Source organism: Phocoena sinus, chromosome X, assembly GCF_008692025.1.
Source record: "Phocoena sinus isolate mPhoSin1 chromosome X, mPhoSin1.pri, whole genome shotgun sequence".
Lineage (NCBI taxonomy): Eukaryota > Metazoa > Chordata > Mammalia > Artiodactyla > Phocoenidae > Phocoena > Phocoena sinus.
This window is the reverse complement of record NC_045784.1, coordinates 96,123,057-96,267,235: the sequence shown is the minus strand read 5'-3', so window position 1 is coordinate 96,267,235 and position 144,179 is coordinate 96,123,057. Positions and strand designations below refer to the sequence as shown.

The 144,179-nt window shown below is 40.4% G+C and overlaps 1 protein-coding gene across 2 annotated transcripts; it reads left to right on the top strand.

Annotated features, from left to right (window-relative positions):
* The first annotated feature begins 31,319 nt into the window (after positions 1-31,319).
* On the top strand, positions 31,320-82,673 carry LHFPL1 (LHFPL tetraspan subfamily member 1). 2 transcript variants are annotated; one of them, XM_032620597.1, is made up of 4 exons: positions 31,320-31,423; positions 38,938-39,333; positions 50,460-50,558; positions 82,281-82,673. In XM_032620597.1, the coding sequence occupies exons 2-4, from the start codon at positions 38,952-38,954 to the stop codon at positions 82,460-82,462; spliced, it is 663 nt and encodes a 220-aa protein (XP_032476488.1). In that variant the 5' UTR covers positions 31,320-31,423; positions 38,938-38,951; the 3' UTR covers positions 82,463-82,673. The 2 variants fall into 2 exon arrangements, with proteins under 2 accessions (XP_032476488.1, XP_032476487.1); XM_032620596.1 differs by lacking the exon at positions 31,320-31,423 and having other exon boundaries at positions 38,883-39,333; positions 82,281-82,462.
* Positions 82,674-144,179: the final 61,506 nt, after the last annotated feature.

Sequence of the window (144,179 nt, the reverse complement as noted above, 5' to 3'; positions counted from 1 at the left end):
TTTCTTCAGATAGGTAAGACATCGAAAAGGAAGTTGAATTTATTATACTAATTTTAGTGAGCATTTGGAGGGAATTAGGAATTGTGTTTTTTGTTTTGAGTGATATACTCCCATGATATGGCAGTTGCCATTCACTAAAGGAGGGTATTCAGAGTGTGGCCCATCATGCCACGCTCTGAACTTCTCTCATGGTGGTAGGTGGATGGGTTTGGAATGCTATTAATGCCAATTAGTGGTTAATAAGGATTTTCAATCCAGAGATTTTTTCTTATTAGGAGCAGTTTTACATCCCATACTTTTCTAGAAATGACAATGCTAAGCGTAATTTGAATGTAAACATTATTATTACCGGAGGTTAAGATGAGGGTAAAAATCTGGCCCTGAAATTTATCTGAAACAGAATTCTGGTTTAACATGTTTTTCCCTCCCCACTCCTACTTCTTAGGTGAGTATTTCAGTATATAGCAAATCAACACTTTTCCAACTCTTTAGAGAAAAATATATCTCCAGAACTGTGCTAGAAAAACAACCTTAGAAATAGCAGCTCCTTGGAATACCTGTAATTGTATATTTAGCTAAAACTTGCATTGAAAGTGTTTCTTAAAGTGCTTATATATATATTTTTTTTAATTTATTTTTATTTATTTTTTTTTTTGCGGTACGCGGGCCTCTCACTGCTGTGGCCTCTCCTGCTGCGGAGCACAGGCTCCGGACGCGCAGGCTCAGCGGCCATGGCTCACGGGCCCAGCCACTCTGAGGCACGTGGGATCCTCCCGGACCAGAGCACTAACCCGCGTCCCCTGCATCAGCAGGCGGACTCTCAACCACTGCGCCACCATGGAAGCCCAGTGCTAATATATTATTTCTTATTTCTCTTAAAGCATTTTTCAGCTACAGTTAACTCATTGTGAAGAGACTTTAAGCTTTATCGTCTAACTCCATAGAAAGATAATACTACTCAAAATCAATTTATTAAAAACTTAGAGATATAGAGCTTCAAGAAAATTTTGGTATCATTCATCTTCTGAAGAGACAGGCTCAAAGTTTTAAGTGATGTAATTTAACGTGTAGCTGGGGCTACCCCAAATCTTGCTTCCAGGTAAATACTCCTTCCTTTATCCATATGGTTGAACTTTAAAGTACAGCTATAACACTGTAAACATAAAATTTCGTAAGATATTATAAAACTTCCAGACACAGTTGTTGATTTTGTTAGCTTTGGTCTTCTGCAAGCAATTGTGTTAATTGGCAGTATTTGGCTGATTCCTTGTGCACACTGTTTTCTTAAACATTTCTCTGTTGCTCGTTTGTTGCAAACATGGGGGAACTCCACTTACAACAGAAATAATGGAAGTGATGAGACTTCTTATAGACAAGAGAAGGAGAATGTGTTTTATGATGTTCTCCTTTACCCTATCCCTCCCGCTCTCCTTTCCTTTTCCCTTCTTCTCTCCTTTCCTCCCTCCCTTTCCCTCCTCCTCCTCCTCTTCCTCTTCCTCTTTCTCCTTTTTTTTTTTTTGCTGCAAGAGTCTGCATAAACCCTAAGTTTTTCTTTATCTCCTAAGCAACTAGACCATTCTGGACCTGCCCTGCTGTGTAAAATTCTCTGTATTTGGACTGGCTGTTAATGCTTTAATGCTGTAACATAAAATCTATATGAAGCAATATATAGTATATTTTTAAAAATAGTTTTTTAGTATAAAATCTAACAGAAACAGAAACTCCATAAAATAAATGTATAGGTCAACCAGTTTTTATGAGGCAAACAACATTATAACCACCACCACTAGGTTAAAAAATAGAATTTTGCCATCTACCTACCCTACCCACAACCCCTTTCCTCTTCTCAAAGTTAATCACAGTCCTGACCTTTATAGTAATCATTTCTTTATTTTCTTTATAAGTTTATCAGACAAATGTTCATTCCTAAGCACTAGTTTAGTTCTGTTTCCCACTCTCCCATAAGTCTCTTTTAATCTAGAGACTGTCCTCTTTTTTCTTTGTAATTTGTTTGTTGAAGAAATGGTGTTCTTTTTCTCCAGAGTTTCCCACAGTCTTGATTTCACTTGATGACATTCTCTGTTGCAGTTTAATATGTTTCTCAGTCCTGAATTTCCTGTAGATTAGTGTTTGGTTCTACAGGATGGATCAGATTTGGGTTTATTTATTTTTTTCTTTTGACTTCTTAGGTGGTGGTGTGTTCTGTTTGGAGGTACACAATGTTGGTTTCCTCTCTTTCCTGTCATTTTAGCTGCCACTAATGATCAATGCCATCAGGCTTTAGGTTGATGATATTTCTACATGTTTTAGTTGTCAGAAGCTCATCCTCTAAAATAAGGAGAGAATTGTGGGGACAATATTCCCTGAATTCTCACATGTGGAAACATTTGTTTGTAGCCTTTCTATTTGAAAATCAGACTGGGTATAAAATCTTTGGCTCGTCTTTTCTTTTCTTGAGTATATTAACTATGCTATTCCATTTCCTGCTGGCATAATGATTTGTTGTCAAAGTCTGACAACAATCTGGCTTTCTCTCCTTTATGAGCAATTTTGTCCTTTTACTGACATTTTTCTCCTTAGAGTCTAGTAATTTTACTTGAATATGTCTCATTGCTTTGACTGGGTCAATTTCCTTTTTTACTATGCAGTTTCAAATCCTATTTCAGATACATTTTCATGAATTATACTTTTTTGAAATTGTTCTGTTTCCTTCCTTTGATTTTCTTCTTTGAGGATTGAGAGCCTGTGAAAAGTGAAACAATTTTGAACAGCTGTTTGAGGGGCATCAACACAGGGATGAGCAGAATAAGAAATGCCAATCAGTATTTAGGGCTGAACTGAGATTAAATGGCATTCATTTGTAGTGGAGCCAACTTTGTATTGCAGAACTCAGCAGATACAAACGAAACAGATGTTTGGGTATGGTGACAAGGCAGTCAGCATGGAAGGGTAAGGGACTGAGGGATCCTAGGATGCTACTTAAAGTATAGCTGAAATAGTTATCAACAAATTCATTGCACAAATAAGTAAAAAGAATGCAGGTATTTCCAGAAGAGTTTCAATTTGTTACTATTTTATTTTAAATAAAGGGAAAGTAAATGTATAACTAGGTGCGGGTTAATTCTTACTTACTTGTAAGAATGTTCATAATACATTAGCAAATCAGAAAAAGAAATCTTGATAAACCATCTATCTTGATTTCTGGTTTGAAAAAAAATAGTCCATATCTGTATGTTATCAGCCAGGCCACAAATATAGTCACACATGGATTTTTGTATCACAGTAATAATGTCAATGAAAACATGGGCCTGGAAGTGAGGACTTTTTAGTTGGAAATTCCTTCTCAGTCACATCGGCAGATGTCTCAAAAACATTATTTCTATTAAATTTTAGGTCTATGGCACTGAAAGTATCACTCACTTAGAAAATGAGCAAAGTTGATCTTTGTTCATAGACTACATTTCTGAAGTGGGGATCCTTCAGTTTCTGGGTATTTTCTACACTTACACTCAGCTTGAGGTAATACTAGACAAAGTTGTAATGTTAGAAAAGTGTATTGGTTTTTGGCCTCTCTTTTCCTCATAGAAGTGGTAAAAGGGTCCCTTGGTCAAATACCTTTTTACTCTCCTTTAAGATTCCCAGTGTTCCTCTTGTCATATCTGACACCATTGATGCCTATTGATTGATTGGCTTTCTTCGTCACTTTCCACTAGGCGCCTGTTAAATAAGAGCAATGTAAGGAGTTAAGATGCTGATGTCATCTCAGATAAAAATGTTTATGTCCACATGGTCTTGCTCTGAATGTCAGAGGAGGGAGGAGGAAGCTAGATATACATCAAATCTCATCCATATATCCAAAGGAATTCTACAGTCAACTTTAGAATCTCACATGAAGTTTTATTACTTCCAGCCACCCACTCTTGTGCTTTCTGTTACTACAAAGTCCATTCTTTCTTGAGCCTCTCCCTTGCAATTGTCCAGACAGTACCCATTTCTTGCTTACCTTGACAAGGATGGTGAAATGGATTTGGGATGCTCTGCGGTGAGCCAAGTAGGATCGTAAAGTGAGCTTCTTGACTAATTTGCCCAGCTTGCAACAACCTCCTTCTAAAGGATATCAACCCATTTCTTTCCCTATCTATTTTTAAGATGTATTTTGCTGCTACTCTCCACAGATGGCTCCAGGATAATGATGCTTTCACCAGGAACACCAATGTCTATACTCTTTGTTGGACCAAGGTAACATTGCAGATGCTGAATCCCTCATTGTGACAATGCTGCAGATGCCTGCACTTAGACTACTGACACTGTATCAGAGGTCATGCCTCACATTGCTGCCAAAGCTGTTGGCACCCATGCTGCTGATTCTTTGGTTTTCAATATCCTATGGAGATTTACTCTGTTTACTGCAGCCTCCTTGCTAAAGGATTTGGACTTAAGTCTCTGAGGCCTGACCTAAAATACAATCTGATATACACCATGCTATAATTAAAGTCTACCTCCCCTCATCCTCAGATACTAATTTATTTCCATTGAATCAAATTTGCTCATTTGCCTATGTAACTCTTTCCCAGAAGAAACCTTAGGTCCTACAGTAATATCCTTTCCAGCCTCACCAATGATCCTGACAATGCCCAAATTGTACCTGGAGCCCCTGCTACATTCTTCACTTTCCCATTAACCCCAGTAAAAAGTGTGCTGTCTTTATTAAGAGTCTAACCCCACTCAATAATCAGCCTGAGCAACTGACACTTCTTTCAGTGAGAGCTTACACAATACTAAGGCACTGAGAAGAGAGAAAAGTGGAGCCATCTGGTCTTGTCTATTAGTTCATGCAAGTTGCCACAGCCCTGTTGCTACTCTCCCTGTTCTGATGACTCATGGGGCCCAGCAGGAAGCTGCTGTTCAGTGCCTGCTTGGGACATGGCAATCTTTCTGTTGGGACACTGGTATATTTTATGAGATTTCTTACGGTCCTATCTTAGACACACATCCCATAGCCATTTCCTTTCTGGAGTCATGAGACCTCACTATTCACACTGCCAAGAATCAGGACACAGGCCTTTGTTTTTGATATCCACATACTTCTTGCTTTCCATTTTCCTTGTCTCTTAGCTCAGGGAACTATCCAAACTGTGGGGGGAAAGCCCCATCGCCCCATCATTCACAACACTTACGAATTAATTTAATTCAACATAATTCTCCCATCTAGCTCAGCTGGGGTAGGGGTAGCGTAAGGTTTACAGGAACATTTGAAATAGCTGTTAGAAAGCCTTGGAGTGGGTTTCTAGCAGCTGCTTGTTGCTTTTTTTGGAATTTGTATATGTGGAGAGGTAGTTTACTCTTACTATCTTCAGCTTTGGGATTTTTAACTGAAATTGTGACAGAAAAAGTCCCATTTGTAAGTCTGTAAATCTTCACCAGTAAATGTCAATCTTCCCCCTAGGTATAGCAAAAGTGCACGTACTTCCCTAACTCTTACCCGTTCTCTTAGGAACAGTCCTCTTCCAAGGCTGGAGAGGTCCCTCTCTAGCATCCTGAAATACAGGCAACGCATAGTGTAACCTGGGATGGATGGCACTGTGGGACTACCCCAAGGAGAGTGCTGGTCAGAGATAATGAGAAAAATAAAATAAGGAAGCATGTTAGTCATTGTATAGTAGGACAAACCAAGGCTATGTGATTAAATTGCTCTCATTGATGTAGTCACTAATTAGTGTAAATAAGTCAGTTGTTAACACAGAATTCCAGGGGAGATAGCAAGCTGCTATGGCCCAGGGGTAAGAACACCTTGATGTCTCGCTAGGGATAGGTAAAGAAGGGCAGGAGATTGGCACTGTGGAGAATACAGGAAATAGAGTGCTTTGTAAATAGCAGGTTACTGCAGTAGGCTAACATGCTCCTTAGGGGACTATGTTACTAGATAGAGACCATGCTCAGTTAAACTTTGGGATGCTATGAAGCACAAAGTTCATAGAAAACATGGGAATTAAAAGATTTGAAATGTGTGCAACAGACCTTATGAGTAAGCTCCAATGACTGGAGTGTACATGTGTATATGGCAATACTGCAAATTTTTGAAATTTTGCAAGACAGGGATGTCTGAAAAACCACTCAGAGAGAAGATAGTGTCAAATGTAAGGTGACCATCTTATCGATCAGTTGATTGACTGATCGATTGGTAGACTTTCCTCTTCTCTAGCATCGCCTGGCATTGTGTAGTGACCCACGGTGGCGACTCCCTGACCAATGTCTACCTGTGCTGCAATCTTTTAATGACAGTGCAGCCCTTGGGCTCCGTTGACTGACTCTCCTTTGGACAGTCTCCACAGTTTTTGGAGCGATGCCAGAGGAAGCAAACCCCAGGGTTTCAAGGGAACCCTTTGGGTACCATTCAACTGGGAAACCCCACACCAGGACAGCCTCCAGGTGTCACATTTGTGATAATGGTCACAGCACTCAGCACAAGGCTAAGCACACATTTAACCAGAAGGACAAGTGGGGCAAGGGTTCAGTGAAAGGAGTAAGCCAAGCACTGGAATAAGGATGCAGAGTACGCATCCATCAGTGAGTAAACATTTAAACGTTCTTTTTTTTTTAACTCTATTTTATATTGGAGTCTAGCCGATTAGCAATGTTGTGATAGTTTCAGGTGCACAGCTAAGCGATTCAGCCATACATATACATGTATGTAAACCTTCTAATGATGCATGATGGTTGTTTGGTCTAATTAACTAAAAGACATTATCCTCTGTTAAACAATAGGAATTCTTTCCACTTATCACAAAAAAGAGGAAAATAAAAAGAAGCTTCCACATGGATCACTCCCAGCTGCATATGGTGCCTTGTCAATGACTAGTTAAGATAGTCCCCTGAGGATCCATGGGTTTTGGGGGGTTTTTTTAAAGATTTTTTTTTAAATTAATTTATTTATGTATTTATTTTTGGCTGCACTGGATCTTTGTTGCTGTGCGCGGGCTTTCTCTAGTTGCGGCGAGCGGGGGCTACTCTTCATTGTGGTGCACGGGCCTCTCCCTGCGGTGGCTTCTCTTGTTGCGGAGCTTGGGCTCCAGGTGCGCAGGCTTCAGTAGTCGTGGCACACGGGCTTAGCCGCTCCGCGGCATGTGGGATCTTCCTGGACCAGGGCCCGAACCTGTGTCCCCTGCCTTGGCAGGCGGATTCTCAACCACTGTGCCACCAGGGAAGCCCCATGGGTTTTTTTTTCCATTTGAGGTGAGATCTTCTTAATTAGGCAGCCCAAGAGTGTGAAGGCTGCCAGGAGAAGAGTCAGTTGTCTTGACCAAGGGCGTAATAGGATAGATAATGGAAAATATGCTTCTGACTTTTCAGGATCCACAGGGGATGGATCACCTTGGCTGATCCCATGACATGTGCTGCTGTCCAAATTGAAGAAACAAACAAGTAAAAAATAACTGTGAAAGCTAAATAACAGGCTAATGTTGGCAAAAATGGCAAAGGACATTTCAAAATTCTCTCCTCCATAAAAGCAATGAGAAAACAGATAAAATGTATCAGAATCAATGTTTTCAGAGCTCTGGAAATTAACAAAAAGCTATGACAATTTTGGAAATGTTTATTCAAGAAAAACAGCTGTATCTTGATTAGAATAGTGAGCTGTGGTGTTTTAACATCTCTTATTTACACTGCATTCTTTCCAGCTCTGTGGTAGTCATAATCACAATAAAAACCAACATAATGGGAGCACTGGAGGGAGTAGGACAGTTCTGGAGTTCCTTCAAAGCCTCACTCCCAGAGAACTGCTATTATTTGACTGATCCTGGAATGTCCCTACTTGCAAGAATGTACTCAGAGCTCACATAGTCCTAAAAACCCTTTTCTTGGGGGTATTTGTCAAAAATAGTTACAAGCATTGTTTAATCTCAGGATTGCCTTAAATAGTGGACAATAGTTGGAGAAAAAAAAAAAAAAACAACAGGCTAACCAAAAACTTAAAATGAAAAGCTGGAGAATGAGATGTCCAAATGAACTTTTAAAGGCTCTTATGTATTCCTGGGAGTCTAGATGACCACACACATGCCCAGGCTGTGTGCAGCTCATCAAAACTTTGAGAAAGCCCTAAGTACTGAGTAAGGTAACTGTGTAGGTAAATATAACATATAATTAAATGTATTTTTGTTTATAAATTTTTTTTATTTAAAAGACAAGTTTTTTTCTATTTAAAAAACTAAAATAAAGAATTTGGACCCCTGCCTCACCTCACACCATATACAAAAATTAACTAGAAAAATTAACTCAAAATGGATCAAAGACCTAAGTGTCATAGGTAAAACTACAAAAACAGACTCACAGACATAGAAAACAAACCTATGGTTACCCTAGGGAAGGGAGGAGGGACATTAGGGGTATTGGCTTAACGGATAAAAATTACTATACACAAAATAGATAAGCAAAAAGGATTTACTATATAGCATGGAGAATTATACCCAGTATCTTGTAATAACCTATAATGTAATATAATCTGCAAGAATACTGAATCACTATGCTATACCTACCCTTGAAACTAACAAAATATTTTAAATCAACTATACTTAGATTTTTAAAAATGAAAAAAAACTCTTACAAGAAAATTAGATGTCAATCATCATGACCTTGAATTAGACAATGGTTTATTGGATATGACACCAAAAGTACAAGTGGCAAAAGAAAAAAAAAACAGATGAGTGGCACTTCATCAAAGTTGAAAACAGTTTGCTTCAAAAGATGTCATCAAGAAAATGAAAAGACAATGTACAGGATAGGGGGAAATATTTGCAAATCATGTATTTAAGGGTATAGTATCCAGAATATAAAGAACACACAGCTTATTAACAAAAAGACAAATAACCCAACTAAAAAACAGACAAAATACACGAATATACATTTATCCGCAAAAGATCTAGGAATGGCCAATAAGTGTATAAAAAATACTCACCATCACTAGCTATTAGGGAAATGCAAAGCAAAGCCACCATGTTATACCACTTTACACCCACTAGGATGGCTATGATAAAAAAAAATATGGAAAGTTACAAGTATTAGTAAGGATGTAGAGGAACTAGAATATACCTTGCTGTTGGAATGTAAAATGGATTAGCTGCTGTGGAAAATATTTTGGCGGTTCCTCAAAATGTTAAACATAAGGTTACCATATGACCCAGTGATTTCACTCCTAGGTATATAGCCAAGACAAGTGAAAACATATGTCCGTACAAAAACTTGTGCATGAATGTTCATGGCAGCATTACTCATAACAGCCAAAGAGTGGACCCAACCCAAATGTCTATCAACCAGTATATGGATACAACCAAATGTGGTATATCCGTACAATGGAATATTATTCAGCCAGAAAAAGGAATGAGTTTCTGAGACAAGCTACAATATGGATAAACCTAGAAAACATTATGCTAAATGACGGAAGCCAGACACAAAAGTTCACATATTACATTTCATTTACATGAAATGTCCAGAATACGAATCCATGGAGAGAGAAAGTAGATTAGTGGTAGCCAGGGCTTGGACAGGACAGGGAGGAATGCATGCTAATGGTAAAAGGTTTCTTTTTGCATAGATGAAAATGCTCTGAAGTTAAATAGTGGTGATTTTTGTACAGCCTCGTGACTATACTAAAACGTGTTGAATTATACATTATAAAAGGATGAACTTGACAGTATGTAAATTATATCTCAAAAAAATTTAGACAGCAACAGAAGGTATCACATAGAGCTGAGGTATCCAATACAGAAGCCACTAGTGACATGTAACTAATTACCACTTGAAATACGGCTGGCCTGAATTGTGATATGCTGTAAGTGCAGAATACATACCAAATTTTAAATTAGGTAAACTATCTCATTAATAAATTTTAATATTTGATTACATATTGAAATAATATTTGTAGGTATGGCTGTAAATAAAATACACTGTTAGAAATAAGTTCTTTTTTTAAATGTGGGGTGCTGGAAATTTTAAACTTACATCTGTGGCTTACATTTTTTTATTCACATTGTATTTTTATAGGAGAGTGCTTCATTAGAAGGATAGTACATGAAACCCACCACGGTTTTCTTTGGTACCTGGATAGTTAACACTGGACCTTATGTTTCAAGTGGTTCCTGGAAGGAGGCCTGTGGGGTAAGTAGGGAATATTGATTGCTGTGGTGGTGGGTGGGTGCAAGAAAAGGAGAGACTGGAAACAATGCTGATTTCTAATGATAAAAAATGAAAAGAGCCTGGGACTGCAAGATTGTTATTCATTGGTTTATTGGTTAGAATCAAATTTGGGGAGTCAAGATTACTAGGACTAAAACATTTATGGCTGAATAATATGTAGCAATCAGTGAGGAAATCTTGAAGATTCACGTACGCATGCTGTGCTTGCACTACCTAACTATGACATACTATGCTTTGTTAAAAGAAACCAATTCCCTCCTCTCACTGAAATAAACAGGAAAATAAATGGAAACACAGGCTACCACATTGAATCCTTTCAGCCGTTTATACCTCCATGCAATTGACTTCTTTGAAAGTTTGCTAAGGAAATGTTTTTATTTCCACTATGGTCAGTGCCTCATAAATAGGAAGCCTAGGGGTGTAAAGGCTACCCAGAGGAGGGTCATGTGGCCTGACCTAGCACTAAGGTGCAGTGTTATTTAAAAAGGACAAAAGAGGCAGACGTTGGTCAGTTCACCCTCAAGCTTTCAGAACCCAGAGCACATCAATTGACAGACTGCATGATTTAATGGGCTATTGATGAAATAGAAGAAGAAAACAAAAATACATTGAAAATCTAAATTTAAAGAAAGCAGTTATTTGGATACTACATAACAGGTAGATGTCAGTGATGGCATCTCTAACTTTCAAGACTCACATGGGTTAACCTTGGTTGATTACAAAACCTGGGGGCTATTGTTTACATAAAAGAAGGAAACAAAAGTAAATTCCAAAGACTTAAGAAAATGGGAAATATGTTTAAAAAGGTGAAAAAAAAGAACAAGGAAAAGTGTCTCTTAGATGGATAATGAATAACTCAGGAAGGCTATTAGTCGTATGTGTGGTTCTAGGTTATACAACAAAAGATTTACAGTTCAAGTGGCTTCACAAAGCTACTGGTGGGTTGGGGTGGCAAAAAGGGGGTAAGGCAGAAAACTCACTTATCGTGAATAGAAAGCTGACATGCCAACAGCTTTTTGCAAAGGCAAGCTTTCAGTTTAGAGGCTCCATTGGTTTGAGTCATGGTTTGGGAAGCAGTGTTCTCAGATTAAAACATTTAAGGCTGCAAAATTTGAAGCCACTGGAAAAATGGATGCTTCATTTTCTCTAGTTAACAGTAAAGCTATTTTCTTTTTTTTACAAGATAGGAATTTCTTCCTTTTACCATTAAAGGAAGAAAATAAGAAAAAAAAAAGGCAAGTGGCTGCCATAGGGCACCATCCCAGTCACTTATGCCTCCTAAGGGAAGGTCACCTCTGCTTGACCCAGAGGGCTAACATAACTTTCTGTTGGAGAAATCTCTAAAGAGACATGCTAGGGGGGAAAAAATCTTTTATTTAAAAAGAAAACAAACAAACAAAAAAACATAAAAATGGGAGGATGGTGGGGAATTATGACATTCAAACTTTCTAGTCATTTATACCTGCATCTTAATGAATTTGTGTTTTGTGGAGACAAGTTTTTATTTTTTAAATGTTTTGGGGAAGAACTTGAAATAAAAGCCTGGTATTGAGAAGAGAAAGAATAAGATGGTCTCAATGCAGAGGAAGGTCAGCTTTGTCAGACCAAAGAGGACAGCATGTGCTGCTGTTTTAAGATGACAGAAAATGGAGACATTCATGGGGACATTTCTAAAGAGGCAATAAGGAAAAAAATGAACTTACAATGAAAAAAGCAATGAACTCTCCCACACACAACACACACATATCCTACACACAGGAAAAAACCACCCCAAAGAGCTCTCATATACACCACTTTCAGTCTTGTATACCTACATACCTGTGGGAGACTTACAAATTTCTTAAGTGTGTGTGTGTGTGTGTGTGTGCGCGCACGCGCGCGCCCGTGCGCGTGTGTTTCTTTGGGGACAAGGCTGGGAGTAGGATCCAAGCTGACAGCAAGAGAATGAGGCAGGAAGAATGACAAAAGGCTGTTGGCTAGAGGGTCACTCTGGGGACACTCTGGGAATAGCAAATCATTGTTAATCAATTATAGAACTTTGAGACATTGGACAGGGAGTCTCCAAGCTTACGTGATGACCTACCAAGCTTTTACCTTGGCTGACTAAAGACTTAGTGGCTCTTTTCTAAATAGGAAAAAACAAACACAAATTTCCCAAAGTGAAGACAACTAAGAAGTATCCCTTTCATGGATAATTATTGAGAACCACCACATTTTTAAGGAGTCATCAGGGACCACTGATTTCTGAGGCGGTGGTGGAGTGCAAGAACGAACAAACTAGTGGTTACCAGTGGGGAGAGGCAAGATAGGGGTAGGGGATTAAGAGGTAAAAACTACTATGCATAAAATAAATAAGCTACAAGGATATATTTTACAGCACAGGGAATATAGCCACTATTTTATAACTATAAATGGAGTATAACTTTTAAAAATTGTGAATCACTGTGCTGTACTCTCTAACTTACATAATATTGTACATCAACTATATCTCAATTTAAAAAATTTTTAAAAATAAAGATAAGAAAATAGGTAGACATTGACGAAGGAGAGCATTTTAGGACAAATGATTTCACCTTGACAAACCACATGACTGAGGTTCTGATGTTGAAACAGAAATTTTAAAAAGTATAACATTCGAAAAATGTAGTAACTATTAGTATCCCTTTAGGGGCTAATACCTGAAGGTCATCATTCCTTTGTGAGGTGCCAGGACACTTAGAATAAGACTTTATGGCTTAAGTGGATAATGAAATGAGGATACTGAATTTTGTGGGGGTACAAAGAAGAGGTTTACCAAAATTCTGGCTTCCAGTCAATAAAATAACTAAAATGAAAAGAGCCTCCTGGAAAGGCAAACTCCTTGTTTACTGGCACCATTAGCTAGACCTGAATTTAGAGTCCAAGAGGGAACATAATGCTCAGATTAAAACATTTGGGACTCCAGAGTGTATAATCATATGAGGAAATCTCTAGGTCTTCATGAGAAAATATCTCCAAAGCATACCGCACACTTGCTGTAGCCAACTACATGGTACTATTCTCTGTTTTAAAGATAAGAAAATCCATCCCTTTGCCAAAAAGAGAAAGAATGAAGACAGGGAGTCTACCACATTGAGCCCCCCAGTTGTTCATAATTTAAATTTGCAAAGCCCAAGTGCCAAGTCTTCTCTAAGGGGAACCCCTTGGCCTGACCCAGGGGGTACAGTGTGCTATTACTTAAAGATTAAAGAATAGGTAGATACTGGTGAGAAAGTCTTTTAAGTTTTTAGGTCCCACAGGGGTTCACCTTGGCTGATGAAACAAAGGAGATATTTTTTAAATAAAAGAAAATAAACATTTTCAAAACTAAAAAATAGCAACAAAAAGTATTGATTTCAGGGAACAAACAAGAAGGTCACCACTCCTTTGTGTAATGCCAGGATTTCTAAGAGAAAACTTTATGGCTTGAATGTCTTACATGATGAGGCCTGAGGAGTATTGATTCCTGTGCGTATATGGGAAGGAAGGGGGTTGATGAAATAAAAATTAGCCAAGAAGCTGGCAAACTTCAAGACACAGAAGGCCTCCCGGGAAGGCCAACTCCGCATTAGAGGGCCCATTGGCTAGACCCAAGGACAAGGTGAACAGAGGGCCCAGGGTCTTAACCTTTCTGATCTGTCCTGAGTGTTTGCTTTAGCAAAGCTGAAGTGGTCATCTTTTATTAAAAGATAATAAGAGCTTCCTCTCACTAAAAAAGGAAAATGATAAAAATGATTGAGAAAAAACAACACACACATACGCACACAAACAAACACTGCACACTAGGAAAAACCCGCTAAACTGGGGGCTTCCACATTGAAACCTACCAAAGGTGTTTTTATTTCCTGATGATGTGGTTTGTTTATTTGTTTGTTTTTCTCTTGTGGCAAGCCTACCAAAAGTTTGTTTTCAGTGATACAATGTTTTTATTGAGGGCTTCCTTTATTCCCAAAGGGAAATATTGGAAAGCATTCCCTACCCCCGCCTAAAGGAAGAAAACAAAATAAATGACAGTAAGAAAAGCTAGTGGGGGGAAGCCAGTGGTTCAATAAACTCTATAATTTGTATATACTCTACACTTTTTATACTTTGATGTATATATTGAAAGCTCAAATTTTATAGAAATTACATAGAGTAAGAAAAAGAGCACCTGGAGACTGGATATGTGGGAATTTCACAAAGGGAAGATCAGGTCACATGCATCATGTATCAGTTGCCTTCTTAGGAATCATGAAGAAAAGCTGATGCAAGCTTCAGTTAAAGGTACAGTCCATCTGTGAGTCAAAAATTTGATTGTCATCTCTTATTCTGGGCTAAAATGGAAACTCTGAAGAGGCAGCTGTTGCTTTGTGTAACAACCCACATTTTAATGATTTCTAGCCAAGCTCGGACCAGATGACCTTCAGGACAATTGGCCCATTAATCAGCAGGATGCCTCATGATTATTTGATGTCATTCAGCTCTTTATTTTCACACAAAACTCTATTATTAGCCTTGTTTCTATCAAAGAGCCACAGGCACAAAGCCAGCTATGGTCAACCTGAATATTTGCATTTATAGGAAGATGTTGTTCTGCAAAGGATGGAAGTCAGTGAGAACTAAAGCTGGCTGTGGTATGAGGGATAAAATTGGAAGTGCATGTCATTGGTAGACTGATAGCTTCAACAGCTAGTTTTCCTGCCACTGCCCTGGCTTGTAAGTGGTCTTCCCTATAGGCAGTGCTCTCAGAGATTACTTTGAAGGGCTCAGGAAGTAGCCTTGGAAGCTAAGTACTCAGATGTGGGTAACGAGGTTCATTCTGAAAGCAGAGTCTTATGTCAGTTCAGAGGACTTGAGTTTCAGAAAAGTTGATTACAGATCTAGCAAGAATTCTCATTTTATACTTTTCATTCTTCCTCACAGGAAAAACTTAAAAGACCTCCACAAGCCTTGACCACAGCCAACTCTGGATTTTAAGGTCACAGAGCACTCTTGGCAAAAGATGAGATGAAGGAGGTTCAAAGGGTTGAGAGTCCTTTATGCTCCATTCTATTTCAGTGGTAAGAAATATCAGAGACCCTTACAAAAGGACTTGAGTTGTTGAAGCACCATCTCATTGGTCAAAACAGAGGAGCAGTGGGAGGTTTTAGAGAAATGACCTTATGAATGTACAGGCAAGACACTCTGATAATCTACCAACCTCCTTCTCTGAGGGGGGCTAACCAGACCCCTGGACAACTATATAGGACTTGCTCTTTAGTTCACTAATTTATGGGAAAAAATAAAAAAATGTCTTAGTAGCACACACCTAATTTCTAGAAGGAACTCAAGTCACCCATTCTCACTCCACAGGAGGATGCCTGAAGGGAGATAGTGCAATGTGGGTGGCTAAAAGTAAGGGCTATGATGTAAATGGTAGGCAAAAGAGAACAAGGATGACCATAATAATATCAGACAAAATAGACTTTAAGTCAAAAGCTGTTCCAAGAGACAAAGAAGGACATTGTATAATGATAAATGGGTCAATTCAGCAAGAAAATATAGTAATTATAAATATTTATGCACCAACTTCAGAGCTTCAAAATAAATTTTGACAGAATTGTAGATAGAAATAGATAATAGTACAATATTAGTAGATTTGAATACCCACTTTCAATAATGTATAGAAAAATCAGAAGGTGAATAAGGAAACAGAGGACTTGAACAACACCATAGACCAGTTAGATCTAATAAACATATGCAGAACATTTCATCCAACAATAGCAGAATATACATTCCCCTCAGGTACACGTGGAACATACTCCAGGATAGACATAAGTTAGGCCACAAAACAAGTCTTAATCAAAAAGATTGAAATCGTACAATGTATCTTTTCTGATCACAATGGAATGAAACTAGAAATCAAGAGCAGAAGGAAAACTGGAAAATCCACAAATATGTGGAAATTAAACAATACATTCTTAAACAACAAATAGGTCAAAAAAGAAGTCACAGGAGAAATTAGAAAATACCTTGAGACAAATGAAATGAAAACACAACATACCAAAATTTATATGATACAACAAAAGCAATGATTAGAGGGAAGTTTATAGCTGTAAATGTGTACATAAAAAAGATCTCAAATCAGCAATCTAACTTTGCATATCAAGAAATTGGGATAGATTGGGAGTTTGGTATTGACATATACACACTGCTATATTTAAAATAGATAACCAACAATGAACTACTGTAAAAAAATAAATAAATGAAAACATGTTGACCCTAAAGGGATATAAAAAATAAATAAATTGAGAAAAAACAAACAAGCAAAAAAAAAATTATAAGAAGGAAAACAAAATAAATCCAAAGCTAGCAGAAGGAAGAAAATAATAAAGGTTAGCACAGAGACAAATAAAATAGAGAACAGAAAAATAATAGAACAAGTCAATTAAATGAAGAGTTTGCTTTTTCAAAAGATCAACAAAATTGACTAACCTTTAGCTAGATTAACTTAGAAACAAAGAAGATTTAACTAACTAAAATCAGAAATAAGAGAGGAGAGATTACAAGTGATGGCAGAGAATAAAAGCTTATAAAATAATACTCTGAACAATTATGTACCAAAAAATTGGATGACCTAGAAAAAAAGATAAATTCCTAGAAACACACAGCCTACCAAGACTGAATCATGAAAAAATAACAAATCTGAACTTACTGATAACAAGTTAGAAATTACAATCAGTAATTAAAAACTTCCTAACCAACAAAAGCCCAAGACCAGATGGCTTCACTGCAAATTTCTACCAAGTATTTAAAGAAGAATTAATACCAATCTTCCTGAAACTCTTCTGAAAAACAGAACTAGAAGGAACACTTCTAAGGTCATTCTATAAGGTCAGTATTACCTTGATATCAAAGCCAGACAAAGACATTACAAGAAAAAAAAATAGACCAACATCTCTGATGAATATTGAGGCAAGAATTCTCAACAAAATAGTAGCAAACCAAATTCCACAGCACATTAAAAGGATTATACATCATGATCAAGTGGAATTTATTCCTTGAATGCAAAGATGGTTCGACATACACAAATCAATAAATGTAATACAACACATTAGCATTATGAGTGACAACACATACATGATTATCTCAATGCAGAAAAAACATTTGACAAGAACCAATATCCTCTTATGATAAAAGCACTCAATAAACCAGGACTAGAAGTAAACTACCTCAACATAATAAAGACTATATATGAAAAGCTCACAGCTAACATCATACTTAATGGTGAAAACTGAAAGCTTTTCCTCTAAGATCAGCAATAAGGCATGGATGCCCACTCTCACCACTTCTATCCGACATAGTACTGGAAGTTCTAGTCAGAGCAGTTAAGCAATAAGAATAAGTAAAAGGCATCCAAATCAGAAGGGTGAAGTAAAATAATCCCTGTTTGTAGATGACATGATTTTAAATGTAGAAAACCCTAAAGATTCCACACAAAAAACTGTTAGAAATAATAAACTATTTCAGCAAAGTTGTTGGATACAAAATCAACATGCAAAAATATGTTGCATTTTTATACACTAACAAACAATTCATAAATGCAACTAAGAAAACAATTCCATTTACAATAGCATCAAAAATAATAAAATACTAGGGCTTCCCTGGTGGCGCAGTGGTTGAGAGTCTGCCTGCCGATGCAGGGGACGTGGGTTCGTGCCCTGGTCCGGGAAGATCCCACATGCTATGGAGCAGCTGGGCCCGTGAGCCATGACCACTGAGCCTGCACATCGGGAGCCTGTGCTCTACAGCAGGAGAGGCCACAACAGTGAGAGGCCCGCGTACCACAAAAAAAATAAAAATAAAAATAAAATAAAATACTTAAGAATAAACCTAACCATGGAGTTGAAAGACTTACACACTGAAAACAACAAAACAGTGGTGAAAAAAATTTTAAAAGACGAAAATAAATGGAAAGACAGCCATGTTCATGGATTGTAAGACTTAATATTATTAAGATGTCCACATTACCCACAGCAATCTACAGATTCAATGCAATTTTTATCAAAATCCCCATAGCAATTTTGCAGAAAAGGAGTCAAAGAAGTTCATTATATATTGTAGTTATTAACCTTTTAGCAGATGTATGATGTGCAAATATTTTTCCCCTTCCATAGGTAGCATTTTCACCCTGTTGTTTGTGTCCTTTGATGTACAAAAGTTGCTAAGTTTGATGTAGTCCCATTTGTCTAAAAATAGACAATTTTTTTTCTATTTTTTTCTATTTTTCTGCAAAAATGCAGAAAAAATTATCCTAAAATTCATACAGAATTTCAAGGGATCCCAAATAGCAAAACAATTTTGGAAAAGTACAAAGTTGGAGGCCTCACACTTCCTGATTTTAAAACATAATACAAAGCCACAGCAATCAAAACAGTGTGTTACTGACATAAAGACAGGCATATAGACAGATGGAATAGAATATAGAGCCTAGAAATAAAACCTCATGTGTATGGTGAAATGATCTCTGACAAGGGTCCCAACACCACTCAATGGGGACAGGATAGTCTCTTCAACAACTGTATTTGGAAAACTGAGTATCCACATGAAAAAGAATAAGTTATACACTTATCTTACACTATATACAAAAATTAATTAAAAACGGATTAAAGACCTAAACATAAGACCCCAAACTATAAAACTGCTAGAATAAAACATAGGGGAAATCTTCATGACATTGGATTTGGTGATGATTTATTATATATGACACTAAGAGCAAAACAGTCAAATGGGACTACATCAAACTTAACAATTTTTGTACATTGAAGGACACAATCAAAACAGAGTGAAAAATCAAACTTTAGAGTGGGAGAAAATATTTGCAAATCATATGTCTGCTAAGGGGTTAATATCAATAATATATAATTAACTCCTAAAACTCAAAAATATCAAATAACCCAATTTAAAAAATGAGCAAAGTACCTGAATAGACACTCTTTCAATGATGACATACAGGTGGCCAACAAGCATATAAAAAGTTGCTAAACATTTCTAATTATAAGAGAAATGCAAATCAAAACCATAATGAGATATTACTTCACACTCATTAGGACGGCTACTATTAAAAAAGACAGGGCTTCCCTGGTGGCGCAGTGGTTGAGAGTCTGCCTGCCGATGCAGGGGACGCGGGTTCGTGCCCCGGTCTGGGAAGATCCCACGTGCCGCGGAGCAGCTGGGCCTGCGAGCCATGGCCGCTGAGCCTGCGCGTCCGGAGCCTGTGCTCTGCAACGGGAGACGCCGCAACAGTGGGAGGCCCGCGTACCGCAAAAAAAAAATAATAATAATAAAAAAGACAAACAGAAAGTAACAAGTGTTGGTAAGGATGTGAAGAAATCCGGACCATTGTGCACCATTGGTGGGACCGTAAAATGTTACAACCACTATAAAAAACATTATGGAGCTTCCTCAAAAAATTGAAAATAGAATTACTATATGATTTAACAATCTTCTAGGAATATATCCAAAAGAATTGAAAGCAGGATCTTGAAGAGATATTTTCATAACTGAGTTCATAGCACTATTCACAATAGCCAGGAGGTGCAAGCAGCCCAAATGTCCTTCAACAGATAAATGGATAAACAAAATGTGGTATATACATTGCTATAGACTGAATGTTTGTGTCCCCACCCGCCAAATTCTTATGCTAAATCCTAATTCCCAATGTGATGGTATTTGGAGGTGGAGGCTTTGGGGGGTGATTAGGTCATGGGTGGAACTCTTACGAATGGGATTAGTGCCTTTATATAAGAGACCCTAAAGAGCTTCACTGCCCTTTCTTTCAAGTGAAGACACAGCGAGAAGATGGCCATCTATGAACCAGGAAGTGGGCCCTCACCAGAGACTAAATCTGCTAGCACCTTGATCTTGGACTTCCTAGCCTCCAGAGCTGTGAGAAATAAATATCTGTTGTTTAAGCCACCCAGTTTATGGTACTGTATTTTGTTATAGCAGCTTTAACAGACTAAGACATACATATAGTGGAATATTATTCAGCCTTAAAATGGAAGGAAATCTTGTCACATGATACAACATGAATGAACCTTGAAAGCAGCATGCTCAGTGAAATAAGCCAGTAACAAAAACAGACATATTGTAGAAATACACTTACATAAGCTATCTAAACTAATCAAATTTATAGAAATAGAAAGTAGAGTGATGATTAATAGGGGCTTTGGGGAGGAGAAAGGGAAGTTTTTGTTTAACTGGTATAGAGCTTCAGTTTTGCAAAATGAAAAAGTTCTGGAGATCTTTTGCACAGCAATGTGAAAATACTTAACACTGTTAAACTGTACACTTGAAAATGGTTAAGATGGAAATTGTTACTTATGTGTTTTTACCATAACTTTTAAAAAACCTTTAAAAAGTCAAGGGCTCTGAGATCTGACTGACTGAAAGTGGATATTGACTTCAGTATTTTCATGAGCTGAGAGATCTAGGACAAGTTTGTTCTAGCTATGTTTCAGTACTTCCAATTATAAAAAAGAGGATAACACAGTATCTCCTACACAAGGTTGCTGTCAGGATCTAATGAGATTAAACTATGTAAAAGCACTTACCACAGTGCTTACTAGATAGTAAGTGCTTAGTATTTTTAGCAATGATTGCTATCTAAGGACACCTTTAAGCTACAGTTCTAGAGTAAAGTTGTTTATGTGATGAGGGAAACCATGCCTGAACTCTGATGACCAACATACACTTCTCTTTTCTCACAGACCTTAAAGGATCAGAGAAGCAGCACCATGAATGTATACAGACAGGTCGTTTCTAATAACTCTGCCTATCTCCTTTAAAGCAGCCAGCTACACCTCTGGTTGACCAAAATGTTGTCTATTTAGCCCACTAAGTTTACCAGAGAAAGAATAAAAGGTGTTAGGAGCATACCCCTAACTTCTAGAAGGATCTCAATGCCCCCTCTTCTAACACCACAAAGAGGAGCACTCCTGGGGGTCAGAGGAGGCAGGGTAGTATGATGTGGAGCTTAAGAGCAAGTTTAGATTGACAGAACTTTGGTACTCTTTCTTATCTATGAAATCTTAGGCGAGGATTTCACCCAGCTAGGCCTCAGTTTCCTCAGTTGTCATATTGGGGATACAAATGTGTAAAATCCTCACTGGATTGTTGTGTGGATCAAATGAAATAACCTATATGAATTTATCTAACATAATGCCTGGCACAGAGTAAGCATTTAATAAAATGTAGCTGTTAATGTTAGCAAGGGGATCCTTGAGCCACAGTTCCAGACAGTAGAGCTTTTGATGTTAAGCAGTTGGAACCATTAAACTTCCATGTCCTTGGAACAAGCATACTGTATCCTCTCTCCATTACTTTCAATTGAGGAAAGCATTCTCTTTCCCCGAGTTAGAGGGTTCCCTGATCTTTGATTTTAGAGACCTTGGGTCTAGCACAGAGGGGCCAAAAAAGCTGCTCAGCCTACACTTATCATTATAAGCTTTAGATCTGCATGAAACCTTAGGAGGATGGTATCCTCAGGTAATTTACATCGCTGCCCCTTCTATCACTTTCCCTCACTATTGTCCTATAACAGCCTGCTTTTTTTGATTACAGCTTTTTGGTATATAATTCACATACCATTCAATTCACTCATTTAAAATGGTTTTCAGTATAAACACAGAGCTGTGACATTGACACCTTCACCATTATCTAGTTTTGGAATATTTCATCATTCCTAAAAGAAACAATGCATATTGAGTAATCACTCCTCCATCCCCTCCCCCCAGCCCCTAGCAAACAATAATCTTCTTTCTGTCTCTATAAATTTGCCTATTCTGGACATTTCATATAAATGAAATCATATTATATATGATCTTTTGTGTCTGGCTTATTTCATTTAGCATAATGACATCCATGTGTCAGAATTTCATTCCTTTTATAGGTGATTAATATTCCATTGATGGCTATACCACAATTTGCTTATCTATTCATCAATTTATGGATAGCTGGGTTATTTAAACCTTTTGGCAACTATGAAAAGTGCTGCTGTGAATATTCATGCACAATTTTTTAATACTTGTTTTTATTTTTGGGGGGGAGTCATATAGGTAGGAGTAGAATTGCTGGATTATATGATGACTATGTGTTTAACTTTTTTGAGGAATTGCTAAGCTCTTTTCCATGGCAGCTGCATGATTTTACATTCACACCAGCTTATTGACCATTTACATATTTTCTTTGGAGAAATATTTACTCAAGTCCTTTGCCCATTTTAAAATTAGGTTGTTTGTCTTTTTGTTGTTGAGTTGTAAGTGTTCTTTATATATTCTGGATACTAGGCCCTTACCAGATATATGATTTGTAAACATTTCCCTCCATTTCATGGGTTGTCTTCTCACTTTCTTTTTCTTTCTTTCTTCTTTTTTTTTTTTTTGGCAGCACTGCATGGCTTGTGGAATCTTAGTTCCCTGACCAGATATCGAACCCAGGCCCCCTGCAGTGGAAGCACAGTGTCCTAACTACTGGACAGCCAGGGAATTCCCTCTTCTCACTAACTTGATAGTGTCCTTTGATGCACAAAAGTTTTTAATTCTGATGAAGTCCAGTTTATTTTTTCCTTTGTTGCTTGTGTTTTTGGCGTCATATCTAAGACACAGTGCATAATCCAAGGTCAAGAAGGTTTATGTTTAAGTATTCTTCTATGAATTTTATGTTCTTTGCCCTTATATTTAGATATTTAATCCATTTGGGGTTCATTTTTGTTTATGGTATGACGTGAAGTAGGGGTTCAACTTCTGTCTTTTGCATATGGACATCCAGTTGTCCTTAACCTGCTTTCAATTCCTTAAACACTCCGAGCATTTTTATGACTTAAAGCCTCATAATTTTCTGTGTCCTCTGCCTCTACTTTCCCTCTGGGGAAGATTTTTACCTTGGCTCTTTGCATGCCTGGCTCCTTCTGATCTTTCATGTCTTGACAAATACCAGCTCGGAGCCTCTCCCAACTACTTCATCTAAACTAAAGTTGCCCTTATTCCCACCCCAACACCCTTTCTTATGATCAAATTTTATTTTTGCTTTAGACCTTATCATTCTACTTCATTAATTGTTCACTTTTTAAAAAATATCTTCCTCACTAGAATGTGAGCTTGGTGAGAGCAAGGGCCTTCTCTGTCTGATACAATTTATCACTGTATTTCCAGTGCCTTATACATAACAAATGGTCAACAATTCATTGTGGAATGAACAGAATGGTTCCATCAGTAGTATAATACTGACAACAATGTCCTCCAAATAATTTTGGAACTTAATAAATGATCTATTTCCACTGTGGATGAGGCTGGTTTTTAATTTTCTAAAATCTTTCCCTAGATAGGAAAATTAAGTTCTGGGAAGGATGTAAGTGACTCCCCAAGATCAAACAGAGAGTCTTTTATTTGTGGAGTGATTCCCACAGCATTAATTTAGCTTGTGGAATCCCACAAGAGTAAAGGAAAAAGGCACAGGAGACTGTTCAAGGTCAAATCCAAGGTGCTTGAACCTGCTTTCAGCCTCCCTGCCATTCCTCGAAATTTCTCTAAACTCAAAAAAGAAAACCAGGTGGTACCAGAGTTGATGGCTCTTTGCCAAGCACAGCAAGCATCAGCTACTGAGTGGCCCCTTAAAACTCATTAAAAATGAAAGAGACTTGTTAAACAAGCTGGAAATACTGTCGCATTTGAGTGAGATTGGCTTCTCACAGCTCATCCCTGGTTACCTCCAGACAATGGTTGGTCGATAAAGCACTTAACACTGAAGGATTTTTAACCACTGTCTGCCTCAACCTCCATATCCCCACATCCTTCCTGAGCCAGTTCTTCCTGAGCCAGCTCTTGTTCTTGAGAGGTTGTGGTGTGTGGGAAACAGGATGGTAAGGGAAGGACTGAGCAATTTGTGTCTCCTTCAAAGGTCCTTGTCTCTTTACCCATCCTTTAAATGTGGGGATAACCTTTATCAGGGTTATTCATGTCCTTGGCCATAATGTTTGACAAACATCTTGGTCTTGTAATCCACTCTTAGGGCTTGTGTCTTCCACACTTGAACTCTGAGTCCAGAACTTCCCTCTGAGCACCAGACTCATATAACTATTTACTATGTACTAGGATGTTCCAGAGATGCTTCTAACCTAATAGCCAAGCTGAACTCAATTATTCCCTGCTCTTCACTGTCCATCACCAAAGAGAAGGGGTGTAGGGAGGTCACACTGCAATTTGCCTTTATTCTTATTTTAATAAAGGCTATCTGCATGTACCTGGTTTCTCAAAGTAGAAATGTAGGGTTCATGCCATATTTCTTCCTTTCCCTCATACCCGTTTTGGCCCCTCCCCTCTTTTCCCATGCAACCTGTCTCCTGTCTCCAAGTGTTTTCCTGAATATGTCATCTTAGAGTTCTGTGGCTTTGGGAAAATCGTTTAACATTTCTAAGCCCCAGTTTTCTGCCCTGAAAATGGAGATAATGTCTACTTCATAAGGCTGTTGTGAGGATCAACTTTACTATTCAAATTTAAGGGTCAGTTACTAAGTAAAAGGCAAGTCCTGCTTGCAAAGATACGGCAATGTTTGCTCCAAATGCCCAGCAAATATCCATGACGACAGCCTTGTGGGCAGTTCTAGATAGGAGTCATTTTAGAATCACAGATGTGCCTATGATGTCCCCAGAAAGCAGAATTACATCCCAGGAAGAGAATGAACAAAGTTTTTTTGGCTGCCAATTGTATTTTACCCACAGCTGCCAAGAAAACATGGTATATACTGCAGGTCACTAGGCAAATGCTCAGATATGCCCTGGGGTGATTTTACCCCAGTACCCAAATACTTACCCAGAGAACAAAGACAAGGTTCATAGAGAAGGGCCTTTCTTATTGTGTGGTCCTTCCTTCCTGCAGCTGTTGCTTCATGGGATTTTGTGGGCAAGTAGTCTGGCCCGTAGCACTGTCTCCACTGGCCAGCCACTAGCCCTATCAGATTACCCCTGTGGAAAAGGCTGTTGTGTATTTCCTGAGCTCTACATCTCATTTCCTGAGCATTTTTTGGTTATCCTGTAACCCTCAGTTTTCCTTCAGCCTCTAAGCCAGCACTGAACTGGCAGGAGGTACACTTATCCTTTCAGCTCTTTTAATGTCCTTCTGTAGTGTGATTGCTCAGGTGTTTTGGGGCAGCCTGGCTGGCTACACCATTCAGCAGAGCCAGGAAAGGGTAGTAATGCTGTGATAACCAATTGAATGCCCAGAAACAAATCTTTGTGAGTGAGGTCCCCAAACTGACAAAACTCTGTGACTTGCTTCAGGAATCAGAGGCAAGGATAACAAGGATTACTTGGTTCTGGAATGCTGCTTCTTGTTTCACTGAAACTCATAACCCCGTTAGATTATCCTTTGGGAAATGAATCAGGGTGGTTTAGAAAATCAGTTATGCTACCAGAGACCACTCTCCCACATGGTTTAGCCAACTGTGAAGATAGGGGTCTTAGTGCTAGGAAGGCTTCAAAGGACACTGATGGCTTTGTGGTAAGAGAGGTGAGGTCGAGAAGGACAGAGGAAATACTGTTGAGAGACTTGGGAGGAGACTGTTCTTTCAGCTGTGTGGACCATCATTTAGGACACTGCCCTAGGAATAGAATTCTAGTCAAACTTTGATTAATTGGAGCGTGAGAAAGTGGACCTTCTGTTCCTAGGCAAATCAATCTCATAATTAGTCAGTAGTGGGGTACCTTGAATGCAGGGGCCAAAAGGGAAATGAAAAGTGAAGTTTGGCTGTCGTAAATGCAAGATGATCTCCGAGAGAAGATGAAAGCTTTTGAGGAAGACCTAGGGCCTGGAAATGCTAATATTACAAATTTTTATACTTTAAAAGAAGACAGTTTCCAAATATAAATCAGATAATCCTTTAAACCACACAGTGTCTTCCCATTGCTCTGAGCTGGGCAGATCAGAAAGGCGGTCAAGGGTCAAAGACTGGTGAGGATAATGACTTAGACTAGGTCAAGGCAGCTTAAGTGATAAAGTAGTAAATCTCAGGCCTAAGTAATAAACCTCAGTTTACTACTAACAAATCTGTGAACAATAGTACATCAGAAACCCTGAGATAAAAATAGGAGATGATGGTCACTGTTTCCTTGTAGCTGCTCCTGTTTTCATAGAAGTATGTATGAAGTTGTGTGGTCTTAGCCATGGTACTTAAAAAGAAATCCTATAAATCCCTGCATGATCTGCCCTCTGCTTACCTCTCCAGCCTTACCTGGTACCACTCCTGCTTGGTTCACCCTGTTCCAGCCCTATTGGCCTTTCTGTTCCTTAACATGCCAAGATCCTCCCCTCCTCAGAGCCTTTGAATTTACAGTTTTCACCCAACTTCTTCCAGCTCTTCTCTTGCTTCTCATCCTTCAGCTTTTAAGCTCCAAGCCTCACCAGAGAAGCTTTCCCTAATTCCTCTATTTAAGGTAGGTCTCCCTCAACTTCATTACTCTATCAATATCACTATTTTTTAAATTACTCAATATTCATCACTGTCCATTATTATCATGTTTGTTTGTTCGTTTAATCTTTTGCATCTCTTTGAGTAGAATGTAAAAATCATAAGGGATCCTGTCTATCTTCTTAACTCTTGTGTTTCCAGCACCTAACACAGAGCCTGGCACATGTTAGCAATTAATAAGTAATTGTTGGCAGGTTGCCCTTCTCCAAGAGGGAAACAATCAGCATGGGAGATGGATCCTCCCCACCTAATATATAGGACTTTTGAAAATAAAAGTAAGACTCAAAAGAATTTCATTTAATATGTTGACAAATTTTCTCCTTTTTTTTTTTTTTTGCGGTACACGGGTCTCTCACTGTTGCGGCCTCTCCCGTTGCGGAGCACAGGCTCCGGACGCGCAGGCTCAGCGGCCATGGCTCACGGGCCCAGCCCCTCCGCGGCACGTGGGATCCTCCCGGACTGGGGCACGAACCCGCGTCCCCTGCATCGGCAGGCAGACTCTCGACCACTGTGCCACCAGGGAAGCCCCATATTTTTTCTTTTTGAAAGATGCTCATAGTGGCTAATAGAGTGTAATTTAGTTTAATTTACACTGCACAATTTGGACTAAAAATATGTTACATTTTAAAGTTTTTCTTTAAAAAGGGATTGCGATCTGTTTTTTTAATCTATTATAAATATAATAAGGATACTATCTCAAAAGTTGTTAAAGCAGGCAACAAGACCTATGAACAATTTATCTTTGCTTTACTTCTTAATAATACACACATTGCACTCTAAAGGCTTTAAGTTGGGGCAGCAAAATATTTTTGAAATGTTTCAGTGCCAGCTAACATAGTGTATAGAGAGTGAGGAGAAGTCTGTGTGCAACACATAAACAACTATAATAGCTATAGTATTTTGGTTAGTATTGTTTATAGCTTATAAATCTACACAAACCAAGACTGAAGTAATTCCTTGAATCTGAGTTCCAGTAGTGTGCTGGAATTGGATTGTACCAGCTCACGAGAGTAGACTGTGTGTATGTCTTCCCAACTCCATTTTCATTGACTTCAAGTTGGTAGCTTGAAATTGGCCATGGTGGGAGTATTTACAACACAGCGATCAGCAAATGCCACCAATCAGGGCTCTCTTGCTCCCCTGCCATGTGAAGCCAGTTATTAAATATTTACCTGCACACCACATCACATTAATAAGGTCATCCTCTGAGCTGAATAAGGACATTCACCAAAAGAGTTGTCAGTTCTAAGTTTTATACAAAAAAGAAATATATAAGTTTCATCTCTAGGTTTTCAGTCTAGAACTGAAACTATAGTATAAGCAAGGTGTACATTCCATATTCAACCTGCATGGGTGACAGGTCATAGAGTCTATGTGGTTTTAAATTTGTAAGCACATAGTGCAAATTCTCCAAAGTTCAAGGGCAATGGGACTCTGGAAATAAATGGTCCCTTCCTGTAAGACTAGAACAAAACATAGAGCCATATTAATAAGAAAGTTTAAAAAAAAACAAAAACAAGTAGCCCCCAAAGAAGAAGCAGCTCTGACAAAAGAGGAATAAATAAGTTAAGTTATATGCTAATAAGTATGAGGTTTGTTTTTGGGGTGATGAGAATGTTCTGGAATTAGATAGTGGTGCTGGAGTGTACAACTTTGTGAATATACTAAGAAAACCATATTCTATACTTTAAAAGGGTGAACCTCATGGTATGTGACTTATATCTCAATAAAATGGTCAGTTAAAAAAACTTAAGGCATATTGGAGAAACACATAAACACAGGTTCAAAGGATAGTCAGTTAACAGAGAAATACATTTTCACAAGCTTACCGAATATTTGGCTTATACTGGTCTCTAGTGCATTGTTAACTTCACAGATTCTAAAGGACTGGCAAGGGTTGACTGGCACCTTAACAAAGCTGAAAGCAAACAGCACTTTTCTTTATTTCACTTTCCCTTCCTCCTTTTTCAATGCCTTTCTCATAACAATTAACTTAATGTCTCTACTATAATCTATCGGTGTGGGTCTAAACCAGTGGTCAGCATTTTTTGTGTGTGTGTAAATAGCTAAAGAGTAAATATTTTAGGCTTTGCGGAGCATAAGATCTTTGTCACAACTATTCAACTTGGAGTTGTAGTATGAAAACAGCCATAGATGATACATAAATGAATAAGTTGTGACTCTATGCCAATAAAACTATAAAAACAGGCAGCCTATTGGATTTGGTGCATAGCACAGGCTCTGGCTTGCTGACCCCTTGTCTAGACTGCAAAATGTCGTGGGAGTGTTGATTTTGCTTGGGAAATTCTACTGTATAGAGCAGTGTTTTGCGAACTAGGAGTGGGGGGTAGGGATATGTATCAGAATCACCTATCACCATATCTTGTCTTTGCAGGATCTCTTATTCCATACTGATCAAAGGCAGAATGTAGGTATTCCCTGGGTCCTTGACCAATGCCTATTTTAGCATTATTAAAATATTATATATCATCCTATCCCCTAAATAAATAACAAGAAGTGTTCCCTTCTCAATCCTTCCCATATGATCTTCTGGAAGCAGGGCTGAAAAGCATTTTTAGATGAAGATATATCAAGAGCCACAAGATACCAGCAATTTTTTTCTGAGACCACTATCAACTGTTAAATTAACAGAAAGCAAAACATTATCCAATAAATTTGATCATTATTTAGCATACATTTAAGTTTCCATAGTATTTACTTAAGGAAACTGGAGGCACAGGGAAAAGAGGATAAAAAGAGGTAAGTAAAAATGAGCTCTTAGAGTTGCAAATAGGGGTCAGTTACCCAAATGTCAGGTGTAGCCACTAAGCAAAAGGCAATATTTATCAGTGCATAGAGTGGAATCACTATCTTTCTGATGACAAAATTTTCATCCATGTTTCACACACAGTTATTATGTGTCTGTTAATACTGACTTATTTTTAATGAGAGAGGGTCTAGCATTTCTACTTTTTTTTTTTTTTCTTTTGCGGTACACGGGCCTCTCACTGTTGTGGTCTCTCCCGCTGCGGAACTCAGGTTCCGGACGCGCAGGCTCGGCGGCCATGGTTCACGGGCCCAGCCGCTCCGCGGCATGTGGGATTTTCGCGGACCGGGGCATGAACCCGTGTCCCCTGCATCGGCAGGCAGACTCTCAACCACTGCGCCACCAGGGAAGCCCGTAGCATTTCTTTTTATATAGCCCTATATCTGAAGCCGTCGTTCTTAAGGGGACACGATCAGAGAGATTATAAAACTTATCTCGGGAGCTTATATTGCTGAAAGTCCGACATTCCACCTATGGGGTCATCTCTTCCTCCCCCAGAAACGGACATAGTAAGCCATTATTACAGATGGGAATGTGGTTTATCAGTGTGTTGGAGCAGAAAAAAATGGTTAGAAACTACTGATGGAAAGTAGGCATAGAAGAATATAAGGCTTTATCACTGATAAAAGAGAGGATGCCCGCAGGAAAAAACTTCAGCAACTGTATTAAATTATCAGGGTACAATGAATGTGCTAAACTGCTGGTTCATTTACTCTCATATTTTGAATTGTTACCACTAAATGCTAGATAACAAACCTGATAACCTTCATTGCATTCTGAGAAGGCAAGTGGACCATTATGGAAGCAAAGATGTTTTGGATCAGTCTAGTATGCTCTATTAAGTTGTTAACTACCATTCCTTCTTCTAACTCATTTTGTTCAGCAAAGTTCCCTGTTCACAAGGCAACTCAGAGGCAAAATGAGACATATATGCAAAAAATTAATACAAGGTAGAAGGTAATAAGTTTACCAAAACAAATATGGAGTGCCAGGGACATTATAGGTGGGAGAGATGACATCAGGTTGGAGCAGAGTGTTAGGCAAAGCTCCACTAATCTCCAGTCTTCTCAGTTCTTTTCTCAAACACAAAAACAGTTATTGGTGCTTTGGGATAAGTTAGACACTGACTTTTGGTAGTACTGTTATTTTTTAAAAGGTATTGTTAAGCTTTTCCAATGTGTGATTTTAAGTTTCTGATATGTAAACTTGTCATATCTTTGAGCCATAGGTTGCTCTGTGGGAGCACCTTCCCTATCACATAGTGGAAATCAGTTTGGGAAAAAGAGGTTATTCTGTCTTACTCCCTTCAGGCATGTGTCTTCTGAGTTGTTTCCAGCCACATTAGGTGCTACCTAATATACATGGTGAGATTATTTAGGGCTTTGAAAGTTAGGGAGACCCTAATATACCTAGTATACATGGTGAGATTATTTAGGACTTTGAAAGTTAGGGAGATCCTAATATACCTAATATACATGGTGAGATTATTTAGGGCTTTGGAAGTTAGGGAGAACCTCTATTCCTCAGCAGGCATTTGGGTAACAGGTGAGGAAGTGAGATAGATATGCAGTTCAAGTGTGGGCAGGCACACACACACACACTCACACACTCACACACAGCTAACGTGGCAGCTGTGAGGATGGAGGTGGAGGGCTCAGTGCCCGCTAAGCTACTTCAAGTACCTGCATGTCTGAGGCTGACTTTGAAGCCTCCAGCGTGTTTGGAGTTAATTCCCATTAGGTTGGACTCCGCCCCTCTCTCCCAAAGGTAAAGCAAGATTTTCAGGCATCACTGTAAAGAGCAGCTGGGATTCCCATCCCCTTCTGACAAGCTGTAAGGAGAAGTTGTTTCTCAGATTTGAGTCCGAAGAGAGGAAACAAGTCAATCAGCCTTCGTGGTCAGAAGGTAAATTTGCAACTTGGGCCAAATGCAATTGAAACAGCTGGATAAGAAACTGTTTGCTCTCCCCTTGCTCAACCCCCCCTTCTCCCCTTCCTTTCTCAGGCTTCCTGTCCTTTCATCTCACAGCTCAGAGAATCTGTTTTCTTCCCAAAGGCAGCCTGGTGCATTTTTACTTCCTCAAGTCTGTTGTTTGCACAGAGACTAAGAGGAATCAGGGCTGAATTCCTATTTCATGCTGACATGGTGTGAAGACCTAAGGGTTAAATGCTAGTTGGTTTCCCCAGGAGAGTTGGTAATTTGAGGAGAGGAAGTCCATGTCTCTGGGAGTGGAGGGAAGGATTTTGTTCTGACCTATCTATTGAAATAAAAGTGGATTGGGTTTGCTGATATGCTGGATTGATCTCTTAGACTTGCCTAAATTGGGGTTATGGTACTAAAATGGGGTGCTGGGGTTAAACTGAAATGCAGATGTTAAAGTGAGTTGGGCTGGAAATAAAAGATTGCATTAGCTCAGTAAATATTTGAGTTCCTACTGTGTGCCAAAGCATAATGATTTCCAGAAAAACCTGAAATAGTTTAACTGTAAATCCATTCTTGAAAGGGACACTGGGCCAAATGATTCTGTTTTGTGGTGGGAAACAGAAAACAGAAAGAAGTTTAGGGGTGAGGAGAAATCACTGAAAGACTGGTTAGCAGAGAAAGGGGAGAGGTATGATATTCTACTTCTTGGGTGACTTTGAGTCTTCTCTATTACTTATGGGAGAATGGAGTCTTCTCTGATAGGTGGGGGAATGAACACCTATCCTGGTGTTAGGTATACGTAGCACAGATGTTACTTCACTTGAACTTTATGTTCCATCATCTCCATTTTATAGATGAAACTAAAACTCAGAGGTTTTAATTGATCCTTTCAAGTTCATATAACCTGCAAGGGGCAGACCTTAGGACCCTATCCCAGATCTGGATTCTAAAATCTGGACTCTTGTCCATTAAAAGAGTATTTCTCAATCATTAATTTCCATCAGAATCAATTGAGGATTTTTGAAAAATGCAAATCCCATAAAATTTAATTCAGTGAATCCTAAAAGGATGTCACAGTCTGCATTTTGGACAAGCATCGAAGGTGATTCTGATGCAGAGGCGTTAGGGACCCCATTTTGAAAAACACCCTTCATATGCCAGGCTGCCTCTCATGTCTGCTGAAGTGAGAGGAGAAGCCTTCAGCCCACCTTCTTCCTACACTGGCCAGATTCACTGAATGGGGGAGGTTGGCTATCGTGGCATTTTATTCACTATTGAGGCCATGGGTAGAGGGACTCCTGGGCAACAATAGCAGGCCTGGGGCTATGTGTGAGGAAATGCTTTACCAGTTAGTCCATTGTTGATAGGACTTAACAGTGTCTTGCCAGAGCAGGCTGGTTGGAGTAGTGAGATAGGACTCCTAGCCAATCAATTGCTCACTAAAGGTGGTGGCATCGTTCCAGACAGAATAAGAACTGGGGTGAAGATCTCTAATTGATATGCCACTTTCCAAAGCAGAAGACAAGACAGAGAGCTCAGTGAGCAGTATTTTTTTTTAATTTACAAAGAAGGGAGAAGCTCATATGAAATTTAGGGAAATCATTCCAATTCCCACCTTTCTAACCTCAGACCCAGGAGAAGGGGAATAGCCCAGGACTTGACATGGAGGTTCTTTTTATGGGCTCTGTCTCGGCCTGGCCAACTTGATTATTTAGAATTGGCCTTCTAGGTTGTCGATGACTTGGTTGGTCCTGTCTCTGCACTCACTCCCTGGCTTCCTGCCTCCTCGTGCCTTACCTGCTTGTGGACATCTTCACCTCAGGATGGAGCAATGCAAATAAATAAATAAACCAACCCAACACAGCTAGTTTTGCTAGTCTTTCTACCCCAGACTAAAAGAGGATGGAAGGAGGGAGAAGGCTTAGAAAGACAATCAGCAAGCAAGAAAGCTGAGGATTTGACAGACAAGACTTAGACTGAAAGCAAGGTCTTCTTAAGCATAGAGTAGAATGGTGGGTGCCAGGGGCTGGAGGGAGGGGGAACGAGGAGTTGTTTCTCAATAGGTTTACATTTCAATTATGCTACATGAATAACTTCTAGAGATCTTCTGTACAACTTTGCACCTATAGTTAACAATATGCACTTCAAAATTCATTATGAGGATAGATCTCATGTTAAGTGTTCTTAGCACACACACAAACCCACTAAACAATACAAGGAACTTTTTGACGTTTACGAATATATTTAGTACCTTGACTGTGATGATGGTGTTACAGATGTAGGCATATGTCCAAACTCAGAGAGATGTATACATTGAATATGTACAAGTTTTCATATATCAATTATACCTCAATAAAGCTTACAAAAAGTGAGGTCTTCTTCAAGTCACCGGGATGCAAATGGGAAACAAAGTTCTGGGAGTAGATAAATCATGAGATGATTTCAGGCACAGGAGAACCTGAAGACACTCCCATTGTGGAGATGTACAGAGGAGGAGAAACTTCTGGGGAACTCAGGTGGCAGAAAATAAAGAGAGAAATGTTTGGGAAGTGGTCGTAGATTCTTTTTGAGGCTGCGTCTGAATCAGAAAGATCTAGAATGGTCAGGTTGCTTATATATCCCATTTGATACAATGGCGAGACATTTCTCTGGAGTAGGACTCTATTTACCCACTGGAACCATATGCCTGTGCATATTGCTTATTTCCTAAAGTCTCAACACTGAGCGTGATGTATCTGTAAAAGAGTTGGCAGGTAGGCTATGCGCACAGCCTAGGGGCGTGAGGAGAAAGTCCGTTCATATTCCTTTGCCAACAAAGCTGCTCTTCACAAAGCAGTCCAAAACCGGTAGTGTTGCAGTCACATTCTCCTCAGGAGATGCAAGTCAGAGACTCCCTTTCTGACCACTTCATATGCTGGTCATTAACTCGTTGGCTTCTTTACCTGGACCCTGTTAGCCAAGATAGCGCTGTCCTTAACCCAGAAATTGTATGACAAGCTTGAGTGGGAACAAAAGGATTTGAGTCTTTTTCTGTGGGGACTGGGGAGGAAGTAAGGTATTGGAATAATTTGGTTTGTTTTTCTCCACCAAGAAAAATATAAGAGCAATGTTTCCAGTTTCACTGATACTAACTAAGTGCCCACATATGAGTAGGTACGCATGGGAGTGAAAAGGTGAGAACAAATGATTACAGTCTTGGCAACGAGACACCACAGGGAGAGGTGGAGTGCTCATTTGGGGAGAAAAAGTCTAAAGGTAAGCTACCAGCAATCTGAATTAATCTGTGTTGACGAAGGGCTCTCGTCTGGAGGACAGTGGCCAAGCTGTTCTCTATTCCCTCTGAGGCCCCGACCAAAGGAATTGGCCTTAAGTTGCACCAGAAAACGGTTTAAAATGAGATGTAACAAATGATTTATTGACAGTGAGAATTATCAAGCTACTGAGAAAAATTGTAGAGTTCTCTTCTCTAGAGTTCTTTGAAAGCAATATAGATAACTGTTTGACGTGTATGGCTTAGGTGGGTTTCCTGCACCTTACAGGTTGAAATGACCTCTATCCATGAGTCTGTGTTAGAATGACCACTGTTTCTTTACCACTAGTCTTTAGTAAAAACAACAAATTTAGAACAGACCTCATACTTCTACCCTGGTCATTATAACTTTCTAGCCACACTCACTGCATCTCATACAACTGCTCTCAGAAACAGGCATGTGACCCATTTAGGAGATAGAGCAACTAAGGGTGAGGGACCATGTAACCAAAGGGAGGGGGTCAATAGCAATCCTATCAATACCTGGTTACTGGACCACTTAGCAGGAACACCAGGGTGAGTTCTTGGTTTCTGAAATCCAGTGTGGCTCTGTGGCTAGGCATTCCAAGACAGGGAAACAAAGCGATTGCTACATGAAATACACAAGAGGAATAGATAGAGTGAAGTATAGCATTGTGTGTGACTTTTATTAATGTGAATGTAAAGAGACTTGGATAGCCCCTGGGAATGAACTTGGATTGCTTTGGAGGGCTGTCATGAAGGGAGGTTACTCCATTGCAGGTGGCGCAGTAACTCAAAGCATTTGCGTGAATGCACTTCCCTGTCTGTACATGTGAACATGTAGCAATGTACATGCAGACTCCACATGGCCCATTGCCTCCTTATCTGGCCACAGGCGAAGCTGGGCTGGGGCTTATTTTGTGAGCAGAAAATATTGAGCAACTGGATTCCTGACCTCTCTTGTCTACATGAAGTCAAGCCTATGATTCAGAAAGGTTTACCTTCAAAATATAGATTTCATCTCTCCATTATTTAATTCCATGGTCACTTTTAACCTTATATTGTTTAGGTCCTGGAGAAATAACATGAGAAAATTATCTGTGGCAGTGATTCTCAACCTGCTGTCCATGGATAGTGCTGACTCTCCACACTTCTAGTCCTAAAGAGAATGACTAACCCATCCAAGTTTGGGACTTTCCTAGTTTCATCCTTGACAGTCCCACATCCTTCAGTCCCAAGTGAACTAGCATGGTTGGACACCCTCATTCTAAATGAAATAAGGACAATGAGTTTTTCCTGAAGTTGAAAGTATTTAAATTCTGAAGGCCAATGAGTTTTTCTAAAGCTAAACCTATTTTATTTAAAAGGAATTTTGTAATCCTGCCTTCCTACCTCTTGGCTTCAAAATGCCATTTTTTAAAAATGAAATTATGGTAACAGTGGTTGGCAGTCTTGTAGTTTTTTAAACATCCTGCTTTGTCACAGATGGTGATAACCTTACGTCAGAAGCCCTCCTCCTATTTTAGTATAGTTGTAGGTACCACTCACTGATATGGTCCCTTTCTCTGCCTTAAGCTCTCTGCCCTTCTACTGGCTGTCATACTGGTACTTCTGATCTCAGGGTGATGACATTTGTGGGGGACATATGGGGTTCGTTCTGACTACAAACTTGAAACAGTGAATACCCGGGTCCTAACGGTTACATGCTGCTTAGAGAAAGTGGCCTTCCTCCTACCTTCCCTGTCCTTCCCCTTTAATTCTTTTGCCATCCTTAAACAGTTTTGGCATCATGGGTGGGAAACCACGGAGGCTTTTCAGTGAAACAGTTTTGGGGTGATGAGGAAGAATATGGGGGAAAATTGCAGATGAAGGAGAAGTGGGAAATTATGGCTCTGCCATCGAATCACTGTGTAACCTTGGGCAAGTCACTTAGCTTTCTGACCCTCAATTTGCTCATTTGTAAACTGGGGGTACTATTCATACCTTTCTTACCAACCTAAGAAGATTGTTGGGCAGGGCACATGAAATAATGGACTTGGAAGGGAATATGATGCTACAGCCAGCAGCTGTTTATCAGCTTGTTTCCTCTCATCCTCTGGCCTGGGCTTCTTCACGAAGAAGTAAGTTCATAAAAGAGGGCTGCTTGCATTTTCCATAATCTTACATGCTCTAATATAGCAAGCAGAGGCATTGCCTCATTGCGTCCAAGCGTACCTGCTTTCTAACAGCAATTACTCAAAACTAGTTCCACTTCTCCTCCTGTTGGCTTTCAATCCCTCATCACATCTTTCTCTCATTCCCTCCACTCCCAGGCATAAAACCTCATTCCCTGGGGCCCAGCTCAGGGCACTCTCTCCCCAAAGCCCTAACATTCCAAAGTAAGCACCTACAATTTACGACCTCTGCTCCCTTCCTGCACGAAACACATAGCACACAATACGTATGTATCAGGAGGGGAATTGTGGTGGAGTGAAAAAAGAGCATTATACGAAGAATCAAATAACTGGGCTCTAGTCCGGCCAGTGTACTTCACTAGTTCTTTACCCTTGAGTAAATCATTTCCTCTCCGTATTTCCATCTGTAAAGTGATAGGGCAGGGGGGGTGATTAGCACTGTGTAGTACAAAAGTACTGACCTAGGAATCTGCAGATTGGGTCTCTTATTCCAGTGTGGCTGCTTGCTAACTTATTCTGCGACTTGGGGAAAATTATTTCCCGCTTTACAAGGGTGTATTTCCCCATGTGTAAAACAAGAAGGTTGAATTAGGTGATTCATTAAGATCCCTGCCAGCCTGGAAATTGGATGCTTCTATAAAATGGGTTTCATTAAACAAATATGGATTGCAGTGCCCGCTCTGTGCCAGGTACTGTTTGATGATGGTTATGACAGAGCTCATGGCTGGACAAGGTCCTTGAGACCCTGAGTACAACTGCTGCTTGCACCTGACAATGTCCCAAACTGGCAATATAGCCAGTTCCTGTAATTCCCGTGCATTCAGTCCCCCACCGCTGAACCCCTCTCCCACCACCTGTAACTTTACGCAGTGGTGATGAATCATGGAGAAGTGTCTGAAACAAACTCCACCGTCTGCTTGCTGGAGATGTTCACAGTGCTGTCAGCAAGCTTCAGTGTGGTCTCTGGCTGCCCTCGTTGAGAAACAGGCCAGAAAGCAATGGCAGATTAATGGAGTTGGGAGGGAAGTGGTGGATTTTTGACAGAGGGGTCTGTGAAAACCATCTGTGAGCTGGGCTAAGGAGATTAGATCTAAAAAGGCTCTCACTGTCTTGAATCTGAGATGACTTGTTCCAAAAGGCACCTTGAAATGCCCTTATAGCTATAGATCTCTGTTCCTGATGCCAGGCAGGGGGTACCTGATCCATTTCAGAGAGATGAGATGCTTTCTTAACTTTATTCGGCAAAGGACCAGGCAGGTTTTCTTAGTAGATAGCCTAGTGTTAGACAACCCTCACTGGTTGGAAAGGTGCCTCTCATTTTGATTTTGGGAAAAAGTGACTGGACAGTGCTCACTCAGTGATAAGCAAAGGGTATGAGGCTAGGCACCCCTTATTTTATTTACCCATTTTAACCTAGCTGATGTAGTACTGTGAAAGCCCACATTAATGCTCTCCTGGACATCCTACCAAGGTCAAATGGGCACATCCTCTAACTCCATGGTGAGCTCTCCTTCTCTCTTCTCCCTTGGAGTAGAGGCAGGCCCTGTGAGTTATCTTCCTTCTTTCTTAACTATCTGAAAACAACTTGGTTCCTGGCCTTCTTGAGATATTGCCTCCTTCCAGGCCTTCAGGTCAACAAGGCCATTCCACCAGAAGTTGGGGGCTCTCCAGAGAGCCTTGGTTTGATTCAGACTTCCCTCCTGTCACTTGTTCCATGCTGGATGTCAAGAGCTAAAAGCTGTCTGCTCGGGCTGCATTGGAGTGGGCAGAACAGTCACTAATTCAGTTCTACACTTATTCCATGGCAGCCTAGAGACCATAGAACTCTGAATCAGGCGGAAGGAAGGGAAGATGGGAAAAGTGCTGGAGAGCAGAATCCCATAGGGACCCAAATGGTCCTTGAGACAATAATCTTATCCAGAAGTAGGGGCCAAGAAGCACATGACTGAGCCCCAGGACTGGCCAGGCAGATGAAAACTAAGCCAATGGAGCCTACATGATAACTTTCTACATTTGGTGCTGTGACCCAACTCATCTCCCTATCCCCACAGAGAAACCTGGGACCATGCAGAGCAGCCTGACCCTGGCGGGGACCCTCTGGGCCTTCCTGTCCCTTGTTACCGCTGTGGCCAGTTCTACCAGTTACTTCCTGCCTTACTGGCTCTTTGGATCCCAGCTGGGGAAGCCAGTGTCATTCAGCACATTTCGGAGGTGCAACTACCCTGTGAGGGGAGAGGGGCAGAGTCTGATCATGGTGGAAGAGTGTGGGCGCTATGCCAGCTTCAATGCCATCCCAAGCCTGGCCTGGCAGATGTGCACAGTAGTGACAGGTGCCGGCTGTGCTCTGCTGCTCCTGGTGGCACTGGCTGCTGTCCTAGGCTGCTGCATGGAGGAACTCATCTCCAGAATGATGGGACGTTACATGGGAGCCGCACAGTTCGTGGGAGGTAAGACGGTGTTCCTGGGATTGGGTAGGTTGGGGAGCTTTGCAGGGCTGTGGGTAGTGGGGATGTTGTTTCATGGGGAAATCCACTCTCAGCTTCTCCCCTTTGTCCATCTCTAGGGCTATGAATGGGGACTCGTTTGAAACACCTAGCCTGGGACTCCCCAAAGTGCAATCTACATCAGGGTTTTATTCTCAGCAAGATTGGCTAGTAGGCAGAGTTGATATCTGGTTTTTTTAGCCCTGATTTTCATCACCTTCTTCTCCTTGCAGAGTGCCCATTGAAGAATATTATCCAGGTCTGCTTTCCAGGGGCAGCAACTTATACTCTAGTATTACTGCTCCAAAATAAACTTGACCTCTAAGATCCCTGATCTCTGGTAGTTATCTCAGAGGACAGTGATCTGATAGACACATACACCCAGGTGTTAATTACTAATAAGAATTTAATGTACAGTCCTCACCAAAAAATACATCTCTAATAGTGAAATGCTAGGTACCAGGCAGACTTCAGGTGACTGCTTATTTGACAGCATCTAAGGCTAGCCCTGTCTAGTAGCCATTAACAGACTATCCAGGCTTCCTATGGCCCTGACGCACCCTACTTAGCTTTTCCCTCATTCAGCCTCCCCCTAAACTTAATGCAGGAGACCTGGATGCTGGCAGTGTGTGGATGGGCTAGGAAAGAGCAAAATGCAAAAATGGCAGACTGTAGGAAAGCAAGGGGAGCAGTTTAATCTGAACGGAGAAGAAAAAGCAAGTTTAAGACAGACAGGCAAATGTGTGTGTGAATATGTGAGCTATTTTTTACACCTAGTTGCGGCAGTGGAAAAAAGCGCTGGTAGAACCTATTGCTGAAGTTTATTGCTGTTGTTCCTAAAGTTGTAGAATCATTATTCATTATCACTGTCATCTCCTTAGCAGCACAGTGTGGGTGCCTGGAGCCAGGAAACTTGGATCCCACTTCTGGCTCTTTCACTAAGTTGCCCTGTGGCTGTAAGCAAATGACAGTGGCCTCTCTCTTGTTCACTTCCTTTCTTTCCTTAAATTTGTTCATTGGCAAGATAACCCAGATCCTAATTTTCTTTCTTCTCTCCAATGACTGCATTTATGTGGCCTTGGGGTGAGATGTTAGTGATGAGCTAAGACAGGGCTTCTCAACAGGGGCTGATTTCTTACATACCTCATCCCCCACCAGGGGACATTTGGTAAGGTCTTTGACTTGTTTTTGGTTATCAAAAATTGGGGAGGGTGCTACTGACAATCAGTGGATAAAGGTGAGGAATGCTGTTAAATATCCCACGATGCACAAGAACAAGACAGCTGACCACTCCCCAAAACAAAGAAGTATCTGGTCCCAAATGTCAGTGGTGCCAAGGTTGAGAAACACTGAGCTAAGCTATCATGATTTCCTGGCCTTCTTAGGAAAAGCACCAGATTCTCTTTGCTGTGCCAGTTAAGGTGATGTTTCCTGTTTCCCTCTTTCCTTAGACTCATTGTGCAAAGTTTGTTTTGTTTTGTTTTTTACATCTTTATTGGAGTAAAATTGCTTTACAATGGTGTGTTAGTTGCTGCTTTATAACAAAGTGACTCAGTTATACATATACAGATGTTCCCATATCTCTTCCCTCTTGCATCTCCCTCCCTCCCACCCTCCCTATCCCACCCCTCTAGGTGGTCACAAAGCACTGAGCTAATCTCCCTGTACTATGCGGCTGCTTCCCACTAGCTATCTATTTTACGTTTGGTAGTGTATATATGTCCATGCCACTCTCTCGCTTTGTCATGGCTTACCTTTCCCCCTCCCCATATCCTCAAGTCCATTCTCTAGTAGGTCTGTGTCTTTATTCCCATCTTACCCCTAGGTTATTCATGACAATTTTTTTTCTTAGATTCCATATATATGTGTTAGCATATGGTATTTGTCTTTCTTTTTCTGACTTACTTCACTCTGTATGACAGACTCTAGGTCCATCCACCTCACTACAAATAACTCAATTTCGTTTCTTTTTATGGCTGAATAATACTCCATTGTATATATGTGCCACATGTTCTTTATCCATTCATCCGATGATGGACACTTAGGTTGCTTCCAGCTCCTGGCGATTGTAAATAGAGCTGCAATGAACATTTTGGTAGATGACTTTTTTTTGAATTATGGTTTTCTCAGGATATATGCCCAGTAGTGGGATTGCTGGCTCGTATGGTAGTTCTATTTTTAGTTTTTTAAGGAACCTCCATAGTGGCTGTACCAATTCACATTCCCACCAGCAGTACAAGAGTGTTCCCTTTTCTCCACACCCTCTCCAGCATTTATTTTGTCTATATTTTTTGATGATGGCCATTCTGACCGGTGTGAGATGATATCTCACTGTAGTTTTGATTTGCATTTCTCTAATGATTAATGACGTTGACCATTTTTTCATGTGTTTGTTGGCAATCTGCATATCTTCTTTGGAGAAGTGTCTATTTAGGTCTTCTGCCCATTTTTGGATTGGGTTGTTTGTTTTTTTGTTATTGAGCCACATGAGCTGCTTGTAAATTTTGGAGATTAATCCTTTGTCAGTTGTTTCATTTGCAAATATTTTCTCCCATTCTGAGGGTTGTCTTTTGGTCTTGTTTATGGTTTCCTTTGCAGTGCAAAAGCTTTTAAGTTTCATTAGGTCCCATTTGTTTATTTTTGGTTTTATTTCCATTTCTCTAGGAGGTGGGTCAAAATGGATCTTGCTGTGATTTATGTCATAGAGTCTTCTGCTTCTGTTTTCCTATAAGAGTTTGATAGTTTCTGGCCTTACATTTAGTTCTTTAATCCATTTTGAGCTTATTTTTGTGTATGGTGTTAGGGAGTGATCTAATCTCATACTTTTACATGTACCTGTCCAGTTTTCCCAGCACCACTTATGGAAGAGTCTGTCCTTTCTCCACTGTACATTCCTGCCTCCTTTATCAAAGATAAGGTGACCATATGTGCATGGGTTTATCTCTGGGCTTTCTATCCTGTTCCATTGATCTATCTTTCTGTTTTTGTGCCAGTACCATACTGTCTTGATTACTGTAGCTTTGTAGTATAGTCCGAAGTCAGGGAGCCTGATTCCTCCAGCTCCATTTTTTGTTCTCAAGATTGCTTTGGCTATTCGGGGTCTTTTGTGTTTCCATACAAATTGTGAAATTTTTTGTTCTCATTCTGTGGAAAATGCCAGTAGTAGTTTGATAGGATTGCATTGAATCTGTAGATTGCTTTGGGTAGTAGAGTCATTTTTACAATGTTGATTCTTCCAATCCAAGAACATGGTATATCTCTCCATCTATTTGTATCATCTTTAATTTTTTTCATCAGTGTCTTATAATTTTCTGCATACAGGTCTTTTGTCTCCCTAGGTAGGTTTATTCCTAGATATTTTATTCTTTTTGTTGCAGTGGTAAATGGGAGTGTTTTCTTAATTTCACTTTCAGATTTTTCATCATTAGTGTATAGGAATGCCAGAGATTTCTGTGCATTAATTTTGTATCGTGCTATTTTACCAAATTCATTGATGAGCTCTAGTAGTTTTCTGGTAGCATCCTTAGGATTCTCTATGTATAGTATCATGTCATCTGCAAACAGTGACAGCTTTACTTCTTCTTTTCTGATTGGGATTCCTTTTATTTCCTTTTCTTCTCTGATTGCTGTGGCTAAAACTTCCAAAACTATGTTGAATAACAGTGGTGAGAGTGGGCAACCTTGTCTTGTTCCTGATCTTAGTGGAAATGCTTTCAGTTTTTCACCATTGAGGACGATGTTGGCTGTGGGTTTGTCATATATGGCCTTTATTATGTTGAGGAAAGCTCCCTCTATGCCTACTTTCTGCAGGGTTTTTTATCATAAATGGGTGTTGAATTTTGTCAAAAGCTTTCTCTGCATCTATTGAGATGATCATATGGTTTTTCTCCTATTTGAATTCACATTCTAACCTCCCTTATTTCTGAATTTTCCCACTCTTTAGCTACTAATGATTTTCTGGCCACATTGGAAAGTCATTGGATTAATTTCTCTCTTCCGCTTCAAAACCATGGTACAGAACCAGTTATTAAGGCTGGTTTAAGCCTATGACTTTATCTCCCTTTGGGGGCTCCACAGGTATTACAAATGAACCTTAAGTCGGCTCACCTTTCACCTGCATTCTTGGGCTTACTATGGCTAGCTCGGTACTTCTATGGGCACATTATTTCAGGAAGTGACACTTAGCTGGCAGGTGAAAGGGGTGCTCCTTACAACTCATATTTATAGCCCCAGAGCCCAGTTCAGTGCCTGGCATAGAGCAGGTATTCAGTAATGGTAGAAAGAATGAACATGTGGTTAAGGCAATGTTAGTGTATTTTGGGATAAGTTGGGCATGCGAAAGCTGGGTTCATTCACATCCTTTGCTTTTTTTCCAGGCTTCCATTCAAAGGTATTAGCACCCTGAGTTCTCTTCTCTTCTGACTTGAGAGTGATAACTTAGCTTCACTTGCTTTTCTAAGAATTTCCAGCAGAGGGTGAACAGGGACTAACTGTTAGGAATCAGAACGTCAGTAGCAATAGCCTCCATCTGACTCCAAGCATTAACACTGGCTCCTACACCCACCTTGCCTCCTATCTTAGGCTTGAGTGAGACTTTCACAAAATGTTTATGGTTCTCCATATAATACATTTTGGTTGATCTCACTTTCTAGGTCCAGAAACTCAAAGGAAATTGTTGAAGGGAGATGTGGGTAGGTAATGGAGATTTAGACACTCATGGACTGAGTGGGGGAGAGCTTTAATTGAGCAGCAGATATAATACAGGGGCAATAGAAACATCAGTATCATGTTAATCTCATATGATTCTGCTATTTTATATTCCCCATCAACCATTGCTCATAGGAACATAGTCACAGTGTTTACACTTAGATGGGGGTCATTAAAGTTCAAGAATAAAATGCCATTTGACAGTACTCATGGAAAGAATCAAGATCCAAGGTGTGCTACAAGGGTTATCCCTGGGGATATTGGACAGATTGCTAAATTTATACAGCTTCCCTGCCTGTAATACCAGCCAACTAAGTGTCATTCTCATTTCCTTTTTAGAAACTGGTGCCTGTCAAAGTTGCATCAGATGTGAAGGAATGGTGAAGGCTGCTTGAATGTATCATATTTTCTAGGCACCCCTTGGCATACAATCATTATCCAAGGTTCTTCAGAGATCTTGGTGTCTCACTCCTCAGCCTGAACAGCATTTTGAGCTCCATGGATAAAAGACATAAGAGAAAGAGCTGTGAGGGTTAAGTTTAAGCTTGTTGTTCAGCAGAGGGAAATTGATTTTGTTGCTCCAGGCCTGGCTGCTTCTCGGCAGCTAGTGCATTAACCAAAATACATCAGGGGGAGGAGCCATTTTTTTTCAGGTCTGGTTTATCTCTGCCAGACCCCAAACCACTGAAGAGATGGAGGATCCATTAAGAACTACTCCCTCCCCCTGCCTGACTTTTGTTCCCCTGTTTGGCGGCTGCCCACAGAGATGAGTGGTGGGAAGTGGGAGAGACAGGAAGAAATAAAGAGCTGCTGGCCTGAGTCATACTCAGCAAGGTGACCTGATGGGACCCTTGGGTCCCATTTGCTCCACCTGCAGCTGATCCAGCTGGACAAGTGTAGGGTCCAGAGAGCCTTCCACTGGGACCTTCATGCCCTCCTCTAACCGGTGAAGGAAACATCTGGCCAGGAGATTATTTCAACCCTGGGGATGCTGAGGTTTCTAACCAGCTGGCCCCCAGTCCCTGAGAACAAGGTCATTATTTACATTCCCCTGTGTATACATATGCAAGAGGCTTGTGAATTATCCTCTACCTTCAGTGAGAGCTAACCAAAGAAGAAATAAGTGAGAAGTAAATATAAGGAACTCTTGGCAAGAAAAAGTGTAAGATCTTGGATCAGGTTCCTCAAGGGAGGCCAAGAATCTTTCTAGATCAGGGAATGTATCAGAATCACATGGAGTGCTTAAAAAATGTGGACCCAACTCTCCAGTCCTCTTTCCCATACTGATACACACAGCAACAGGTGGAAGGCTGCATGTTTTGGAAGATCTCTCCAGTGACTCTGATGTGTTCCCTTTCCCCAACCCAAGTGAGAACTACCACTCTGGACTTTTTTTTTTTGGTTAAGCAGATGGAATTCAACACACCCAGACAGGCACTAATGATTTTCTCCATGGAAGGTCCTAATGCTACATGCTTCAAGCTGAATGAAAGTTGCCACTGGAGACGGATCACTGAGAACTTGATTCAAGGAAAGAGTGCTGTTTTCTAAAAACCATTATCTTCTCTGGAAACCAAGCATTTCCTGGAAAGTCTTCCAAAGTTTCATCAGGCATAATTTAACTTATCCTTACCATGCTGAACAAGGATTATAAAAGTGGCTTTCTGTTTCGGAAATGGTATTTAAAGAAGTTAACCTACTAACAAAAACTCATGTAGCAAATTTGAAGCAGAACAGAGACTGTGGTCCAGGGTTTCTGATTCTCAGCCCTGGGCTTTATGCACTGATGTCATTGATTTTTCTTTTTCCTTTTGGAGAAGAAATTCTATCACAATGTTTTTCAGAGTGGTCCATGAAGCCCTTGTATAAGAAATTTCCTGGGGTGCTTGTTAAGTACAGATACCTTAGTGCCTTTCTAAGCCTACCCAATCAGAACTGATGCCTGGCACTCTGCATTTTACACGGCCTCTCATGCTGATTTATTTTTGAAAGCATAGTATGAAATATTTCAGATATGTGTACTATACAGTTTAAGAGATAGAATATTACCAATGTTGTTGAAATCTCCTTCATACCCTGATAGTATTCCCTTGTTCCCACAGCAAAGTTAACTACTGTCTTGGATTTGTTATTTATCATTTCCCAACATGATTCCAGTACACACTAACATTTGAAAACCTCTGCTCAGTTTTGTTCATAGTGTTGCTTTTTCCTGAAATTCTGTTTTCTTCCATCTCTGCCTGTAAATCTCTCTCTCTCAAAGGCCAGGTCAAATGCAGCCTCTCTGTGAAGCCTCTCCTGATGTACTTTAGAAATCTCTAGCAGAGGTGAACTGTTTTATAACTCTGAGAGAGAATATGCAGTGAAATGAATAGCAGAGTTGAGTGGGAGTGTTCCCTGGGAAGGGAAAGCTGAGATATAGCTGGATGGCAGACATAAATTTTCCACTATGTTTGAGTTGAAGTTGCTATAAGAGCAATAAATTGAACAAATTAATAACAAATTAACCCATACTAGACTTCTGCTCAGGGTAGTAAATTCAAACTACCAGATAGCCATACTTGGACAGATATTTGGGAGTGGGTTATGAAGTGTAACAAGATGGCTGCCCACCCAACAGTTGCACTTGTGAATGGGAGGTTGTGGTGGACAAAGGAGGTTGATAACACCCAGCTGAGGAGACTTTCCCTGCCCGGAGACAAAAACTAGGCATCTACCTAATTGAGAATGTGGGAGATGGTTATACAGCTGTTGCGATACGGGGAAGTAGTAATTCTGGCAGCAGGGGAAGATTGAGGGCAGCTGGGATGTAGTAGCAGGGAGGGTTCTGAGGTCTGTCCGAGATTGTGCGCCCAAAGGTTTGTACTGGCGTTGAGGTTGCCACAAGGGCTGAACCCGAGCAAAGTGTCTAACTCTAGGCCTCTGTTTGGTCAGAGCAATGAATGAAAACTATAGCCACCGTGTTTCGGGAGGACACTTGGTACGTTTTGTGATAGGGGATTCTTGTGGAAGGAGCAGTTGAGGAAGGGAAGGAAGATGGCAGCCCACTGGTCACCTGCACATGTTCAGTGGTGGAGTAAGGGTGGTAACACACTCTAAAGGGCTTTCCCTTTCTAGAGGCAGGTTCAGTTGGGACAGACTTCTCCAAGGGGCATATGTGTCTGGAGGGGCAGTAAAACCTGTAGTTAGGAATGGCATGTAGAAAAGTAGGAGCCAGGGCTACAGCTCATACATGGCGGGGCTGGGATTTAAACTAATTTTCTCTGCCACCAGAGCTCCTGCTTTTAATATTTTTAGTGGTGTTTTTCTTAAGTGTTGGTACCAGAACCTGATGTATCAGTATCACTAGGGTGCTTTTGAAAGGCATATTCCTGGGCTACAATTACTGAATCAGATATCTGTGGGTGAAGTTCAAGAATCTACATTTTAAATAAGGCCCCAGTCTTCCAGAAGGTGGCAGAGCCTGTCAATGGAAAATGACTTCTATGTTGCTATTTGAAGCCCATCTTCATATCCCAAATTCATTAGAACTGTTGGGGACAAATATAATTGAGGATAAATTATGCTGTGACTTCATTTTAAAATAACACATCCTCTAGGACATCTTTCTCCATCTATGATCAAATGTAATGAATCTTCTGTCAGTTACAGGTCCAATGTCTCCATGAAGTATGTTTACAACCTACTGTGCTCACCTGTCTAAAAGGCAGGAGGGAGGATAGGGGATGGGAGGTGTGGTAGGGCAGGTTGGGCAGAGCACGGAGCCACATGCGCTGGGGCAAAACACATACCTGGGCAGAGATTCCTGGTCTCTGGCCTGGTGCCTGTGAAAAATTGCAAGGTAACAACTCCAAGCAGGCAGCTTTTAAGTCAAGCGCTGTCTTTAGGGGGGGCTGAAAAAGGTGAAAGGTTCCTCCTGCCGTGTCAGGAAAGGCACTTAGCCAGAACAAGCTCCTGCTTGAGAAGTCAGAGCTCATGCCAGTCCCAGGGATCTGAATGTGGAGGTTGGAATACAGAACTGCTGTTCTTTTATAAACTTGTGTTCTTTTCTTCCTAGTCTGTGTGGGAAAGCTCACCTTTTATTAACTCTTCTCTCAAAGGGTACACACTGAAAGCAGGAAAAGGCTGAGGTTTTGTTTCCAATTTTGTCCTTAACCCATTGTACATACTCTGGGCTTACATACTCTGGCTCATACCTCCTCATATCCTATGATTTCAGTTTATCTGTGGTGAGAAAAAATAGGAGTGTTGCTCCATTGCCACTGGATAAATTCCAGAGCCTAGAAGAGTCTTTTGAGTTACCAGTTTCATTTCCTTTCAGACTATCAGACAGATAAGAGTGTCTTCTAATTTTAAGCATTCCACTGAAGGGAATTTCTAACCTTAATTAGTCATTCTTTTAGTTTCTAAACCCTCTCTCACCGTCAGAAAGTTCTGTTTTCCTATTTAAACTTTTCTTGATTTTTCTTTAGGTCCCTGTCTTTTTCTCTGGCCTCACTGAGTATTGAGAACAGCTGATTGCCATGTTGCTGAGGAGCTTAGCGAGTACTTTGAGATCTTCCAAAAGGCTGCAGCTGAAGGCAAAGTGGGTTTATTAGCTTCTCAGAGTGTATATGGAGTCTTCCTCGGTGAGGAAAGAGAAACGAAGGTGAGGCTGGCAGTCCCTGGAGCAGCTTGCTTTTCACGGTCTGAAACCTTTCTGTAACCTCTAAATATGCCACCCAGTCATCATTAATCAAATACCTGCTTTGTGGAGGCTCTGTGTTATGTGTTAGGTTCTGCATCCACACTCAGGGCGGGTGACCTTCCTATGAACTTTGGTGTAGTACTCAAGTATAGCGTTCTTGTAGTTAGGCTCTCTTGGCTGTAAGCAGCAGAGACTTGCTTGAGTTCTCCAATGAAAAGGGGACTTATTATAACATAAGAAAAATGGAACTGGAAAGCCATTGGGAAGGACTAGATTCTCTAGCTCTTTCAGGAGCAGTATGGAGTTTTCCCTCATGATGTATCTGCTTCCTGCCTCTCTATTCTCTTATTTTACCAATCAGTTTCCTCAGCTTACCCAGAATTGATGTCTATTCATAAGTTTGGACTGAACTTGGCTTTAGCTTGACACACACTTGATTTTACCTCCTGGTGTTTTTTCCTAACTTCTGCTCCATCTGCTAACTAGCTCAGCTTCTCTATGTTTCTTTTCTTTTTAAAAAATATTTATTATTTATTTGGTTGCACTGGGTCTTAGTTGCGGCAGGCTGACTCCTTAGTTGTGGCGTGCTGATCCTCAGTTGTGGCATGCATGTGGGATATAGTTCCCTGATCAGGGATCGAACCTGGGCCCCCTGCATTGGGAGTGTGGAGTCTTAACCACTGCGCCACCAGGGAAGTCCAGCATCTGTGTTTCTTGATTAAAATTTCCAGAAACAAAAATCTGGCCTAGCTCTTCTCTTCAGAGCACGATATGATGTCATCCATTACTGGCCAGCCAATGAATTTGGTTGCTTTTGTGTCAGATGCCAATGCTTAGTTCAATCCATGGTCGCCAAAGGCAACGGAGAGGTGATCATAGGTTATAAAATGTAAACCTAGGCAGTAAACAAGAGCTGTGGATGAGGCAGTTGTCCTTACAAGACAGTGTCAGCAAGCAGACCCAGATTTGTATCTCTGGTCTGAAGAGTAAGGTTATCACTAATATCACATAGATTTTCCCTGTAGTAACCAAATGACCTAAACAAAATGGAGGTGAAGGCAAGGGGCACAGTGGGAGGTTTTGGAAGCCAAAGAAAGTAGGAATGCTTAGCATGAAGCTGGAATGGTTTCTCAGAAGAAGGAAGTGTTTCTGGAAGAGGGAGTCTGGTGCCCTGCTCACCAGGAGAAGCCTAGATAACGTGGATGCTTTCTGTAGATCCCAGTCTGGCAGCTGAATTCAAGCTACAGAAGTCATGACCTACCTTCGACTAGTAAGGACTGACTTGACTCTTAGAAAAGGATGAATTGTAGGAAAGAGTAGCAGCCCCTACCTTTTTATTCTTTGTAAGTCAGACCAAGATAGAAGAGGAGTCTGGTTGGAGAGGCCAATTCAGCTTTGAAAGTCATTGGCAAAAACATTTTGGCTGTGAAAAGCATACTGGCCTGTCTCAATCCCCAATACTGTCCTTTCTTTGTGAGTTGTCCCCTCTACTGTCTACTGCAACTCACCACCTATGGCACAGCAAAGAAATCCTGTTGAGTTGGTAGTGTCATAGACATTTAGGGTAAAAGGGGAAAGGTAAGCTCTGAGTGGAGGAGGGAGAATTTGAGCTGAGCTAATTCAGAGGGAATGTTGGGATGATAGAAGACCTGTTGTATTTTTTCTACCTGTGTGTATGCTTTTATTTTTTTTCCAGGACTGCTGATAAGCTCAGGCTGTGCATTATACCCCTTGGGATGGAATAGCCCAGAGATAATGCAAACATGTGGGAATGTCTCCAATCAATTTCAGTTAGGTAAGGTGAACTGTGCAGGATGGTGGTGATGGCTCATGGGAATCTGTTTTTCAAAGCGCTCTTGGAGGTGCCTGTGCTTGCTTGTGGTGCTTGCCTGAGTCTCTCACTATGTTAGCTTGTGGGAAGTGGTGGATTAGTCAGACTTATGTGGCCTTGCTAATTTACAAGGGTTGAACATAAATTCTACTTCTTTAACCATATCTCTCCACACCCTTTATGTAATTTTACCCAGAGTCCTGCGACCGATTTGGGAAAACCCTATCTACAGAGGGATTCCAAATGCTTGGAGACTGCTAATCCGTCATCCTCTGAATAAATACTAGTCCCTGTTGTATATCCTTCTAGGCACTATTTTCCAAATACAAATCAATAGTATCTCTTCTCGCTCCCCACTGAGGTTATAACAAGAGATAATTTGCTTTACATCATGCATTAGGAACCTAGGTTAAACACTGGGAACTGTTACTGGCATTTTTACATTGTTACTGGCATGTTAATGACAAGAGGTGTTAAATATTAAAATGGGTGACAGAAGTAGCTCTGGGCTCTTCTGTGGTTACCAACTTCACTGAGAATGGCTTAAGTTCATTATTGTGAATTGGGAATAGACTGGACTCTTCCTGGAAGATTTCAAAATATTTGTCCAACCTACCATGATGGAAGAGAATAGGAGGAGAAATGTCCAGGTCTCCTTGAGTATTCTCAGTTGTAGGAGAGGATTTTGGAACAATGAGGCCACCCATTCCCTATAGCTTATGCTCCAATACTTCCCTTTTTTCTCTGTGGCCTTAGATTGTTTTTTGAGTCTCACCTGACTCATTTTTGGAGGAAGGAGGTGTTTATTCTACAAACATAACATAACGGAAGGGCTATATAGAAGACATGACAAATGTAGACCCCGGCATGTTCAGTGTTCCTGGCTCAGGGCAGGGCTGACTGGTAAATATAATAATTCTGCCATAGGTGAAGGAATGAATAAATACTTGGCAGGTGCTGGGTTGTTAGTCCTATAATTCTACTTTTCTAAAATAACAGCTTTATTGATATACAATTCACATGCCATAAAATTTGCCCTTTTAAAGTGTACAATTAGTGGGTTTTAGTATATTCACAAGGTTGTGCAATCATAACCACTATCCAATTACAGAATATTTTCATCACCCCAAAATGAAACCTCTTACCCATTAGCAGCCACTCCTCATTCCTCCCTGTACCCAGCCCCCAGAAACCACCATCAATTTAGATTTGCCTGTTCTGGACATTTCAGATAAATGCAATCATGTTATAATATGTGGCTTTTTGTGTCTGCCTCCTTTTACTTAGCATGATGTTTTCAAAGTTCATCCATGTTGTAGCATGTATCAGTACTTCTGCCTTTCGTGGCTGAATAATTCTCCATTGTATAGATATAACATATTTTATCCACTCATCAGTTGATGGATACTTGGGTTTTTCTACTTTGGGGATATTATGAATAATACTGCTATAAAAATGTGTGTATACATTTTTGTATGAAAATATATTTTTATTTCCCTTGGGTATGTATCTAGGTAGGTGTGGAATTGCTGGGACAAATGGTGACTCTATATTTAAGACTTCTGAGGATACTTCAGGCTGTTTTCCAAAGTGAAAACATCACTTTGGAAACTGCATCATTTTACATTTCCATCAGCAATGTGTAAGGGTTCCCATTTTCCAAAATCTTCACCAATACTTATTTTACATTTATTAAATTATAGCCATCCCTATGTGTGTGAAATGATATCTCATTGTGATTTTAATTTGTGTTTCCCTGATGATCGATTTTGTTGAGCATCTTTTCATTTACTTATTGGCCATTTCTATATATTCTTTGAAGAAATATCTATTCAAATCTTTCGCTGATTTTTAACTGGGCTATTTGCCCTTTTTTGTTGAGTTGTCAGAGTTCTTGATGTATTCTGGACACTAGACCCCTTTCAGTTATATGATTTGCAAGTACTTTTTCTCATTCTGTGGGTTGTATTTTCACTTTCTTGATGACATCTTTTGAAATACAAAATTATTTAATTTTGATGAAATCCACTTTTATCTACTTTTTCTCTTGTTGCTTGTGCTTTTGGTATCATATCTAGGAATACAGTATTGTCAAATCTAAAGTCATGAAGACTGTTTTGGCTACTCTGGGTCTCTTGCATTTACATGTGGATTTTAGGTTCAGCTTGTCAATTTCTGCAAAAAATCAGTTGGGATTTTGATAGAGGTTGGATCAGTTTGGAGTGTATTGCCTCTTTAGCAATACTAAGTTTTCCAGCTCATTGAACACAAGATGATGTTCCAGTGAGTTAGGTTATCTTTAACCTCGTTTGATGATATTTTGCAGTTTTCATTATATAAGCCTTGCAATTTGTTGGGTGACATATATCCCTAAGTATTTTATTGTTTTGATTATATTGTAAATGGAATTGCTTTCTTAATTTTATTTTTGAATCACTCATTGTTAGTGTATAGAAATACAAATAATTTTTCTGTATTGACCTTATATCCTGCAAACTTGCTGAACTCCTTTACTAATTCTAATGAACTTTTAGTAGATTACTTAGGATTTATTATATACAAGATCACATGATCTGAGAAGAGAAATAGTTTTACATCTTCCTTTCCAATCTTTTCCTTGTGTAATATCCCTGGCTAGAACCTCTAAGACAATGTTGAATAGAACTCGTCAGAGTTTTCTATTCAACATCCTTGTCTTATCCCTGATCTTAGGGGTAAAGCATTCAGTTTTTCACCACTAAGTAAGAAGTTGGCTAGGCTATTTTCATAGATGGCTTTTATTAGGTTTGAGAAAGTTCCTTTCTATCTATTCCTAGTGTAAGTGTATTCATCATGAAAAGGTGCTGGATTTTGTCAAATGCTTTTCCTACACCTGCTGAGATGATGATATGTATTTTATTGATTTTCATATGTTAAACCAACCTTGAATTTTTGGGATAAATCACAGTTGGTCGTGGTGTATAATCCATTTTATATGTTGCTGGATTCGGTTTGCCATATTTTGTTGAAGATTTTTGCATCTATATTTATTAGGAATATTAGTCTGTAGATTTCTTTCTTGTGATGTGTTGATTGGATTTTGGTATGAGGATAATATTTTTCTAATAAAATGAATGGCTACTTTTATTAATGTAAAATGCCAGAGTGAAAAACTGGAGATGTCATTTGCATGTAGTCGTATGGCAGTTTTCTGCACCAATCACCACCTCCAAGGACCTAGTTCCCAAATGGGCAATTTTGTGTTTGGCTGCCTCTGTCCCAAGTTGATGGGCTTCGATTGTGTTTACCACAGGATCATTACTTTTCTCTTCCTTCATTTACTCAGGTTTTTTTTTTCCTTTGGTTACTGTTTCCCTCTCCACTGCATTCTTCTCCTTTATTTACCCTTCTCTCCTACACCATATATTTGCCTAAGGGCTCTAGCTTCCCTCTCCTTAGTGCACTGGACACTGTGTTGTTCTGTGAATCTGTAGAGGTGAAGGAATTGAAGAATCCTGCTTGAGTGAAGCCCTCCTAGTTCCTTTTTTGAATCACTGTCACATCCTTCCAACTCCCTGTGTCACTTATTCCTCTGAAGCCCACATTTGCTGCCCATATTCTCCAATTGCATGCCTGTATATTAGCACCTTTCTGGTTAGTACTGAAAAAATGAGATAACCTGTGCCATTCCTGACCCATTTCTAGTCAGCTGCCCAAACATACAGGACAATGACAATTCTGTTAACAGTTGTTCCCTTGCAGTATAGAGGTGCTAGGAGCAGCAGTAAAACTTGTAGTAGAATTAAAAAGAAATCTTTCATGATGTGATGGGAATGCCAAGCTTGTGAATACCAAGATTTGGGAATGCCAATGCTAGAGGTATAGCCTTTCTCCTTAGACCTTTCTTTAATACCCTGGAGATTCTGGCAGTGTGGAAGCATCCTCACACACCTTAGATATTAAGAGGATATATGAATGAAATAGGAGAAAAGTACCGAGTGTCCAGTGTATAGGCCTTTGTTCCCTTTTCCTTGAGAGGCAGCATGGTATACTGAAAGATCATAGAGTTTGGAGTCAAAGATCTCGGTTGGTATCCAGGCTCTGCCATCTTTGTAGTTGTATGGGGTAAAGATATCTATGTCTCAGTTTCCTTCTCTGTAAAATGGGGGATGCTAATAATACCCATATCAGTTCTGTTGTTACGGTGAAATAAGAAAAAGTATATTGAAGTATCTAACACAGGGTTTGACTTAAAATACATGATGGGCTTCCTTAATAGACAGCAGAGTAGAATGTGCTGGGGGGTAGACTGTCAAATGATGGCATTACTTTGATTCTGCTGTAGGCTCTGTACCCTCCTATATGCTCTGTATTTTGGGAAGGGAGAGACACAGAGCCAAGAAAGACATGGACCCTACCTGAGCTTCTTACCCTGAGTGGCTTGAGAGAGGTGAAGGGGATAGGGAGGACAATAGAAGCAGGCATTGCCAGTCAGGGAAGTTGATTCTTAGAGTAAGTAGATTTCTCACTCTGATACTTTGAATGGCATCCTGCAGCCTCCAGTATGAAAGGGTAACCCTCATGTCTTCAACTCCTCTTTCCCTAGGTTTCCCAGTCAAGTTATCCTAAAGCATCCACAGTTATGATTTTTAGTCTTAGCCTGAATTATCAAAGATATGACTTGTATTAAGACAGCAATCTTGATATCTGTGTTGCATTAGAGATAGCCACAAATGCTTTGATACTCTTCTCATATAGAGGCCAAGTCAATCTCTACTCTCTATCCTCCGAATCTGGGCTGGCCTACCTACAACTGCTTTAATCAATACAGTATGGCAGAAGTAACATCAAGTTTATTCTAGGCCTAACATCTAAAGAACCTGTAGTTTCCATGTTGGTTTCTTGGAGCTCTGAGCCATCATATAAAAAAAATCTGACTACTCTGCTGGAGACCACATGGAAAGTCCTGGAGATAATTGGAGACAGAGAGGCCCAGTTGAGTCCAAACTTCCAGCCAAGGCACCAGGCATATGAGTGAAGCAGTCCTGGACCCTCCACACTAGCCATATGAATATCACTGAATGACCCTTTTTTTTTTTTTTTTTTTTTTTTTTTTTTTTTTGCGGTACGCGGGCCTCTCACTGTTGCGGCCCCTCCCGCCGCAGAGCACAGGCTCCGGACGCGCAGGCTCAGCGGCCATGGCTCAAGGGCCCAGCCGCTCCGCGGCATGTGGGATCCTCCCAGACCGGGGCACGAACCCGTGTCCCCTGCATCGGCAGGTGGACTCAACCCCTGCGCCACCAGGGAAGCCCAATGACCCTTTTTGATGCCAATTGCACTAGAAGTATTGCTCAGCTGAGCCCTGACCAAATTGTGACTGACAGATTTATGAAATATAATAAAATGATTGTTGTTTTAAGCTGCTATGTTCTGGGAGTGGTTTGTTATACAATAATAGACAACCAGAAAAGTGCCAATTCATATACATACAAATTTAAGATTATTATTTTTAATCAAAAGTAATTTATGTATGTGACAAAATAAAACAGTACACAAAGGTTGAACATGCAAAGTAAGTCTTTTTCCTGACACCAATACCATTCCCCAAAGAGACCATTACATTCCTTTTGTATCTCTCCAGAATTTTTCATAAATGTAAAAATGTGTTTCTATGCATATCTTTATTTTGTCCAACCAAAATCATATTATGTATCTATCTAACTATCTAGCTATCCATACTGTTCTGCACTTTGCATTTTCCACTAACCAATATCTCTTGAAGAGCTATTAACATTTATAGATCTCCAGCCTATGTTTTAAACACACCCTAATTTTTCCATTGTAGGAATAGCATAAATTCCACGAGGGCAGGGATATTTGTCTGTGAGATTAGGTAACTTGCCTAAGGTCACTCAGCTGGTAGAGTGGCAGAGCTGGGATTCAAATTCTAGAAACCTGGTCTAGGTAACACCATCCAATAGAAGTTTCTGCAGTGATGGAAATATTCTGTGTCTTGCTGTCCAATGTGTTAGCCACAAGCCACATGTTGTTGGTGAGTGGTTGAAATGTTAGGTTTGTGGGACTGAATTTTTAATTTTATTTTATTAATCTAAATTTTAATAAATATTAATGTATTTAGTTTTATGAATGTAATTTATTTTATTGTATTAATTTAAATGTCATAGTCACAATGTGACCAGTGGCTACCATTTTGGACAGCAGGGCTTGAGACTCTGTGCTCTTAGCCTCTATGCTCCTCTGTAGAGAAGAAAGAGCCTATTGAGGAGACTCAGAAGGAGTAGCCAGAGGGATGTAAAGAAAATGAAGAGTGTGGTGTCACAAAAGCCAAGAGAAAGAGAGTATGTCAAAAAAAAAAAAAAAAAGGGGCATGGTCAATTGTGTTTAATGTTGCTGCAAGTTGCTGGTTGGGGATAGAGAAGTGGCCATTGGAGTCAGCCAGACGAAGGGACCCAGAGGAGCATTTTGGATTTATAGATATTAGAGGTATTGTGAGATGAGGAAATGAATGCAGTACGTGCCGACAATTCTTTCAAAAAGTTTTGCTATGAAGGAGAGCAGAGAAACTGTGTAGTAACTGAAGGAGAATGTGGGATGAAGAGAGGCTTTTACTAAGATGACCAAATAGTTGAATGATGATGGTAATGATCCTATAGTGGAGAGAGATTGATGCAGAATAGCAAGGTCCTTGACAAAGTGAAGGTGTAATGAGCAGGACCCGTGAACAGAGATTTCAGTTGATTCCAACTGATTTCCTCTACACATGTTTCAGCTTCACTGTGATTTTCAAAATTCTCTTAGATCTATAAAACTATTAGAGCATTCCTTCATATCCAAAGGCCTATAAGCATCGGACACACAAATGAGCCCCATTGAGAATTTAGAGAAGCTAAATACTTCTAATGGCACATAGCTGTTTTCAAGCAAGCTTATAAAACCATTGTGTTATCAGGAGCACATAAATCTAAGTTAAGGTCTCTACTTTATCAATGGATCACATTAGTAACATGTTCTCATGAATATGATCTAATCTGATCCTTGAAAGTACATGCATAGCAGATGGTAGTATGCCCATTTTATAATGAGGAAACCCTGAAATATGGAGAGGTACAGCGATTTGTGTAAGGTCACACAGCAATTAAAGGCAGAACTGTGAGTAGAGCCTTATCTCCTAATTCACTGTCCTATGTGTGCTACAATGACTTTTTTCCTCTCTATTGGTGAGGGTGTATCTTGAGTCATTTGAGAATTTTTTTCCTTAAGATATGCTTTAGCTCTATTGTTTTCAGAAACAAATGTCTGAAACATCATGGAAAGTACCCAGTGTTGCATCCTGTCTTCCCCTACCCTCACCACCTGCGCTCAGCCTGAGTTCCCCGTCAATCTTTTAGTATAATCAGAGTACAAATAAATAAGGCAGTGGCTGGACGTGATGGGATTCTCAAAGAGTTCCTCGGTGGAATGAATATGTGTGGGAAATTTTAAAGTGCCTCTAGATTTGACTTGCACTAATAAAGGAACCTAAATTGCCCAGCAAAACTTGATCATAGAAGAAAGATATAAAGATGTGTAGAAAAGTTTTTGTGTTCCACGTTCTAAGATCATATGCAGTCAACCTAGGGCCTCTCTCTGGTCTTCTGGGATATCTACTCCTTATGTGTGTCTTATCTCAGTCTCTCTTCCTGAGATAAGGAGACTGTGTGTGTTTTTTGGGGGGAGTGTCAGATAAATGATCTGAAGGGGGTGGGGAAGATACAGATCTCAAAACAAAAACTTACAGTTACAAAAGGAATCTCAAACCCCTTGCCCTCCAAAAGTTTGAACTCTTTCTTTCCAATGCCTCTCCTGTTTCTAGGATCTCGTATCCTGTCTCTCAGTCCATCTTCCAGGTTCCCTGCCATCCCAGTCCTCCCCCAGTGCCTGCTGTACATCCTGCCCACCCCCAGAAATTCACTCACCTGGCTCTTACCCACAAGATTCATCAGTTAAGTTTAGGTAATTGACTCTCTTTCTTCTTTTTCTTCATTTAAAGAAGAAATTATCTTGTATGGAACCACAAAAGGCCCCAAATAACCAAAGTAATCTTGAGAATGAAGAACAAAGCCAGAGGCATCACACTTCCTGATTTCAAACCATATTACAAAGTTATAGTAGTCAAAACAGTATAGTATTGGGCTTAAAAACAGACACATAGATCAGTGGAAGAGAATACAGAGCTCAGAAATAAACCCACACAAATATGGTCAATTAATCTATGACAAAGGAAACAAGAATATACAATGGGAAAATGATAGTCTATTCAATAAATGGTATTGGGGAAAATTGATGGCCACATGCAAAAGAATGAAACTGGACCACTATCTTATACCATACACAAAAATTAAAATGGGTTAAAGACTTTAACATAAAACCTGAAACCATAAAACTCCTAGCAGAAAACATAGGCAGTAAGCTCCCTGACATGAATCTTGGCAATGATTTTTTTGGATTTTACACAAAAAACAAAGGCAACATAAGCAAAAATAAACAAGTGGAACTACATCAAACTAAACAGCTTTTGCATAGCAAAGGAAACCATCAACAAAATGAAAAGCCAACCTACCAAATGAAAGAAAATATATGCAAATCATATATCTGATAAGGTGCTAATATCCAAAATATATACAGAAGTCATATAAATCCATAGCAAAAAATCAAACAATCTGATTTTAAAATGGTGACAGGATCCAAATAGACATTTTTTCCAAAAAAAGGCATACAGATGACAGGTGTCCAACAGGTACATGAAAAGGTGCTCAACATCACTAAGTATCAAAGAAATGCAAATGAAAACCATAGTGACATATCACCTCACACCTGTCAGAATGGCTATCATCAAAAAGACTACAAACGATAAATGCTGGAGAGGGTGTGGAGAAAAGGGAACGCTCTTGCACTGTTGGTGGGAATGTAAATTGATACAGCCACTATGGAGAACAATATGGAGGTTCCTTAAAAAACTAAAAATAGAACTACCATACGACCCAGCAATCCCACTACTGGGCATATACTCTGAGAAAACCATAATTCAAAAAGAGTCATGTACCAAAATGTTCATTGCAGCTCTATTTACAATAGCCAGGACATGGAAGCAACCTAAGTGTCCATCGACAGATGAATGGATAAAGAAGATGTGGCACATATATACAATGGCATATTACTCAGCCATAAAAAGAAATGAAATTGAATTATTTGTAGTGAGGTGGATGGACCTAGAGTCTGTCATACAGAGTGAAGTAAGTCAGAAAGAGAAAAACAAATACTGTATGCTAACACATATATATGGAATATAAAAAAAAAGGTCATGAAGAACCTAGGGGCAATACGGGAATAAAGACACAGACCTACTAGAGAATGGACTTGAGGATACAGGGAGGGGGAAGGGTAAGCTGGGACAAAGTGAGAGAGTGGCATGGACATATATACACTACCAAACGTAAAATAGATAGCTAGTGGGAAGCAGCCACATAGCACAGGGAGATCAGCTCGGTGCTTTGTGACCAGCTAGAGGGGTGGGATAGGGAGAGTGGGAGGGAGAGAGATGCAATAGGGAAGAGATATGGGGACATATGTATATGTATAACTGATTCACTTTGTTATAAAGCAGAAACTAACACACCATTGTAAAGCAATTATACTCCAATAAAGATGTTTAAATATATATATATATATGTAAGGAATAAGAAGTGTTGGCAAGGATGTGGAGAAAAGAGAACACCTGTGCATTGCTGGTGGGAATGTAAATTGGTGCAGCCACTATGGAAAACAGTATGGAGGTTCCTCAAAAAATTAAAAATAGAACTACCAGATGATCTAGCAATTCCACTTCTGGGTATTTATCCAAAGAAAACAAAAGCACTAACTCGAAAAGATATATGCACCCCTATATTCATTGCAGAATTATTTTCAGTAGCCAAGACATAGAAACAACCTATATGTCCATTGATGAATGAATGGATAAAGAAACTGTGGATATATAGACAATGGAACATTATTCATCCACAGAAAACAAGGAAATATTGCCATTTACAACAACATGGATGGACCTTGAGGGCATTATGCTAAGTGAAATAAGTCGGACAGACAAAGACAAATACTGTATGATCTGAAAAAAACAAGCAACAACAAAAGAAAAAAACAAAACAAACTCACAGATACAGAGAATAGGTTGGTGGTTGCCAGAGGCAGAGAGTGGAGATTAAGTGAAATGGGTAAAAGGAGTCAAAAGTCACAAACTTCTGGTTATAAAATATATAAGTACTGGGGATGTAATGTACAGCATGGTGACTATAGTTAATAATACTCTATTGTATATTTGAAAGTTGCTAAAAGAGTAGGTCTTAAAAGTTCTCATCGTAAGAAAAAGATGTATAACTATGTGTGTTGATGGATATTAACTAGACTTATTGTCATGATCATTTCACAATATGTGCATATAGTGAATCATTACATATTGTACACCTGAAATTAATATAATGTCATATGTCAATTATATCTCAATAAAAATAAGAAATTAACAAATATTTTAAAGAGAAAAAATAAACAATAATCATGAACTTGAACTGAAATCTACAATGGAAGGGACCTTATAGATTAATCAGTGGTCTCATTTATAGCTACTGAGACCCAATAAGCACAGTGACTATCTCAATTCCCCACTAGGGACTTGGGGCTAGCTCACTGACTCTCACGCACACTGAGATGTTGCTCAATGGCAATCCAATATCTGTTTGTTGAATGAATCACCTATTCAGTAACAAGGGGAAAGTCAGACAAAGGCTCCCAGCAATAGCCAAGTGCCAACTTTCCCACACTTTAATTTGATTAAGTAAATGAAAGATTTAAGCTGAGAAAGTTGTTTTGTTGATGGTTGTTAATTGAACTCTAGACATCAAATGAAGATTTCATGGACTTGATCCCACACAAATGAATCTATCTCGGTTCAACATTAAATTGATGCATTTAACTCCACATTCTAGTTACTTCACCAAGCCTTTAATTGGCCTCACCAAGAATGGGAGCCAGGGAAGAACCCATGGGAGGATTGCCTAGTGGTAAGAGTGGGCTTTATCATAGCTACACCCTTAGTTCTGTGACCTTGGGCAAGTTTTTCAGCATTTGGAGCTTATTGCTACTTCCTGGGGTTGTTGTGTGGATCAAATGACATCACACATGCAAAACCCCTAGTCCAGGGTTTGGTATATAGTAACCAGTCAACATTTTTTTTTTTTTTTGTGGTACGCGGGCCTCCCACCGTTGTGGCCTCTCCCGTTGCGGAGCACAGGCTCCGGACACACAGGCCCAGCGGCCATGGCTCACGGGCCCAGCCGCTCCGCGGCATGTGGGATCCTCCCAGACCGGGGCACGAACCCGTGTGCCCTGCATCGGCAGGCGGACTCTCAACCACTGCGCCACCAGGGAAGCCCGTCCAGTCAACATTTGTTGTCTGGTATTATCATCATTATAATTATACCGATTGTCGAAATGAAAAGGTCCCCAGTACTTTAGTTTTCAGAAAAAAGCAAGGAACCACTTGTACATAACATGATGAATAACAACACAGGCTAATAGTAGAAAAACCTGGGTTCAAATGTGAGCCCAGCCACTTCCTATTTGTGCATCTTTGGGCACACTACTCAACCTCTCTGCATTTCCATTAATGGGGTGGATAAAAATATTTTTCTCCCTAAGGTTATTGAGAAGATTAAGTGAAGTAAAACACACCTAAAAATATTTAGCACACTAGGTTGCACTAAATGTAACCTGTTGTTAATAGGTACTCAGCCCAGTTCTCAAGAGCCTCTTTGGAGAGGATGCCCCAGGCTTGACTTCTGGGAGGGAGGGAGGGAGGGACCCACTCAACTTGACAAAGGCCCACAACAGAGGCTACCTAAAGGCCTTGTGTATGTGCCCTGTGTTTCCTCTCTCAGAGGCCCATTTCCCCTTTTCTCCCATCATTTCCTTTCATTCTTGCCAGTTCAAAGCCTTTTATGGTGACTCGGGGTTTGGCCTTTATGGGTTCAGTTTACAGGCGTTTCCTGTTACCTTTCCTCTCTGTCAGTTTCCTTCTTCGTGGACGTTTTCTTGTGCTCACCAGAGCATAATAAAACAGCTTAATACATTCTCATGTCCACAGAGGAGCAGTAGAGTGTGGTAGAAACAGCCCTCGCCTGGGTATCAGAACAGCTGGGGTTTAATTTTCCTAAGCTTGCTTGGGCATGTCACTTTCCCACTCTGAGCCTTGGTTCCCCTGTTTTTACATAGAGAGCATTGGACTAGACTGATGAACAGCTAGAGGCCACAGATACCTACCTAACTCCCTGTCGTGACCTACCTACCTTTGTGGTGAGGCCCTTGATCTAATTTCATATTTATTTTGTTCTTAAAAACCAGAAGGATAGTGAAGAAATAAACCAGTCTTCTTAAGGCAACCCTCCTAGAGGATAGGAGCCTTTTAGTATCACTCACCCATGCGGTGGGGCTAGGGATTAGCCAAAGGGCTTGCCAGAAGCAACTCATTCATTGGGCAACATCAGCTAGAATGCCCTGGGCAGCCAATCCTTCTGGAAAACTTACGGCTCAGGTGTTGCTTAAGGTTTTTCAGTTGCCCTCCTAGCCTAAAGAGAGAGAAGTCTCCACCCAGAGGAGAAGCTGGGCTAAGCTGGAGGAGGGAATCAGTGGGTGAGGGAGCAACTTAATTCAACTGCAGATCCCTGGTGCCTGGCACACTTTTGGCACTCTCTAAATGTTGCATTGAGTGGAATGAACAAATTGTAGGGTGGCTCTGTTGCCATCTTACTGTGTGACCATAGCCAAGTCATTTCAGTTCTTTATTTTTTGTGTGTTTTAATTGAAATACATTTGGTATATAACATTGTATAAATATAAGCTGTACAACATGTTGGTTTGATACATTTATATATTGTAATATGATCATTAGCACCTATATTACATTATGTAATTATAATTTCTTTGTAGTGGTTGGAATAATTATGTTCTAGTCTCTTAGCAAGTTTGGTGATTATCATACAATATTGTTTTCTATATTTACTGTAATGTGCATTAGATCTCTAGGGCTTATCTAGTACTTGTTGCAATGTTTGTATCCTTAAACATCTATTCTCTCACCCTGCAGCCCCTGATAACCACCATTTTATTCTGTTTTTTACGAGTTTGGCTTTTTTAGATTCTACATACAGATTTCAGCTCTTTCGACCTATTTCCCCATGACTAAAGTGAGGATGATTTTATCTACCTTCAGAGATTGTTTTGGCCCTGAAATGACAAAGTTTACATGAACGTGCTTGATGAAAAAAATGCCCAACAGGTGTAAGGGGTAAAAACTGAGAAAGCTGATCTTCCATTAACTTCCTCCTCCCTATCATTTCAGTAGCTAAAATTCAGTGCTAGTTTTCTCACTGACCATCTCCTGTTAAAAAGAGAGAAGAACTCAGGGCTTCCCTGGTGGCACAGTGGTTGAAGAGTCCGTCTACCGATACACAGGACACGGGTTCGTGCCCCGGTCCGCGAAGGTCCCATACGCGGCGAAGCAGCTGGGCCCGTGAGCCATGGCCGCTGAGCCTGCGCGTCTGGAGCCTGTGCTCCGCAACGGGAGAGGCCACAGCAGTGAGAGGCCCGCGTACCGCAAAAAAAAAAAAAAAAAAAAAATAGAGAAGAACTTAAAGTAATGAGACTCTATACATCACATGGAATGCTAAACTATTTTTATTTTGAATAGAAAAAATAATGGTGTTTATAAACATTTCAGTCTTTCCTGAAATTCCCCATATGAGAGGAGGGTGCATACCCCTGGAGTAGTGGATCCCTAAGGTGACTTCCAGCTTTGTGACTCCAGAGGGAGGCAAGGCTCTAAAAAGGCCTCAAGGGCAGGTCCTCAGCTTTACTTGGCCTTATTTCCCCACCCAGTGTCCCGCAGAGGGTCTAGTGGGCTCACTGACTGAAACAGTGAAGGCAGAATTGTGAACCAGTTGTCTATACATCAGACCACCACGCGATGGCAGTAAAGTCAGGCGGATTCATTCTGTTCTGTTTCTCGGTCCTGCCTGGTCCTCAGGTCAAAGAACGTGATTCGTGCTTAATTTCCTTGCTTCCATTTCCTCCACACAATTTCCTTCTATAAACTTCAGCATCAGCTTTCTTTGTTCCCCTCACCTTTAGTGAGTGAGTGTCTTTCCCTGTCTATTCTGGGATGATACTATCTCCTAAGCCTCTGTTTTAAAATCAGAAATCATTTTTTAATTGGAGGTGTTAATACCGCAGCAACCATTTCACAGGGCTCTTGTGAGGATAAAATGAAATGATATATACCTAAAACATTTAGTACAGGGTCTGTACTCAATAAATGTTAACAATAACTGCTATTATAATTACTGTTATTATTTTTATAGTTTAGACTGACCCAGAAGTTTCTTTTTTTAAGTAAAACGAAATGGGTTTCAAAGTCAGGAGCCAGAAAGAAAACCAGGGACAACTCCTTCATCACATCCTAGGAGCAATTCTCTGGCTAAATTAATGTTACAGGGGTGAAAATATATGTCTCTGTGTTGTTTCATATGACTTTTTCAAACCATCTTCACCAAGCCCCATCCAGGTGAATTGAGAATTGCGTCAGACGTATCTTTCAAGCACTGCATCGAGCTAGGTAGGTCCCAATAAATGTTGATTCCCTTCTACTTTTCATCTAAAAGCTAGACCAGTTTGGGCTCATGATACGGTCCGATTCAGGTGGCTCCCCACTGTGCTCTGCATCAAAATCATTTGGGCCCTCTCCTCAGAGCTAGTGATTCTGTAGATATGGAGTAGGGCCTAGGAATCCAAATTGTAAAGTTCTCCCCAGACATTTTTGGGAACTGGTGGACTAGTTGAAAAGTGTTTAGCTGAGAGAAAAAGGAGCTGAGAAGTACTGATCATTCTAGGTGCCATGCTAAGTGCTTTATATGTGTCATCTCATTTGATCTTCACAGCTACCCTGAGAGGTAGGTGGTGTCACTTCTATTTTACCCATGGGGGACCTGAAACTCAGAAAGGTTAAATGACTTGCCTAGAGGTTTAGTCTATAAATGACAGGGCATGGTTTCAGGTGCAGTTCCTTGTAAACCTCATCCCAGGCCCTTCTCCCTGCACCACATGACTTACCGAGCATACATGTGCCTGGTCCTGTCTCTACCCTCTGACTAAGTGGGAACCTTGGTCAAACACTTCATCTGGCTGCTCATTTGCTTCCTTATAACAGTATTTCTGTCTCTGGCTGGGAGTTGATAAATGAATAATATAAATGAAAAAGGACTAAATGAAATAATGGATGGAAAAATTACCTTGTAAAATGGTAAAGTGCTATACACATATTGTATTATTTGTGGCATTGGTTATTGCTCAGGGAACTTGGGTCCCAGGAAAGTCTCTATGGTCTAAATACATCTGTTGACCAATGGAGCATGGATAGAAACAGCTGATGTTCAATGCTGGCATTGCTGATACGGGGTAAAGTCAATGGCTGGAATGAGGGTGCATTCATTCCCGAGTTCTGAGGTAGTTTAGCTTGCCAGGTCTGGCCTTTTAACTCTCGTAAGTTTTTGAATAGCATGTCAAAAATAGATAACAGTCACTCAATAAGCATATTCTGGACACTTACTATATACAAGATGCTGAATGGACAACTGTACATAATTCATAGAATTCAAGAATACAGTCTTCAAGGAGCTTGTAGTTTAGTTGAGGAGGCATGATATATATATACATATACATACATATATATATGTGTATATATATATATAAAACAACGGACATCTAACAAATACAACCATAATAATGTCAATCCCAAACCATAATGATGTCAGTCATCAGAAGGAATAAATACTGCTAGCAAAGGCATACAATGAGAACTCTATAATCTGTCTTCTTTCCCTTAGTATCAGTTATCTGGATAACAAAAAACAGTTCCTGACTCTCTCTCTCTCTCTGTTCCTCAAGTTACTGCACACTGCTGCCTTGCTCTGTGGCCTAAGTGGCTTTTCAAAAGGGCAAATCTGATGTCACTCTCATTTTTTAGCAATGGTTCCCCATTGCCTTTAGGATAAAGTCCAGACTCCTTAGCATGGTCTATGGGGACCCTGGCCATCATTTCCATCACCACTCAAGCTGCTTTTGCCCAGTCACCCTGAAAATACCATGTTCCTTCAAACTTTTGCAACCTTTCATGTGTTCTTCCCTTGTTAGAAATACCTTTTTCCCCTTCCTCACCTACCTAACTTTTTACTTTTTCTTGAAAACTCCCTGCTCGCTTGAAACTGGATTTGATGCCCCTCATCTGTATCCTTATATCACTCTATGCTATAACACTTGTCACACTAATACTCTGTTTAGTTGTTCCACGTCTGTCTCTGGTGCCCTTTCACTCATCTGGTTTGTTGATCTTACATATCTGAGAACAACATGTTTAAAGTACTTAACACAGTGCCTGGCACATAGATGCGTTTGACCAATATTGGCTATTTCTATTCCAGTTACAGACTTAATTAGCTGAGAAAATTCAAGTGGATGCAAGAAGAGGTCTATTGAGCAGATGTTAGAGAAGAGGGGCCAGTTTTTTAGAGGTCAAGTATCCTAGAAAGCTCATGCTGAGTCAGAGAGGTCCAATACTTGATTAGATATTTTTTTTTAAACCTGTCTCTTTGGGGAGAGTATGTGTTAGTCTGTTTGGGCTCCTATAGAGACACCAAAGACTGGGTAGCTTATAAACAACAGAATGTTTATCTCACAGTTCTGGATGCTGGGCAGTCCGAGATCAATGTGTCAGCAGATTCAGTGTCTGGTGAGGAAATGCTTCCTGATTTCATACAGGGCCATCTTCTGTGTGTCTTCACACGGCAGAAGGGGGCAAGGGAGCTGTCTGAGGTCTCTTTTATAAGGGAACTAATCCCATTCATTAAGGCTCTGCCCTCATGACCTAATCACCTCCCAAAGCCTCCACCTCCAAATACTATCACACTGGGCATTAGCATTTAACATATGAATTGGGGGGAACACGGACTTTTAGTCTATGGCAGTTCCTAAAGATCTTCTGAGAAGCTGCTCCAAGTGTAGTTGATGGGCAGTATGAAGGACAACACAGAGTGACATGGAGGTTTTTTTCAGGGGCAAGTAGGAGTCAATCTTGGAAAAGATCCAGTAGCATAATTTAAATTGGCCTGAGACATAATTCCTCCCCCTCACCCCCAGTGGAATAAAAAGATGAGCAGAGTAGCTAAACCTCAGGCTAGTTATGCAAGAAATGATATAAGTAGGAAAGGCAGGCTGGCAAAGTATGAAGTTAAGTCAGAAACAAATGCTCAGTAGTGGTGAGGAAGATTTCAGTAAAAGGATTCAATTTGTTTAGCAGAAGTTTGTGTAAGAGAGAGAACAAAATCAATCAAATCAGGGTATCTCTGTCACCATGAGGATTTGACACTTTACTGAGCGAGTGCTACCCTGACTTTCTAGCAAGTGCCCTGGCCTACCCTTACCCTTTAGAGCATTGGATTTGACCAAGACAGAGTTGGCGACTCACAATGTCCTGCCTCCCTAGCAGACCTGACTGAGCCAGCCAGATAGTGGCTACTAGCAATAATATGGTTACCTGAACTACTGAAGTTTTCAGAGGAGTTTGTTTGTTTGTTTGTTTGGTTTGTGGTTTGTTTGTTTCCTTCTTCTCTGGCAAGGGAGCCTGAAAGGCTCCTGGAATCTTGAGTAGGTTCTGTGCCTCCAATCTGGGCTCTTCCTGACACTCATATCCAGCCTAGAGAGTGAGAAGAGAGCCCATTCTCATGGCTTTGGCTATCTTTTTACTGGGGTCTGTGGTGGGTGTGGAGGGAAGGGTATTTGGCAATTACCTTTGAATTCATTGGCTTTGCTTTATCATTAACAATTATTCATCTGTACTGAATCTAGCAGAGAAAGTTCTCTGCTCATTTAGCTTGGCCTTGGCTTGGCTGTATTGAAAACGTTTTTGTGCTGCTACCTATGTAGACCTTAAAGTCAGCAGGATTTCTCGGAACAGATGGGACCACCAGCCTCTTCCAAAACCCTGCTGTCTGCTTAGCACTAAATTCAGGTCCCTGTGGCAAAAAATATGTTGAATAAGCAAATAGCAACCTGCCCTCTTCCTCACCACGCCCCCCCCTCCCCGCACCAACCATGCACACCAAACAGCAAGCGGTGGCGGGTTGGAGCTCTGGTTTCATAAGCTTAGATGGTGCCACAGTAATGGGAGCAGCACCTGGTTTTTCTGAGCTGGGTCTGCTTTGGAAAAAATAGGACTCTCATTAGGAAGAGGTCTGTTGAAGAGCTCAATCTGTTTAATCTCTTCACTCCTCAGTGTGCCTCGTGTTCTCGAGTGTTCTAATCTTCTGATATTATCTCCACAAACTCCCCCTGCCTTTATTCTCATCCTCTTCCACCTACTGCATTGACCCTCCTTTAGTCTCTTTCTCTCCTTTGATCTCTCTCTAGTCCTTCCCCTCTCGATCTACTCTGTAGAATTCCAAAGGAACCTTGGGTGTCTCTCTGTAGCTGAGTATCTTGCCCTCAGGGCCAGTGCAGTCAGCCTGATTTGATATGATGAAGGCTGTGAAGGCCCCCCAGGTGGCTCCCAGACAGACATCTGGCATATCTCATATCTATCCTGTCCCTCTGCTCTGGGTGCTGAGGTTGAGGGCAATATGCTGGTTCCCACTGCAGGTCCTCCTCTGTCCATGTAGTCACTCCTTCCCTTATCTTGCTTCTCTAAGGCTAGAGTAGTGTCTCTCAAATTCCCCGATTATTGGAGTATCTTAGATGAAAAAAACAGATGTTAATATGGTACTCTCTGCATTCTACCTCAACCACCTCCCAACATCCTGACTCCATGAGCTCCTAGAATTTGTATCTCATCTTTGTATAGGAATTCAGTCTTCTCTCTACACCCTTGAGCTGTTTACCTCCTTAAAACAGCTTTAGTCCTTCTTGCCCTACCCTAAGGCTTGCTTCTATCAGCCTCTCCCCTACCACACTAATATCTTTGGCTTTTACCACTGATCCCAAGTCACAAGTAAGCCTTTTTCTGGAGTATTAGCTCTCAGAACTTGACTTTTGGCCACTCTTGCATCAAATCAAAACTTCATGTATCTGAAAATTCCATTACATTTCATCTAGCCATAGTCAGCTTTCAAGGTGTTAGTGGTTGTTATTATTCTTTCTATATCCCTGCTTCTCTGTCTCCTCCTCCAACCTTTCAGGAGCCTGGAATTCCATCAGATGATTCTCTAAAATGTAAGACTTGAGAAACCCCAAAGACAGACTTACCTCACTCTTGTTTTTAATTAAGACTTTAATAAAACTGTTTAAGGTTCACAGCAAAATTGAGGGGAAAGTACAGAGATTTCCCATATGCCCCCTGCTCCCACATATGCACAATCTCTCACATTATTGACATCCCCCACCAGAAGGGTACAACTGATGAAGCTACACTGACACATCATAATCATTCAAAGTCAATAGTTTACATTATGGCTCATTCTTGGTGTTGTACATTCTATAGGTTTGGGCAAATGTATAATGACGTGCATCCATCATTACAGTATTTATCATACAGAGTATTTTCACTGCTCTAAGAATCCTCTGTGCTCTGCCTATTCATTCCTCCCTACATACCTCCAACCACTGATCCTTTCACTCTCTCCGTAGTTTTTCCTTTTCCAGAATGTCATATAGTTGGAGTTGTACAGTATGTAGTCTTTTGGGAATGGCTTCTTTCACTTAGTAACATGCATTTAAGGTCCCCCCATGTCTTTTCATGGTTTGAGAGCTCATTTCAGCACTGAATAATATTCCATTGTCTGGATGTACCACTGTTTATGTATCCATTTACCTAATGAAGGACATCTTGGTTGCTTCCAAGTCTTGGCAATGATGGATAAAGTTGCTGTAAACATCTGTGTGCAGGTTTTTGTGTGGGCATAAGTTTTCAACTCATTTGGGTAAATACCAAGTAGCATGATTGCTGGATCATATGGTATGAATATGTTTAGTTTCGTAAGAAACAGTCAAACTGTCTTCCAAAATGGGCACACTCTCGTTTTATGCCTTTCCCCTCTTCCTCCAAGGAGGACTCTTTTCTTTGGATTACTTCTCTGTCATTTATGGCTTCTGAGCTAGAACTATGACCATGCCTCCTGCAGAGAAATATTCTCTGTCAGACTCATTCTTACTCTAATTCCCAACTCTGACACCCACACCAATGTTGGACCCCACAAAAAGCATTGGCTTGTGGCTAACCCTTCCCACTAATGAACCATTGACAGCTGGCCAGACACCAAGTCCCTGAAGAGCATAGGACTGGGGCTCTAGGGGGAGGGTCAGTTTAAGTAGCAGACAGTGATAATTTGTTCTCTAAACAGCAGAGATATAATAAGATAACTTAATGCTAAATCAAAGGAAATAGAGTCAAACTCCAAGCCAATTTGATTTGCAACTTGGAATAAAAGCAACGTGTCTTGATTTAAATGTCAGGCCCACTGCTGAGTGATGATTTAATAACTTTTATGAGGGATCTTGTCACAGCAAATTCAACACTGGAATAGAATGACTCACAGATAGGGTGTTAGAAATGATACAGAAGAGCACAAAAAGGAACAGGCTTATCTCAGGGCTTATCCAAAAGCTTTGCGTAAAGCTAATCTGCAGTTAGAACCTTTTCTCTCCCCCTATCCTACCACCCAATCTTTCTCTTCACAGACACCTATGCATGTATGTAGACACAATCCCCAGGTGTGATGTCAGCTCACTGAAGTATTTTCTGGGGACACAGGTCCTTGAACAATTCTAGCATGGAATTGCATTCAGTGCATTCTATCTAAAAGGCAAGGCAGCAGTGAGCCTGGCTATTTCTGAAGAGGATCTCAAAACCTCATCTGGTCCTATTGCTCTATCTTTACACAGGTACTTAATTATTTTCTCTCATTTTAAGGGCAAGAGAGCTGAGATCCAGTAGGGTTAAGAGATTTCTTCAAAGAAAGAAATGTCATATATCTCTTGACTCCCAGGGAATTTGTAGGTCCTTCTCAATACCTTGTGAGATCTCTCTCCTTGACCTTCTCCAGCCTCCCTGGGCTAGCACACTAGAATGCTCAAGGCTGACCAGGCCCCACTTTCACCCAGCTTCCCAGGTCAGTAAGGAAACATGCACAGCTCTTCTTAAGGGAGAAGGATCCATTCTGCTCTGGTAATCTTTCAGTCACTAAGATTCATTTTGGAGGTAATTCAAAGTATAAACATGTGGTGTTTGCCTAAATGATGGTTGATAAACCTTGAAAATATTAACATTTTTGGCCAGATCATTTTTTGTTGTGGGAGGCTGCTTTGTGTATTGTTGGATGTGTCAACAGCATCCCTGGCCTCTGGTTAACGGGTCCCCACCGGTAGCATAAAACTACCTCCAATCCCTTTTACACAGGGCTTTTAGGTTAATCTTCCCAAACTGTACGTCCAACTCAGTGGTTCTTAATGGAAAGCAATCCACCCCCTACCCTGACCCCGCACCTCCACCCCCAGGGACATCTGTTTGGCAATGTCTGTCAATATTTTTGGTTTCCACAGTTCAGTGGTGGAGGGGTAATTTGCAGACATCTAGTAGGTGGAGGTCAGGGTGTTACAATGCACAAAACAACACTCCTCCCCCCATTACAACAAAGAATTTTTTGGCCTAAAATGTCAATAGTGCCAAGGTTGAGAAACCTTGCTGTATCATATCATTCTCTGATCAGAAACTTTCCATTGTTCTCCACTCCTTGTGGGAAAGATGACAGATTTCATGGTCCTTCCTGGTCTAGATTCAACTTATTATTTGCCATCTACAGCTTCTTTTCTGAAACATGTGATCTGCTTTCTCGCTTATATAACTTTGCTCACACCAACCTCTCCCCCTGCACAGAATGCCCACGTCCCACTATTAAAGTCTGGTTGAAATGCTATCTCCTCTATAAAGTCCTATCTGAGCCTGAATCCTCTCAGCTACAAATAATTCTTTCCCTGGATGTTACTGGACTATTTTACTCAGATGTCTCTTAAAGCATTTATCACATTCATAGTAGAATGGAAAATTTGAATTAAAAGTTGCTTTTAGAAATCTCTCCAGTAAAATTCCCTTCGCTTTAAGAAAAGGAAATTGAGACCAAGAAAGGTGGAGTGATTAGTTGAAGGTATCATACTGTCTCATAAAACTTGGACCATAGTAATTTGTATCCTTGACTCCACTCTCCTGGCATGGTTGAAACGGATGACCATGGACTTAGTCTTGGCATTCAAATCTCAACTCTGACATTCGTAAGTTGGTAAAGTAATTTGCCTTTCTGAGATTCGGTTTCCTCAGCTCTGAATGGAAATAATCATGGCTGTTGTGAGAATCAAATGAGATGGTGTATTCAAAATGTATGGCACATAGTAGGTACTTGATAAATATTTGTCAGATGAATAGAAGGATCAACTATACTTCAAGGAATAGAATTTAGGGATCGGTGATGGTCCATGGGACTTCACTAAAAGGTGATTGGAGGTAAAGTGTGGTAGTTCATTGCCACTACTCCCTACATTTGCATCCTTCCATAGAAAACACGAGTTCCTCTGTAAGCCATCAGACCAGTGTCCAAGCTTTCTGTGGAGTAGGTGAGTAATGACAGCAGCTCTCAACTTGGAAATGTAGTCCTTAAAAGGTTTGCTTTTCTTTTCCCTTTTGCAATGCTAGTCATGTAACATTTCTGTTCCCTCAAGCAGATAACAGGTGGGGTTGTAGGAAGAGAACTGGATAGAAGATATATTTCCTCTGTTTCTCTTTGGTTTCCTGTGTGGCAGCAGCCTTGGCCTTAGATGCTGTTTAGTGGCCTAATAGGCATCTCTGTGAGAGGAAACGCTGCACTTGGGGTGGCAAAGGGGGCACTTTGGTGTTGGTTCCTAGCCCAGTGATACCTGGTTCTGACTTGACTTCAATAAGGTTTATTAAGGCCTTTCTAGCTAGCTCTTCACTCTTGAGCTGCCCACTGTGTCAGCTTTCTTCCTGCTTAGGGCTTTGGAGTAATGGCATGCTATGCATTTATTCCTTTCATTTACAGAAACAAGTCTTTCCCTGGTCCCAGGGTGCATGTACCTAATAGAAAAAGCCCTGCTGCTCCAGTGGGGGGATGGACTGACAGGCAACTGAAGAAACAGAATGAGACTTCTGATGCCTCTCTAGACTAGACTGGGAGCACGCCGGAGAGGAGGAAGCTTCCCAACAGTGGGCCCACCCCAAGAGCTAGCACCTGTCTACTCTGCTATGTGAGCACAGGAGAATCTTGTTGGAGGAGGATAGGAGAAAAGCTCAGGTGAGCCTATTGCAAATTGATTTAGGAGCTCCTTCTTTAGAGCTTACAGGTTAAGTGTCCTATAAGAGGAAAATGGCTTTTGGGAGTATAAGGAAAAGAGTAGAGGGCAGAGAACCAGATTGAAAGTAAAGATACTTGGTCTGGATCCCTGCCTCTAACCTCTGCTTCTGAGAGGGTTCCTAGGGCTTTTGATTGAGCCTCACATTCTTGTCTGTGAAGTGGGTGCAATACAGCCTGTAGCCTTCCTTCCAAGGATGGTAAAAGTTGAAAGTTTGCCCATCTCTAGGATTTTCACTCTGTGATACACAAAGCATTATATAAAACCTCCTACTTTTACTGAGTGAGTGAGTCAGTGTCTAAAAGGAGGTATGACAAGGTTGGGGGGGGGATCCAGATCTATTGGCTGCCTGCTTCAACATCTTATTTTTCAGTTCACTCTTCCCAGAGTTCCACTATTATTATTCACGTTGAGGTTACTTTGTAGATAGTTGGATTCCTTTCTTTAAGAAGGCTTCTCTTTCGGATTTACCCCCCTCTCTGAAGATTGCATTGTTTCAATAGCTACTGTTGTTGCTCTCACCATGAGTTTGGGTGGGGCTATGGGACTTCAGGAAATCATATGACTGCCTAAGTCTATTGGTAAAGTACCATCTCCTCTGAAGAATTAAGATTTGACACTTGCCATGGGAGCGTATAAGGAATTCATTAATTCATTCAGGTACAGAAGGAAAGGTACACTGTACTAATGAGGGCTTTTGATGGAATTTGACTTAGGGATGTCAAGCAAGGCTTCACTAAGGAACTAATGATTGAGTTGAGCTCTGAAGAATGGTTGACCATTCACTAGGCAAAGAGAGTGGTGGGAAGTGTATGTGTACATGTGTACATGCACTAAGCATTTTAGGCAAAGGGAACAGAATGTGCATAGGCCTTATAGCACATTCCAGAAACAAATAGAATAGCTGATTTTATAATTTTAATTCAAAATTTAAGTCATAAGTTTGGGTGTTAAGGGTTAAAAATGCAAGTGTATCCATCTTTTTTTTTTAAACATCTTTATTGGAGTATAACTGCTTTACAATGGTGTGTTAGTTTCTGCTTCACAACAAAATGAATCAGTTATATATATACATATGTTCCCATATCTCTTCCCGCTTGCGTCTCCCTCCCTCCCACCCTCCCTATCCCACCCCTCCAGGCGGTCACAAAGCACCAAGCTGATCTCCCTGTGCTATGCAGCTGCTTCCCACTAGCTATCTACCTTACATTTGGTAGTGTATATATGTCCGTGCCTCTCTCTCGCTTTGTCACAGCTTACCCTTCCCCCTCCCCATATCCTCAAGTCCATTCTCTAGTAGGTCTGTGTCTTTATTCCTGTTTTACCCCTAGGTTCTCTCTTTGAAGTATTGTTAGGCTAAATCATACTGAGCACCCAGTGTTGACAGAGCATGCGAGCGTTATCAAGAAAGAAACAAATACATTCACTCTGTTGAGCCAACAATCTGGAAGGGGGTAAAGAGGAGGTGAAAAATGCATGATATAAAAATCTTCCTTCCAACATTTTGCCTAACAAGTACACCTACATAAGGGGTATATAGATGAATTCCTGGAGGGCTACTTGGTTGAGGTGACTCGAGCCCACTGGGGTTAGTCAGGGAAGACTTCCTGGAGGTGCTGAGTCCTGAAGAGTATTCTGAGGAAGATATGAATTGGTGAATAGGAGGAAAGAAGACGTTTATGTCAGGAGAGACAGCATGAGTGATGACTTGGTGGTAGAAAGATTATTTCTGAGGTAGGAAATTTGGGATAAATTAGCCTGGCCCTAATGAAAAAGCAAAAGCAGCCTGACTTGGGGGCATCTTAGACTCTTTATATAACATGGCAACCAGGAAAATTAGGTTCCCTGGGAACCATGTGAAGAGAAATAATTGGTTATTGAAAAATAAATTGTCATGAGGGGAGATCAATCAAGATGGTGGAGTGAGAGGACATGAGGCTCACCTCCCCCCATACAAACATCAAAAATGCATCCATATGGGGAAAAATTCTCACTGAAAATCATCTGGAAACTGGCAGAAGGACTCCTGCACAACCAAGTCTGTACAAAAGATACGCATGTAATTGGGTAGGAAGGGAAGAAAAGTGATCGGGTCAGGACCTACGTCCCTGGGAAGGGACTCAGAGGAAAACGGAGAATGCAAAGATGGAGACCCAACTTGAGGACTGACCAGTGAGAGACACAGATTGTGTGCCCCAGTCCTGGGGTCTTATGCATAGGAGACAAGCCACCTTGGCTGGTTGGAAAACCAAAGGGACTAGCAGGAGGGCTAGTGGGAAGCCTGGACTCTGTTCTTGAGGAGCATGTGCTTGTGTATGCATGCTTGCTTGCCCCCTAAGCAGGGCAGAGAGAGGTCTGCTCTGGTGGCTGCCGAGTTTCCCACAACTGCCCCACTGCTTCCCAGCCCAAGCTAAGCAAACACTCCAGCCCCACCCACTCCACATCATAGTGCAGCACTGGATCTGGGGCAGCCACAACCGAGGAGAAGAATTGACCATGGGATACAGAGGTGATCAGGTCTCAGGGCAGAACCTCGGTGGAACAGCAGTGGCTGGAACAGCAGTGGCTACCGTTGGCGCTTACTCAAGCAGTGCATCAGAAGCAGCCTAGATCTCTGATGGTGGCCATTCCACTATAGCTCACCCCCAAGTATACACTGACAGTTCACATGGGCCCTGCCTGTCTTGTGGTCTGGCTCCAAAACAAGGTATGGGTGGCAGCTATGAGAGACAAAGGGGACTTGCACCTGAGGCTGTGTCTGAGGAGAGAGAGGAAACAATTGCAGGCGCCTGTACAGGCAGCACATCGGAGACAGCTTGGATCTCTGTCTGTGGCTGACTTGAGCAGAGAGCCTGCACAGGGCCCTTTTGCTTCAGCACTCCCCATCTCTGGGGCAAGGATCCTAGTTTGGGGAGAGGGGGAAAGACACACATAAAGGCAACAGAGCCAGCTTGGGCTCAAACTTCAGGGCTTCTGCTCCAGCAACATGGGATCAGATCCCACCCTTGATAGGGTGGTGACAGCCACTGAGCAGAGGGGAAGTCCCACCTCACACTGGCTCCAGCCCTAGCCCCTCCATCTCCAGCCCAAACACATGGAGATGAAGCAACATGCTACTAAAAAACAATGGGTTGGGACTTCCCTGGTGGTCCAGTGGTTAAGACTCTGAACTCCCTTTGGAGCGGGCACAGGTTTGATCTGTGGTCAGGGAACTAAGATCCCGCATGCCACACAGCTCAGCAAAAAAAAAAAAAAAAAAAAAAAAAGGGTCAATGAAGAAATCAAAGAGTAAATCAGAAAATACCTTGAGACAAATGAAAGTGGAAACACAACACTCCAAAATCTATGAGATGCAGCAAAAGCAGTTCTAAGAGGGAAGTTTATAGCAACAAAGGCCTTCCTCAAGAAAAAAGAGAAATCTCAATTAAACAACCTAACCTACCACCTAAAGGAATTAGAAAAAGAACAAACAAACAAAAAAAAAGCCCAAAGTCAGCAGAGGAAGGAAATAATAAAGATCAGAGAGGAAATAATTAAATAAAGATTAAAAAATAGAAAAGATCAATGAAACCCGGATCTATTTTTTGAAAAGATAAACAAAACTGATAAAATGTGTTCACCAAGAATAAAAGAGAGAAGGCCCAGGTAAACAAAATGAAAGAGGAGAAATAACAACTGATACCACAGAGATACAAAAAATAATGAGAATATCATGAATAGTTATATGCCAACAAATTAGACAGCCTAGAAGAAAGAAAATTTCTAGAAACATACAACCTGCCAAGATTGAATCAAGAAAAAACAGATAATTTGAACAGACTGATCACTAGTAGTCAAATTGAATTTGTAATTTAAAAACTCCCTGCAAACAAAAGTCCAGGACTTGATGGCTTCACATAGGAATTCTATTGTATCAAACATATAAAGAAAAATGATACCTATCCTTCTCAAACTATTCATAAAATTGAAGAGGAGGGAACACTCCCTGATTCGTTCTTTGAAGCCACCATTACCCTGATACCAAAAGCAAACAAAGATACTAAAAAAAAAAGAAAATTATAGGCCAATATCTTTATGAACATAGATGCAAAAATCCTCAACAAAATATCAGCAAACCAAATTCAACAATATATAAAAAGTATCATACACTGTGATCAAGTGGGATTTATTCCAGGGATGCAAGAACGCTACAATATTCACAAATCATTCAATGTGATACATGAATTAATAAAAGAAAGGATAAATATCACATGATCACCTCAAAAGATGCAGAAGAAACGTTTGACAAAATTCAATATCCATTCATGATAAAAATTCTCATCAAAGTGGGTATAGAGTGAACGTATCTCAGTATAATAAAGATCATTTACAGCAAACACACAACTAACATCATACTCAACAGTGAAAAGCTGAAATCCTTTCCTTTAAATTCAGGAACAAGCCAAGGATGCCCACTCTTGTCACTTCTATTTAACATAGTATTGGAAGTCCCAGCCACAGCAATCAGACAAGAAAAAGAAATTAAAAGCATCCAAATTGGAACGAAGAAGTAAAACTGTCACTACTTACAGATGACATGATACAACGTAGAGATAACCCTAAAGTCTCCACCAGAAAACAATTAGAACTAATAAGTGAATTCTATAAAGTTGCAGGATATGAGATTAATATACAGAAATCTGTTGCTTTTCTATACATTGTTAAAGAACTATCAGAAAAAGAAAGTAAAAAAAATCAGTTTTAGAATTGCATCAAAAAGAATAAAATACTTAGGAATAGACTTAACCAAAGAGGTTAAAGACCTATACTCTGAAAGCTATAAAACATTGATGAAGGAAATAGAAGATGAAACAAAGAAATGGAAACCTATTTCATGCTCTTGAATTAGAAGAATTAATATTGCTAAAATGGCCATACCACAGAAAGAAAGAAATCTACAGATTTAATGCAATCCCTATTAAAATACCCATGATGTTTTTCACCGAGCTAGAACACATAAACCTAAAATTCATATGGAACTACAAAAGACTCCAAATTGCCAAAGCAATCTTCAGAAAAAAGAACAAACCTGGAGGTATAACCCCCCCAGATTTCAGGCTATACTATAAAGCTACAATAATCAAAACAGCATGGTACTGGCACAAAAACAGACACATAGATTAATGGAAGAGAATAGAGTGCCCAGAAATAAACCCACACACTTATGGTCAATTAATTTATGACAAAGGAGGCAAGAATATACAACAGTCTCTTTACTAAGTGGTGCTGGCCTCTATTTACAATAGCCAGGACATGGAAGCAACCTAAGTGTCCATCAACAGATGAGTGGATAAAGAAGATGTGGCACATATATACAATGTAATATTACTCAGCCATAAAAAGAAACGAAATTGAGTCATTTGTAGTGAGGTGGATGGACCTAGAGTCTGTCATACAGAGTGAAGTAAGTCAGAAAGAGAAAAACAAATACCGTATGCTAACACATATATATGGAATCTAAGGAAAAAAAAAGGTCATGAAGAACCTAGGGGCAATACGGGAATAAAGCCACAGACCTACTAGAGAATAGAGTTGAGGATACAGGGAGGGGGAAGGGTAAGCTGGGACAAAGTGAGAGAGTGGCATGGACATATATACACTACCAAATGTAAAATAGATAGCTGGTGGGAAGCAGCCACATAGCACAGGGAGATCAGCTCGGTGCTTTGTGACCACCTAGCGGGGTGGGATAGGGAGGGTAGGAGGGAGAGAGATGAAAGAGGGAAGAGATATGGGGACATATGTACATGTATAACTGAGTCACTTTGTTATAAAGCAGAAACTAACACACCATTGTAAAGCAATTATACTCCAATAAAGATGTTAAAAAAAAAACTAATCTACCCAGTAACTTATAACAAATGTCTTGTGATCTTGTTTTGAGAATAAAGAGATGTAAACTGTTAAAAAAAAAAACTGGTGCTGGGAAAACTGGATTGCTACATGTAAAACAGTAAGATTTCCTCATACCATATACAAAAATAAACTCAAGATGGGATAAAGATCTAAATGTAAGACCTGAAACCATAAAATTCCTAGGAGAGAACATAGGTAAAACACTCTTTGACATAAATTGTAGCAATGTCTTTTTTGTATCTGTCTCCCAAGGCAAAAGAAATAAAAGTAAAACTAAGCAAATGGGACCTAATTAAATTTAAAAGCTTTTGCCCAGCAAAGGAAACTATCAACAACATAAAAAGACAACCTATGAAATGGAGGAAAATATTTGCAAATGATATGGCCTGCAAGTGGTTAATATCCAAAATATACAAATAGCTCATATAACTTACTATCATAAAAAGGAACAACCCAGTCAAAATTGTACGGAAGATCTGAATAGACATTCTCCCAAAGAAGACATACAGATGGCCAACAGGCACATGAAAATATGCTCAATATTGCTAATTATCAGAGAAATTCAAGTCAAACAAACAATGAGACATCACCTCACACCCGTCAGAATGGCTATCATCAAAAAGTCTACAAATAACAAATGTTAGTGAGGATATAGAGAAAAAGGAACACTTGTACTCTGTTGGTGGGAATATAAATTGCTGTAGACACTATGGAAAACAGTTTGGAGAGTCCTCAAAAAACTACTATATGACCCAGAAATTCCACTCCTGGGTATATATCAGGAAAAAACAAAAACACTAGTTCAAAAAGATACGTGCACCCCAATGTTCATAGCAGCACTATTTATACTCCATCATAAAAAAGAATGAAATTCTGCCATTTGAAGATACATGGATGGACCTAGAGAATATTATGCTTAGTGGTTTGTCAGACAGAGAAAGACAAATACTGTATGGTATCACTTATATGTGGAATCTAAAATAATAATACAAATGAACGTACATGCAAAACAGAAACAGACTCACAGATATGGAATACCAACTTCGTTACCAGTGGGGAGAGGAAAGGGGGGAGAGACAAGACAGGGGTATGGGATTAAGAGATACACACTACTGTGTATAAAATAGAGAAGCAACAGGATATATTCTATAGCACAGGGGATTATAGCCATTATCTTATAATAACTTTTAATGGAGTATAATCTGTAAAAATGCTGAGTCACTATGCTGTACACCTGAAACTAATATAATCTTGGAAATCAACTATACTTCAATTAAAAAAAGTAAATTGTCATGAAGATCAGTCTTGACATCCCCCACCTGACTGACTATAGTCAGGACTCACTTTCCGCAAGACTGTGAGGTAGGTGAAAGTCACTGCCCACCTTTTTTTCTCAGAATTCCTTTGCAATTTTGTATCACTGGACATCTACTCCAATTTCTGGAGTCCTATTTGCTTAAGCACTTGATTTTAGCAGTTATTTATTACTCTGATCCCTTGTAATATAATAGCTTTCTTTCTTTGGGCATTGACCTTTTCTGACGGATCTCTGAAAAAACTCAAACACTTCAAAGGAAAGAATCTACCTCTGGTAGAATGAATGATAAGTTGTGGGGTGGATATTTTTGAGCAGGTGACCTTTCCCATTATCCTTCAAACTGAAACTACCCCGTAGAAGCTTGGCCTTGATTCCCATGCATGTTTCCTCCCTGGATGTTGAAAAATTAGGTTAGGATAGAGACACGTGGTATGGAGCAAGGGATTTGATTTTGCCTGCAAATTTCCTGATGATACAGGATATAGTTCTTTGAAGACAGTCCATGAACTGTAATATATCAGTGTGGTTCAAACTGTGGAGCTTCAGAGTCAAGATGAGCCAGGGTTTATATCCCGACCCTACCACTTTCTGTGTGATTTTTCACAATTAACTTAACCTGTGCCTTGGTTGCCTCATCTTGTATAAAACAGGGATAATAAGAGTAGCTAACTCATATAGTTACTATAATGATCAATGAAATATATGTCTAAAGAGCTTAGCATAGTTCTTGACACTTGATCAAGTTGTTCTTGTCATCACTGTCATTAGCATTACCACCACTGCCACCGCCAACATTACCCCCAGGTGCCTACTGTAACAGAATAAAATTTTATAACCTCTTGCTAAAGCTAATACCAGCCATCAGCAAGGGAGGAAAGAGTAAGCCCACTCGCATTCACTGTTTCCTACTCTCACTTTAACCCTAACGTCTCAAAGAGAATGTATGAGAAGACACTCTAACCCTCATGTCTCTGTCCCTGTTTCCACAGGTACCTGTCGGCTTGGCTGGGCATACTACTGTGCTGGAGGTGGCGCAGCTGCAGCCATGTTGATCTGCACCTGGCTCTCTTGCTTTGCTGGAAGACACCCCAAGCCTGTCATGTTGGTGGAGAACATCATGAGGAACACCAATTCTTATGCCATGGAGCTTGACCACTGCCTCAAACCTTGAGCTTTAGCAGAAGATTGGAGAGGGTGGGAAAGAGGAGGGAAGGGAGCCTTGAAAAGAGGTACTAAGACTAGGCCAGTTCCTACCCACTTGCCAGTAGTGTAACCCAGTGTTTGCATGCTTTTTAACTCCCCAGTCATTCATTTTCGCTTTCCCTTAAACCAGTGGGTCAGTGGCTATTTACAAAATTCATCAAGAACAATAATTCTCAGACTTCCCTGGCGGTCCAGTGGTTAAGACTTCGTGCTTCCAATGCAGGGGGCGCAGGTTCGATGCCTGGTCGGGGAACTAAGATCCTACGGTGTGGCCAAAAAAAAAGAACAATGGCCAAAAAAAAAGAACAATAATTCTCTCTAATGTTTACCTAGCTGGTGAGTGCCCACTAGCCCCCAACTCCCAAAGTGCTCCTTCATACAAAATGATAAGAAAGATCCTCAGTTGAAAGGTAACTGCACAGTCAAGCAGCTCTTCAGAGCTCTACAGCTCCTATCACTTACCCCAAAGCTTAAAGTTTGGGTAAAAACACTTGTGCATGAAGGGGCCATGAGATGGACAGGGATGGTTCCTACCACTCCATTCCTTTGGTCATCCCCTGATACTTATTGCCATCTCCAAACATCTATGGAGTGCCACTGCCCCAATTTTTGTGACTTTCTCAGGACTATACCTTGACTCGTCCTCTTTTTTCCTGTTTTTCTTCCTTGCCAGTTGTGAGCAAGCTTATGGGGAGGGTGACTCCCAATGGGGAAAACACTAATCAAGGATGCTTGCATATAGTCTAAGACCCCTTCCTCATAATGCTTTAGAATATTCACAAAAGTTCATTTTGTGTTCTGGCTGGGTGACTGGCATCAAAATACTGGCAAGTATTCCCTAGTCCCTTACAGATACAGAAATGGTGTTCATCAAATGTTCTGAGCAGAGACTAGCATTTGTTGTGTGCTCAATAAACACAAATTCAGAATGATGATGACAAGGATGTTTCTGCTGGTTCCTTACCGAAATTCCTATTAGAGTTCATTTTTATTGACAAGGAAATCCACAGTGGCCTTTTGCCCCTATAGTCATTCCTAGCATGATACACATTTCTCCACTTGTTTCAAAGACTATTCATCAAGTGCTTTCCCTTCCACCTGGGGTGAATTAGACGTAAAAGAACAGAGTCCTGATGTCACCTAAGGCTGATGTATTTTTAGGCTTGGCCTCCATCCCATCTGTGCTCAAGGCTGATGGATGGTGTAGAAGAACTTGGTGTCTCTCAGGGACAGAATTTGTCTCCCCCACTCCTCCCTAATTAATTCAGGCTAGCTCTATTGCTCCATAACTATAGCTTTAGGGACTAGGGAAGGCCTGTGTCACAAAAGGCCAGCTCATCTCTTTCTATTCTTAATCACTCCAGAGTGGTTTCGGTACAGCCCGGTACAGCCCTACCTGGAAGGAGAGAAATGGCAAAAAATGTTCTCATTAGTTATATGCCATCCCAAGAAGGGTCAGGGTCCATATATCGGCCTTATGCAGGTAAGTGAATTCAAGCATACACTCCATTCATGAGCTCATTCATTCATTTAATCACTCATTCAGGACACACTTTTTGAACATCCTACTGTATGCCACATTCTGTGCTAAGTACTGGGGGAAAAAAAGATACAGTTTCTCACCCTAAAAGTGACAGGGTATTGACAGACATGTAGATAAATAATTGCCAAACAGTGTGTTACATGCTACCAAGTGAAGGGCTGGGGGCTAAAGGATCACATAGAGGGGCTATTAAACCAACTTGGGGTGAAGGGGTTCATGGGAAAGATTTCTAGAAAAGACGATGCCTAAGATGAGTCTGAGAGATGAATAGGGGGAGTTAGTCAGCAAAGGCTAAGTGTGTACCATACAAGGGAACGTGGAAAGCAGGGCATGGAGACATGAGAAAACATGACCCCATCACAAGAATGATGAACAGAGGTGTGAAAAGGGAGGAGGCAGAAGCTGAAGCTGAAAAGGGAAATACCAATGGGATCTTCTACACTAGGGTAAGGAGTTTGGATTTTATCCTAAAGGAGGGCCATTGAAAGGGAAGTGATGTGAACATATTTGTGTTTTTCAAAGATCAGTTTGACTAATGTGAGGAGAATGGAAGAAAATAGGGAGAGACTATAGATATTTCAATAATCTAGGTATAAGAAAATCAAGTCCTGAATTAAGATAGTGACTGTGGAGCTGGAGCAAATGGATGAATTTGAAAGAAGATATTTAGAATATTTTGTTACATACCAGAATTAAAATATCTTATTAATAATTTTATACTGAGTAAATGTTGAAATGATAATATTTTAGAGCATATTAAAATTTCAAAAAGATATCTAGGAAGTAGATCCCATGGTACTTGATGTCTAATGGATATGGTAGGTGAGGACACGTGAAAATTTTGGCATGATCGCTCTGAGATGTGGGCTATCACCGAGATGGGGAATACCGTAGGAATAACAGATAGTAAGGAACTGATGATCGGATTCATGTCAAGTATTATCTTCCCCATGGAACTGGATTAAGTGTTTAAGGTAAAGCAAGTTGAACATATCTCACTGGGAGGAAAGCAATGTAATTAGGTTTGCGGCATCCCCTCTCCCCAAGACAGATGACTAAGAACAGGTAGAATAAAAATGGAACTGGCTCAAACTTCATTTTTATTGTGTAGGCTCAATAATGCAACCTTAATTTAGGAGAGCTCAATGTATGGAGAATATGTCAGGTGTTTGAGGAAATGCAGATCAGTCTCTTTCGAAAAGGCAATCGGATCAGGTGATCTTTCTTCTCAGGGTAGGAAACCTTCTGGAATTCTGCAGGATAGGATTTGTGAAAGCGATATAAGCGTTTAAGTCAGGGTATTGGCAGGAAAGAGATGGTATACTCAAGGAGTTTTCCTAGCTGAGCTTAATGAAGGGGCTAGTTATGGTGGTGTGGGTAAAATTCAGGGAATCTACAGTGATGGTGAGGCATACAGAGGCGATGCATGGCGGGGAGCTGTTATCACCCCAAAGACTGAAGGGACAAGGGGAAGTAACTGTGTTATTGGAACCCAACAAGAACTGTAGCCATGCAAGAAGGGTTGCCTGATAGGAGCTGTGTCTTTAGGTAGCACAGTGTGAACTCTGCCCAAATGTAACACGGCTAGGAGGCAGACAGGAGCACAAAATCTTTATCTCCCTCTCTTCCCGCTCTCTGATCTCCTCCCAATGCTCACCATTAGCCAGACCCAGCCAGATGCCAGCTGGCAAAAAAGGCTGTTGCTACAGTCCATTGAGGTCAGCCTCCTTTGTCACAGAGCATGGAGTAGAAGGGCAGAGAATGGACCTTGCGGGTGTGAGCGGCGAATGGAAAATAACAGCTCAGTGAGTTTTCTCAGCTCCCGTTGCTGCCATTCCCTTACACATTGCTTCCCGGGAAGTCAATGCTTTGCTGCCCTCCATGGCCCAGATACCTGAACACACTGTAAAGTAGTTATACCCTAGAGAGGAGACTGAGCAGGAAGGGGTTAATTCAAAAGAACCATTTTAAATGACTGTCACCTTGTATAAGGTATTAGTTGGCATGTTTCCTCTCCTCTTCCAGGGAAAGGGGAGAGGATTTAAAAGGGATATTTTTTCCTGTGAAGAAACCAGGCCTGCAGGGGCTTATATTCAAAGAGGGATCCAGCCCCTTGTTCAATTTGAATTTAAATTCCTGCCTGTGTCTGGTTTCTTTCCTGCCAAGCATTGTTTTTGCATAGATGTCTGACTAGCCTATTTTTTTTCCCCTGTGGCCTAGAGCAGACTCTTGGAAGCTAAGCCTGCCTCCTCTGGCTGCTGTTATGCAGAGAGGAAGGAGAGCCCATGGGTCGGGGGAGGACTGAAGGAGCAAAGTGAGGATCTCAGAGACGGTGGTCTGTCCCATGCCAGGCTGGCTGGCCTGCTCCCCGCCTGTGCACACAGATCGGGTGCTTAACCATGGGTCCTTTCTGACTCTTGGAACCACTTAGATCTTGTGTGTAGAAGGGCGAGAGGTGGGAGGCTATTCACCCAGGCTAGCTCAAAGCCAACTGATTATTTCTTAAGAGTCTATTTAGCGGGATATTCCTTCAGGAAAGGATGTCAGACGGACAGCACTCACCCATTTGGCATGTCTCTCTGTCTGTAGGGTTACAATTTCTCCACCTTGGGTGGCCCTTGGTATACTGCAAGTGTCAAGTCATCCAGGTCTGTCTTGAGTGATGCCTTCTCCCTAATGTCACCTCTCATTATCCCTGTTCCCAGAGCAGTAGCTGCCGCCATTGATTTTCACATGCTGATGACTTCCAGGCAGTGGGTTCCCGCCTTGCAAGGACGTGTGCCCTGAACCAACGTGGACAGGCTCTGGCCTCTGAGCTTCTGCAAGAGTCGGTGGTAATATGCGGTTTAGGTTAGATGAGGGGAAACCCTAGGAGGATGAGGGGATGAAGAAGCTGCCGGCAAGCAGAGGCTTTATAAATTGTCCAACAAGTTGGACTAAGAGGGAGGTCTGGCCCCTTCATAATGTGCTAAGGACACTGTCTTCAATCTGGCATTCACTCTTGGTAGAAATACTAATGTGGAGAAGCTTCAGGATTGTATTTAGTCCCAAGGCAGTCTGTCGGTGAGAAAAAAAAATGGAAGTTTCAAGAAAACTAATACCGAATGCATTTTGTAAAAGATGGCAAGCAACACACTTTGTGGCTTGAGGGGAAAGTTCTGCTGTTTCTAGAACTCACCATCAATCTCTAACCAGACCTAGTAAAGCTTTCTTAGCAGACAGAAGGCAGCACCCTTACAAGGAGTCATCTCCGCTCTGTGTCCCTGGTTTAAAAGCATTTTCTGATCTGGAGGGGGGCTGCAGTTGAAGGATATTTATTACTGGCCTCTCTTTCAGATATAGAGAGATGTATTTTCAGCTTCAATTTTCATTTCGTCTACTTATGAGATTAGACTCTCCCAGTGCTGATGTCTTCTCTAAAGGCATTGAACCCCCACTGAGTCTTCAAAGCTAACAGCAAATAAACAGTTGCTATGTGTGCACACAAATGATTTAGATTTTCATTATACAGGGCTGCTGATATGTCAGGAGGCAGAAGTAGGGTGAGACAAAATGCTTGGTTTTGACTGCAGCACTCTATCCTGGTTCTTCCTCCCTCTCCAGAAAGGAGGCTCCAGAGAACAGTACTTGGGAGAGGAGGGCATCAAGGCCACCTGGCATCCATGAGGGCAGCCCATGATGTTGGCTCCTTTTCATATAGTGCCTCTACTTCCTGACGAGGTGGTGGCAACTACAGAAAGGAAACAAAGCTGGTAGAAAGATCAAGGGGAATAAAGAGGGGTAGATGAAGAGGTAAACACGGTAATCATTCCAGAGACACATTGCCTCCCTCCACTGTGGCCTATTAGAATCCCATTTGGGGAAACTTGGCAATTTTTTTCCGAGATATCTCTTCGTATATCGAGCTAAAATACTGCCCCCCCTTCCCCGCCCCAGACAACATGGTAAAGCGAAAACAGTTCAGGTTTGGTTTTGGAGTCAGACAGATCAAAGTTTGAATCCCAGCCCAGACATTTCCAAGCTATGTGTCCTTGGGCAAGTTACTTCTCTGAGTTTACAAAACTTTCTAAGACAGCATCTCCTATCTGCTGTTGACCTTCGCACACCCCAGGATCTATAGAAGGCATGTACCATCCAGTGGCCCAATACCTTTCATTTCGCACTGATTATTCTAACACAGTAATTTTGAATCCTGGTTCACATTAGATTGCTCCGAGAAGATTTTTTTTTAAAGTTTGATGCTTATGTCCCACCCCAGTCCAACTGAGTCAGACTCTGGGGGCTGCTAGACCATAGTATCCCATCTTCATTGTTGACATCATCTGCTGATCCCCTTGTCATCTCTCATTCACTGAAGACTTCAGCACCTGGCTCATTTTCTTTTTTTTTTTTATTCCTATTTCTGTCATCCTTTTGGAAACTTTAACATCCACATGAACCACTCTGCCAACTTCTTGGACTCTCAGTTCTTTGACTTCCTTACCTCCGATGATATTTTTCTTCCATTCAAGCTCTGCTGCTCCCACTTTTGACATTGGCAATAAGTGCACCATCACCAAAATCCAGATTTCCAGCCTCCCATTCCTGACCATACTTCTTATTCTTTCAGCTCATGTTTTTTAATATCCCCACTCTATCAACTCTTTGATCCCATCCTACTTACCCAATCCAAAGTCCATAGTTCATCAATGTAATCACCTCTTGAATAAATGTACCACTCTTTTGCCCCCTGCTCAGCCTGTAATATATTTGTCTGACAAAACCTTTTTTTTTTTTTTTTTTTGGTGGTACGTGGACCTCTCCCTTTGTGGAGCACAGCCTCCGGACGCGTAGGCACAGCGACCATGGCTCACGGGCACAGCTGCTCCGCGGCATGTGGGATCTTCCTGAACCGGGGCACGAACCCACGTCCCCTGCATTGGCAGGCGGACTCTCAACCACTATGCCACCAGGGAAGCCCTGTCTGACAAAATCTTAATTAATCCTTGTTAAATTGAATAATCTGCCTGGTCCCAACTGTTGACAAAGGAAAACAATAACTGTTCTTGCATTTTCTCTGTCTATACCCACTCCCTTGATGAGTTCATGCAATTTCATGGCTTTAAATATTATCTATACCCTTGCTACTCAAAGTGTGAGCTATAGTCCAAAAACATGGGAGTGCATTAGAGATTTAGAATATTGGGCCCTACCCCAGGCGTACTGAATCATAATCTGCCTTTTAGCAAAATCCCCAGGTGATTCATATTCATTAAAGTTTGAGAAGCACTGATCTATGCCAGTGTTTCTGAATGGTGATTGCAAATTGGAATTAGCTAGAGAGTTAAAACTGCTAACGCCTAGGCCCACTTTCAGAGGTTCTAATTTAATTGGTTTAGGGTAAGGCCTGGACATATATAAATTTTATAGGTCACTGTGTGATTTTGATGTGCAGCTGTGATTGAGAACCACTGACTTAAATATTGATGACTCCCAAAGTAATAACTCTAGGCCAGTGCTGGCTTACTAGTGGGCAGAGTCAGTGTTCAGAAGACTCTGGGGCTGTTGCCCACCCGCTGGTGGGTGAAGCCAGGTCCTGGGGTCAGTGCTGGACTACTGGCAGGCAGAATTGGGTCCTAAAGCCTGGTTGCAGGGCCTGGGGTAACCAGAGTAGGTGTCAGATCACTGGTGGTGGGGAGGGGGAACTTCTTGACACAGCTGGGCATGGGGCCTGGAGTGTCCCGAAGCTTGTATTGGCCTGCTAGTTGGCCTGCTAGTTGGCCAAAATGAAAGGTATCCGGGCCCAGCTGGTCTAAGGGCAGGGTCTGGCTTACTGATAAGCAGGATGGGTCCACAGGCTGTAGGACTGTGGTTTTCTTGCATCTGGTGTCTGCCCCCTAGTGGGTGAGGCTGGTCCAGAGGCTAGAACAAACTTCCTGGAGGGCGGGGCCGGGGCCCAGGGGATTCTGGCCTGGTGGGTGGAGCTGGGTCCTGGGCCCTCTGGTGGGCAGGGCCATGTCCAGAGTTGGCAGCTGTGGGCTCAGGAGGTCTGGGTAGCTTGTCTGCTGCTGGTTGGGGATGTGTCCCTGCCCAGCTAGTTAGTTGGCCTGAGGCATCACGGAACTGGTGCCTGCAGGCTGTTGGGCCAGGGTAGGGCTTGGTCCTGGGGCTAATAAGCTAGAGGGAGGAGCGCCAGTATCCCCGTGGTAGAAGGAGCTCCCGAAAATGTTTGCCGCCAGTGTCTACGTTCCCAGCGTGAGCTGCAGTTGCCTTCTACCTCTCCGGGAGACCCTCCAAGACCAGCAGGTAGGTCTGACCCAGGTTCCTGTCCAATTACTGCTTTTGCCCTGGGTCCTGGAACATGTGAGTTTTTGTGTGCGCCATTTAAGAGTAAAGTCTCTATTTCCCCCAGTCTAATGCCACATTTCTGTCTCAGCTTCCTTGCTCCCTGCGCCCAAATGCAAAGCTATTTTTGGCTGAACTTTATACACTTCATCTCTCTTTTCTAGGTCAGACACGCTCTCATCATTTATACAAAATTCTGACTCAGTAGCATTCTAGGATTCTGAACCAAACTCTAAACTCTTTGGAATACAACCTAGGAAAAAGGACCTATCTCATTGTTATGCAAGCTTTCCTTTCTCTGACAGTATGCTTCCCCACAGATCTCTAAGCTCTTTCACAGTTTTGCTCTCTCAGCCAGGACGAGCACATCTCCACACCATACTTTTAGGTCTGAGTCAGCAGTAGTGTAGAACATTAACTCATTAACAACAAAATTGTCTTTCCTAACTCTAAACTCTTGCCAGACTAAGGTTGTTTTCAATTAGCACATTTAGAAAGAGGGTTTTTTCCCCCTTTTTTTGCATAGCCATTCCTTTTACAGGGTAGTTGGGAAGCTCAAAAGAATCCATGTAAATATCCATGGTATATATGCATAAGTATAAAGAATAACTCAGATATAGGTTGAAGGTATATATGAGGGCCATCCTCAGTAATTGATCTTTCCCTGGTTGCTTTTAGGCTAGAATCTTCTCACACCTTAAGTTTCAAGGACTATTATCATTTGCAGGGCTGGCATACTACGATTCAAACATAATCATATTTCTATTGGGTTAGGTTCTGAAGAATAATGCACGTCCCTTTTCTTCTGGAAATCACAGCAATGCATGGGCAGTAGCCCTCTGTTCAACCTGATTCCCAGCTGCACATAACTTTAACATATCCTGCTTTCACGTCTTCACTTGTGCACAGTTTTCTCTTTGAACTTGTATTTTAGACTATCAAATGTGACAATAGCCGGAAACCTATTTTATTTCTAAATAATAGAAAAATCATGAGCATTTAGATAAATGGAAGTACTTTCAAAATCAGCAGCTCAAAGAGATTTGGGGTTTCAGGGAACTTGTGAAATGTAAATGGTCACCACCCACTGCTACACACCATTGAGCACTTCTGTAAAACCAACAACAACAAAACAGTTTCCATTCTTCTGACCAACCATGAGGGAGAATTTGCTCTCAAGGCAGTGCTCTACCATAACTGTAAATTCACCCTCTTGTGGTCTAAAGTCAAGGACTGCACTAGTATCTGAAGTGATGGGAACAGTAGGATCTATTTCCAAAATCATACCAAAAAGAAAGGAGAGGTTGGGGAAAATTCTGACTATTGCTAGATCCTGGAAATGTATTGATTTATGGACTCACAGGTCTGCAAAACTGTGAATGGTGAAGAGGGAAGGGAAAAGAGTGTATGTGGGTGCACACACGTATACAAGTGTCCTTTTATTACTTGTGGTAGGAAGAATTCTAAAACTACATCCAGCTTGAGCTTCTAGTATAATGAGATATCACTCCTGTGATTATATTATTATATGGCACAGCTGACCTTCAGTTAGGGCAATTAGCCGAGTGAGCCTCACCTACTCACATGAGCCCATAAAAGCAGAAAACTTTTTTCAGCTGGTGGCAGAAAGGAAAGGCAGAAGGGGAAGTTAGAGATATTCGAAGCATGAGAAGGATGTGAAATGCTGTTGCCAGTTTGAATATGGAAGGGGCCTCTGGGAGCAGAGAGTGGCCCCCTGGCTGACAGTCAGCACAGAGACAGGGACCTCAGTCCTGCAACTGCAAGGAACTCAACTCTGGAAGAGAGCCCGGGGCTTCCAGATGAGAATGCAGCTCAGATGACAGCGTGTAAGACCCTGAGCAGAGGTTCCCGTCACACCATGCTGCACTTCTGACCTGCAGAATTGTGAACGAATAAATTGGTATTATTTTAAGCCACAAAGTAATGGTAATTTGTTAGGCAGCAATAAAAACTAATATATTAATGAATTAATTTTGTCCCAGGATCATGGAGCTCCTGAAGGCATAGATCATGTCATCTCCGCGGAAAAGGCCCACTGTCCCTAATGCAAAGCCTCGTGTCCAGTAAGTACTCCAGACCTGTTAACTGGTGACAGATCAGCTCACTGGGCCAGGTGCAAATTGCTCAATGTGCTCAGCAGACTTGGAGTGTCACTGAGCCTCTTCTCTGGTTCAGTGCTACTATTAAACTACTGGCTGGAAGACAAGGGCCAGACAGCCAAGGTTCAGCTTTGGTTCTCTCTTCCCCTACAGCAGATAGGAAGGGTCCCTCAGGCACACACGAGTTTAATGGCAACATTGTGTGGTCTTAAATAAGCCAGGCTGGGCTCCCTCTGGGATCTGGGCTGTGATATCAGAGATAAAAATAAACCACTAGGCACTTGCTGCCCTCATTCTTGGGTTGATGAGAAGTCAGATGATGAAGTTACACTTTTAACGTGATCATAAGAATGGAAAAGGGCTCACTCCTCTTTCAGGTCTCATTAGGATCTTTGTCCAGACAAAGGCTCTATTTACAGGTGCTTTGTAAAATGTAGCTCCCTTCCTGTTCTCAGCAGGCAGGGCAGCATGGCGCTGTAATGTTGGCTTGGCTTTCCCTTCTACCTCCATTCCTTCCCTTTCTTACTCCTTCCTTCCCTTCCTTCCTCCTTCCTTCCCTTCCCCTGCCCCCTATTCCTAATTTCATTTTTTGTTATTTAGCTGTTTGGTTTGGGAGGGTAAGAGCCCCAGAGCTGCAGCAGCAGCAAAAAAAAAAAAAAACCTCAGCCTCTCAGAGTGAGATAAATGCCCTTTATTCTTATTTGAGTTTCTCACTGCCTAGAGTGTAAGGGCAGAAAATAGAACTGTCTAACAGAAGCAGAGAGCAAGACCTTTTCCATGGTGTTTGGAAAAGACTAAAAAAGGGAGCAGAAAGGAGGATGAGGTGACCCTGTTCCTGTCCCTCGGCAGTCACTTAGTCAACATTTCTGGAGTGCTGTGACATTTACTGTCATTTCATGTAATGTCATTAAACAGGGCATAACGTGGTTTTAGTACATGTGCCCTCTGTGTGCCCAGATATTTGCTACCTGGGCTCCAAAAGAAATAGGACATTTGGGCTATGCCCTTAAGGAGCTAATAGGGTTTCTGGGGAGCACAGAACCCATATATGAAAAATACATGCAGAAGACATAGCTCCAGGACCAGACAGAAGAACTGGGGACAGTGTGTTTTGGGGCTGGAGAAGAGTGGAAGGAATGTGACTTGTGGAAGCAGCAGTGATGGTTATAGAGGTGTGGAGGAAGGTTCTTTGTGGCATGGGGTTAGGAAGGAAGATTGAAATGCAGTTGCATAGATGCAGGGTGAGTGGGGATAAATATTCTTTGTACCCATTTGTCACAGAGTTTTCATGTTGTTTTGGACTGACCTTGTGTCCCCCCCAAATTCATATGTTTAAGCCCTAACTCCCAATGTGACTCTATCTGGAGATAGGGCCTTTAGAGAGGTAATTAAGGATAAATGAGATCGTGGGGTAGGGCCCTAATCCAATAGGACTAGCGTCCTTACAAAAAAAAGGAAGAGACACCAGGAGGCACGTGCATAAAAGAATAGACCATGTAAGCAGAGCAAGAAGGTGGTCATCTGCAAGCTAAGGAAAGGGGCCTCAGGAGAAATCAATCCTGCTGACACCTTAATCTTGGACTTCTAACCTCCATAACTGTGAGAAAATAAATTTCTATTGTTTAAGCCACCCAGTCTGTGGTATTTTGTTATGGTAGCCTGAGCTGATTAATACTCATGTCAAGGAAGATTGCTTGCAAGCCCTGGTTCTCAGTGCTGAATGATGGCTGCTCTAAGTCACTTATTCTCATGGTCAAAGGTTTAAGTGGGTCAACAGTGATAGGTACGTAAGAACTTGAGAATACAGGCAGGTTCTGGCACGGCTCTTAGCTAGGTGACCTTTTGTAGGTCATGTTACTTATCTGGGCCATTTTTGTCTCTTTAGTGAATTAGGAAATTAATAAGAGTAACTTGCTAATACATGGATATAAAGTTAAAGGTGAGGATCATAATAACCTTGGCATATTTTTCATAATGTTCATGCTCTACTGCTTTGCTCCCTGTTCCTATTGAGAATCCCTGGTTTTGATAACACAGGTCATTTAAGGTCAGTAAGGTCTGCTGTCTTACCCATACATCCCTACCCATACATCCCTACTTCTTGTTATTGATAAGTCTTCTAATCCTAGAAGAACCAGTAAGAGCTTCCTTTTAGCTGGGTAGAGTCAAGTACTTAATCCATCCTATGGTACCACCATTAGCTGCTACTAGAGAGGAAAATACCTCTTCTGAGGTGAAAGTTGAGGGGAACCATGAGAGTGGTGAGTCAGGGCCCTGGGAGCTCTCAGCTGTCAGATTGTTCAATATGTGGGACTCAGATTAGGAAACACCAAAGCCTTCACCTCCTGCTTTATGTTCACTCTTAGAAAAGGTACCCCCAGATCTGAAGGAGGTGGTATAGAGTAGTGTGACTTCTCATGGGCAGAGAGGTGCCCCCATCCTTAGCAACCTTTGCTTCCCACTAACCAGGCATGTCTTAGCCGTCGTTGTCATTCAGACAGCCTGAATATAGGTCTATTCACAGAGACCAGGGACCTGGGTACAAGAATGCAGCTCTGAGCTCATGGGCACAGACCTCCTGGTCCTCCCCTGCCACTAAGCCTATTACCTCTCCCATCCTGTTCGAACCTCCACTACTCACGTGCACACACCACCCATCTGAACTGGGGAGGTCCAAAATCTGAAGCCCATACTAGAAATCCTGAGTGCAGCTGAGAAAGTGCCAGAATGATTGAACATCTTTTCCTTCAGCTTTGATGAGCCTCTAACCCAGGCAGGAGATTTATCTCTGTTGTCAATGTTATTTCAGGGCTCAGGAACTAGTTGTCTACCTGACTCTTCAGCCAATCGTAGGCAGTGATAGAGAGGAGGCTGGCAGGCAACAAGGTCCGCTGGGGATAGTGAAGGTTATTTTGAGCTTATCTTATTCTTAGCCAGCAGCCTGGGGCGTTGGTGTCTGCACATGATTCAGTTTTGCCTGGTGGTGGTGGCAGCAGGACACTTTGCTTCAGGTGCCTGGCGTGCAGTATTACAGAAATGAATTATGGGTAAAGCAGTTTGCTGATGCCAACTCAGTCTCCCAGTAGACCTGGAGGGTCAAGAGGCAGCCTGCTATGTGAGCAGACGCAAAAATGCCAGTGCCCACAGGGGAGCCTGGTGCTTAAAACATAAAACAACCAACTCGGCACCACAATATGTCTGGCTTGATTCCGAGATGCAAGAAAGTAAGGCCCCCATCATTCTGATGTGGCAAAACTGGCAAGAGACTGGGCAATGGGAGAGGGGCTGGTAAAATGCACTAGGGAAGGGATGCCCTACTCTTTATGCTCCTCCCTCTGAGAGAACAGGGATGGACAGCCAACACCTGCACCTTCTCAGTACATCAAACACTAGGTAATGAGTTACTCTGGTTCCCAGAAAGTCCTTCCCCATTGCCTCTACATTTCCAAATCCTTGGTGTGTAGAATTCATTAATAACTCCAACCCTTTCCTAACTGCGCATAGGAATGCTTAGCACAGTGCTGGCCACATTTGCATTCATTCGACACATTCAATGAATGGTCTGTATTGGTGGTTTTCATACTTAAAAAATTGACAGAACCCTTTTTTTTTCAAATATAATCTTATTCTGAAACTCAATATACAGAATGGATAAAAGGAGAACCATGCTAATTATATTGGCGCTGGGGGAGGGGGGCAGAGCTATGCCTCTGTCTTCCCTTCACTATTTCCTATGGGAAAGAGTCAAGAATGCTAAGATTCCGGCAGTGAGGATTCATTAAGTATCTGTGGCTTGCCCAGTCTCATATGCATTCTGGAAGATTTAAAAGGAGTAGAAAGCTTTATTATGGGTAGATCAGAGTTTAAGATGGGCAATAAAATGTATACATGAAAGATATATGAGAGAACCAGGGAACCACGAGGAAGGAAAATGGGCTGGATTCCGCAGAAAAGGTTGGCTTTAACGTAGGTCTTAAAAGAAATGCAAGAGATTTCAGTTGACACAAAGAGGAGAAAGTGCTCCAGATTGAGGCTACAGGGTAAGCAAAGTCACAGAAGTGGGAATGAGCATAGCATTGGCACCAGGATGGAGGAAAGGGACTGGTAGTGGAGCAGCCTGACTATGTAAACAGAAGAGGTGTGTGTGTGTGTGTGTGTGTGTGTGTGTGTGTGTGTGTGTGTGTGTGTGAGAGAGAGAGAGAGAGAGAGAGAGAGAGAGAGAGATGGTGGTGTTGAGAGGGATAGGATTTTACTAGGCAGCAAGGTGGAGTCAGATGATGCTGGTCTTGAGAGGCTGTCAGAGGAATTCAGGAGCTGGTAGGCTGTGGGGAAGCCACTAGAGGTTTTTACTCATGTGAATAGCCCAGTAAGAAATTTATCTGACAGTGACCTAGAGAACACACACATGGAAGAGATGAGAGTCCACAAGTCCATATAAGAAGTTATTGCATTAACCCAGGTCAGAGGCATGTCTCTCTTCCTTTTTCTATTTAATGTGACGTAGTCCCTGTTGAGTTGGGTCGGACCAACCAATCTAGAAAATGACTATTTGCACTCCACTGCAGGCTGTATGGCCTCTTAAACTGCTATCCATTTTTAAAGCAAATAACTTTCTTAGTCCACAGTAAAACCAGCCATCTGACTGTTTTAGGTTGTTCAGTGAGTTTCTTATAAGGAGAAATAGCCCAGGGAAGGCAGCTTCTAACAGCACTGTCACTGAGTACTGTCTTGAACCAACATAAGTCTGCTTTGAAGCATTCTTAATGTCGCATCATGCTTGGTGGCACTCAGATTGGACATGCAATGAGGATTTGTTTTTAAAGTATCTGAAGAAAATTATACAATGCAATTGCATTACAAGGATCCTGGGGATGTCTACTGGAGTTACAAGTTCTAGATAATAAATTTAAGCAGCCCAGTCTATGCACAAGCAGTGAGCTGGATTTGCCTAGAGGAGTGTGATAAAATCAAGCATTAGTGCATTTATCCTATTTTGCCTCTCCAGGCAGACTTTGCCAATTCTCAACCTGACCTCGATTCAGATAGCCCCGTGAGGAGTTCAATTTTCAAGTTCCCTCTACATTTGGGTAATAGAGCAAAGAATTGGGAGTGGTGGCAAGTAAAAAAGTCACAAGGCCTAGGCAAAGGAAACTCACAGAGAAGAACACATCACGAGAGGCAGATGTGACCAGACAATAACTTTCCCTGAAACTTGGAGATGTGATGGCTGTTATTACCATGACTGAATATGACTCCTTATGAGAGAAACAAGAAAGGATAAAGAAACATACTGAATGGGAGAAGATATTTGCAAATCATATATTTGATAAGGAGTTAATATCCAAAATATATAAAGAACTCCTACAACTCAACAACAAAGAAATCAAACTACCTGATTAAAAAATGGGCAGAGGACCTGAATAGACATTTTCCCAAAGAAGACATGCAGATGGCCAACAGGTACATGAAAAGATGCTCAACATTGTTAATTATCAGGGAAATACAAATCAAAACCACAAAGAGATATCACCTCACCCCTGTCAGAATGGCTATTATCAAAAAGACAAGAAATAACAAATGTTGGAAATGATGTGGAGAAAAAGGAACCCTGTGCACTTTTTGTGGGAATGTAAATTGCTGCAGCCACTATGGAAAACAGTATGGAGATTCCTCAAAAAAGTAAGACTAGAACTGTCATACGACCCAGCTATTCTACTTCTGAGTATTTACCCAGAGAACACAAAAACACTAATTCGAAAAGATATGTACCCCTATGTTCATTGCAGCATTATTCACAATAGCCAAGATATGGAAACAATCTAAGTGTCCATCAATGGATGAATGGATAAAGAAGATGCAGTATAAATACACAGTGAAGTACTACTCAGTCATAAAAAAGAATCAATTCCTGCCATTTCTGACAACATGGATGGACCTTGAAGGTATTATGCTAAGTGAAATAAGTCAAATGAAGAAACACAAATACTGTATGATTTCACACATATGTGGAATCTAAAACAAAACAAAACAAATAAATTTAAAAAAACAAACTCAAAACAGATTAGTGTATACAGATGTCAAATTATAGTGTTGTTACCTGAAATTTATATAGTTAAAAAAATAAGAAACAAATGATAGGAGGCTAGGGTGGGCCCAAGTGCCATCTATTGAGAGGTATTTAATGAGAAACTTAAAATCATTCATTCTACACATTCAATGAACTTTTTTTTTTTAAACATCTTTATTGGGGTATAATTGCTTTACAATGGTGTGTTAATTTCTGCTTTATAACAAAGTGAATCAGCTATACATATACATATGTTCCCATATGTCTTCCCTCTTGCGTCTCCCTCCCTCCCACTCTCCCCATCCCACCCCTCCAGGCTGTCCCAAAGCCCCGAGCTAATATCCCTGTGCCTTGCGGCTGCTTCCCCCTAGCTATCTACCTTACTACGTTTGTTAGTGTGTATATGTCCATCACTCTCTCTCGCCCTGTCAAAACTCACCCTTCCCCCTCCCCATATCCTCAAGTCCATTCTCCAGTAGGTCTGCATCTTTATTCCTGTCTTACCCCTAGGTTCTTCATGACATTTTTTTCCCTTAAATTCCATATATATGTGTTAGCATACGGTATTTGTCTTTTTCTTTCTGACTTACTTCACTCTGTATGACAGACTCTAGGTCTATCCATCTCATTACAAATAGCTCAATTTCATTTCTTTTTAAGGCTGAGTAATATTCCATTGTGTATATGTGCCACATCTTCTTTATCCATTCATCCGATGATGGGCGCTTAGGTTGTTTCCATCTCCGGGCTATTGTAAATAGAGCTGCAATGAACATATTGGTACATGACTCTTTTTGAATTATGGTTTTCTCAGGGTATATGCCCAGTAGTGGGATTGCTGGGTCATATGGTAATTCTATTTATAGTTTTTTAAGGAACCTCCATACTGTTCTCCATAGTGGCTGAACCAATTCACATTCCCACCAGCAGTGCAAGAGTGTCCCCTTTTCTCCACACCCTCTCCAGCATTTATTGTTTCTAGATTTTTTGATGATGGCCATTCTGACTGGTGTGAGATGATATCTCATTGTAGTTTTGATTTGCATTTCTCTAATGATTAATGATGTTGAGCATTCTTTCATGTGTTTGTTGGCATTCTGTATATCTTCTTTGGAGAAATGTCTGTTTAGGTCTTCTGCCCATTTTTGGATGGGGTTGTTTGTTTTTTTGTTATTGAGCTGCATGAGTTGCTTGTAAATTTTGGTCAATGAACTTTTAATAAGTGAACAAATATAGGCACTAAAGAATTGCCAGTAAATAGAAATACCTGACCTCATGGAGCTTACATTCCAGTGTGGGGCTGGAGCAGGCAAAAGACAAAATTAACAGACTCTTTCCCTAAATGATCTCATCCAGCTCCATGGTTTTATTTACCATCTATATTCTGACTCCTAAATGTACATATCCAGCCCTGATGTCTCCCTGGGACTCCAGATTCATTTACCTGATTGCCAATTCAATGTCTCCACTTAGGTCTTATGGGACCCTCAAGTAGAACACGACCAAAACAGAACTCTTGATATTTTTCCCCCAAATCTGTTCCTCCCACAGCATACCCCATCTTGATAAATGGTGTCACAATTCCTCCAGTTGTTCAGATCAAGACCTGAGAGTCATTCTTGATTTGCTCTCTTTTCTTCAGCTTCCATTCTGTCAGCAAATCTTGTAAATTCCACCATCAAGATACATGTTGGATCTGTCTATTTCTCACCACCTCCATGATTATCACCCCAATCAAAGCTGTCATCAACTCTCACCTGAAAAACTGCAAGCAACTACTAATTGGTCACCCTGCCTCCACTTTTTCCTTCATATAATTCATTTTCCACACAATAGTCAAAATGATCTTACATACTAAGAATTACATCATATCACTCTGGCACTTAAAAACTAATGACTTCCCATGAATATAAGAAGTAAACAAAAATACTTTTTCAAGGCCTCAACAGAGTCTGGTCAAGATCTGGCCCTCGTGTCTTTCTATATAGCCTGATCTAACAGTCTCTCTTGCTCTCTTGATTAATAAGCTCAAAGTAGACTGGTAGCCTTTCTTTTTTTTAATTGAGGTATAGTTGATTTACAATACTGTGTTAGTTTCAGGTATACAGCAAAATGATTCCATTCATAATACACAAATACATATATATATGTATATTTCAGATTATTTTCCATTATAGGTTATTACAAGATATTGGATATAATTCGCTGTGCTGTACAGTAATTCCTTGATGCTTATCTATTTTATGTGTAGTAGTTTGTATCTGTTACTCTCATATCCCTAATTTATCCCTTCCCCCTGGTTCCTTTACCCTTCTATGTCCAGAGTCTGTTTCTGCTTTGTATGTAGATTCATTTGTATTATTTTTTATATTCCACACATAACTGATATCATATAATATTTGTCTTTTTCTGTCTGACTTACTTCACTGAGTATGATCATCTCTAGATTCATCCATGTTGCTGAAAATGGCAATATTTCATTATTTTTATGGCTGAGTAATATTCCATTGTGTGTATATATATATATATATATATATATATATATATACACCATATCTTCATAAGCCAATCATCTGTTGTTGGGCACTGGGGTTGTTTCCATGTCTTGGCTATTGTAAATAGTGCTGCTATGAGAATTGGGGTGTGTGTATCTTACCAAATTAGATTTTTCATCTTTTCTGGATATATGCTCAGGAGTGAGATTGCTGAATCTTATGATAACTCAATTTTTAGTTTTTTTTAAGGAACCTCTAGATTTTTTTTCCCTAGTGGCTATACCAATTTACATTCCTACCAACAGTGTAGGAGGTTTCACTTTTTCCACAACCTCTCCAGCATTTATTATCTGTAGACATTTTGGTGATGGCCGTTCTGACCAGTGTGAAGTGATACTTCATTGTGATTTTGATTTGCATTTCTCTGATAATTAGCAAAGTTGAACATCTTTTCATGTGCCTTTTGGCCACCTGTATGTCTTCTTTGGAGAAATGTCTATTTCAGTCTTCTGCACATATTTTGATTGGGTCGTTTGTTTTTTTGATATTGAGTTGTATGAGCTGTTTGTGTATTTTGGATATTAAACCCTTGTCAGTTACATTGTTTGCAAATATTTTCTCCCATTCTGTAGGTTGTCTTTTTGTTTTGTTGATGGTTTCCTTTGCTGTGCAAAAGCTTATAAGTTTGATTAGTTCCCATTTTTTAATTTTTGCTTTAATTTCTTTTGCTTTGGGAGACTGATGTAAGAAAATACTGCTCTGATTTACATACAAGAATGTTTTGCCTATGTTCTCTTCTAGGGGTTTTATTTTTTATTTTATTTATTTATTTCTTCTAGGGGTTTATAGTGTTATGTCTTATATTTAGGTCTTTTTTTTTCTTTTTATTTATTTATTTGGCTGTGTTGTGTCTTCATTGCTGCTCAAGGACTTTTCTCTAGTTGTGGCGAGTGGGGGGTACGCTTCGTTGCGGTGCACGGGCTTCTCATTGCAGTGGCTTCTCTTGTTGCAGAGCACAGGCTCTAGGGCCATGGGCTTCGGTAGTTGTGGCATGCGGGCTCAGTAGTTGTGGCTCATGGGCTCTAGAACGCAGCCTCAGTAGTTGTGGTGCACAGGCTTAGTTGCTCTGTGGCATGCAGGATCCTCCCGGAACAGAGCTTGAACCCACGTCCCCTGCATTGGCAGGCGGACTCTTAACCACTGTGCCACCAGGGAAGCCCATATTTAGGTCTTAAAACCATTTTGAGTTTATTTTTGTATTTGGTGTGAGGGAGTGTTCTAATTTCATTGATTTACATGTAGCTGTGCAGCTTTCCCTACACTACTTGTTGAAGAGGCTGTCTTTTCTCCATTGTATATCCTTGCCTCCTTTGTCATAGATTATTTGACCTTAGGTGTGTGAGTTTATTTCTGGGCTCTCTATTCTGTTCCATTGATCTATATGTCTATTTTTGTGCCAATACCATGCTGTTCTGATTACTGTAGCTTTGTAGTATAGTCTGAAGTATGGAAGAGTTATGCCTCCAACTTTGTTCTTCTTCCTCAGGATTGTCTTGAAAATTCTGGGGTTTTTTTTGTTTCCATATACATTTTAGGATTATTTGTTCTAGTTCTGATTAAAATATCATGGGTATTTTGATAGGGATGACATTAACTCTGTAGATTCCTTTGGGTAGCATGGCCATTTTAGCAGTATTAATTCTTCCAGTCCAAGAGCATGAGATGTCTTTCCATTTCTTTGAATCATCTTCAGTTTTCTTTATCAACGTTTTATAGGTTTCAGTATATAGGTCTTTCACTTCCTTGGTTAAGTTTATCCCTAGGGTGTTTTGTTTTGTTTTGTTTTTGACTCAATTTAAAATGGCACTTTTTTTTACTTTCTGATATTGCATTGTTAGTGTAAAGAAATGCAACAAATTTCTATATATTAATTTTGTATCCTGCTACATCGCTAAATTAATTTATTAGTTCTAATAATTTTGTGTGGAGACTTTAGTGTTCTCTAGAGTCATCTGCAAATAGTGACAGTTTAACGTCTCCCTTTCCAATTTGGATACCTTTCTTTTTCTTCTCTGATTGCTGTGGCTAGGACTTCCAATACTATGTTGAAAAGAAATGGTGAGAGCGGGCATCCTTGTCTTGTTCCTGAATTCAGCGAGAAGGCTTTCAGCTTTTCACTGTCAAGTATTATGTGGGCTATGGGTTTGTTGTAAACGTCTTTTATTATGTTGAGATATGTTCCTTCTGTACCCACTTCGGTGAAAGTCTTTATCATGAATGAATATTTAATTTTGTCAAATGCTTCTTCTGCATCTTTTGAGATGACCATGTTTCTTTTCTTTTTTTTTTGTCTTTCCTTTTGTTCATGTGATGTATCACATTAATTGATTTCTGTATGTTGAACTATCCTTGTGACCCTGGAATTGATCCAACTTGACCATGGTGTATGATCCTTCTTATATTGTTGGATTTGGTTTGCTAATATTTGGTTGAGGGTTTTTGCATCTATATTCATCAAAGATAATTGTCCTGTAATTTGCTTTTTTTGAGTGTATTTGGTTTAGGTATCAAGGTGATGGTGGCTTTATAGAATGAACTTGGCAGTGTTTCCTCATCTTCAATCTTTTGGAATATTTTGAGAAGGATAGGTATAAGTTCTTCTTTGTATGTTGGGTAGAATTCTCCAGTACATCTCTCTAGTCCTGGACTTTTGTTTGCAGGGAGTCTTTTTTTGTTTTTTTAACAGATTCTATTTCACTTTTGGTGATCTGTCTGTTCAAATTATCTGTTTCTTTTCAGCTCAGTTTTGGCAGGCTGTATGTTTCTAGAAAGTTGTCCATTTCTTCTGGGTTGTCCAATTTGTTGGCATATAACTGTACTCAGTATTCTTTTATGAATTTTTGTATTTCTGTGGTAACAGTTGTTATTTCTCCTCTTTCATTTCTTATTTTGTTTATTTTGGTCCTCTCTTTTCTTCTTCATGGACCTGGCTAGAGGTTTTTCAATTTTGTTTATTTTTTCAAAAAAACAGATCTTGGTTTCATTGATCTTTTCTATTGTTTTTTTTAAATTTCCATTTTATTTATTTCCTCTCTGATCTTTATTATTTCCTTCCTTCTGCTGAGTTTGGGTTTTGTTTTTTTCAAACTCCTTTAGGTGGTAGGTTAGATTGTTTATTTCAGGTTTCTTTTGTTTTTTTTTGTTTTTTGTTTTTTGCTTTTTTTTGTGGAAGGTCTGTATTGCTGTGAACTTCCCTCTTAGAACTACTTTTGATGCATCCAATAGATTTTGTAAGGTTGTGTTTTCATTGTCATTTGGCTTGAGGTATTTTCTGATTTCTTCTTCAATTTCATCATTTTCCTATTGGTTTTTTAAATAGGATGTTTTTCAGTCTCCATTTGTTCTTTTCCCATTTTTATTTCTGTGTTTGATTTCTAGTTTCATACCATTGTGGTCAGAATAGGTACTTGAAATAACTTCTATCCTCTTAAATTTGTTGAGGCTTGTTTTGTGACCCAGTGTGTACTTTTTAAAATTTTTTTGGATGCAGTGTCCTGTAGATGTCAGTTAAATCCCACTGATCTATTGTGTCATTTAGGACCTCCATTGCTTTCTTGATTTTCTGTTTGGAAGATTTGTCCATTGATGTCAGTGGGGTGTTAAAGCCTCCTACTATTTTTGTATTTCTGTAAGTTTCTCCCTTTATGTCCATTAGTATTTGTTTTATATGTTTAGGTGCTCCTATGTTGGGTGCATATGTTAACAAGTGTAGTATCCTCTTCTTGTATTGATCCCTTTATCATTATATAATACCCTTATTTGCTTGTCTTTACAGACTTTGTTTTAAAGTCTATTTTGTCTGATATGACTGTTTCTACCCCTGCTTACTTGCCATTTCATTTGCATAAAATATCTTCTTCCAAACCCTAAATTTCAGTCTGTGTGGGTCTTTGATCCTGAAGTGAATCTCTTGTAGGCAGCATACTGCAGGTTCATGTTCTTTTAAAAATCCAGTCTGCCTATGTATTTTGATCAGAGCATTTAGTCTTTTGTAGTAAATTGAGTTCCTTTATTTTTGGTTTTTGTGAATCTGTTGTGTGTGTGTTTTTTTTTTTTTTCTTTTTTTTTTAGCCACTTCCTAGAAGCGTAGCTTTTTTTTTTTTTTTTTTTGCGGTATGCGGGCCTCTCACTGCTGTGGCCTCTCCCGTGGCGGAGCACAGGCCCCGGACGTGCAGGCTCAGCAGCCATGGCTCACGGGCCCAGCCGCTCCGTGGCATGTGGGATTCTCCCGGACCGGAGCACGAACCCGCGTCCCCTGCATCGGCAGGCGGACTCTCAACCACTGCGCCACCAGGGAAGCCCTGTTGTGTGTTTTTGATTTTTGGTTACCATGGGGTTCAAGTATGTTGACCCATGACTATATCTACTTCCTTTAAATTGGTATTCATTTAAATTCGAACACATTAAAAAGATTTTTATACTCCCCTCTCCCATATTTCACGATTTTGATGTCCTATTTTACATCTTCATGCTTATCTTTTTACTGTTTATTGTAGTTATAATAGCTTTTACAATTTTTTTTTACTCTACCTACTGGCTTATTTAAGTGATTTTCAGTCCTTTTATACATTTGCCTTTCCTATTGTGATTTTCTCTTTTCTATAGGTTGTCGCTTCTTTTCTATTTATAGAAGACCCTTTAATATTTCTTTTAGGGTAAGTTTAGTATTGCTGAATTCTTTTAGTTTTTGCTTGTCTGAGAAATTCTTTATTTCTCCTTGTATTCTAAAGGATGATCTTGCCGGATAGAATATCCTAGGTTGCACATTTTTCCCTTTCAGGACTTTGAATATATTTTGCCACTCCCTTTGGCCTGCAAAGTTTCTGTAGAGGAATCAGCTGCTAGCCTTAGGGGATTTCCCTTGTAACTGACTCTGCTTTTCTCTTGCTGTCTTTGGAATCCTCTATTTAACTTTTGCCATTTTAATTATGATATGTCTTGGTGTGGGTCTGTTTGGGTTCATCTTGTTTGGGACCCTCTGTGCTTCCTGTATCTGGATATTTGTTTCCTTCCTTAGTTTTGTGAAATATTCAGCCATAATTTCTTCAAATACATTTTCAATACCCTTTTCTCTCTTTTCTTTCTGGAACCCCTATTATGTGTAGGTTGGCACACCTTATATTAGCCCATAAATTTTGTATGTTGCTTTCTTTTTTTTTTTCCATTTGTTTTTCTGTCTGCTGTTTTGATTGGGTGATTTCCATTATTCTATCTTCCAGGTCACTTATTCGTTCTTTTGTGTTATCTAGTCTGCTATTCATTGCTTCTAGATTGGTTTTTATTTCAGCTATTGAGTTGTCTAGTTTTGACTTGTTGTTCTTTATAGTTTCTAGTTCCTTGTTACAGGGATCTGCATTTCTATTGAGAATCCTTCTTAATTCTTTTCACATTTTTATTACCTCCGTTTTGAACTTGGGGTCTAGTAGACTGGTGAGGTCTGTTTCATTATTTGTTCTTTCATGGAATTTCTCATGTTTTTTTAAATTAGGAGTAGTTCCTCTGCTTTTTCTTATTACTTAACTCTCTCTATCTCTATGACTTTAGGAGAAACAGTTATATACTGTGGTCCTGAAGAGGTATTTTTATGTGGGAATGTCCCTGTGTAGAGTGTGTGAGTCCAATATTTTTGGTGCAAGGGCTGGTTTTTGTATGGATGCCAGCCATGTCTTTCCTCAGAGTGTGCTGGCTGTTATCCCCTTGATAGGGAGTGTGATTGGTGTTGTGGTGTCCAGAGCCTGCACTGGATGTTGGCCAGGGCCTCCTCTTTGCTCCATGGCTGTCATAGCCCTGTCAGGGAGAGGGTCTCCTCCCCAGTTATTGGACGAGAAGCCCTGAGGGTTGCTTTTGATCAGTCTCAATTGCCCTTTTGTGCATGCCCTGCCCCAATGGAGGTGACTGCTGAAGCAAGTGAGTCCCACGTGGGCACAGCCAACCTATTCACCGCCTGTACAGGTGTCCGCAGTTCTGCCCAGAAGCAGCCCAAAGTTGTATCCCTTTCTCCATTATGTTCATCCCAGACTTAGTGCTAGGCTATGGTGTGGAATGGGCTGGTGTTGGGTGCCAGGGTGCTGGCTGCAGGAGCTTATGCTGCTTCCTGGGATCTGGGCTGTCTCTGGGGCAGACCTCTCATAGAATCTGTCCACCCCAGATCCAGCTCCAAGCTGCCATGTGGTGTGAGCAGAGCCAGAGTGCTGCTGCCAGGAAATGAACCACTGCGTATTCTTTCCCAAGGGCTGTCTGCCTAAAACGTGTGTTTCTGTGATCCCACTTGTGTGCACACCAAAGTCCACTGCCGCTGGACCTGTCTCTGCTGTGAGCTGGTTGATAGTGGACTCCACAGCCGGACCCACCCCCACCACGCACACACTGACAAAGGGCTCCGTGGTTCTGGCTGGCCCAAACCCCAAGTCCTCCGTGCTGTCTCCATGTAGCTAGATGAGTCCTCTCCCAGGGCCTGTCTGTCCAATATTCAGTGCTTAGCAGCTCTGCATATTTGTAGCCCCACCCAGTGTGCACTTCGGACTGGGAAGTGTGGGGAGGTGGTAGCCAGTGCTGGTCTCTCTCTGCCCTGATTGTTAGCAAGCCAGCATGTGCACACTCCTCTCAAGTAGAGTCTAGGCTTCTCCAGCCCCTCTGTCTGTCCCAGTGGATTTCCTAGGAGGCAAGGGAGCTCCCCAGGGTGAGGGTATGCCTGTGTGGACTTTCTGCTCTTTACAGATACTTTCCAGGGGTGCTGGTCCCGTCCTGATGAGTTTTTTCCTGTCCTACCTGGTTATGTGGAGATCTTTCTTGTAGATTGGTTGTATAGGAGATCTTCTCCCAGTTGGTTTTCTGTGAGAATTGTTCCACATGTAGATGCATTTTTGATGTGTTTGTGGGAGGAGAAGAGCTCCATATCCTTCTATTCCTCCATCTCAATCCGCCTCCCACTTCACTCCACACTGGTCTCCTTTCTATTAGTTGAACTAGCCAAACCCTTTCCTCTTGGCCTTTGCCATTTCTCTTCTCTGTGTCTGCTGTGCTCTTTCTCTGTCTCTTAACATGGCTTGCCCCTTTCTATCTTTCCAGCTGACCACCTCAGAGTGACCTTCCCTGACAATCTAAAATAGACCCACCTCCATTTTTCTCCGGCATAGCCCCCTATTTGTTTCCTTCAGCATACTTATCACATGTGTGAGTGTATGTGCATGTGTGTGTTTCTGTCTCTCCCATTAGGCTGCAAGCTTCATTAATGTAGTGGTAATGGCCATGTAGTGCCTAGCTCAGTAAAAAATGTTTTGAATAAATGAATGGGTAGAGAAGGATTTTGGGATATAAGCATCATGAAGGTCTGAAGAGACTAAAACTTTGAATGTTCTGGGCTCTAGATCTTCATGCCAAGGACTATTGGGGTTAGGCACAATCTTTCAGGATAGGGTCAGAGCCAGAAATTATCGTGGCCAGGGTGAATGATGTGGAGGTCAGAACAGTAATTGTATCTATACTAGGTCAATAAGAAAATACTGAAATAACAAATTCAAGCATAGTGTAAAGCTGCCCTGATAACTTGTGTCCAGAGGACACAGAACTTTCTTTCAATACAGACAGAATGTTTCTTAGAAGAAATAAATGCTTTGACATCAGACAGATCTTGGTTTAAATACCCTCTCAGCCACTGACAAGCTGGGTGACTTTGGGCAATTTATTTAACCTATCTAAGCATAAGTTTTCTCATCTGTAAAATGGATATGATAACACAACTATTGCATAGGTTATTGTAAGGACTAATGAGTTAAAAATGTAGAACAGAACCTAGCACATAATACAAACCAGCAATGGACAAGAAGAAGAGAAAGAAGAAGGAGAAGAAGAAAAAGAAGAAGAAATGAGCTCTCACAAGATTATATAGTCCTAGGATTCTCTCTGTCTATGTCATTGCCTTGGCCTGGGATTGCAGGAAGGTGACTGTGATTACCTGGGCATGATTGCATGGGTTACAATCCGAGGGCTATGGTCATAGGTCCATGACCATACCAAAACCCAGCCAGTTAATCAGGAAAAAATACAATCATTCAAGCTAATTATATGTCCCAGGGCCCAGACCATGGGCCAGTAGTTGTTTACTAGCCTGACAATTCCATGCCACCTGTATCCATGTGGATCACTATAGACTAACTCCTCCTTGTACTTTGAGGTGGAGATGTATTGATGTAGCATGGAGTCACAGATGGCCAGGGAGCCAGGAAAGGCTTCAATATGGCTTCCTTCAAAGAATACAATACAATAAAAAAGGAGTCACTTAGCTCCTAAATGAGGGCATAAATTCTGAGAAGTAATCATACCACTGGTCGTTCCTGATGCACAAAATAGAAGCAGCAGTGAATTATCAATCCTAAAATTAGAAAGGAATATTTTCTATGAATATTTGTAGTTCATTATTGACTTTTGAGGCTCATTATACAAGAACTAAAATGTGGAATTTTATGATTACTTTGTATAATTATGTATAGACAGAGGGAGCCAAACTCCCTTTAAAGTCAGTGGGAGATATGCATAAAGAATGAGAGCTAAAATTGGCCCCTCTGTATTTTTCAATTTTGCTGGATGTAGAATTCAATATTTTAAAATGACAAAAGACTCATCTTGTTTTCAAATTGACTATAAAGCACAATAACAATAATTTATTTACATAGCTGTGTTCTGGGAGCTCATAGCATTTTGCAGCTGTTCCCAGTTATTTTCATAATGGAAGGGGTAAGAGGTTTTAGTCCCTGCTTTTTTCCAGCTATGGAAACTGAGTCACAGAGTGTCCAATTCATTTACTAGTAATAGCACAGTAGGTTGTTGATACTTTTAAAGTGAGATTAATAATGCCTGCCCTATCTTATAGTGTTGCTATAAGGACATGTATAGGACACTTCTCGTGTAGTTTCAAACCACCTTGACCTTACCTCCTACCCCAGCCACTCCTGCATTGTTTATTTCCTCAAAGACTTCCAATCTGACACTGCTTCACATTAGACCCATTGCTCCTGTCTATTGCTCCCTACTCTGTGGAAATGAATGTTCTTGGGACTACCCTTGACCAATGGGAGCCAGAGTTTATGGATAAATGCTTTCCTCATTTTCCCCTGGGCTGGTAGTTCTAAGACACACTCTTTTAGTTTGCTCAGCTTCCCAGCTATACATGGAGATACCAAACTCAAGAACGTATTGTCTTTCTCTCCTTTCCTGTTTCACTTCCCCATCTCTCTCCTTCGAATTGCTTCTCTAATATACCACCTGCACTCAAGCCTTTCCCTCAGTCTCTGCTTACAGGTTAACTAAGGCCAAAGAGAATGACATGAAATGGTAATATATATGAGAGAACTTGAAAACCCCAAAATGCTATGTAATATAAGCTATTACTATGACTTATATAATAGTAGTAATATTTGTACCAATTATAACCATTATAATTAATTTTCAATTTGAAGCTATTGAAGCATTGAAGCAAAAATTGTCAGGTCTTTCTGAAATGCTGGAATCACCATAAATCAGAAGTATTCCTTTCTCTGGAGGAACACGATGACTTCCCAAGGGATAAGCAGGCAAAAAAAGTATTAAGAGAATCAATTTTCAGCATCATTTCAACTTCTATATGTATAATTCCGAAAACTGATCTGCCTGAGAATGTGCCTGTAGTTAAGGTGTCCTACCAAGCTTTTCTTTCCCACCTGTCCTTTCAGAGTTGTTCTCCTGCTACACAAAAGAAAGGCAGAACACATATATACAATGGAATATTACTCAGCCATAAAAAGGAATGAAATTGAGTTATTTGTAATGAGGTAGATGAACCTAGAGTCTGTCATACGGAGTGAAGTAATTCAGAAAGAGAAAAACAAATACCATATGCTAACGCATATATATGGAATCTAAAAAAAACCAGTACTGATGAACCTAGTGGCAGGGCAGGAATAAAGACGCAGACATAGAGAATGGACTTGAGGACACAGCAGGGGGGAATGGGAAGCTGAGACGAAGTGAGAGAGTATCATTGACATATATACACTACCAAATGTAAAAGTGATGGCTAGTGGGAAGCTGCTGCATAGTACAGGGAGATTAGCTCAATGCTTTGTGACAACCTAGAGGGGTGGGAGGGAGGCTCAAGAAGGAGGGGATATGGGGATATATGTATGCATACAGATGATTCACTTTGTTGTACAATAGAAACTAACATAACATTGTAAAGCAATTATACTCCAATAAAGATGAAAATAAAAGAAAGAAAGAAAAGCAGAAGATATATCCTGAGACTTACTATGATATAACTCATCTTCTGACTATTGCTTAAAAACAACAGCAACATTCCTAAGAGTCCTATGAGAGAAAAGCAAGGAGAGCACTGGTAAGAAATAACTTTTGTCGACCTCTCATTTCTTTTTTTTTAAATTTATTTTACTGAAGTATAGTTGACTTACAATGTTGTGTTAATTTCTGCTACACAGCAAAGTGATTCAGCTATACATACATACACATATATATACATTATTTTTCATATTCTTTTCCATTATGGTTTATTACAGGATATTGAATATAATTCTCTGTGCTATACAGTAAGACTTTGTTGTTTATCCATTCTATATATCAATAGTTTGTACCTGCTAATCCCAAAGCCCCAATCCATCCCTCCCCCTTGGCAATCACAAGCCTGTTTTCTGTCTGTGAGTCTGTTTCTGTTTCATAGGTAAGTTCATTTGTGTCATATTTTAGATTCGACATATAAGTGATATCATATGGTATTTGTCTTTCTCTTTCTGACTTACTTCACTTAGTAAAATAATCTCTAGGTGTATCCATTTTGCTGCAAATGGCATTATTTCATTCTTTTTTTATGGCTGAGTAGTATTACACTGTATATATGTACCACATCTTCATCCATTCATCTGTCGATGGGCATTTAGATTGTTTCCATATCTTGGCTATTGTAAATAGTGCTGCTATGAACATAGGGGTGCATGTATCTTTTCGAATTATAGTTTTGTCCAGATATATATCCAGGAATGGGATTGCTGGATCATATGGCAACTCTAGTTTTAGTTTTTTGGGGAACCTCCATACTGTTTTCCATAGTGCCTACACCAATTTACATTCCCACCAACAATGTAGGAGGGTTCCCTTTTCTCCATACCTTCTCCAGCATTTATTGTTTGTAGATTTTTTAATGATGGCCATTCTGACTGGTGTGAGATGGTACCTCATTGTAGTCATGTGCCTGTTGGCCATCTGTATGTCTTCTTTGGAGAAATGTCTGTTTAGGTCTTCTGCCCATTTTTCTATTGGGTTGTTTGTTTTTTTGTTGTTGAGTTGTATGAGCTGTTTGTATATTTTGGAAATTAAGCCCTTGTCAGTCGCATCATTTGCAAATATGTCCTCCCAGTCCGTAGATTTTCTCTTCATTTTGCTTATGGTTTTGTTTGCTGTACAAAAGCTTGTAAGTTTGATTAGGTTGTGGACCTCTCACTTCTTTATGGTCCTATAGCTTCTCTTCCATGTGCTGCTAATTTCTACATATAGATTAAAATTGCCCTTATAAAAGCAGAATGTCTACCTCTGTACAAGTGTAGGACGAAGTGTTTCTAAAATGCTTTCTAGAATGTGATGCCCAAGACTTTAGGAAACCAGTTTCATTTAAGTAGGGGAAAAAAATCTTTCTCCTCAGCTTATATGTTTTTCTAATGCTGTCAAGTGAATAATTATAAGCAATAATTTTCAACAATAAAATTAAATTACTGATATATATATAAAATTATCAAGTATCTTTCTCTCTGTCTACCATTAATTTTAAAGGCACTTCTAGGAGATTTAGATTAGAAAACTGAAATACAGCGTACAAAATAATGTGTGTATGTGTTTATATGTCTGTAGCCCACAAGACAAATCTTAAAATGCACAATTTCCAATTTTTAAATTTATTTTTAACTTCTTTGAAATAATTTTAGATGTTCCCTTTGTAATTAATGCATATCTTGGGAGCGATATTTTGAGACTGTGCAAATGTCCAGGTCCTCCTTAAACTTTTACCTACTATTTTTAGCATCCATTGGTGGATGTTGTCTGCTACAGTTATTAGTTTGGTGTTCTAATGGTGATTTTGTATTTCCCATATTCCTTCTACATTTATTACGTGGAATTGTTTTGTAAGGAATAGCTATGCCTTCTTCACCTTATTTATTTATTTATTCAATTCTGTATTATATCAATATGGACTCATGGATATTCCTTGTATTCGATGGGCTATAATACTGTACTGTTGTTTATTTTGTTCCTCAAATTGTTCTAGCTTTAACCATTGGGATTTCCAATAATTGGGAAAGAAATTCCTTTGCAAGTCAGATGGTTTAAATTATTTACTTTCAACAAAATTGAAGGACTAGTCAATTTATCAGCTGATTGATCATTAAAAGGAATGTCGATGGTAGAACACTGTGAAACTTTTTTCTAGTTTTTTTTTAAATTTTTTACACAGTTTTAGAGGTCACTTTCCATTTATAGTTATTACAAAATATTGGCCATATTCCCTGTGTTGTACAATACATCCTTGAGGCTATCTTACACCTAGTCATTTGTTCCTCCCACTCCCCCACCCCTATATTGCCCCTCCCCCTGTTCCCCCCAGTAACCACTAGTTGAACACTGTGAAAATTTTTACATGTAATACAGAAGACCTTCAAACAATTAAGTGACATTGTAATAAGAAAACTTTCATTCCCATGTGCCTATCCTGCGGCCCAGCATTTCCAGTCTTCAGTATTTATCCAAGAGAAATGAGCACATATGTTTACCCAAAGACTTGTAGCAAATGTTCATAGCCATTTTATTCATAAGAGCCCCAAACTGGAAACAACCCAAATATCCATGAACAATAGAATAGATAATGAAATTGTAGTCTATTCATAAGATGGAATACAAGACAGTCCTTTTTTTAAAGAACAAACTGCCAATATACCCCAAAACATTGATGAATGTCAGTTACATTATATTAAGTGAAAGAAGTCACACAGAAGAGTATACACTGATTCCATTTCTATGAAACTCAAGAACGTGTTAAATTCAGTTTAGGGTGATAGACATGAGAGCCATCTTGGGGCAGTATTGTTTGGGAAAGGGCACAAGGGAAACTTCTGGTGTGCTGTAAATGTCCTCTATCGTGATCAGGGTGGTGGTCACATGACTGCACACATTTGTCAAAACCCTTCTTAGGATTTGTCCACTTTTTTGGTATATAAATAAATACCTCAACAAAAATAATAGTGTGCGCAAAATATCAACTGAGAAAAAATGTTTGATATATATAGGATACAAATGGATTATAAGCAGGACATATAAAGAGCTCCTGCAAAAAAAAAGTGTCCAGTGAAAAAGCAGGTAAATGATAGAAATAGGCCAGTCACCCAAAAGGAGTTGTATATCATCAAAACGCCTATGAAGAAAATCCACTAGTAATCAGAGATATGCCAAATAAAACACAAAACTATACAACCCTATTTTTAACCCCAAACTGGTAACTTTGTTGGGAGGATAGTGGAGGACTCTAAACAAACACACACTCTCTCTCTTTCTCTCTCAGAGAATTATTACAATGTTATAAGTAATACTTAATAAGTACTTATTTGTACTTACAATGAGCATTATAATAAGTAATAATAGAATAGATAACAAAATTGTTTTGCCCTAAGCATCAATCATTAAGAGCTGGAATTTGGCCACAGTTCTTGAATCCATAATAAGACACAAAATAATCTGGGTTTTCTAAATCCAAACCTCTTATTGGGCCGTTGACAGTGGGGTGGTTTTCACATGTAGATTACATAACTTACCTGAAGACCCCTGCACTGGCTTGGAGAGCAGGAAGACAGCATGTGGACACCCAAGCCTTCTTGGTAAAGTTTGGGTGGTGCAAGGTAAAGCAGAAATCCAAACTGGTTAGTCCCTGAGCTGATATAATTTGTTTGGCTTTCATCATGTGCTGGTTGTAATTGAGGCCAACATTTAAAAATTCAAGAATGTCACATGAAAATTGTCCACATCTATCTAAATCAGCTAGATCTGTGTAGCAGCTGACCCCCCCACCCAGTGTGTTCTCCAGTTTGCCACAGTCCCCAGAGCTTCCTTTTGTGCTCTGACACAGAGGCTGGGTGGCAGGTTTTCTGATGTCAGACCCATATTACTCATTTATGTTACCCATCTTGTCCATATAAGTAACTGAACTTGTGACCTGGTGTAAAATACCATGGGGTAAAGACAACAGACTCTAAGTTTTAAAGACTACCATTTACTAATAATGTATATGAGTGAGAGAGAGAGAGAGAGAATGAGTAAAGTCCTCAGATGGACTGCTTTACTTAGCTCTTAACACCTTGAAGTTACAAATGTCCTTCTATACAACTTTACATGGAACAAATATGCAAAACTCTCTTTAGAAAATTTAGCAAGCTGAAAGAGGCCCTTGTCCCTTTCCAATTAATTGTTATTCTTTGATATTAGGGGACAGGAATGTATTGTGACATGGAGTTTTGGAGAAGATTTTCATGTAACATGGAGAACTGTGGATGTTCCTGGCAGGGGAGGCATGAGTACAGTCTTTATAAAAAGCCCATGGATTTTACTCCTGGGACTCGCTGTCAAAGGTTTTCGTCCCTTTCTTGGCTCATCTCTTCTGGCAGTAGTGTAGCTGAGCTGATTCCCTTCCTAAATGTAGAGCAGAGGTTCAGTAGTTCAGTGCCCCCGAGGTACACAGATGGCATGTTAAAACCAAAATAGCTGGTCCCACCCCCAGAGGTTATATTCACTAGTTCTGGGATGGAGCCCAAGAATTTGTATGTCTAACAAGTTCCCAGGTCATGCTGATGCAACTGGTCAGGGAACCACACTTTGAAAATCCCTGATGAAGTCCTCAACCTCTGGTGAAGAGGGATAACTTCTTGCAGTCTGTATTAATGATTTATGCTCAGAAAGATTAGACATAAATGATAACCCAATAGATTTAATTGCATGTTCTTTATACATGCTTCCTGTTACTAATTGTCCTGATTTTTTCCTGCAAACAGTTCAGAATTGGAAGTATTTAAATGTGGGTTTTTTTTTTTTTTGAGGCATGAAAGCAATCAGTGGAGAATTGACTCAATTGAACCTGAGATCTGAGTGCTTCATTTCTCCCTGGGGAGTCACTCCAGTAGGCAGCCATAAACACTCTCTGCCCTGTGGTTTTGTTGCTGAAGCTTGGAAGTTCTCATGATAGATCAGGAAGTTCTGGGCTTGCGTGGCATTGAAAGAACAGACTGTTAAACAGTGAGACCAACAAACTTAAAACTAGAATAGGCACACTGGGAAAGTGACTAAAGGGATTCTTTCTCTCCTTGATGTGTTTAAAGGTAGAATCTTGACATTCTGATAACTGTTCAAAAGCCTCTCCCCTAAGGCATGCTCCCTGGCCTCTCTCTCTCAATCTCCCTCTCTCTGTCTCCTATCTTTACTGCAGCCAACAATTCCAAGAGAACCAATGCATATTTTTTTGTTTGTATGTGTTCATGCAGAATCTGTGCGGATTTGTAATTTACATAAGTGTTGTTCTAAATCTCACTGCTGCTTTTCCCACTCAACTCTAATATTTTATGATTCACCTATGTTACCAGGTGCACCTCTAACTTCAGCAGGCATCAAAATCACCAAGGGAAGTTGTTAAAATAGACATAGCTGGGTTCCACTCCAACAGATTCTTGTTCAGAAGGTCTTAGGTGATGCCCAGGAATCTGCATTTAAATAAATGTACTGGGGTATAATTTATATACCATAAAACTCACCTGTTTAATACATTCAATTTAAGGATTTTTAGTAAATGTGTAGAGTTGTATAACCACTCCACACAATCGAGTTAGAAATGTGCATTTTCTTTTACATCTTTATTGGAGTATAATTGCTTTACAATGGTGTGTTAGTTTCTGCTTTATAACAAAGTGAATCAGTTATATATATACATATGTTCCCATATCTCCTCCCTATTGCGTCTCTCTCCCTCCCACCCTCCCTATCCCACCCCTCCAGGCGGTCACAAAGCACCGAGCTGATCTCCCAGTGCTATGCGACTGCTTCCCACTAGCTATCTACCTTAAGTTTGGTAGTGTGTATATATCCATGCCTCTCTCTCGCTTTGTCACAGCTTACCCTTCCCCCTCCCCATATCCTCAAGTCCATTCTCTAGTAGGTCTGTGTCTTTATTCCTGTCTTACCCCTAGGTTCTTCATGGCATTTTTTTCCTTAACTTCCATATATGTGTGTTAGCATACGGTATATGTCTCTCTCTTTCTGACTTACTTCACTCTGTATGACAGACTCTAGCTCTATCCACCTCATGACAAATAGCTCAATTTTGTTTCTTTTTATGGCTGAGTAATATTCCATTGTATATATGTGCCACATCTTCTTTATCCATGCATCCGATGATGGACACTTAGGTTGTTTCCATCTCCGGGCTATTGTAATTAGAGCTGCAATGAACATTTTGGTGCATGACTCTTTTTGAATTATCATTTTCTCAGGGTATATGCCCAGTAGTGGGATTGCTGGGTCATATGGTAGTTCTATTTGTAGTTTTTTAAGGAACCTCCATATTGTTCTCCACAGTGGATGTATCAATTTACATTCCCACCAACAGTGCAAGAGGGTTCCCTTTTCTCCACACCCTCTCCAGTAGTTATTCTTTCTAGATTTTTTTGATGATGGCCATTCTGACTGATGTGAGATGATATCTCATTGTAGTTTTGATTTGCATTTCTCTAATGATTAGTGATGTTGAGCATTCTTTCATGTGTTTGTTGGCAGTCTGTATATCTTCTTTGGAGAAATATCTATTTAGGTTTTCTGCCCATTTTTGGATTGGGTTGTTTGTTGTTTTGTTATTGAGCTGCATGAGCGTCTTATAAATTTTGGAGATTAATCCTTTGTCAGTTGCTTCATTTGCAAATATTTTCTCCCATTCTGAGGGTTGTCTTTTGGTCTTGTTTATGGTTTCCTTTGCTGTGCAAAAGCTTTGAAGTTTCATTGGGTCCCATTTGTTTATTTTTGTTTTATTTCGATTTCTCTAGGAGGTGGGTCAAAAAGGATCTTGCTGTGATTTATGTCATAGAGTGTTCTGCCTATGTTTTCCTCTAACAGTTTGATAGTTTCTGGCCTTACATTTAGGTCTTTAATCCATTTTGAGCTTACTTTTGTGTATGGTGTTAGGGAGTGATCTAATCTCATACTTTTACATGTACCTGTCCAGTTTACCCAGCACCAATTATTGAAGAGGCTGTTTTTTCTCCACTGTACATTCCTGCCTCCTTTATCAAAGATAAGGTGACCATATGTGCGTGGGTTTATCTCTGGGCTTTTGATCCTGTTCCATTGATCTATCTTTCTGTTTTTGTGCCAGTACCATACTGTCTTGATTACGGTAGCTTTGTAGTATAGTCTGAAGACAGGGAGCCTGATTCCTCCAGCTCATTTTTTCGTTCTCAAGATTGCTTTGGCTATTCGGGGTCTTTTGTGTTTCCATACAAATTGTGAAATTTATTGTTCTAGTTCTATGAAAAATGCCAGTGGTAGTTTGATAGGGATTGCATTGAATCTGTAGATTGCTTTGGGTAGTAGAGTCATTTTCACAATGTTGATTCTTCCAATACAAGAACATGGTATATCTCTCCATCTATTTGTATCATCTTCAATTTCTTTCATCAGTGTCTTATAATTTTCTGCATACAGGTCTTTTGTCTCCTTAGGTAGGCTTATTCCTAGATATTGTATTCTTTTTGTTGCAGTGGTAAATGGGAGTGTTTTCTTCATTTCACTTTCAGATTTTTCATCATTAGTGTATAAGAATGCAAGAGATTTCTGTGCATTAATTTTGTATCCTGCTACTTTACCAAATTCATTGATTAGCTCTAGTTGTTTTCTGGTAGCATGTTTAGATTCTATATGTATAGTATCATGTCATCTGCAAACAGTGACAGCTTTATTTCTTCTTTTCTGATTTGGATTCCTTTTATTTCCTTTTATTCTCTGATTGCTGTGGCTAAAACTTCCAAAAGTATGTTGAATAAGAGTGGTGAGAGTGGGCAACCTTGTCTTGTTTCTGATCTTAGTGGAAATGGTTTCAGTTTTTCACCATTGAGGATGATGTTGGCTGTGGGTTTGTCATATATGGCTTTTATTATGTTGAGGAAAGTTCCCTCTATGCCTACTTTCTGCAGGGTGTTTAATCATAAATGGGTGTTGAATTTTGTCAAAAGCTTTCTCTGCATCTATTGCAATGATAATGATCAAGGGATCGATCCAAGAAGAAGATATAACAATTGTAAATATTTATGCACCCAACATAGGAGCACCTCAACACATAAGGCAAATACTAACAGCCGTAAAAGGGGAAATTGACAGTAACACATTCATAGTAGGGGACTTTAACACCCCACTTTCGCTAATGGACAGATCATCCAAAATGAAAATAAATAAGGAAACACAAGCTTTAAATGATACATTAAACAAGATGGACTTAATTGATATTTATAGGACATCCCATCCAAAAACAACAGAATACACATTTTTCTCAAGTGCTCATGGAACATTCTCCAGGATAGATCATATCTTGGGTCACAAATCAAGCCTTGGTAAATTTAAGAAAATTGAAATTGTATCAAGTATCTTTTCCGACCACAATGATATGAGACTAAATATCAATTACCGGAAAAGATCTGTAAAAAATACACACATGGAGGCTAAACAATACACTACTTAATAACGAAGTGATCACTGAAGAAATCGAAGAGGAAATGAAAAAATACCTAGAAACAAATGACAATGGAGACACAACAACCCAAAACCTATGGGATGCAGCAAAAGCAGTTCTAAGTGGGAAGTTTATAGCAATACAATCCTACCTTAAGAAACAGGAAATATCTCGAATAAACAACCTAACCTTGCGCCTAAGACAAGTAGAGAAGGAAGAACAAAAAAAACCCAAAGTTAGCAGAAGGAAAGAAATCATAAAAATCAGATCAGAAATTAATGAAAAAAATGAAGGAAATGATAGCAAAGATCAATAAAACTAAAAGCTGGTTCTTTGAGAAGATAAACAAAATTGATAAACTGTTAGCCAGACTCATCAAGAAAAAAAGAGAGAAGACTCAAATCAATAGAATTAGAAATGAAAAAGGAGAAGTAACAACTGACCCTGCAGAAATACAAATGATCATGAGAGATTACTACAAGCAACTCTATGCCAATAAAATGGACAACCTGGAAGAAATGGACAAATTCTTAGAAATGCACAACCTGCCAAGACTGAATCAGGAAGAAATAGAAAATATGAACAGACCAATCACAAGCACTGAAATTGAAACTGTGATTAAAAATCTTCCAACAAACAAAAGCCCAGGACAGATGGCTTCACAGGTGAATTCTATCAAACATTTAGAGAAGAGCTAACACCAGTCCTTCTCAAACTCTTCCAAAATATAGCAGAGGGAGGAACACTCCCAAACTCATTCTATGAGACCACCATCACCTTGATACCAAAATCAGACAAGGATGTCACAAAGAAAGAAAACTACAGGCCAATATCACTGATGAACATAGATGCAAAAATCCTCAACAAAATACTAGCAAGGAGAATCCAACAGCACATAAAATGTATCATACATTCTGATCAAGTGGGGTTTATTCCAGGAATGCAAGGATTCTTCAGTATACTCAAATCAATCAACGTGATACACTGTATTAACAAACTGAAGGAGAAAAACCATATGATCATCTCAACAGACGCAGAGAAATGTGCATTTTAATACACTTCCTCTGGGCTTCCGAAACAGCAGGGCCTCAGACTGCACTTTCAGCATGGCAGAGATTAAGTGTAGGTTTTCTGGGACTCCAACAGCTCTGTCACTTTTTGCTAGACCTTTTCATGGCCCCCACGTCTCTCGTGCTCTAACCCCTCTCACTCCTGATGGCCCTTCAGGCTTTCCTTTTATATGATGTGAGCTGTACTCATGGCTCCCACTCCTCTCTTTTATCCTTGCCCCTCTCACACAAACCGATATTTTCCTGTTAGATGATCCCGTTTGAAATGCATATGCTAAATCAGGTAGTCGCCTTTTCTCTCATTCACATGGTTTTTAGGCCTCACTTTAAAAAATATTCTTTAAAACTATGCAGAGGAAGATTCTATGAAGATTATAGGAGCTTCATGTCACAACAAGTCAGATCAATCAACCAGGAAAAAAAGATGTTGCTTGGCTGGGGAAGAAGGTGTTTCTTCATGTGAGGTAAATAAGGCTGACCCAAAGAAAGCCTTGACCAGAATCGTTTCTGAGCAAGAGGCCTGCCATGAGTCTCAGTCAGTCCTCCACCATCCTCAGGGATGAGAGAGTAGGATCAATAATTAGGATCTTTTCACTTCATATGTAAAATGCTACTTGTCAAGACAGAAGCAATAGCACCTCAAGTTGTCTAGAGCCTAAATAGGAAACAAAAACGAAACATCACTGCTTCTGGCATTGAAATAGATCCTGGAGATGAACATCACTCGTACGTACATCAGACTTTGGGTCTACATGTAGAACCCAAAGTTCTGCATGACTATAAAATGCAACCTAATAAACTACTGAAAATTATCTAGAGTTTTACATTCAAGGTATATTTATTGAGCAAATATAGTACCCTAGGCACATTAGTTTCTGGGTCATAGGTGCACATAATTAAATTCACCAGTGAAGATGTCAAAAATATAATACAGATATTCTGACCTTGGTCCTGAAGCTCTGATTCAGTAGGTTTGAGGTGAGACTGTAGGCATTGCCGAGGAGGGACCATGTTGAAAATCATGACTGTAGAGAAAGGGCTCCTAAACATTTTTCTCAATGTCAAAACCATAGTGCAGGGACTTCCCTGGTGGCGCAGTGGTTAAGAATCCGTCTGCCAATGCTGGGGACACGGGTTCGAGCCCTGGTCCAGGAATATCCCACATGCCACGGAGGAACTAAGCCCGTGCACCACAACTACTGAGCCTGCGCTCTAGAGCCCATGAGCCAGAACTGCTGAAGCCCACGTGCCTAGAGCCCGTGCTCCACAACAAAAGAAGCCACTGCAATGAGGAGCCCGTGCACAGCAACGAAGAGTGACCCCTGCTTGCTGCAACTAGAGAAAGCCCGTGCACAGCAGTGAAGACCCAATGCAGCCATAAATAAATAAATAGTCCTTTTTTAAAAAAAAAAAGAAACCACAGTACAGAAATGCTGGTTGCTATTCACAGCTAATACTAAGCTCACCCTTGCTTAATAACCTAGGATGTCATTTTTTACTCCTTTTTCTCCAAGCCCCCTGTTATGGCATGACCACTAATCTTACTGCCTGGAAGTAGTTGTTTTATGATTGGAATTCAGTATTCTGACAAATATGAGGCCTCAGAGACCCCCTGTAGGTTATGCTGTTTTTGGCTGGTGGTTTTCGGTTATGTTGTTTTGGCTACTCTCAATGCAAAACTGAGAGTACCTGTGTTTTTCAAAAAGGTGATGCAGATGCCTTGTATGGTGGACACAATTCTGAGATGGCTCCTGTTATGGGCTAAATTGTGTTCCCCAAATTCATATGTTGAAGTTCCAATGTACTACCTCAGAATGTAACAGTATTTGGGGATAAGTTCTTTATAGTGGTAATTAAGTTAAAATCAGGACATTAGGGTGGGGCCCTAATCCAATATGACTGGGTGTCCTTCTAAAGAGAGGAAGAGACACCAGGGATGGGTGCATACAGATTAAATTCTATATGAAGAGCAACCAAGAGGTCAGCCATCTGCAAGCCTGAGACAGATCTCAGAGGAAACCAAACCTATTGACACCTTCATCTTGGACTTACAGCCTCCAGAACTGTGAGAAAATAAATTTATGTTGTTTAAGACACCCAATCTATGGTATTTTGTTATGGCAGCCCTAGCAAACTAATACAGCTCTCAAGATTTTTATCCTCTGGTATAAAACACCTCCCAATTATTCATCAAACACAAACCTAGGTACTGCTGTGATTTTGCTGATGCAATTAAAATCCCAAATCAGTTATCTTTAAGAAAGAGAGATTATTCTCAGTGAGCCTGACCTAATCAGGTGACCCCTTAAAAGGGACTGGGCTCTTCCTAGCAAAAGTGATTTCAAGTGTAAGAGGAATTCAACTTGATGGAGATTCTCTACTGCTGGAGCAAGTTATGTGGCCAGGAATGTGGGTGGCCTGTAGTAGTTAAGAGCAGACTCCAGCTGACAGCCAGCAAGGAAATGGGGACCTCAGTCCTACAACCATAAGGAACCAAGTTCTGGTACAATCACACAAACTTGGAAGAGGAATCTGAGCTCCACATGAGAAAGCAGCCTAGCTAACACCTTGATTTTGGCCTTGGGATACCTTGAGCAGAGAACCCAATCACATTGTGCCTGGACTTCTGATCTACAGAAGTGTGAGCTAATAAATGGATATTATTTTAAGCTGTTCAGTTTGTAGTAATTTGTTATACAGCAATAGAAAATGAATTCACATTTTTCTGGACAAATCTTCTTAGGTAGTGTTTCTCAAACTCAAGTATTCATCAGAATCCACCTGGAAGGTGATATTCTTGGGCTCCACCCCAAAGAGTTTGATACAGTATGTCTGGGATGAATCTCATGAATCAGTCTATTTAACAAATTATTCAGGTAATATTGATACTGTTGGGCTGTGAACTATGATGTGAGAAACAGACTGATCCTTTGGTATCCTCATACTACTAAGATGTCTCATGGACTCCTTAGAAGTAGGAGAGATTGGGGGGGGGTGAATAGAATACTAGAGCAGAGTTACTGGGTTCACATTCTACGTTCAATCAGAAAATTCCTTTCCCTTACTTTATTTTTTAGAAATTAGTATCTACCTTTTTTCCCTGCCCCCTTCCATTTATTTGATATATTAGGCTTTCATGCAAGATTTTCTTTGAAGAAAAGGTTTCACTACTTAGGAAAAAAATTGGGAAAAATTTCTAAGTAAATTATTTCGTTTATTTGCCAAGAGCTATCTTTGTGTGAGGCACTGTGTTGGGTGTAAACTGTTGAGGAGACACACATATATGGAAGATGCCTCTTATCTTTCTTGCTTACCATTATATCCCCAGTACCTAGCACAGAGTTTGGCTCAATAAATGTTTGTTGAACAAATGAGTGAACAAATGAATGAATAACACTAATTATACTGTATTGTAATTATGTATTTACCTGTTTGATTTCCCCATTAGACTGTGCTTATCTACAGCAGGAACCATGTTTTATTCATTGCTGCATCAATGGCACCTGCCACATGACCTGATGCATTGTAGGCACTTAATATTTGTTGAATGAATGAATACATAGAATGTGTAAATCCTTGGCCATGGCAACAGAAGTTAGTGGATCCTGAAACAGAACTGACAATTACTGTTTTCTGATCTCATACATACTGTACCAAGTCATAAGGTCCTTGTAAGAAGAATAAGACATTTTGGGACTGGCCAGAGTGGTGAGTGGCAGAAACTACCTTCAGACAATACTACTGTGATCTCATCTTTACCTGTCTTGCCTCTTTGGCAAGTTTGATTGCCAGGGCTGCAGAAGAATGTGCTAGGCTGCTGTTTCCTACTCAGCAAGCACTCAGATGAGCTGGCTTATAGCTGGAATCTGAAAGGGATACTGGAAGGCCCTATGCCTTCTCTCCAGATGCAAGTATCACTGGAAGGGTGAAGTCTCAAATCGCCATTTCTCCACTCACAGTGAGTAACCTAACTTAGATAGTCAGGTACCTTTCAGCTGCTACTTGGTTTTAACTTCCTCTCATTGGAGATCTGAGCTTGAGTAAGAGGACATTGTGAATTGCCACTTTCTGCAGAGGTAGTTGGGCAAACAGGGGACAATGGGCAACATGAGCAGAGAGGGGGTCCAGAGGCAGTGGCTTTAGGAGGGGTTAGTATGAAAGGTGCCAGTTCTGAATCCAAGCTTCTCTTAGTTCACATTTTACCAAGAGTCTGCTTGGACTCAACATGCTAGCATGCCAACTTTGTCATCCAAGCTTTGACTGCCAATGTTTGGAGCTACCATGATATAAGGCATGACTCTACTAATCCTACACTTTCTCATCATTTTAACCTACAGAAGTTTCTCCCACTCTTCCCAGGTTTGTATGAACCTTTGTATAGCTCAGGAATCAAAGGGCTGAGGATTGTACATAGCTGGCCCTGCTAACTTTATGCTGATTATTTGGCAGTAGACATTAGAGTTGAACACTTGTCTTAAGTATAATGGGGACAGGAAAGCAGTACAATTGGGAAAAAGCACAAGATTGGAAAACAGAAATCTCAGCTCTGCCATTTATTAGCCTCAGGAAAAATAACCCCTTTTGGCTTCAGTTTTGTCATCTGTTTAAAGGGCATAAACACCCATTGTACCCACCTTATAAAATTGTTTTAAATGTTAATAGAGATAATGGATGACAAAGTGTACTGAAAATTATTATGAGCTATAAAAATGCAAGGTATTTCTCTTTAAGGTAATGGACTTGATAGAATGACCATAGAATTTACTCTGTAAATAAAATAAATTTGGAAGTGAAATAATTAACTGTTATTAGTCTACAACAGTCATGAAATGAGACTCTCCTAGGCATATCCAGAATATGGTCACCCTTACATTGACTTTTATTTCATTCTATCCATCTTTCCCACCTCTTCACTTGGCTCCTCTCCCACCTCTTCATTCTAAAATGCTGGTTTATCTTCTAGTGTAGGCATCCTGTTCAGGGAGAGCAAGAAAATGTATATGTATGATTGTGTGTGTGTTCTTTGAAATATCTGACCTAGAAAAATGTTGGGCCATGAATAAACATGTTGCTATTACAACCTAAAGATTCCCATATAAATAGCTGCAGTGCTTAGCTTCAGCTGATGATTGCTTACTCAAATGGGTTCCAGTTTTCCCCTGGAATCTTTTTGTTTCCTCCTCTCTAATACTACAGACGTTTTGCCTCTGACATGTTGCTAAGTACAGTGCAAAGCAGAACTACCAGGATTGGTATGGACAGACTCCCCAGCTGAGCAGCCAGAGACAGTGGCCTGGGGCACATCTTGGGCTGCGTACTCAGTGGAGAAGCTAAGTGGCCCACTTTGGTTCTTGCAACAGAATAAGCAGGTGGCCAGCTTTACTCAGGCTCTTGGCTTATGGGGTGGCCTTGTCCTTTCCTGATGGGGTTTACCTCAAAATTTCTATCCAGGACAAAGGAAGATGCTCACCTCCCTTTCAGGGATTGGAAAAAGCTACTCTCAAACAGAAATGGGTGAGAAATGATAAAGTTAAAGGCCAAGTGGCTGGCTGAGTTTCTCCACTTTCCCTTTTTCATCATAATGAGCACCATATCCAGAAGGCTGAGTTGAGCATACATGAACAATATTCATTAGTTAAAGTGAAATAAAATTTATAGCATAATTAATCTGATACATATTTAATGGTAAATGGTTATTATGCTGCTGACACCATTCACAGAAATGAACATAATTGGAATTGCTTTTAGACAGTAATACAAGTATTTCTGAGGTCAGCTATGTACATCTGTCCCTTATTTTCCTTTTTTTTTTTAAACTCAGAACTTTTTGATTTGGTCCCATACTGTGGCAGCCTAGACTAGTATAACAACCACTTAGCTGGTCTCTTTGCCTCAATTGTCCCCATCTTCTGTGGTACCTAAATCATAATGTTCTTTTACTCAAAGACTGCGAATGGCTTCCCTGTGCCTTCTAAAATCTGACCCCACCTGATACTTCCTGCCTGATCTCTTACTGACACCCTTTCCTCTAGCTACATAGACAGATTATTATTTTATGAGCATATTTAAATTTTATGCCAAATTTTGCATAGTGTATCTGTGCCTCCAAGTGCAGATCCAAAATCCTAGCTAAAATGTGGAAAGAGTTCTGGGCCAGGAGATAGTAGGTCTGGATATTGGTTGTGGCTCTGCCATTAACTTGCCATGTGACTGTAAGCCAATTCACTTCTCTGAGCCTCACCTTTCTAGGTCTCTAAGGTTCTTTCCAATTTGAAACGTAAAAAAAAGTCACTGGGTAACAAATATAATCATGCCTGTTTTCAAGGTCTAGTTCAAATATTATCCCAACCCAAAGCTCATGACTTACAATTGGTTCTCCCTGTTCAGGGCTTCCGTGATTACAAGATGGCTGTTTAGCTCTAGTCTCACCTGCCCTGGCAAAGGAAGAGTAATCTTTGTCTCAGCATTCCCAGTAAGTCCTGAGATTTGCTCTGATTTGCCAACCACTGAATCAATAACTGTGGTCAGGGGAATATGAGGCACTGCTTGGCTTCAGCCCGCATCGCATGTTCCACCCTCTAAGGCTAAGTGTGAGCTGAAGTTGAGAAGGGGAATATTAGGACTATTGCCAGAAGAAGGGCAAATGGATCCTGTAGAGGCAAATGTCCACAACTCTGTCCCATTATATTTGTTCCATACTGCAATGTATACAGTGGTTACTTGTATGTGTGCCTTATCATCTCATTCATTAATTCAACACATATTTTTGAGCAACTATTTTATGCCAGGCATAGCACTGTTAGGGATTCTATAGTGAACAAGACTGAGTGCCTACCCTCATGGTATTTGCATTATAGTGGATAAAACAAACAATTGTCAGTTGTAATAAGTTTTCTGAAGAAAACAAACATGATGCTGAGAAAAAGAATAAGGGGAGGATTACTTTAGGTAGGAGGCTCAGGGAGGGTCTTTCTGAACTGATGATAATGAAAAGGAGCCATCTAGGGAAAGATTGGAGCTAACAGCATTCCAGGCAAAGGGAAGAGAAAATGCAAAGGCACTAAGGAAAGAACAAGCTTGGTGTGTTGAATAAATAGAAAGAAGATGGGACTGCATGGTGCACAGTGACAAGACTGGTCCAAAATGAGTTGGGTGAGGCAGTCCAGGTAATGTAAAGCCTTAGGGACCATGGGAAGTCTACTTGTCTGCCAACTTCTTGAGGGCAAGATAATGTCTTATTTATTTCTGTAACTCACAGCCCCCTTTTCAGTGCTTGGTATGTACAAGTGTTTCTTAAATTCTTATTGCAAAATGGAGTGAATGTTGTCTGGGACTTTCTTCTGTGTATGTTTTGAAGTAGGGGTATTTATTTCTTATTGTAACATCCTCAAGCAAGAAACACTTTCAGTTATTTATCTTGGCTATTGCCTGGAAGGAACTTACTTTTCAGTCTACTTCTCTATCATGGCCTCCATGCTCTTGGCTTTTCCAACGAAACCTCCAGTCAAGATACTCTGTCTCTTGGGGATTCTGTTTTGCTCTTGGGCTATAGGTAAGGTTTTAATTAAAAAGTCTTTGATAAAGACAAAGTATCGTTGGCCTTTTGGTGTTAAGAAGTAGCCAATGATACAATCAGATAAGAAATAATGTGATAATTTAAAAAATACCAAGGGAAACATTTAAGGCAGAACATAAACTAGTGAATAGGTTAGGGGGGCTTGGGAAAACAGGCTTGAGCAAATTCCCATTAGCTTGAGTAACGAGGGTGGCATAAGTTCCTTCGTACCAGTCCCTCAGAAAAGTGCAGTAGGTGCAGGTAAGGTTCCACAAATTATTCATAAAAGGTACAGTTGCTCTTAGGGAAGTTCAGCTCTGGTTAGGACGCCTGGAAACAGCATGGTAGCATGGTTTTCATTGGTGCCTACATGGAATTAGGAAATTGAATTCCACAATTCAATTTCAATTCAAGTTTCTCAGGCACAGCCTAACCTATATTGTCTTCTGTATTATTGCAGCTTTAACTGTCTTTTGCTTCTCTGGCTAGGGGTGTTTTCTAATCCCTGTTTGGTGGAAAACACTGGATTTTCCCTTAACCTGGAAATCAGATGCTGACCCATTTCTCCACGTTGTCATTTGCACATAGGTAGTTCTAAAAAGAAGCTCTTGTTTTAAAATTCAGGAGTGCCTCCAACTTACAAAGGCCTTCCCTTGAATTGCAATCTGTTAGCTGTGCTCCCAAATTAGGAATTCAAAAATGTGGTATTTGTGGTTTGTGATTTTGGGGGTATGTGGGTGTATGGGGAAGGAAGAAAGAAAGGTGGTAAGAAGGAGTTCATAGAAGAAGCAGATCCATTTGCTAGCCCCTTCTATCACCTACACATTCCCGAGAAGAAACTATACAACAAATGAGGAGGTGGTGGTAGAGGCTCCTTCTGAACGTTTCATCAAATCATCAAAATGTTCCTTGAGTGCCTACTATGTGGTCTTCATCTGAAAAGACAGAGGGGATTTTTATCAGTAGAGGAAAACATTTACCTTCTGAGAGAAAAATGTTGATGTCAAGCTGTTAATTTAGCTAAATAAAAAAATAACACCCAATTTGGTTCTACTTGGAAGGTTCCTGTTTGTGACGTATGCTTGACAAAGCATATTCTCAGCAGGTCAGTCTGGAGCTACTGTTAGCCATATCCCCACATTTATCATTCATCCAGCCAGCTAGATGTGGGGAATATACTGTAATATTTCAGAAAGATTGCCAGTATAAATTAGGCCTCCATACCAAGCTCAACTCTAAGGTATTCCACCAGCTGTGCATGTAATCATGGATTGATAGTTACTAAAGGCCCAGATGAAGTCAAAGGAATAAGACTCTACCCAAAGCTCTGGAGATAGAGCTCTCCCAAGGTCTGCAGTGTATCTGTGGAGATAGGAGTGGTGACTGCAGAAGAAATGGGCATGGCCCTACCCAGCCACAGGAAGGTTGCAGCTGAACTACCTTATTTCATTCATTCTTTCCACATTCACTGATCACCTGTTATATGCCAATCACTGGGCTAGGTGCTAGGGATGCAGAGATGAACAAGGCATGCTACCCTTGCAGAACTTGCAGATGCACTTCGGATAAATGCTCACTTAAACACAGTATTGCAATGTGATATATCAAAAGTTCAAAGTACAGTGACAATAGGAGTAGGAGAAAAGGCACGAAGATGAGACACGAGGATAATTGACCAAATACAGTGGTGATTTGGCTCTGTGAGGAAAGAATAGAGTCCAGTTCTGTTTTATTCACCATTGAACCTCTATAATTTTTCAGGAATGATGATGGATTCCTCTGTAATTCATTCATTCATTCATCCAACCATCTGGCCTATTCTGTGCCAAACACCACACAAGGTACCAGTGATTTAAAGATAAATATAGTATCTGCCTTTGAAGAGTTCACAATATAATGAGAAAGAAAAACTAGTGAACAAATATTTAGACAGATCATTGAGGTAGTACTGTGGATAATGGACTGTAGGAATACCTCTGGAGATGATTGCAATAGATGAAGGATGCTAATATCCTAAACTGAGGCAGTAATATTAAGAATGAGTATAAGGCAAAGATAAAGATACTTATAACATATAAGTGATGTGATGTAATAAATGATTAGAGTGGTTTTAGGGGATGGTGAGAAGGAAAAATGAAAATTGAGGTTGAATGAATTCTAGGTTTCTAGCTTGGGTGATTGGGTACTGTCATTAATATATTAGATAATTCAAAAGGGAAAACAGATCTGGGGCAAGAGTTAGGAGAGGATATTAAGAGTTCAATGACAGAGCTGTTGAGTTTTATGTTTTTGTGGGATATAAAGGTGCAGATGCCCACTAAGCTTTTTAGATATTTGAGTGGGGTTTTTTTTGGTATTTTATTTATTTAGGCTGTATGGGTCTTTGTTGCTGCATGCAGGCCTTCTCTAGTTGTGGTGAGCGGGGGCCACTCTTCATTGCGGTGCATGGGCTTCTCATTGCGGTGGCTTCTCTTGTTGTGGAGCACAGGCTCTAGGCGCGTGGGCTTCAGTGGTTGCAGCACACAGGCTTAGTAGTTGTGACTTGTAGGCTCTAGAGCGCAGGCTCAGTAGTTGTGGCACACGGGCTCAGTTGCTCCACGGCATGTGGGATCTTCCTGGACCAGGGCTCAAACCTGTGTCTCCTGCATTGGCAGGTGGACTATCAACCACTGCGCCACCAGGGAAGCCCTAGATATTTGAGTCTTATGCTGAGGAAATGCATCTGAGTTAGGGATAAAGATGTAGAAGTCTTTAGCCTACTTGTAATAGTTAAAGCTGTTGGAGTGAGTAAGGTCACCCAAGAAGATTATGTAGCATGAGAAGAAAACCTGAGGAGATAGCAGTACATAAAATGTTGAGGAAAAGGGAGAAGCAGTGGAGGACACTAAGAAAATCTCCATATTCAATATTCTCTATAAAATTCTCTTTCACTCTGGAAAAAGAGATAGGGTAGTAGCTAGTAGGAGCCAGTGATTCTCTGCATAACTTGGGATTCAGTGCTGCTGTTAATGTTCAGTTCATCACTCAGTGTATACCCCAGTGCTTCAGTCCTCTCTCATAGGTCTGCCATGATTGACTCTGATTCCTAGCATGTGTGAATATTGTGGGGAAACAGGTTGAACCCAGAGGCCAACCCTGAGAATTTTTCTGATTGAAGGGTTTTTTTTTTGCTACAAATGTTTTCCCCTGGAAAATAAATCTCAAAAGTGAGATGGGGCTTCCCTGGTGGTGCAGTGGTTGAGAGTCCACCTGCCGATGCAGGGGATACGGGTTTGTGCCCCAGTCCGGGAAGATCCCACATGCCGTGGAGCGGCTGGGCCTGTGAGCCATGGCCGCTGAGCCTGCATGTCTGGAGCCTGTGCTCCGCAATGGGAGAGGCCACAACAGTGAGAGGCCCGCGTACCGCAAAAAAAAAAAAAAAAAGTGAGATGATAGGAGGAAGAAACTATGACTCCAGTGGAAGAGGGATGGGGATGGGTGAAAGGTGGGAGCCATCTGGATGTCTGAAGAAAAAGAACACTTCAATCATTCAAAGGCTGGATTACACAGGTTTTAGTTGCAAAACCTCTATTGAACATGTAAACAATCAGATATGATATGATTCATGCATTATTATCTTCTCTCTGAATAATTGATATCTCTTTAGCAAACTTAGGCCTTCCTCAAGTGAAATTTTTCCATTGGAATTTCAGTAGAACATGATTATGTTCACACCGTGTTCTTCACCAGAAGGTACTATTGGTTAAGACAAATCATTTGAATGTAATTATTTTAACTTATGGAGATATAAAGTGTACACAATAAAATTCACGATCCTTAAGTGTCAGTTCAATGAGTTTTGACAATTGTGTATACCCAGCTCAGATCAAGTTTATCACCTGCTCCCTTTTCCCCTAGGTATCTTTGCACAGGGCTCCCAGGACCATTCTCCACTGATTAAGGGCTTCTCACTGGCTTGAGTCTTTGGCTCAGCTCTCCAAACTGCAGAGGTCAGGGTGTGCCTGATAACTTGACCCATTTTCTTCTAGTGTGCATGCCTGGATTACTTAATCTTGATGGGCTCAGTGGTCAGTCTTGCCTCACTACAGCCTTTTCATTCTGCCTACAGCAACCAAAATGCTTTTTAAAAAATTATATATGTGGCTTGCACACTATTTCTATCATCATGCTACTATATAAAATAGGTAGACCCTCCTTTTTCTCTTTCATAGCACCCTGGCTCTTTTCTTCACAGCATTTAACACCACCTATAATGATACTGTTCATCTTTGTATCTCTAACACCTAGCACAGTGGCTATCACACAGGAGTCTTTAAATAATTATTTGTTGACTGAACACATTAATTCAATAATTATTAAGAAGTTGGTCTGTCTATATTGACTCTTGCCCTCCTCCTATCCAGTTTCAACTCTGCAGACTGATCTTTAAAAAATGTATAGTTTATCCTGTTACTCATCCTGTCAAAAACCCTTCAATAGTTTTATGTTTGAACAAACTTCAAATATGTTAATGTTACTGCTTTACTCAGGATAGACTTTTGCACTATGGTAACAAATTAATCCCAAACTCTCAACAGTGACCTATTTATTAATCACTATATGTTTCTGATGTAGGTGTGGGAAAGGAGAAGGGGGCCTACATCACACCACACAGTCATTCAGGGAGCTAGGAAGCTGGAAGCATCATCTTGTAGCTGAACCATCTAGAGTATAAATATATTTCAGATACTTCGTCTGTTCTTCACAAATTGTTTCTCTACTACTAGGCTTTAGTAAGCCTGAGAGAACTAAGCCCTAATGCTGCAAGGCAACGGTTGAGTGTATAATCCATAAACTTCTATGCATCTGTATTCGTTGTGTACCATCTTTGAGATAATTGAAATAATAGTCATGCAAATCTGTGGTTCAGATGAGGAACATTGGCTAAGAAAGGCTGCAAGTTTAAGACTGTTCCTGGCACATAGTAGGTTGTGGATCTATATCTCTGCCTTTTTAAAATAAGGGTACCTGTAAATTTTGATCTAGCAGAGATCTTGTAGATCATATAATCTAGTGGTTCTTAACCCTGGCTATGCATCAGAATCACTTGAAGAACTTCTTAAAATTTTAGATTTTTTAAAATTTTTATTTATTTTTGGCTTCATTGCTGCATGCAGGCTTTCTCTAGTTGTGGCGAGTGGGGGCTACTCTTCATTGCAGTGCACAGGCCTCTCATCGTGGTGGCTTCTCTTTGCTGTGAAGCACAGGCTCCTGGCACACAGGCTTCAGTAGTTGTAGCATGTGGGCTTAGTATTTGTGGCCCACGGGCTCTAGAGCACAGGCTCAGCAGCTGTAGTGCATGGGCTTAGTTGCTCCATGGCATGTGGGATCTTTCCCAACCAGGGCTTGAACCCATGTCCCCTGCATTGGCAGGCAGACCCTCAACCACTGAGCCACCAGGGAAGCCCCAAATTTTAGATTCTTAAACTCCATTTCTAGAGATTCTGATTCAAGACATCTGGCGAGGAGTGGAGGGTGGGGAAAATATGTAGTTTTAAACAACACCCTCAGGTGATTTTGATACAGCCATTTACTTACTGCTTTGGCTGATGGGCAGGCATTTGAGTATTACATTTCATTTTCACATGGAGTAGGCTTTGTCCCTTAAATGCAGAAAATAATTCAGAGGAAGAAGTTAGTTGTTTGTTTGGTTTTTTTCCTTGAAGTGCAAACACTCTTACCCCTTTGTTTTAAAAACAATTCCTGAGGACCTTCAAGATGGTGGAGGAGTAAGATGTGGAGATCGCCTCCCTCCCCACAAATACATCAAAAATACATCTACGTGTGGAGCAACTCCTAAGAACATCTACTGAACACTGGCAGAAGACCTCAGACTTCCCAAAAGGCAAGAAACTCCCCCATGTACCTGGCCGTGTGGTTGACAGGGTCTTGGTGCTCCGGCCAGGTGTCGGGCCTGAGCCTCTGAGTGGGAAGTCCAAGTTCAGGACATTGGACCACGAGAGACCTCCTGGTCTCATGTAATATCAATCAGTGAGAGCTCTCCTAGAGATCTCTGTCTCAATGCTAAGGTCCAGCTCCACTCAACAATCAGCAAGCTCCAATGCTGGACACCCCATGCCAAACAACTAGCAATACAGGGAACACAACCCCACCCACTAACAGAGAGGCTGCCTAAAATCATATTAAGTTCACAGACACCCCAAAACACACCACTGGACATGGTCCTACCCACCAGAAAGACAAGATCCAGCCTCATCCACCAGAACACAGGAACCAGTCTCCTCCACCAGGAAGCCTACACAACCCACTGAAACAAACTTAGCCACTGGGGGCAGACACCAAAAACAATGGGAACTACAAACCTGCAGCCTGCAAAAAGGAGACCCAAACCACAGTAGTTTAAACAAAATGAGAAGACAGAGAAAGACACAGCAGATGAAGGAGCAAGGTAAAAACCCACCAGAACAAACAAATGAAGAGGACATAAGCAGTCTACCTGAAAAAGAATTCAGAGTAATGATAGTAAAGATGATCCAAAATCTTGGAAATAGAATGGAGAAAATACAAGAAATGTTTAACAAGGATCTAGAAGAACTAAAGAGCAAACAAACAATGATGAACAGCACAATAAATGAAATTAAAAATTCTCTAGAAGAAAATCAATAGGAGAATAACTGAGGCAGAAGAACAGATAAGTGACCTGGAAGATAAAATGGTGGAAATAACTACCATAGAGCAGAATAAAGAAAAAAGAATGAAAAGAATTGAGGACAGTCTAGAGACTTCTGGGACAACATTAAATGCTCTGACATTCAGATTATAGGGGTCCCAGGGGAAGAAGAGAAAAAGAAAGGGACTGAGAAAATATTTGGAGATTACAGTTGAAAACTTCCCTAATATGGGAAAGGAAATAGTCAATCAAGTCCAGGAAGCGCAGAGAGTCCTATACAGGATAAATCCAAGGAGAAACACGCCAAGACACATATTAAACTATCAAAAATTAAATACAAAGGAAAAATATTAAGAGCAGCAAGGGAAAAGCAACAACTAACATACAAGGGAATCCCCATAAGGTTAACAGCTGATCTTTCAGCAGAAATTCTGCAAGCCAGAAGGGAGTGGCAGAACGTATTTAAAGTGATGAAAGGGAAAAAACCTACAACCAAGATTACTCTACCCGGTAAGGATCTCATTCAGATTCAACAGAGAAATCAAAAGCTTTACAAACAAGCAAAAGCTAAGAGAATTCAGAACCACCAAACCAGCTCTACAACAAATGCTAAAGGAATTTCTCTAGGCAAGAAACACAAGAGAAGGAAAAGACCTACAATAACAAACCCAAAACAATTAAGAAAATGGTAGGGCTTCCCTGGTGGCACAGTGGTTGAGAGTCTGCCTGCCGATACAGGGGACGCGGGTTCATGCCCCGGTCTGGGAAGATCCCACATGCCGTGGAGCAGCTAGGCCCATGAGCCATGGCCGCTGAGCCTGTGCGTCCGGAGCCTGTGCTCCACAACAGGAGAGGCCACAACAGTAAGAGGCCCATGTACCGCAAAAAAAAAAAAAAAAGAAAGAAAATTGTAATAGGAACATACAGATCGATAATTACCTTAAATGTAAATGGATTAAATGCTCCAAACAAAAGACATCAACCAGCTGAATGGATACAAAAACAAGACCCTTATATATGCTGTCTACAAGAGACCCACTTCAGACCTAGGGACACATACAGACTGAAAGTGAGGGGATGGAAAAAGATATCCCATGCAAATGGAAATCAAAAGAAAGCTGGAGTAGCAATTCTCATATCAGACAAAATAGATGTTAAAATAAAGACTATTAAAAGAAACAGCAAAAGACACTACATAATGACCAAGGGATCAATCCAAGAAGAAGTTGTAACAATTGTAAATATTAACGCACCCAACATAGGAGCACCACAATACATAAGGCAAATGCTAACAGTCATAAAAGGGGAAATCAACAGTAAAACAATCATGGTAGGGGACTTTAACACCCCGCTTTCACCAATGGACAGATCATCCAAACAGAAAATAAATAAGGAAACACAAGCTTTAAATGATACATGAAACAAGACGGACTTAATTCATATTTATAGGACATTCCATCCAAAAACAATAGAATACACTTTCTTCTCTAGTGTTGATGGAACATTCTCCAGAATAGATTATATCTTGGGTCACAAATCAAGCCTTGGTAAATTCAGGAAAATTGAAATTATATCAAGTATCTTTTCCAACCACAACACTATGAGACTAGATATCAATTACAGGAAAAAAAAATTTGTAAAAAATGCAAACACATGGAGGATAAACAATATGCTACTACATAACCAAGAGATCACTGAAGAAATCAAAGAGGAAATGAAAAAATACCTAAAAACAAATGACAATGAAAACACAACGGCCAAACACCTATGGGATGCAGCAAAAGCATTTCTAAGAAGGAAGTTTATAGCAATACAATCCTACCTCAAGAAATAAGAAATATCTCAAATAAACAACCTAACCTTAAACCTAAAACAATTAGAGAAAGTAGAACAAAAATAACACAAAGTTAGCAGAAGAAAAGACATCATAAAGATCAGATCAGAAATAAATGAAAAAGAAATGAAGGAAACAATAGCAAAGATCAATAAAACTAAAAGATGGTTTTATGAGAAGATAAACAAAATTGATAAACCATTAGACAGACTCATCAAGAAAAAAAGGGAGAAAACTCAAATCAATAGAATTAGAAACGAAAAAGAAAAGTAACAACGGACACTGCAGAAATACAAAGGATCATGGGAGATTACTACAAGTAATTATATGCCAATAAAATGGACAACCTGGAAGAAATGGACAAATTCATAGAAATGCACAACCTTCCGAGAGTGAACCAGGAAGAAATAGAAAATATAAACAGACCAATTACAAACACTGAAATTGAAGCCATGATTAAAATCTTCCAACAAAGAAAAGCCCAGGGCCAGATGGCTTCACAGGTGATTTCTATTAAAAATTTAGAGAAGAGTCAACACATATCCTTCTCAAACTCTTCCAAAATATAGCAGAGGGAGGAACACTCCCAAACTCATTCTACGAGGCCACTATCACCCTGATACCAAAGCCAGACAAAGATGTCATACAAAAGAAAACTACAGGCCAATATCACTGATGATCATAGATGCAAAACTCCTCAACAAAATACTAGCAAACATAATCCAGAAGCACATTAAAAGGATCATACATCATGAACAAGCGGGGTTTATTCCAGAGATGCAAGGATTCTTCAGTATATGCAAATCAATCAATGTGATACACCGTATTAACAAATTGAAGGATAAAAACCATATGATAATCTCAATAGATGCAGAAAATGCTTTCGACAATATTCAACACACAGTTATGGTAAAAATCCTCCAGAAAGTAGGCATAGAGGGAACTTACCTCAACATAATAAAGGCCATATATTGACAAACCCACAGCCAACATCATTCTCAATGGTGAAAAACTGAAACCATTTCCTCTAAGATCAGGAACAAGACAAGGTTGCCCACTGTCACCACTGTTATTCAACATAGGTTTGGAAGTTTTAGCCATGACAATCAGATAAGAAAAAGAAATAAATGGAATCCAAATCGGAAAAGATGAAGTAAAACTGTCACTGTTTGCAGATGACATGATACTATACACAGAGAATCCTAAAGATGCTACCAGAAAACTACTAGAGCTAATCAATGAATTTGGTAAAGTTGCAGGATACAAAATTAATGCACAGAAATATCTTGCATTCCTATACACTGATGATGAAAAATCTGAAAGAGAAATTAAGGAAACACTCCCATTTACCATTGCAACAAAAAGAATAAAATACCTAAGAATAAACCTACCTAGGGAGACAAAAGACCCGTATGTAGAAAACTATAAGACACTGATGAAGGAAATTAAAGATGATACAAACAGATGGAGAGGGCTTCCCTGGTGGCGCAGTGGTTGAGAGTCTGCCTGCTGATGCAGGGGACACGGGTTCATGTCCCAGTCTGTGAGGATCACACATGCCGTTGAGCGTCTGGTCCCATGAGCCATGGCCGCTGAGCCTGCGTGTCCAGAGCCCTGTGCTCCATAACGGGAGAGGCCACAACAGTGAGAGGCCTGTGTACCACAAAACAAACAAACAAACCAAAAAAAACAGATGGAGAGATATACCATGTTCTTGGATTGGAAGAATCAACAATATGAAAATGACTCTACTACACAAAGCAATGTACAGATTCAGTGCAATCCCTATCAAACTACCACTGGCATTTGTCACAGAACTAGAACAAAAAATTTCACAATTTGTATGGAAACACAAAAGACCCCAAATAGCCAAAGCAATCTTGAGAAAGAAAAATGGAGCTGGAGGAATCAGGCTCCCAGACTTCAGACTATACTACAAAGCTACAGTATCAAGACAGTATGGTACTGGCACAAAAACAGAAATCTAGATCAATGGAACAGGATAGAAAGCCCAGAGATAAACCCATGCACATATGACCACCTTATTTTTGATAAAGGATGCAAGAATATACAATGGAGAAAAGACAGCCTCTTCAGTAAATGGTGCTGGGAAAACTGGACAGCTACATGTAAAAGAATGAAATTAGAACATTCCCTAACACCATACACAAAAATAAACTCAAAATGGATTAAAGACCTAAATGTAAGGCCAGAAACTCTCAAACTCTTAGAGGAAAACATAGGCAGAACACTCTATGACATAAATCACAGCAAGATCCTTTGTGACCCACCTCTTAGAGAAATGAAAATAAAAACAAAATAAACAAATGGAACCTAATGAAACTTAAAAGCTTTTGCACAGCAAAGGAAACCATAAACAAGATGAAAAGACAACCCTCAGAATGGGAGAAAATATTTGCAAATGAAGCAACTCACAAAGGATTAATCTCTAAAATATACAAGCAGCTCATGCAGCTCAATATCAAGAAAACAAACAACCCAATCCAAAAATGGGCAGAAGGCCTAAATAGACATTTCTCCAAAGAAGATATACAGACTGCCAACAAACACATGAAAGAATGCTCAACATCACTAATTATTAGAGAAATGCAAATCGAAACTACAATGAGGTATCACCTCACACCGGTCATAATGGCCATCATCAAAAATCTACAAACAGTAAATGCTGGAGAGGGTGTGGAGAAAAGGGAACCCTCTTGCCCTGTTGGTGGGAATGTAAATTGATACAGTCACTATGGAGAACAGTAGGGAGGTTCCTTAAAAAACTAAAAATAGAACTACCATACCACCCAGCAATCCCACTACTGGCATATACCCTGAGAAAACCATAATTCAAAAAGAGTCATGTACCACAGGGTTCATTGCAGCACTATTTACAATAGCCAGGACATGGAGGCAACCTGAGTGTCCATGACAGTTGAATGGATAAAGAAGATGTGGCACATATATACAATGGAATATTGCTTGGCCATAAAAATAAATGAAATTGAGTTATATGTATTGAGTTGGATGGACCTAGAGACTGTCATACAGAGTGAAGGAAGTCAGAAAGCGAAAACCAAATACCGTATGCTAACCCATATATATCGAATCTAAAAATAAAAAAATTGTCATGAGGAACCGAGTGGCAAGACAGGAATAAAGACACAGACCTACTAGAGAATGGACCTGAGGACACAGGGAGGGGGAAGTGTAAGCTGAGGCAAAGTGAGAAAGTGGCATTGACACATATACACTACAAATGTAAAATAGCTAGCTAGTGGGAAGCAGCGCATAGCACAGGGAGACCAGCTCGGTGCTTTGTGACCACCTAGAGGGGTGTGATAGGGAGCGTGGGAGGGAGACACAAGAGGGAGGGGATATGGGGATATATCTATACGTATAGCTGATTCACTTTGTTATACAGCAGCAACTAGCACAACAATGTAAAGCAATTATACTCCAATAAAGATGTTAAATAAATAAAAATTCATACTGGGATTAAATTTAGTCATAATGAGGCTAGCTGTTTTGCAACGTCTTCGGCTCTAATATTCTGGGAGATTGTACTTTTCAACCAGAGCTTTACTTCCAAGTAAAGGAAGGCAATTGGGGCAATTGCTCTTAGGAATTATACCACCTTTTCAAAAAAATGAGAGTAAGAGCAGGTATAAAGCTGGCTGCTTTGGAAAACACTGTATTATTATGTTTGTTTCCAATCTGAGATGACCCAAGAATCCTGGAAAATACACAGCGGCCCTTCAGAAGTCTACCAGGACAGCTTATGCCTATGCTGGTCTTTTCAACCTGAGAAAATCAGCTGTAAAATTCTAGGGTTTTAAGGCTACATTCCTTGGCCTGACACTGGTCTCTTATTTATGGTTATGTCTTTCAAAACGCATCAAGTCCAGAACCTTAGCTGCGCTCTGAAGCTTCCTGGGCTATTTGGCTGAATAATGAAGCATAACCTGTAATTGTTTAGGGGTTGCACACAGGGCTTAGAAAGCATGCTGGGATAGATAGGTGCCAGCTCAATGGAGAGTTTGTTTGGCTCACTTTCCCAAACTTCATTCCACTCCATTGCACCAGTAGTCAGGGGAGAAAGTCTTTTTCTTGTTATTGGAAAACATGCGTTTACAACACAGCTGCAGTGTGCCACCAGTACCAGCACACCACAGACAAGTTCTACATGTGTTTGGTGCAGTCTTTTTCCTTTGTGATTTCCAGGACTTAAGACATATGTATTAATATAAGTTTACAAAGCACATTTTATATAGTTCATAGTCTAACAGTTCCCAAACTATATTTTTATGTACACTAGTCCCTCAAGATGCTCAGAGAAAAATGGACTCCATCAAAAAATAAATTTGGTAAGGCTGAATATTTTAAATCTTATCTTATATATTTACTTTGCATATTATCTTACTAAAGGCCCTGAGAAGTCCTACAGTTATGAAACCTGTTTATCTTTGTTAAACCCATCATACCCTTATCATATAAGCATGGCATCTTTTCTTAGAGGAACGTCTTATGATACACTGCAGATCACCATTTGAAAAATGTTTTCAAAGACTGAGAGACGTCAATGTAGGAACCTCTGGAAGTCATCCAATGCACCACCAAACCTACATTTAGGACTTATTTGTATTGTATACTTGTAACCATTTCTGCCATTCCCTCAGTCAGTAAGGAAAAACAAACCTTTCATTATTGAAAGGGCCAATACAGTTGTACAGGAATGAACATTGACATTTTTGTAGCACTTTCTTTTCAAATTTTTTCTGAAGTAGCATGGAATGATTTTTTTAAAAAGTAGTGGACTAGGAGACCAAAGATCTAGCTTCTCTACCAACTCTGCCACTAACTAGCTATGTGCCTTTATATCAGCTGGTTAACTTCCCCGGGTATCACTTTCTTCATCAATACAGTAGGAATGACAGTGCTTGTCTTAACCACCTCAGAAGGTTGTTGTGAGGATCAAATAACCAAGTACATTGGATAATTATTTCCTAGCATTGTGGAAGGAAACAAATGACAGTGGGGCAAGGCAACTAGGATGAGAGGTAGGAGCAAGAGAGAACTAGCATTGTATCAGGGTCTGTGACGATGTGCATAAAGCACAGTGCCATCATTGCTCCAGAAAGAATGGAAGTCAAAAAGAAGGGTGAGGCAATGCATCATTTCAAGCTCAAGTTTTGCAAATCCCTTTCACCCTCCCCCTATTTTGGTAGATCAGACACGTCAGGACTGATGGTAGCTGGAGTACTGGTAATGGAAGCACATGGATGATATCTTAGCTCTGACTTTCATCCTGTCTCATGTGGCCCCTGTCCCAGAAAACAATGAAGCAGACTCAGTGGCTATTTGCACATGGCTCTTCTCTCCTCTCACCATCCTGCTCAGATTAATATTTCCCCTCCACCTTCCAGCTGATTTCCTCTTCAATTCACACAGCACATTTCAGAAGCTGCAAATGTGGCAGGAGCCTACTATTTTCCCCTTCCCATCCAAGTCTTCATTGTTCTAAGGAAGACTTGAAAAAGAGGTCACAGAGGAGATTTCTGCCCCACCAGGTCTGTGGTAAAGATAGATGCCTGGGCTGATTAGACCATGAGAGTGACCCAGGGTGTCAATTCTTTTGGGCTTCTGGCCTCTGGCCCTTAGTTGAAACTTCCTTCTCTGAGTCCTTGATTCTGCTTCTATTATGTGTCACTGGTAACAATAGGACAAGGGGCTTTTCTAGTATATTATTTCTCAAATGCTTCCCTCCCCTGCTGCCTTGTAATAATCAGTACTGTGATCTGAAATTTGCCGCCACTTATATTCTCAAAACGTTATAGAGCCCACTTCATCTTTCCCCTTTTGATGCGTGAGCTCAGAGGCTGCTTTCCCTGCTGTATTAGCTATTCATTGCTGACTAACAAATGACCCCAAACGTTATCAGATTACAACATCACACAATTATTACCTCACAGTATCTGTGGTTCAGGAATCTGTGGATGACTTAGCTTGGTTCTCTGGCTCAGAGTATCTTACAAGTCAGCAAACAAGGTGATGGCCAAAGCCAAAGTCACCTCTAAGTTCTACTGGAACAGGATGCACTTGATAGCTTATTCAGTGATTGTTGGAAGGAGTCAGCTCTTTGAGGGCCATTGGACTGAAGGCTTCAGTTCCTCACTAGCTGTTGACCAGTGGACACTCTCTCCTCCTGGTCACATGGGTATCTCCAAAGACCAGCTCACAGTATGGAAGCTGGCTTCATCAATGTGAGCAAATGAAAGAGAGCAAGAGAGAAGGAGTGTGTAAACACAATGGAAGTCACAGTCTTTTATGAGCTAATCTCTGAAGTGACATCCCTCTTTTTGGTTGTTTTCTATTAGTTAGAAGCAAATCACTAGATCCAGTCCACAAACTAGGGGAATGGACTATACAAAGGAAGGAGATTCCACAAGAGTATGAATACCAGAAAGCAGGTATCCTTGGAGAGGGTAGAGCATCTTACAACCACAACTGTCCTGTAGTGGGTACGTGGAAAATTCTGGGATTTGGGCTCCTCTTCCCCAATCTCGGGTAGTTTCTGCTCATTGTCTCTTAAAACTTCTATTTCTTTCAACCAGCAATTTCTTCTTTAGGTCAATAATACGACAACTCAATTCATCCCATCCCCAGATGTCCTAGGTTCCTAATCTGGTAGGATTTCTTATCCTTCTCTCCACAACTTCTATTTTCTGAGCTCTAATTCCCTTGAAGGATTTTCTTTTGATCAGTTGCTCTCTGAGAATGTCCTACTCCCTTTAGTTTTCTTCCCACCTTTTAGTACTTCATCCCTGTATGGCCTCTGACTATTTTTTGAAATGAGCCACATTTCTGTTATTATTGTTTAACAATCAAAGAACGTTGGATCTAAAGTTTCCTTCATAACTTCTAATCCGTTTTCCTTGATTAAAGAGAAAACACAAACCATCAGTCATTTCACTGAGGAGCTTTATGGTATTTATTCCAATTTCCTGCAAGGAAAGGTAGATACACTTTCTATTCTTTAATCATAACAGACTTGCTGTTCCAACCGCAGCGAAACACAGTCTCCAAAGGGAAACATGCAAATTTGTCATGAGATGGGCCTAGCTTTGTATTTAATGAAGCCAAATGAAATCTGTTTCTAT

Excerpts from the sequence above, each read along its gene's own strand:
- LHFPL1 (XM_032620596.1), top strand. The coding sequence starts at position 38,883 with ATGATAACTTTCTACATTTGGTGCTGTGACCCAACTCATCTCCCTATC. Across the intron at positions 39,334-50,459 it reads AGCCGCACAGTTCGTGGGAG|GACTGCTGATAAGCTCAGGC; the intron begins GTAAGACGGTGT and ends TTTTTTTTCCAG. Across the intron at positions 50,559-82,280 it reads CTCCAATCAATTTCAGTTAG|GTACCTGTCGGCTTGGCTGG; the intron begins GTAAGGTGAACT and ends CTGTTTCCACAG.